General features: G+C 37.2%; 1 protein-coding gene across 2 annotated transcripts; it reads left to right on the top strand.

Moving 5' to 3' along the window:
* Positions 1-10172: 10172 nt before the first annotated feature.
* Positions 10173-59433, top strand: NRIP1 (nuclear receptor interacting protein 1). Of its 2 annotated transcripts, none has more exons than XM_006935964.5 (2): positions 10173-10297; positions 52137-59433. In XM_006935964.5, exon 2 carries the CDS (start codon positions 52481-52483, stop codon positions 55946-55948), a length of 3468 nt encoding a protein of 1155 aa, XP_006936026.1. In that variant the 5' UTR covers positions 10173-10297; positions 52137-52480; the 3' UTR covers positions 55949-59433. The 2 variants fall into 2 exon arrangements, with proteins under 2 accessions (XP_006936026.1, XP_019695060.1); XM_019839501.3 differs by lacking the exon at positions 10173-10297 and adding an exon at positions 17566-22260.
* Positions 59434-144179: the final 84746 nt, after the last annotated feature.

The raw sequence follows: 144179 nt of genomic DNA on the forward strand, positions 1-144179 counted from the left end.
CGTCTGGAACATCTTTTCATGCGACTACTCACCATTGGTATTTTTCTTTCATGAATTGCTTGTGTATGTCTTCTATGCATTATATACTTAAAACTATGCATTAAATATATTTATTTTTATATTTAAAAAATTTTAAGTAACAGCACATGGAAAAGTTTTAAGTACAATAAAGGAGAAAATTTTTCCCCTGAAGATTTGATTTGATGCCTCATCACCCCTGAATAAATGAGTGTATATTTCCTACAAACAAGGACATTGTCCTATAAGACACAATAAAGCCATCAAAATCAGGAAATTAACATTGATGCATTACTACCATCTAATCCTCAGATCTCATTCAATTTTCACAAGTAGTCCCAATAATGTCCTTTATAGCAAAAGGATCTAGTTTAGAAGCACGCCTTGCATTTTACTTGTCACATCTTTTCAGTCTCCTTCAATCTGGAACAGTTCTTCAGTGTTTGTTTGACTTTCAAGACCTTGGCACTTTTCAAGACTATACAGTATTGGCCACTTATTTTGTAGAATGTCTCTTCTTTATGTTTGTCTGCTGTTTCCTAATGACTAGATGCAAGTTATGAACACTTGGCAGGGATATCACAAACGTTATGGTCTGTCTTCTCTTTGTATCTTATCAAGTGGCACGTGATTTTCATTTTGACCCTTTACTATTTATATTAACTTGATTAAGATGGTGTCTGCCATGTTTCTTTCTGTGAAATTACTCATTTTCCCTTTGTGTTTAATAATTGTTTTGTGTGGAGATACTGTGAAACTGTGTGACTCTCTCCTTCCTGATCAAACTTTAATTAATTTCTCTGTATCAGTATGAGTTAATGATTCTGTATATTATTTCAATGAGCTATAATCAGTTACTGTTGTTATTTTGATGCTCATCTTGCCCTGATTTAGCCAGTGGGATCCTTTTAAGTTGGCTTCTGTGTCCTTTTGACATGCCACTCATCAATCATGCTGCTGCTACTTCCAATTCCATTTCTTTCTATAACAGTGAGATTAATCTAAATTTATTTACTTATTAACCTAAATTTATTTACTTATTTGATCAGTCCCACTGTATGTGATGAACCTGCCATATTCCTTGGACCCTCTTCCCCAAATTCAGTTTGAGCTTTGAAGACCCTTCATGTGGAAGCCTTCCTCACCAGGTTTGGATTCCTACAGTATACAGCACAGTGCGTCTTTTAATGGGCACCTTCCTCCCCCTGAGCAGGCATTGACATCTGCTGTTAGATCACTGCTGTACAGGGTCCTGCTCAACCCACACTAGTCTGCCAAAGCTTGAACTCTGACTCTCATGCCACATGGTTGTCTCTACTCTCCACAGGCACTGCCTCATCCTGTTCAGGCCCTCACACCCTTAATTAGGGATACTTTTTTACATTTTGCCTATTTTTAATTAAAATGCTGTGGGATACACACACAGACACACAGGCACACACACACATACATTCTGGGTACCAAAATTTTCTTAGTCCGTGTGCTTCGTGGTATTGTAATCTTACTTTTCCTTATTGTATTTACAGATGAAAGGAGATGTTTAATTATAATATAGTTCAATTTATTAATCACATGCTTTATGGTTAACCCTTTCTGTGTCTTAAGTTTTAAACTTTTTTTCATACTCTGAGTTCATAATGATAGTCTCTTATGTTTTATTTAAAAAAATAGTAAAGACTTGTCTTCTCTACCTAAAATTTTAATCTCTCTGGAATTTATTGTTTCTATATTGTACAAGCGTGGTCTAGTTTCTTTTTCCCCCCAAATGAATAACCAATTCCCTCAGCACTGTTGAATGATTCCTATGATTCCTCCTTTCTTCAATGATTTGCAGTGTGACTTTTGTCAAATACCGTTTTTCTTATATGTGAAGGTCTGGTTCTTTTCCAACAGCTTGTTTCTTTTCCAGAAACACACTAATTTCATTAGGACAGCTTTATGATAGATCTCGGTATAGGCAGGGCCAGTTCCCTACTGGATTCTATTTCTGGTTGGATGGCTTGTCCATTTGGGCTTTGGTGCTCCACTGTGAATTTTAGAATCAACTTATAAAACCTTTTGGATTTCAGTTGGCATTGCATTAAATATATTAGTCCAATTTGGGGAAAATATCGTCATTTTATGATACAGAGTTTTTCTGTCATATCATGAACGTGGTATGTCCTCTTATTTATTTAGCTTGTATTTAATGTCTCCCAATATATTTTCAAGTTACTTTTATTCTTAGATATATTTTGTCGTTGGGTGTTCTTAAAATGTTATTTTCTGTTTGTTACTGGTTTGTAAAAATACGGTTGACTTTTAAAAAATGATTTATAATTAGCCACCATGAACTGAACACTAACATACCTGTTTAAATAAATGTTAGACATGCCCAAAAGCGAATAGCAAGATTAGAAATCTAGATTTTTACTCTGAAATTTCTTTTGATGTTTTAATAAATCCTAGGTTAATAGTCCTCTTTTAAATAGATTTATTGAAATACAGTTCACATACAATAAAATTTACCCATTTCAAGTGTTCTTTATAGTCACGCAGGTATGCGACCAACACCACCATCCATCTGATTTATGAACATTTTCATGACCCTAATAAGAAACTCCATACCCATTAGCAGTCACTCCCCATTCCTGTCCTTCCTCACTCCCAGCCCTAGGCAACTAGTACGAATCCGTTTTCTGTTTCTGAATTTGCCTATTCTGGATATTTCACATGAATGGAATCATAATACATGGGTTTTTTTTGTGACTGGCTTCTTTCACTCAGTATAATAATTTTCAGGGTTCATCTATGTTGTAGCATGTATTGATACTTCATCTTTTTTTTTTGGCTGGATAATATTCTATTGTATTGTATATATCATATTTTGTTCACCCATTCATTAGTTGATAGACACTTAGATTGTTTCCAGTTTTGGGTCATTATGAATCATGCTGTTATGAACATGCAGATACAGATATTTATATGGACATAAGTTTTCATTTCTCTTCTATTTATACCTAGGGGTTAGAATTTCTGGGTCATATGGTAATTCTATGTTTAACTTTTAAGGAACTGCCAAACTGTTCTCCTTAGCAGTTGTACCATTTTACATTTCCACCAGCAGTATGAGAGAGATGAATAGTCCTCTTAAAACTGCTTTTGAATTCTCTAAAAAGTAATTGTTATACATTAGGCTTATCATTAATTATGATTATTATTTTAAATAAATGAGAAAAATGGCAATTTATTTTAATATCAGGTTCACTTTATGCATCTGTATAGAATGTATCCTTTTTACGATTATGGGTAGAATGTATCCTTTTTATTTTTTACAGCCTCATTGAGGTATAGTTTCCATACCATACAGTTCACTCATTCTCATTGTTCAGCTTGGGGATTTTGAGTCGATTTATTTAGATGTGCAACCATCACCACAGTCTAGTTTTAGAACAGTTTCATCGTTCCAAAAGGTTCCTTCATGATTGTTGCAGTTAATTTCTGTTCTCCTGTCCCAGGAGATGATCTGCTTTCTTTCTCCGTAATTTTGGCTTTTCTAGACATTTTACATATAAATGGAACCATCCAAAAAACAGCTATAAGTCCAGCTTCCTTCCCTGAGCATTATGTTTCTTAGGTTTATCCTTGTTGCATGAATTATTAACTTATTTCTTTTTTTGGTTACTACTTTATGCTCATCCCTTCACCAGTTGATGAATATTTGGGTTGTTTACAGTTTGGGGCTATTATGATTGATGCTGCTCTGATCATTTGCATACAAATGCATATGTTTTCATTCCTCTTGGTTAGATATCCAGGAGTGAAATTGCTGGGTCATATGTTTAAGTATATGGGTATGTTTCACTTTTTAAGAAATTGCCAAGCTGTTTTCCAGAGTGGCTATGCCATTTTACATTCTCATCAGCAATGTATGAGGATTTCACTTTCTCCCTATCCTCCCAACCTTTAGATTTTTCAGTTAAAAAAAAAATATATATATATAGCTATTTTAATGAGTTGTCTAGTGGAATTCCATCGTGGTTTTATTTGCATTGCTCTATTAGGTAATGATGATGAACATCTTTTTGTATGTTTACTACACATTTATGTGTCTTTGGTGAGATGTCTTCAGATATTTAGCCCATTTAAAAAAAAATTGTTTTATTCTTCTTCAAGTCTTGAGGGTTTTAATATGTTAGATACCACTTCTTTATCACGTATATCATGTATGATTTGCAAATATTTTATCTTATTATGTGGTTTGTCTTTTATGTAAATTATGTCTTTTGAAAATTTTTTTCAAGTCCCAATTGTCCATTTTTTGTTTGTTTTTTAATGGATTACACCTTTGTTGCCATGTTTAAGAATTTTTTCCCTGACTTAAGGTCACAAGATTTTTTCCTGTGCCTCTTAGAAGTTTTGTAGTTTTCTTACAATTCGAGTTATGATCCATTTCAAGTTATGATTTTTGTATGTTGTGAAAGATTTACACTTATTTGTCTTTTTATTGTTGTGTATGATTTTTCACCTGTTCCAGCATCATATATTAAAAAGACTATTCTTTCCTCATTGAAACACTATGGCACATTTGTTAAATTCAAATGACTATGAATGTGAGAGTTTATTCTGGGCTCTATCCTATTTCATTATCTCTCTGTCTATCTTTATGCCAATATCACACTGTGTTGGTTATTACAGCTTTATAGTAAGTTTTAAAGTTAGGTAGTATAAGTCCTAAAGCTTTAGTCTTCTTTTTCAAAATTGTTTTGGATATTCTCAATCCTTTATACTTTCATATGTATATCAGAATCAATTTCTACAAAAAAGAAAGCATGGTAGAAATTGATAGATTTATTTTTTTTATTTTAATTCCAGTATAGTTAACATACAGTGTTATATTCGTTTTAAGTGTACAATGTAGTGATTCAACAATTCTGTATATAACCCCATGTTTATCACAAGTGTGCTCCTTCATCCCCATCACCTATTTTCACACCCCTCCCCCCCATTGACCTCCGCTCTGGTAACCATCAATTTGTTCTCAATAGTTAAGAGTTTGTTTCTTTGTTTCTTTCTCTCTCTCTCTCTCTCCCTCCCTCCCCCTCTTTCTTTTTATCCCCTTGCTCATTTGTTTTATTTCTTAAATTCCACATGAGTGAAATCATATGGTATTTGTCTTTCTCTGACCAGCTTATCTTAGCATTATACTCTCTGGCTCCATCCATGTCATTGGAAATGGCAAGATTTCACTCTTTTTTTTTTTTTTTTTTTTTTTTTTTACAGCCAAATAATATTCCGTTGTATATAGACAACACATCTTTTTTATCCATTCATCTATTGATGGACATTGGGCTGCTTCCATAATTTGACGATTTTAAATAATGCTGCTGTAAACATAGGGGTGCATGTATCCCTTTAATTAGTACTTTTGTATTTTGGAGGTAAAACCCAGTAGCATGATTATTGGGTTGTAGGATAGTTCTATTTTTAACTTTTTGAGGAACATCCATACTGTATTCCAGCGTGGCTGCACCAGTTTGATTCTCACCAGCAGTGAAAGAGGGTTCCTTTTTCTCCATATCCTCCCCAACACTTGTTGTTTCTTGTTTTTTGGGTTTTTTTTTTTTTTGATGTTTTTTATTTACTTACTGAGAGAAAGAGAGCATGAGGAGAGAGGGGGCAGCGAGAGAGAGGGGGACAGATGATCTAAAGTGGGCTCTGAGCTGATAGCAGCAAGCCCAGTGTGGGGCTTGAACCCACAAACACGAGATCGTGACCTAAGCCAAAGTCGGCCACTTAACCAACTGAATCACACAGGCACCCATCTTGTGTTTTTGATTTTAGCCATTCTTAGAGGTGTGAGGGGATATCTTATTGTGGTTTTGACTTGCATTTCCCTGATGATGAGTGATGTTGAGCATCTTTTCATGTGTCTGTTGACCAGCTGCATGTCTTGTTTGGGAAAATGTCTGTTCATTTCTTCTGCCTATTTTTTAATTGGATTATTCATTTTGCGGGGGGTGTTGATTTGTGGAATTGCTATCTTAACAACATTGTCTTCTAATCCATGAACATAGAATGTATCTTTGTTTATTTAGATCTTTAATTTCTCTTAACGTTTTCTAGTTTTTCAGTGCACAGGTGTTGCACTTCTTTTGTTAAATTTCTCCTAAGTCTCTTTTTGCACTTTTTGCTGCTATTGTGAGTGGAACTTTAAAAATTTAATTTTTGGATTTATTTTTAGTATATAGAAATGCGATTAATTCTTACATTTGGATCTCATACCCTACAACCTTTCTACATATTCTTAGTAGTTTTTTTTTTTTTTTTTGTAGATTTCTTATCTACATACAAGGTAATGTTGCCTGCAAATAGAGAGTTTTAACTTTTTCTTTTCCTGTCTATGTGTCTTTAAATTTCTGGCCTGATTGCAATGAGTAAAGTCTCAGAGTGGTATCTAGAGCAAACGTCTTACCTCTTTACCAGCGTGATAGGGCAAAGCATTCAGTCTTTCACCATTAATTATGGTGTTAGTTGTAGATATTTGTCTCAAAAAGGAAGGGTTGTTTTCACACTGAAACAATCAATTAATTGTTTCACACTGAAACAATCAATTAATATAGCTTAATATAACGTAGTAATCCATTAATGATAGAATAAAGGATAAAAACCCCATTAAGCATCTCAGTAGATGCAGATAAAAGAAAACAAGGAAACAGAAAACAAAATAAAGAGTTTAAACAAAGTAAGAGGTAGAGAGGAAGCTACTTTCCATAAAGTGATAAGGAGAAGCTTCTCTGAGGAAATGACATTTAAACTGATATCTAAACAACCTGAAGGTCCTAATCATGCAAATAACACAGTGAAGAGTAGTTTGGCACTTGGAATCTTGTTCCCTTTGTAATTCCAACACCTAGCACAGTCCCTAGCCCCTAGAATTTGTTCAACTTAACAGATAGTTTAGAACCTTGCTTTCTTAGCATCACATACATTCCTTTTACCATCTTTATCATTAAATATTATTTGAAATAATATATTTTGATGATTGCATAATATTCTACAGAAATACTTCTTTTCTACAATTCTAACAAAGTTATTTAAATGTTTTCTTATTCATAGAAATGCTTCCTATCTTCATAGTTCAAAACACCTGGCACATTCAGTTTCACTGACTTGGACTTAAGACTGAATTACTCATCTATTGATATAAGACAGTTTTAATCTGTGAGAGGTGTTTCTTTTATATTATCTTTTGCTAATTTTTATTTAAATACTTATTAATCTTTCACGTGATCACGTTAGCTCAAAGGGGTTAAAACAATGCTTTAATAGAGACCAGCCATTAAACATCAATACAAACTATTCTAGAATGTGGCACCGTATCAGACACAGATTGTGAGCTCTGTATATTTTTTACTCTTTACATGGAAAATGTAGTCATGAACTTCATATACCATTCTCCAGTGTTTTTGCCCTACTTGAATTGAAACCATTGTAGGTGGGTTATACCAGAGAAGAGTCAGATTTATGTTCCAGAGAACTGCCAAGGCCCCATCTTGGTTCCAAGTAAAATATACCAGAGTTTGAATTCCACTTTAAGCTTTTACTGGTTTTATGATTTGGGGTAACTTAAACTTAGTTTCCTCATCTATAAAGTGGGGTTCATAACAGTTCTCTCATAAGGTTGTTTTAAAGATGGTGTATAGAGAGAGGTTAGTGGAGTCCTGATACACAATAAGTGTCCAGAAAACAAGAGCTTTTTAGTCTCTCGTGGTCATGGGGGTGATGGTTGGAGTAGTAACTACAAGGGTTTCTTATGCTTCAAGACCTCATCAGCAGATGCTGACCAGCTTGTTCATAATGTGCCTCTAAAGATGTTTACTGATACTTTTGTGAGGAGTTGGTCATTTTCTTCACTGAATATAATATACTTGGGGTTGTTCAGAGACTATTTCTTGTCTGAACATGTACCAAAAGAGATTTGGCCCAAAAGGTGGTATTTTAAAGTACCGTTAAGTTAGATCTTTTGACATCAAACTTGTAAGTCACTATTTGCAGCATTCATAAATGTAGTTATGGGTTCTACTTTTTTTTTTTTTTTCCAAGAAGGAAAGAAATGCAACTGAAAACTGAGTAATCAAATTCTTGAATTTCAGTGCTTTAGTAGGTAATGTTGACCAGGGACAAGATGAGGTTGCCTGGGTATAGCTTCTGAGGTTGGGCCTGGGAATTTAGGACGTCCCTAAGGCCCCTAGCATATTCAAATGAGAATACTAATATAGTAGCAAATATGGGTATTTTTAAATTCACGTGTAAATCACTGCCTTCTAGTTATACATAATCAGAAGTGATTGTCCCCTATTCCTCTTAGAATTCGTACCAGAATTGATAGTTAAGACTCCATTTAAATCCAAGATCTGTAATACTGGGACATGACATTTACCTAGTCTTGCTCATTGTCTGTTTCCCCTTCTATAAAATGGGATAATGCCTTCTCTGCTTGTTTCACTGAGTTATGAAGATCAAATGAGGTCATGCCCATAAAAGTGCTTTATAACTGGTAAATCACTTGGCTACTAATTATTACTCCAGTTCATCCTGTCAGACCTGCCCTTTTCTCACTACTGTTGGCTAGGTCACTGGTGGAGGTGACGTGATAGCTCAAAACTCTGTAATGTACACCCCCTCTGAGGAGTATTTTACTTGTACAAGTTTTACTTGTACTAGGGAGTGGACACTTGTAGACTGCTGCTGTTTTCATCCTTGAATTTGTTTTATTGATTACCAAAGTAATACATGTTTATTATAAAGAAACTAGGAAATATAAATCAGCAAAAAAGGAAAAATAAAAATTATCTCTAAATGAAATAATTGCTGCATTTATTTTCATATACTTTTGAAGCACATTCAGTTTACTGAACATAATGCTGTGTTTCCTATTTTTATCACTTACTATGTAATAAGTTATATATGATGATATACTATAATTTTTTATGTAGTATTTTAGTGTATACATAGTATCTCACCATGTAATATACGAAAATTTCCCAGACTTTTTATTTGGAGAGTCAATGGCTGTTTTCAATGGTTTCTACTATTATAAATAATGTATATTATGACATCCTTATGGCTAAATACTTGTATATATCCTCATTAGGATAAATCCTTGACTTGGAATTGCTACATCAAGGAGCATACAACATTTAAAAAATTTAATTTTTATAGCTTTATTGAGTTATAATTGACATCCAATAAACTGCACGTATTTAAGGTTTACAGTTTGATCAATTTTGACATATGTACATACGCATGATACCGTCTCTCCACAATTAAGGTAGTGTTCTTTTGTAATCCCTCCTTCCTGTACCTTCCTACCCCTGTGTCCCCAGGCAACCACTGAAATGTTTTCTCTCCCTCTTGATTACTTTGCATTTTCTACAGTTTTATGCAAATGAAATTATACCCTATGTTTTCCTTTTTGTCTGACTTCTTGCACTCAACATGATTATTTTGAAACTCATCCATGCTGTTGCTTATATCAACAGTGCATCCTTTTTTGTTGCTGAGTAGTAAATGTTTCATTGTATAGGCATACCGTAATTTATTTACCTACTGATAGGCATTTGAGTTGTTTCCAACAACTTTATTTAAAATAAAGTTGCTTTGAAGATTGGGGCACAAGTCTGTCTATGAACATAAGTCATTTGATATCTATTACAAATTTTGTGCTAGGAAGGTTACATAAATAGTATTTTGTAACAGAAAAAGCTTAATATGAGAAAAAACTATATATTTTTTCTTTTTATTTTTCTGTTTTGAAAATACACCTTTGGAAGGATTTCGAATTTTTAGTTGTAAGTTAATTGAATTGATTTGACTGAAATTTAAAATTAACAGAGGTTATAAGTATATCCGAAACAATTATAAACCTTTTCACAGTTTGTTTTCTTGAAGCATCTACTTTTATCAAATGTATTGTCTAGAAAGCAAAGATCTGTTGCTCTCCTTTAATGAATGATTCATATTTCATAAAACCATATTTCTCTCTTAAATGCCTATTTCTACATGGAACTTGAACAAGAAAAGATACTGGGAAAAGTTTATAGAACTTCACACAAGATATTCCAGAATCTGGTTTGGAATAGATGCAAAACTATCTTTTTCCTTTTCCTCAGATGCACATGAGACTGAAGGAGGAACAGGGAATCTGAAGACTCCAGATGACAGGAGAGCTACTTTTCAACAGCCTTCTCGATTTCCTTTCTCAGAAAGTAGATACAAACCTTGTTGGAGACAGATGGTGAGAATATTTTTCCTGCATTCTTAAGGCTTAATCAATGTAATTTTAATATATTTTGGACCATAATTTCTTAGTTATAAATTAGCTCGTAGTCACCAGATTTATATTTTGTGTTATATCTGTGCAAATTATTTCATTAGGCACAGTGTGGTTTAAAACAAAACAGTGAGTAAGATATAGTCTAAGGAGCTTTACAGCGAAAGGAGATAAATAAATTTTATCAAGCAGTAGAAAGAAGTTAAATGCCCTAAGAAAGACACGAGAGATTCTTCAGAATTCAAAGGTATAGATTACTTCTGGAGAGGGACTGAGAAACTTGAAATCAGAAATATTAGTTGTGCTGATGATAATTTGTTTTTACCAAAAACCAGAGAAAATGGACAGTTAATATAAAACCCGAAATAGCAATCTGATTTCAGATAAAAAGTTAATTATTGTTTTGAGGAAAAATAGAAGCATATTTGGTTATTGTGGTTTTATCACAATCTGAGTCAATGATTACTTTTTGATTTATATAAAATGGTTACCTCTTACAAGGCAGATAGTATATTAGCATTTCTGAGATGTGATAAAATAATCTGATTAAGTTACCACAAGTAGGTGGGCAGTACGACAGAAAGAGATGGACAAGTGGTTAATTCTACTTGGATTAGCACTCCTGTTATCTCGTATAGCTACAGCCTAAATGAATTTGTCATGTCTTAAGCTCTAGCACTTTGCGCTGCTTACGCCTGGACAGAAGCACTTCGGGTAAACTGGGAAAGGACATAGTGATGAATTATTGTGCTCATAATTAGTTGTGAACAGTTCACTTTCAATTAGCTAGCTGAAAATTCTTGTTAGAAGAAATCAGATAGGAAATCCTAAAATTCACCCTGATGTTTCTAAAGGGGGATGGCAACTTTGAGCCAGGTTTTTTCCTTATTTTATGTGTGAGATGGTGGGCACAGTGCTAATACAAATTCCTGTTTCCTGACTATTCTGGGTATATTCAGAAAACCCAGGGATTAAGTTATTTAATTATTCTTCTTATTTTTTTGTTTTAATCATTCTCTTTGTTCTTTTTTGTAATTTCAGTAGGAAAATCTTTAAGCCATTGTATTTGTCAAATAAAAGGACTATACAGTTACTAATAATTTTTTGGTTTGCTAGTCATTCCTCACATATTCTTATATCATTTTTTCCTCTAAATTGAGATTTTAAATCGACCAGAGTTTTATTTGTTATATGCTAAGAGTTCTTTCATTCAGGTATAATTATGTGTTCATGACTGATAGTCCAAAATCTGCTTTTATTATTTGATGAGCATAGTTGTTACTGCGCTCTAATCCTCAACTTTTAATTTTGCTAAAATGAAAATTATAATCATGCATATTCTTGTGACCCACAAGATATAATTAGTTTGTTGTTCTTAATTTGTCAACTCCCTTGTTTTACCAAGTAACCAACAACCACTTATGACAGTTGGATAAATAAATCATAGATAGCCAGCTGGCAAATTTACATAGCCAAAACGTTGTCCTTGAAAATGATCAAATTTAGATCTTTTCTCCCAGATAGAAAAGACAGATTATTTTGAGTGTACAATGAATAGTTTGAAAGCATATAAAAATGAGCTATTAGTGATGATCACTTATGTACATTTAAATTTTTTCAAGATTTAAAAATGAATATATGTTCAATATGTGTTTTCTAAAATATGTTTTGTTAAACAATTCTTTGTTTTGAACTAGAGGTCCATGGTCAAATAAATTTGGAGAAGTTGTTATAATATATCTTTTCAGTAGGCATTCTGTTAGTCAGCCGTTGGATTCTTAGTTTCCAAAGGAGGATTTTTATATATCTCAGAAGACTAGTATTCGATAGAATACAGTTGAAGAGTGTGAATTAATATATTCCATGAGGTTTCACTATAATCTGTCCATTATACAGCTACCGTCCAGAAACAGGTATGTCATATTTTTAAGTAGAGTAATGTTCTTGTGAATGAGAGGCCAAAGAGGGTGATAAGGAAAAGGGAAAAGAATTTGATTTGATGAGTATTGCAAATCATATAAAGTATGAAGTGTTTATAAAGCTTCTCCGTGCCTTAGGCCAGATTTCCTTTGCTCACTTGTCAGCTCTGTCTTTTGAAAACAAAAACAAAAACAAAAACAAAAACTTATCCCATATAAATTACAAAATAAAATCACCTTCTTTAATGTTTTATAGGACTCCATATACTTTCTGTGCTCTTTTTATTTCAGAGTGCAACATTTATTAGCTAATTTTGGTAAGTGTTGGTAATACAAAAAAGTGACCATCTCGGGTGGAATTAGATAATTGACCATAAATCAGTTTAGCTTCAAATACTCATTTTCTCACTAAGTGGAGTTTTTATTGTTATATCTTATGATTTCTCCCTGGGAAGAGTTCTTTAATGTATATATTTTTCTTCTAGTTCAATTAAATTGTTGATAACTATTTCAGTAGGTTTTATGTCAGATATAGAAATGTCTGTATGAAGACACAAAAATGGCCAGTGATTCAGCTGGTTCATTGGGTTACCAGGTTGGTAAGTCTAGTTGTCTACGTGGAATGCCTTCCCCAAACTTTATAAAACACGCCTCATAGTAAGGTTTTTAATTTAAGAAATAACACTTTGAAAAAGTGCTTAAACTCCTACACAAGGTTTTCAGTTGATAACATGGTACTGGTGAAACCAAGATCAATCCAGAATCTAGGGGAGTTATTTTAGTTGGAATTAATTCCCATAAATTAACTTGGCTTTCTCAACTGATGTTTCCTTGGTTTTGTGGACAACCTGGGCAAGAAAATGTGGATGCTGGGCTCAAATGAAGCATTAATTACCAACGTTGCTTCCACTCCCTCTTTAATTTCCTTTCCCACAGCCAGCATTTTGTCTCAGAGTGCATTTCTCATCTGGAGTGTTTGTGCTAGAAGCCTCCTTACTTATGCCTTTGCCTCCACAGCCACTACATTTTCCTAAAACTTCCAATTCGCTCCTGTTACTAGTCTGATAAAGTAATTCAGCAATCCCAATAGCATAATGACCATAAGAAAGTAACAGGTCTTCCTTAATCCTAATACACTGTTACAATGGGAAACGTTAGTATAATTAACATTTTGCTGAACTTGGTGTCTTTAAAGAATTGGCTTTTTTTTAAATCTTTTACTTAATACCTTTAGTAAGCTTTACCTAATACCTTTAGTAAGTTAATGATATTAACGAACATCATTTTGAGAGGAAAATTCTCCACTATACCAAGCCACCATGTCAACTCGGGGTTTTTCTGTCCCATGAAAGGTGGCAAATGAAATAATTAAAATAATTTTAAAATGTGTTGATCAGAGTGTCACTTCACTTTCTCTTCTTACACAGACCCTGATCGTCTTCACTTAAAATAACTAGTGAACCTGATATTCTCCTTGATTCTCTGCTATGTTTGCCCATCAATCACATGGCCTGTGGTTTGCGCATCTGAAATTAGTGTGATTCTAACAGTAGGGTTTATGCCCTTCATCTAGATGACTAGAATTTCCCCATTCTGGATTAGAGATATGCCAGTAATTTTCTTTTTTTAAAAAAAAAATTTTTTTAACGTTTTTTTAATTTATTTTTGAGACAGAGAGAGACAGAGCATGAACGGGGAGGGGCAGAGAGAGAGGGAGACACAGAATCGGAAGCAGGCTCCAGGCTCTGAGCCATCAGCCCAGAGCCCGACGCGGGGCTCGAACTCAGGGACCGCGAGATCGTGACCTGAGCTGAAGTCGGACGCTTAACCGACTGAGCCACCCAGGCTCCCCTATGCCAGTAATTTTCAAACTCCATTTATTTTATTTTCTTCATTTACTTGTAGAAAGATTATTGACAGTACTGTCCATGCAAGCTCTAGCATGAAGCTTTTCTCTCTAGTTTACTGCTCCTCTGTCCCACCATCTTGCAGCCTGTTCTCCAAGGTTCTCAAAATATCTGTGGTGATATTTTTGTTTTCACTTCATTTTTTTTTTAAACAAATTACTCTCATTGTATTTTTTAAAAGTTTTTCTCTACAACAGGTTGGATATTAAGAAAAAGACATACAAATTATAAATCCAGATTTTTCATCACTGAATTCAACAGATGACCTCAAATTACTTTATCAAATTCCATAAAACTTCCTAATTACTCAGTTTCTGTTATTTGAGTAGATTACTTAACATTTCTAAAACATACTGTGTGCTGTTGGGCTTCTCTGCTGGGACTGATGCTCCTCCCACTGCTTAAAGAGAGCCTTTTAACTTCTGTTCCATTTGGCAAAGCCTTGATTATTGCCAGTCAATTCACATGCCACCTCGATGGTGTGCCTTCACAACTAGCAAACACGTTCCCTGCCTGTCTTCTTCCCAGTAATTTGCCCTTCCATTTTTTTTTTTTTTTAACTGTGTCCATACCTTTTCTGTTACTAGTATCTCACCATGTTGTGGACTATATTTTTTCTGACAGGATGGTGAGCCTACCAAGGGCTAGTTTGTCACTTAGTTATCCTTCTGTCTTCAGTTCTCAATGCATAGCAGCCTCTTTATAAATATCTGTGGATTTGTTACTTCTTGCATGGTAAATTCAGAAGAGGAGTGACTGCATAAAAATAGTAGATATCTCTTACCCTCTTTAGTCTACTAATTTTCTTTTTTAAAAGATCGTTTTTTTGTTTTTTGTTTTCTTCCCCCACCTGGGTCTTTGAGACATGTCTGCACAGAGAACAGTATTTATCTGGCATTGTTAAAAGTATAAATTGTTGAAAATTAGAAAGTAGAGATATTGTTTGAAGATTGAAACCAAGATTGTGAAGTTCTTGACTCTATGTCAGTAGACTAGCAGCAGTTCTCGAACTTTTCAGTCTCAGGACCCCTTTAGGCTTTTAAATTATTGAAGACCCAAAAGAGCTTTTCTTTATGAGGGCCATATCAACCAATATTTGCCATATTAGAAATTAAAACTGAGAGGGGCACCTGAATAACTCACCAGGTTGAGCATCCAACTCTTGATTTCAGCTCAGGTCGTGATCCCAGGGTCATATAGGCCTCCACGCTAAGCATGGAGCCCGCTTGAGATTCTCTCCCTCTCTAAAGAGAGCTCACATATTCTCTCTCTCAAATTAAAAAAAAAAAAAAAAAATTTTTAAAGACATTAAAACTGACAAAATATTTAAAACTCAAGAATATACAAGGCTATGTTCCTTTAGTCATTAACACATTATCAGTAACACACATCACTTACTTCTGTGTACATTCATGAGAGAAAGAGACAACAAGCTGGTAACAGGTTGTTATTATGAAAGTAGTTTTGACTTCACGCACCTCCTAAGAGGTGCTTTAAGAATTTTTTCTTTACAGGAATTAACTTGTCTAATTGCCAACAGAGTATTCTCTATTATTATTTAAATAATGATGTATCCTACTTTTCGTGTTTGCAGATTAGTAAATTTTTTTTTAATCTGCAAGGCTTATCATATTACCCATCCTCATATTAATGTCTAGACATAAAATGTGCTGCAAAGTATTACAGGTAGGATGGAGATGCTTATTCAAGGAAAAGTCGTTTTATTTGTAGATACTTGGGGAGGTCATCACTAGTTGTGCCCTGTCAGTACCTTGCTTTCAGTTGCTAGACCTTTTTATGACCTGTGGACTTCCAAACACTTCTCCTGTGATGGATTCTTCTTACTTTAGAGGGTTTGGTGATTTGGTCATTTTCTTCATGATTTCACAGAGTAAAGTTTACTTCTTCAGGGAAGTGAGAAATATTCCCTTCAGAATGTTTCTTCTTCTCTCCTTTGTTTGACCTTCCCCTCTACTTGCCTCAACCTGATCCCTGATGCTGGCTTTCCTTTTCTGAGAGTACAGTCTGCTCTCTGGCAGATAGTTTCTTGGCTCTAGTGACTCCTGTTCTTTTTCACTCCCTACCCTCTTACCTTGGCTGATACTCTGTTAAATTCTTTCTGAGGTCTTAGCAGGACAGTCAGTCTCTGGAGTATTTGACGACTCTCTTCAAATTGCACGGGTACTGGGTCTTCCCAGAGAGTTCTGAGATTTCATTGCGTACCTTGTCAGCTGCATGGGGATACCAAGATGGCTGCTGGTTGGGACTTAATTCACTAACAGCTTAATATTCTTTGTACTTGTAGTCTGTTAACTGTGTAATGGTGTCATGGTGTGAACTATAATTTAGGGACTTATCGTTATAAGTGATACACTAGAAGTACAAAGCTGATAGAATGCTGGGGACTTTTTATTTTTTAATTCTGAGTTCTAAACATAGTATACACAGAATAAATGTTTGCTGAGTTAATTTTATTCTCATTAGTGTTGATGGAACTCTTTATAATGTGGGAGCTCCAGCAACCACATTATGGTTTAAGCCAGACATCTGTCTCCTATGGCCAAGGGAAGATACCTTCACACTATTCTGAAAAGTTACATGTTCCTGCCTTAATAGGCAAAAATCCTTACTTGATATTTAATGAAGAGTGTTATTTTAAATGTACAAAATTCAAATCTCCAACAGAATCTGATTCTGACTCTTTGTTAAATACCTCTACAGGAGTTCCTGCTTTTCTTGAAACTTTGTACAAAGCATGTCAGCAAGGTGATTTACAAACCTGAGCTTGAGATATGGTTATTATTTTCATAATTTTTTGATTTAATGTATTTGCTATTAAAAATATCCTATTTTATAGCACTATTTATGTTCTACACATTGCTTTCTAAATATTCAGACCAGCCTTTATCGTTTTTTGGAGTTATCTTTTTGTTCAACATTCTTGCCCCTGTCTCATTTGGACCATGTTTTCTGTGCTAGTTCATCTCAGTTTCTCCCCTCCAAGCCGTCAACAACTCTACAACTTTTGTTTTTGTTTTTGACATGCGTTTAATCAGACTGTTGCCTGTAACCCTTCCACTGCCCACCAGATAAAGGCCAGCTCCTTGTCATGGCCTTGATTCAAAGTCCTTGGTCCCAATTGCGTTTTCATCCTAATCTCTAGTCACATTGGACCACCCCCCCTTCCTGTCTCACACTCAGCTCTTCCCTGCCTTTGAGTGCTATTTCTGTAACCTAGAGTGGTGCCATTCTCTTCTCCCTGGCCAGCCCTTCCTTGTTTTTTAACCATCACTGACCACCACCTAGGGCACATGTACCTGTGAACTGAAAACCTAGTTACTGCTCACTCTGTGTCCCTAGAGTCCTTTTTTTTTTTTTTTTTTTTTTTTTTTTTTTTTTTTTTTTAACAGCCTTCAGTCACAGCATTAAGTACAGTATATGCTCTTGTCTCCTTTTGCACAGGGACTAAAGAAATGCACACGTATGGTTCACTCTCATATATTGTCTGCTTACTAGGTGTTACTTTACCCTTTTCCTGTCCCATTCAGAAAAGTGTGTCTGAATTCAAGTAAGTGAAAGTGTGGTTGTTACTCAGCATAATCTTGGATTTACTTAGCCTATTTTTTTTTAAAGGACCTAATTTGCAACCTACCAAACCTTAATAAACTCTGTACCTTTTACTAAATATTCTCTCCAACTAGTTACGTCATACCTTTTATCTGATGATGACAAATTAACATGTTCTAGATGGAAAGGCACTTAAAATGCAGTATCCTAAAGACAGTGATATGGCTATTTGTTCCTTCGACTACTTCTTGGCAGCATAGCTACTTTTAAACTTTGAAAACATTGCCAGGGAAGACTCGCACCCAGTTCTTGGTTCGTGCATTGGAGATACTACAGCACAGTAACAACGTTTCACACTGATTTTTTTTCCTAACGAGGCTGACATTGCTTTGTTCATTTTATGTTCCTTTTCACTATTCTGATTTTTCTCCCTCTTAGCAGTGTATCCATCATGTTAGATATAAGAACTTTGTAAACCTATGATGTAATTTTGTTGACCTGTTGTCATTTTAGTAAGCTCTTTGTAATATGCATGAAGTTTGTGACTTAACCAGCTACAGCTTAGTCCTTAAAAAAAAAAAAAAAAAAAAAAGAATTCTAGAGATTAATGTGGATGGAAATGTTTCCTTATTCTTAGCCTCTCACTGTGCTACAAATCGAAAAGATAGCAAATAGAGCTTTAAGTTTTACATTCACTACATTAAAATATGGTCAAGAAAAAAAAAAAATTGACCCAAATTCTTTAATCAGTGTCACGGGAGGTTTGATTTTGAGAACTAATAGCTGCCCCATCCTTTGTGATTGCTTGCTTACGTAATTTGTTATGAAAGAATGCTTCTAGGTAAACTGTCTCTCCAGAAAGCCTGTGATTTGTTCTGTTCTGCTTAGGAAGGGTTAAGAGGAGACAACATCCTGTCAAAGACCTTGTTTTTAATTTTGCCTCTCACACTGGCACAGATCCTGCTAAGAGCAGCCCAGATTAGTTCGGAAAACCTTTGAAGAGATTTAAGATGTCCTTCAGCTAGTTTGAAGGTTTTTGTCTTGCAAATCCAGTACAAGGGCGCCTGCAGGCATCTCGACCCTTGCTGTGCTGCTGATGCAGCTCAAGGTCACACTAACCCGCCCTGTGACATTCAACAACAACAAAAAAAATTATGCGGTGAAACTGCTTCAGCGTTTAGCCAACCAACAACTTCCTTTAGTGAGGAACTGAGGAAGAAGTCTTTTTTTTCCCCTCTTTTTCTTTTTTTGGGGGGGACTCTGTGAATTTTTTGCTGTAGGAAATAATCCCGGATTTATGGTGTGTGTGATGACAAGGTCATTTCTTAATTAGAACACATGTAAAGAACAAAGCTAAATGGCTTCAAAACAGCTTTGTAGTTGATGGAGAGGATTTAAATTATTTAAAGAGATAGTCACCCATGTATGATGGAAGCTGAATTCTAAAGGCATTAACTCCTTCTTTCCGGTCTACTTGCCATTTCTTTCTTTGAATTCTTACGTCTGACTTTAGAAGGTTGAATTCTAAACGAAAGAAAATTTATAAATGCCCATTTTTCCACAATGTGAAACATAATTTATGAATCAAATTCTTGGATAAACTTTTAATGGAGAAGTTTTCTTCCCACGACAATTCTCTCCTAGAAACTTCATCAAATGACTTGATTTAGGAGCTAGGAATTATGAACTTTTCCCTCTGGCAACTGTGATTTATTTCTGATGTGTTGGAGGGGGATGAGTGAAGTGCTTTTTATTGCCTCCCCTTGTCTTCCTCACTCTTAGCCATTTGTGATGTAGAATTCTAGTTGAGCAATTTATCCCTGCTTCTTTACAAATTATAGCACCTATCATTCAGGTTTCTCAACTTTCAAAGAATCAGCGTGGGAAGAGACATGCTTTTTTCCAAGGAAAATAAGGAGCATTAGTTTAAAATGGACTTTAAGAAAGTTGTTTCTGAACATACGTAACTTTTTCAGAGCACGAGGAAACCGTGTCCATAAACGTTAAGCCATGTTGGATTCCCTCTCCTTTGTGGGCCATGTTAGCCCATTTTTGTTCCTTTTCTGCTGCCTCCCAGTGCTAACTACCAAAGACATCCGTTGGATACAGTCCAAGTGGATTGGCTTTCTATGCTTGAGACTCCATGCGTATCACCTCTGCAGGAGCAAAATAATCTGAGTAGTTTGATGTAGTTGTTTTTTTAAAAATATATATCATATAGAGAAGCATGCATTGCAGTTATTTCTTTATACACAGAATCACACTGTGCAGAGAAATTTAACATCAACATAATGATACCAGCCTAACAGTTTTCCCAGAATTCGTACCCAGTTGCTTTCGGAGAGGTATTTCCCAGTAAGTGTGATTAAAGTAGCATCGGGGCAAGTATTTTATGAAGATGGATAATATTTGAGGTGTGATTATTTGAACTGGTATTTTCGATTCCGTGGGCCACACTTAAATGTAAGTGTGAGGGGATAGCATGATAGATTGTATAAGAGCAATTTAGAGTTAACTAGACTTACTGTTCTGAAGGATTTTCTTCTGGTCAAGAAATAGTTTATTTGGGTCTTCCCAGAAAAGTAAAAAGGTATGTATACTATTAGGTAATGAGCATTTTAAAGGATTTGAGGCTTATAAAAAAGAAAATGCCAGAGGGAAAATCTACATGCAAGAAAATGCTTAGCGTGACTCTGTACATCCCTGCCCTTGCCTGGGGTCTGGTATGCCCTTATGTCATGTATGACCCAGGCTCACCTGCTAGTAATTTCTAATTCACTGTCCTAATTCATCGATTTGTTATCACTAATTGTTCTTCATTTACTTCTGTGTAGTTTCCAGTACCTAAAGGGTTGAAAGGTTGCTGTAATTGGCACCCGCAGCTGCTCTTTCTTTTGACAGGGGATAATTTTGCAGCCTATGCTTTGTGTGACAGCTGCCTAATTGGGCATTCTCCCCTTGTAGCAAGCCTGCCTCCTCCAGCCTCCCTGCTGACAAATGGTGGTGGATTATAGATGAGGACACGCTGACCCATTCGACCTTGCTGAGACAGCGGGGAGGGGCCTCCTGCTACTTGAGGGAAGCTTTAGGTCATTTAGAGGACAAGGTCATGAGCCAGGTGGGGAAATGACATGATATCACATGACAGTAGCCTGATGACACGGTCAGTGTGTCAAGGACAAATGCATCAGTATCGATTAAACATTATTGCAATACTTCATTGAAGGCCCCGGTATTTCTTAATTGTTCCTGCTGCATTTTTTTTTTCTTTTTTTTGAAGAAAAGGGAAGAGTGCAGAATAAGGGAAGAGTGCATGTTTTTTTTATCAGTGTTAAAGCATTTGCGTACATGAAAATAGAGCTGGTTTAGGAAGCCTCCTTTTAAGTTTCTTTGATTATGTAGAGTGTTTTGTTCTTAATTGTTTCTTAGTTTGCAGACCCTTGACTATCAGTACTTTTTAGAGTTATTTGAAAATTAAGGCAAGCAAATGAAAATGAGGTAATATGTGTTGTTAAAACATATTTAACAACTTCTGTCATCACCCTACTCAATGATTGGCATACCTTTTAACATTTTGGATAAAAGAAGAAGCCAAGTGAAAATCCTTCATAGAGAGGAACCTCAGCATTGTGGATTTATGAGATCAAAATTACCACTATGCTACCATAATTATAAAGTGTTTAAGATGTTTTTTTAAGTAACATTTTAAGACCTGGAAATATTTTTTAAATAGGTTGGGGTTATACCTAGTATAAAAACTTTAAGATAAATGAAAATCTTCCAGATATCTTTTCATTATTGGTAATGTGCATCCTTTTCTTGAAGAAGTGGACTTGAGCTATTTTATTACCTTTTTAAGTTTAAAATTTAAAGAATCTTTGCTGTGTCTGTTAACCCTATGTTAATACCTGAAAGTATAAGTCTATGTACACTGTATTGGATAGTCCAATTAGAAAAATGCCATGTTTAAAAAACTGAATACTGTCATGCAGAGAATACTGATCATGATCCTCATCTCTGGAAAATCATAATTATTATTGGGTACTGTTGGATCTAAGCCCCCAGTCCAACAGGAGGTGATTTTATGCTCTGAAATTTAAAAAAAAAAAAAAAAAAAAAAAAGAAAGAAACTATTAGTGGTAAAGTGTGATGAATTAGTTCACCGAAGTAGACACATCTGTATTTTTGTGGCATGTGCATGGTGTGTGTGTGTGTGTGTGTGTGTGTGTGCGTGTGTGTGTTTAATTTTGACCGTGCTGTGCATGTGTTAGCTGCTCTCAAGCCCTGACTCAAGCTTGGTGGAGGTTTAATCCTGTGCCCTTGTACACGTAGACTTGATTAGTAGTTGTGGTTATCTCAGCAGAAGACATACCGCCCTCCTCCTAGTATTGGTCGGGACCTGGGCATTGGGGAGTCAAGGCAAAGGAGAAAGAAAAGAGATTTTACATTAGTATTCTATGAAAGCCTTACTGTCTGCAGAACAAATTGATTGCTCCGGTGTACCTGTGCTTGGCACCACTGCTGTGAAAGAAAGGTAGGGTTGTAATCTGTTTTATTGTATTACATATTGTGACACTCCAGGAATATTTAACATGCGCTCTTTCTATGGCACGTGCTTGAAGTCTAAGTAAAGAAAAAGGAAATAAATGAATGGAAAGTATGCAAGAGCAGTGGGCTACAGCTTTGTTTACTTCAATCCATGAGAGTTCATTCGAATAAGATAATTTTGCTGAAAGCGTCACCGGGAACATAACCTGATTGATAACGAAACCCTGTAAAGTGTTCTGAGGCACTAATCTGCTTCACTGCTTGAAACGTGTCAGACGGAGATGAAATTCAAGCTAATATTGTGAGGATTTTAAGCACAAAATGAGTGGGAGAAGTCATGGAGGACCTAGTTGGTTTAGGAAATGATTTTTAATTATGTTTCAGGGTATTACATTGTTAAAGGTCCTACCTAATGTGGTACAGAGAATGAGAAAAAGAGATTTTCAATTAAAAAAAAAAAGAAAGAAAAGAAAAAGAGGTAGCCACTATACTACATTAAACTATATTAAGGAAATTAAGAAATGTGTTATTTACTTTATTCTTTTACTAGTTTCATTCATTTGCATAAACACTGTACTGTTTGATTCTGTTTGGGGAAATTGAAACAGTTTTTCTAGTTTTTTTTTTTTTTTTTGGTTTGTTTTTATTTCTGGGAATGTTTTTCAGAGAGAGACTTAACAGTATAAAATTCAGGATTGCTCAGTATGAATTAAATAAATGTTTTAATATTTCACAAAACGGTTGAAATATCTGTGATTGGGATTTGACCCCTTGCCATTTTCAGGCATTCTGGAAATGTTGTAGCTGCACTTTTGAGGTTACATATAAATCTGTACTGTGAAAGGGAGAGGAGATATTCCTCTTGTCCAAGCCCCTTGCCACATTGAACTGCAGGTGCCCTTTGCCTCCTCTGTCCCCATCCTGATCCTTTGATTATAATCGGAACACTTGATTTAGGAAAGAGAGGAAGCAGAATAGCTCACTGATGGAATTAAAGTTGTTTTCCATTGTTTACTTTAACAATGAAATTAGTATATAGCTTTACAGGTTTTACGTTACATTTCGCTTCTGTAAATATGTGAGTAATTGTTGTGTATATACTAACTTTATCTCACAAAAACATCCTGATACAGAAGATCAGTGTAATCAGAGGTCATGGACATTGGTTTAGACTTGCTCCCCGATACTTTTATAGAAAATGAGTGAATGGAGAAACATGTATTTTAAGCATCTGTTAAATAACAAATACAAATGTACCAATTCCTGATATGATTAAAATTTAAGGTTATATTATCTATAAAGGGAAGGGATGTTTTCAGAGAACTTTTAAACTTGATGGCAAAATGAAGACTATTAGGTAGGTTTTCAGTTGAATGTAAGTCATCAAAATGATTAGTACTGTACTCTTATACACTAAGTTTTGTGGGTTTTTTTCTTACTGAAAAAATGTAAATTGAGATAATGTAAAGGAAAAATAAACCATAGAACTAAGAGACAGAATATTTTCATTTCTAGAATAAAACATATTTTGAACTTCTTCTACTTTTAATTTTAGTTTTTAGTTTTGTAATTGCTTTTCAAACTTTGAAAATTTTGGACTCTTTTACCTTTTTAAAAGAAATGAATGATATGCATATATATAATCTTCAGCCAACTCAGAATGGGAACACAGAGGAGAGAATACCAAGTAAAAGAAATTGATATTTATGTTTTCTTGTTGTTGTCTTTTTTTTTTTTTTTTTTTTTTGTGGAGAGGGAGATTGCTTTTTGTTTACCAAAGTACCCACAATTCTTACTGTACCTGGCACATAATAACTGCTCAGTAAATATTTCTTGGTCAAATGAACAAACAGCACTCAACCAACACCCCTTGCCCCCCATACACACACACTTGTTTTTTTCCTCTGGTCTATTTACAGTTTCAGTTTTTGCTGTGCTGATGGTAGTGAGTTTTTAGCGTCAGCTTCTCTTCTGAAAATACTCTGTGTGTTGAAGGAATAGAGATCTATAGCTTTAGAACCAACCTAGGGACCATGTTTATAGAATTGTTTTACAGTTAGAGTAATTCACTGTGCCTCACATCGTTCTTCCTCTGAACATTAGATGAGCACGTACGAGTATATGAGTTCCTGACTTCAGATCGACTCGTCTTTTTTCCTCCTATACTGGTCTATGATAAGACATTTTCTAAAGCTATGAAATCTGTTTCTTATTTAGATTCTTTTTGAGAATCTAGGCACATTATGCTTATCAACCAACACCAACACGTTACATTGAACATCCAAGAAAACTGCATGTTCACTTTAGTGTTCACTTTAGTCAGGGATACCTAAGCACACTAAATATATGACAAAAACAATGTTTAGCATGTTATCATGACTATTAATTTAGGCCATGAAATGAAAGTCATTCATGAGGACAACTTGAAATATGTGGGTGACAATTCTCTAAGCTCAGCTAATGAGCAAAAGTTTTTATTTGGTGTCCAGCATTAGCTAGGCTGGGACCAGAGTTTTTGCATGGTAGCAATCTCAGAAAGCAGTTAATATAGAGTATGTTTAACAAATGAGAAATCTTATAGCCACAGTAAAATTTAATTCATTCCCAAATAGGATGTATATTAAAGCAAACTGATGTTACATCATTTTATATACACACAATTATGGATTGGTCCCCATGAATGTGGACCCAGTATATTTTTATACTGGAAAGAATGACAAAATACTGAGTATCACTAAGAAAGATATTAAAAACTAAAGAAAAATCTTTATATAAAATTGTAGTGTTTGTATTAGTGTAAATATGTGAATGGTGCAATCACAAATAAACGCATTATGGTCTATTGATATTTAATATTTTATGGCAGTGTTTTCTTTAATAATGTAGTAATTGCTGAGCAGAGAAAGAGGACAGCTAGCATAGACTCTTATTGGGAAGTATCCAAGTATCTCCAAGAGGGGATACTAGCCAGGCATGGCCTCTTTGAAGCATAATTAAATGCTGAATTGCCAAATTCGAGAAATATTCTGATTCAGATTGTCTTCAGAAAGATCAGACTCCTGGGGATGGAGTTGGGGTGTGTGGATGGGTCCCAGCATGTCAGATGGGTATCCAAGTTAAAGACGGTCTGTCCAAAAATCAGTGCCTGACAAGAGTAGACTTGCCTTCATATAGCTGGGCTGAGATTCATAACCTAATTTTGTTTCTAGCTGAGAAATGAATAGGGAACTAGAGAACTGACAGAAAACCAAATTGACCACCCATGGAGGCAATGGGGAACCTAGTCAGCATTGGAGGTGTGGTTTGGGGACTTGGCCATCTCAGGCTCAAAATTCAACTCTATATGAAGCTTATAAGTCATAGGAGTTGACTATGGAGCCTTTCCCCCACATTAGTGGGGGAAAGAATTCCATATGTATCTCTTTGATTCAACAGTTGAGCAGAGCTGTTTATAGGCAAACTATTTAACACTATAAGTTTAAACCTAAGTTTACCCATCTTCAAAATGGGATTATTATATATCTGCCTTTTGAGCTTATTATGAAGATTAAATGAAAAGACACATGAATGGTGCTTGGACCTTATACATATTTGATAGTTTTGGTGAGCGGGGGGGGGGGGGGGGGGGGGGGGCTGGTGGTTTGTGTGTCTCAGTGTAAGACAGCCAAGCCCTGTGTAGATGTATTCTTTATGCTACTAATGGTAACAAAGGACTTGACTAGTTAACCATAATATGATGCAGTAGAACTGGGTATTTCAAAATGAATGATATAGTCTTTACATCTTTTATATTCAACATGGTAAAGCTATTTATAAACTCTTATTCCTATTTTTTACCTATCAATTTAGTTTCAGATTTCAACATTTAAAAAAGTCTGTAATTTTAATAATATGATTCCTTGTCAAAGGTACATACTTGATCAGTTATCTGAGTTTTATTTGTATTGACTGTGTTAAAATATGTATAAAAACTGTGCGTGATTTCAGTGACCACCTTTCCATGTAAGAGTGTAAAACGCCTAAGTAGATCATGGCTCTCACTTTAGAATCTAGAAGTTTACCTTTCTTCAAATGCCACTCGTAGTTTCTAGACTCTTCTTTTCTCCCTTAAGTTGTAGAAATTACTTAGCAATTACAGACTTTTGTAGATCTTTAGGAGACTGGGATGATCTAAGTTTAGAAATGTGAATGCCAAATAAATAGCAATTAATACAATACTTTCTCTGGAAGGCACAGAAAAGAGGATATTAAAAATGCTTTATGATTGATCTGAGTTTAAAGGTAAACTTTTTCGTTGGGTAGTACTTGTAATTTTAAATGAAGTGATTATTTCTTTTGATCTTTATAAAAGCTCATTACTTAAAAATCAAAGGATTTCTTAAAGCATCTTTAGTTGGCTTACATGATAAATTTAAATGATTATATATATATTTCTTATACTGTAAGTTGCTTTTCAGTATAAAAATTATGTGGTCAGAGAGAAATATGTATAGATACCCACTTACTCAGCAAAAATTTAGCGTCTCAGACGTACCTGTGGCAAACAGAGTAAAAGTAATCCTGGTCCTTGTGGAGCAATAATTACAGCATAGTACTAGAAGACAGGCATTAAGTGCTTTAAAAGCAAGGAAAAGCAAGTAAGCAAAAGTATAAAACTACAGAATGAGAGAACTCCTAAGACAACTGTGTTTTCCTGGGTGCTTTGCTAGGGAATAAAGCCATTGGGAAAGGCTTGTGGGAAAGGAGGTGGACATACAGGCTAAGCTGGGGAAGGAGGCAAAGAAGCAAAGGAAGAGCCTTTCAGGAAGAGGGAACCACACATGCAGAGGCTAGAAGGCCAGTAAGAATTGTCTGTTCTGGCACCGAAGGACGTTTGCATAGCTTGAGTGATGCTGTCCAGTATAGCAGCCATGAGCCATACGTGGTTTGTCTGAATTGAGATGTCCTCTCAGTGTAAAATACACTCTACAGAAGGCCTGACCTGATGAAAAGAATGTAAAATATCTTAAGAATTTTATATATCACAATGTTTTGGATATATCGGGTTAAATAAAACCTGTTCAAATTAGTTTTACCTTTTTTAGCTTTTAAAAAATATGGCTACTAGAAAATTTTAAATTACATTTCTGATGCTCATTGTATTTCTGCTGGACAGCACCTTAGTAGGATGTGATGAGCAAGGGACTCAATGACTGGAGATGAGATTGGGTAGATTCACTGGAGCCAGTTTACAAGGCCTTGCGGACCCCTAGAGGGGAATTCAGACTTTATTCAAAGTGAAATAGGAAACCATTATGGGTTTTTAGCCAAAGGGATTTACCTTTTACAAAGAGCATTGACTACAATGTGGAGAATGTATTGGAGGGGGGCCAATTAGGAAGCTAGTACAGTAGTCCACACATAACACACAGCTAAACTGGTTATCCCAACAGCTGTCAGATAATGTTATATAAAAACTAATCTCTGTAATCATCAATGAGTTTCTCAGTGTTATTTGATAGAATTTCTTAAGCTGTGGATGCAGACATTGGTTTAGGTTTACATGTATAAGAATTTTCTTTCCTCCGTGTTCATGGAATATTAAAATTCTCACAAATTTAAATATCAACCAGCCTTGGAGAACACTGTTCATGGAAATAGCAATACCTGAAAAGCCTGTAAAAGGTTTTTAAGAGTTTTGACAAGCCTGAAATATCTCTTAATACTTTGGGGTTCAAGTACTTATTTGATGATTTGATGGAGGCTGTTGATGTCATGGGTCTCTCAGGCCAGCACAGCCACCTGTCCGGGAGCCTTGGATCTCAAATTTAAGAAATGTCACCATACCCAACTATTTTCTTGGTAATCTCCCATCTCTTGTCCCAACTATTTCATCCTCCCAACTATTCTCTTGGTAGAGTTTATTCTCCCTCTTTTGTACGTGAAGAAACTTGAGACTTAAAGTAATTAAGCAAGCTGCCAAGGTTATAGGGTAGTAAGTGACAAACCTTAAGCTGAAACTCAGATCTTTCAGATATGTGTTGTGATTTCCTCTTATCTAAATTGTTCCTTTTATGTAATGTGTGTGTGTATTTGTGCACATGAATGTGAATTAGATTTGTCATTAGTTTTATTTGGCTCAGAAGCTATATTTGTAGTACCACTGTTTAATTATATAAAATTGGAATGATTCATAACTTTGGCTTTTCACTATTGCTTGTACTATTCTGTGGTGGTACACGTTTTGGGTTATTTTTCATAGTACTGGAAAAATGAAGAACATGTAGTCTAATTTTGGTTTTTTTAAATTGTTTTTGGTTTTTTGCTTTAGAGGGAAAGATAGAGTTTATTTACTATAGAATCTGCTTCCACTTATGAGTACTTAGAGGATACCAGCCACAATTCTATGTACTTTGCATGTTTTATTTCATTAAATCCTTTTTACAGCCTTATTAGATAGTAACATCATTTCTAGAATCACAGAAAAGTTAATATCTGACTTAAGATTTAAAGCCCAAATCCTCAGCTTCAGTATGTTATCTACTTTTTAGGTATATTTGAAACAATTATCTTCTCAGTATCCATTATAGAGCACTTACACTGTTGATAGTATTTTTCACTGCAAAAAGCAAAGGTTGTTTAAACATTAAGTTTTTAAAAATCACATTTCCTTAGCAAAATTAAAATTGGTCCAAGTTTTATCACTGACAAGGCTGATACTTTTCAGTAAACTAATAGTTTTATTTCCTTTTGTTAAATGAAAACAAGAGACGAAAAATCAGGTAGCACTTAAGTTCCCACTGTAACAGCATAAAAATCTAGCATTTTGCTTGTAATGGATGATCTTATAAATAATTGGATAGTGGAATCAATAGGCCCAATACTGTGGCTAAGCAATGTCCTATAACTTAACGTACCAAGTCCTAGTAGAATACATCTTATATGGTTTTACTTTAGATTTCAGATTCTATTTGTTAGATATTCTGTTAATTAGGTATGTGGTATTATATAAAAGGTTGTTTAAAATATTTGAGTATCTGGGGCGCCTGGGTGGCTCAGTTGATTAAGTGCCTGACTTTGGCTCAGGTCATGATCTCACGGTTCATGGTTCGAGCCCCACTGTAGGGCTCTGTGCTGACAGCTGAGAGCCTGGACCCTGCTTTTGCTTCTGTGTCTACCTCTCTCCCTGCCCCTCCCTACTCGCTCATGTGCGTGCGCATGCTCGCTCGCTCTCTCAAAAATAAACATTAAAAAAACTTAATAAAATACTTTACTATCCAAAACATTTGCAATATAGTACTACCTACTGTAGTTTCCATTATACTATTTGATTTTGGAAAGCATAGGTTTTGCCTGATTAACATAAAATTATATTAAAACAATTATGTAAATTATCATCAATATCTATTAGAGATGTAAGCAGCGCAGAGAAGGGGAGAGTACATTACCATTTCTTAAGGACTTGCTGTGTTGGGTGTTTTATATCTGTTATTTAAGTCTTCACAACTGTCTCTGTAGATAAGTTGATATCGTACGTATTAAACTGAGGCTCAGACAGATTTACCCAGAGTTGCAGAGCTAGTGGATGAGCCCCAGTGCTACTGCGTTTGAAGTTCACAGTATGTTTTATAAATGAAAACTGGAAGGAGTTTTTGATTCTACAAATTGTTTGAAGGTGTAAAAGAAGCTCTTTCCAAAGGGAGCTGTGGAAAATCTGACTTTTAGATTTTCTTCATTTTAAATTATTGACATGGAAAGCTGGTGAGATTAGAGTGATATCTAGTCCTGCGACTAGCCAGTGCAGTAAAACAGTTTATGGAGTCTAGTTTCTTAGTCACTGATGGTTTGCTGTTACTGGTCTCGAGTTTTTTTGGTTACTTCCAATCCTCTCTTGTCCCCAGGCCCATCCCTTGATAAAACAAAAGTAGAAATACTTAACATTGCAAAATGCAAAGATTATCTTCTGCAACTGTAGAAGTATTTTTCTTGTTGGCTTTTTTTTTTTTTTGTAGTAACTAAAAACTGGATATTGAACAGATTTTAAGGAGGTTGAATCATTTTTATTCCTTCTCAGTCATAAATAATTGTATTAAGAGCATTTGGCTAGTATCAACTACCTGCTGACCACTTTTCTTGATTATGTAGTTATAAGTAGAAACTCAGGGCACATTCTTATTTAGTTTTGTTCCAGTGTGCAGATTTTAATGTATAATTTTATTCTTTCATTTTGTGGGTACCTAGCCCTTTTAATTCTGAACATGTGTTCCGACCTGTTTTACTTCACAGTATTTATGCTATTAAATAATATATTTAGAACAAAAATATTGTTAAATCTGGGGACTGTCTTTAGTACACTGTAGATGTTTTTAGATATGGAAGGAGTTTTTCCCCCTCTTTGTGCCACTTTTCTTGAGAGTACTCCAATAGCATACATATCTTTTGAAAGGGTGAGGGGATACCGTAATCGGTAAGTCAATTTTGGTAACTATAGCAAACCCATGTTTGCGGTTAGACTTTTTTAGGGGTGGGGTGGATTCTAAGTTTTTTATTTGAAAAGTTTGAATGGTATTCTCTTGTGTAAATCGATACAGAAACTTATCAACCATTTCTATGAGTGTATCATAAACCACAAAACTCACTGAGGCTGAATTTGTAAGTTAAATTGTTTAAGTGTTTTCCTTGCCTCTGGGACTTATTTCAAACATAGACTGAGTTTCTTTAGGTACTATAGGGTATTCAGAATAGAGGAGAAAACATTGGTCAGAGAAACAGAGAGAGTATGGGAGAGGAGAAACATTTCTTAAAGGAAAAGCCACCTTTTAATCCTGGATGAGGTTTCTTACCATCTCAAAGGTAAATGGACAATATTTATGTAAAGTTTCTCCCACTTTAATGCTGGGAATATTTTTTTTAATTTATTTATTTATTTTGAGAGTGAGAGAGAGAGAGAATGGAAGAGATGTGGAGAAAGAGGGAGAGAGAGAATCCCAAGCAGGCTCCACACTTGGCTTGGAACCCTAGATGAGGCTCAATCTCAGGACCTTGAGATCAACCTGAGCCAGTATCAAGAGTCGGATTTTTTTTTTAATGTTTATTTATTATTGAGAGACAGAGCATGAACAGGGGAGGGGCAGAGAGAGAGGGAGACACAGAATCGGAAGCAGGCTCCAGGCTCTGAGCTGTCAGCATAGAGCCCCACGTGGGGCTTGAACTCACAAACCACAAGATCATGACCTGAGCTGAAGTCGGACGCTTAACCGACTGAGCCACCCAGGTGCCCCAAGAGTCGGATGCTTAACCAACTGAGCCATCTAGGTGCCCCAGTACTGGGAATGTTTTGGCAAATCTTTGTCACATGCCTGGGCTCTAGAGTATGTTGTGGGGAAAGTAAATGGAGCAGTGGATACCACATTTTCTCTGATTTTTTCCTTCTCCAAGAGGAGTGTATTAATTTTTCATTCTAGTCACTTTTTGAACATTCATTATCATTTATGCAAGTATTTTTATTTCCTTTCGCTGTCCATGATACTTACCTCTAAAGCTCAACTGCAAAAAAATTGGAGTGGCACTTATACAAGTCCCCCTTGTGTGAGTAAGAAGGAAGACGAAGAAGGCATTTTATTCCATCTGGAGTGGGAATACACACTTAACCCCTGAAAGGAGCTTCAGTTCTAAAAGATGGAGAAGAGAAAGAAAGGCAGAGTGATTAGGCTTAGCTGTACTAAGAACATTCTCAAGAAGGTCTTTAAAATAACTAGAGCCTGGGGAGACGTGATAGAATCTTAAAGAGGATCTTGTTGAGCCTTCTACTTTTAAATGAGTAAAGTGAGGCACAAAGAGATAATATAATAACACAAGGTCACTTTTTCTTTTTTTTTTTTTTTCTTCAGTATCTGTTGTAGCCACAGAGTTCCAGGAGTTCGTCCAGATGGCCAAATTCTGTAGCTTCCCTCTGTTGATTCTGCCCAGGTCCTATTAGTAGGAAAAGGCATTATATATGATATGCAGGAAGGAATTGAGCAAGAACTAGTTGGAGAACTATTGCGGTGGAGCCTTCTGATTCTTTCCTTGTTTATCCCACCATGGAAGAATCATTATTTCTGACCAAATCATTATTCCTTTGGTCAATTATTGTCAAAACATTTTGGGCCAAGGCTGATCTAGGATCAGGAGCCACCAAAGTTTACTTAAGAATTGGAGACAGGTGGAAATCCAATAGTTGACAGCAGCAAATGAAACAAGAGAAGCATTTAGAGCCCTTAGGTACAACCTGACCTTGCATGAGACAGGGTAACCCTGTTTCCCACTCAACTTCACTAATGAAGTTTCGCTGCAGGCACTGTAACAGTGTGATGCTGCTCACTGTTCAATGTCATGCCTATTTTCTATTAGAAATAGGGTCCAGGCGCCTGGGTGACTCAGTCGGTTGAGCGTCCGACTTCAGCCCGGGTCATGGTCTTGCAGTTCGTGAGTTTGAGCCCCATGTTGGGCTCTGTGCTAACAAACAGCCCAGAGCCTGGAGCCTGCTTCAGAGTCTGTATCTCTCTCCCGCTCCCCTGCTCATGCTTTGACTCTCTCTGTCTCTCAAAAATAAATAAATGTTAAAAAAAAAAAAATTAAAGAAATAGGGGCATGTTTTTCTAGAGATGGTAGAGGTTAGCTGAATCAAGATCTCTCAAGAGCCCTCTGAGCAAGAACCATCTGGTCTTTATTTGCTTGCAAACTTCAGCATAACCCATCTACCTATCCTTATTGCTTGGTTCTACTTTAAGAATTCACTTTCCACATGCTCTCACACATATAGCTTGAATACAAGTGTCTCCCTTAAGATTTTATCACCTCTTATCTGATTCCTAATGTAGCTCCATGGCGTGGATGCGTACCTTTCAAATTAAGAGAAAGTAACTGGGTTGTATATTGGACAGACTTTCCCTCTAAGCTTGCCTTTCTTTCTGACATTGACTCTCAAGGCGTTAAACCCTGCTCAAGGCTCATGATGTAGGGGTTGGGCAACACTGGTCTGAACCACAGTTAGACATTAATACCTGCATTATTAAGTATTAATAACCCGCCCTCTCCCACTCTTAGAGACAATTCCCAGCATAGAGAATGTGGCTTTCCCATCAATACCAGGACCCTTTCTAGTTCTGAATACCAGCAGTATTCATGAGTAAAACAGGCAGGATTAATTTAAGACTGGAGAATTAAAAAAGAAGAGTAAACACCTTGAGAGCGGAGGAAGGGTGGAAGGATTCAGGAAGAAAGAAGGAATGTGAGGGGAAAAATACATGCTTAAGAGCTGGAGCAACTCTTGACTGTTGCCTTAGGCTTGTGGTGCTAGAGTCATGATCTGAACCCACTTGATGGATATGAGTCTGACTCTAAGATCTTAGGGACTGCTCTTGAATTCAGAAGTCCAGATTTGTGGACTTTGTGCAAAATTACAAAGTAGAAGAACTCAGGAGCATGGGCAAGGAAATAGGCCACCTGTACTCTTTCATGGTTCCTTCTTTTCTTGATTGAGAGCAAGACCAATATTCTGTTTTACTTTTCATGTGAAAAGAACAATGAGTCTTTATTTCTTTTCTAGTGCCAATGGTTTAAACGAATTGCTCTCATTTTGAGTATGAGAAATCATTTTTAACATCAGAAAATTTCAATCCCCTTCACCCCCCCCCCCCCCCACACACACATAATATATATGTTCATGTAAATTCAGTAACTTCAAATTCAGTTAAGTTGCTTGGCTAATAGGAAAATAAAGATTTATCTACTTTTAGATTTAATAGAGTAGAGGGAAAATGATAAAGCAAATTAAACTGTAAAGTTCTTCAACATCAGTAAGTTTCACACAGCTGCAGGGATAACTTGACGAAAGGACATGTTCAGCCAGATGGCCTGTGCTGGCCTCCTTCCCATTCCTGCAAAAGATACGTTATTCACTCCCAGGGTAGCTCAGGGAAAGAGCTGATTATGGAATTAAAACAACCAATGTCCAATTAACCCCTGTTTTGGTCAATGTTTCCTACACAGTTTGGATAATTGGCATACTTTAGTTCCGTCAAGGGAGGCAGCTGGTTTATTGGTTAGTTCAAGCTCATGGGAATAAGAAATTTGAAATTCTCTTATCAGCTCTGCCCCTACAAACTTTAAGTATGACCTTGGACAACTTATTTACCTCTTTGTGTCATTAAATCTCCCCATTTGAAAATTGGGGTCCATGTTTCTCCAAGACCATACACGAAGCAGAGGCACGGTAGGAAAAGTAAGGGCGAGTATTAATATTTGCAGAGGTCTTTAAGACTGTAGATACAAAGGTGAAGTTTGTGTCCTATAATATTACTATAATATCTTAAGGATGCTGCGATTGCACAGAACAGAAGGCCACTGAACAGCGCTCAAGCACGGGGCATTCATTCATTATAGAGACATGCCAGAGGCTCCACAGGAACCTAGTGACGAGTGCATTGCCCCTTGTTGAAACTGGAAAACCATTCAGCAGCTTGTGTCTCTTCTCTCTTCCTTTTGCTTTCCTCGTCTTTGCTTCTCTGAATGTGCCTACTTCATTCTTTCCTTTCAACATACTAAGTCCTTGGTATTCTAATCTCTGCATTGTGGCCTCATTAAAGCAACCCAAAGTGAAGGTTTTCCATCTCCTTGAATTTTAGATCCCAGAAGAAGAAAGGAATTGATGCCGTGTAGTTGGGTTCCTGACGTTCCCACACTTCCCTGTGGCTAGTGGACTGGGAACAGATTCTTTAAGAAAAAAGGTCTCGGAAAGAAAGAAATGATAGGCATCTTTTGTACCTAAAATTACTCTTTGGTTTATGGGAACATGTCTTATAAAATTATAAAAGTAAAGAATTAATTAGCTAGGTATTTAAAATATTTTATGGATACAAAGTTGCGGTGTTTTTTTTTTTTTGTTTGTTTTGTTTTGGTTTGGTTTTTTTTCTGGGATATTTGGAGTATATGTTAAAGCATTCAACAGATAATTTTGAGTGCCTCTAATCTATCAGGTCTGGGATTATAAACGCAAAAGACAGCCCCAGTTCTCAAGAAGCTTTGTGTGTAGTGACCGGCAAATGAAGATTTTTTTTTTTCTTTTTACAAAAGTCTGTTGCTATGGCCATGGCTAGTAGAATAGTTAACATTAATCGAGTGCTTAGAAAATGCCAGATGTTCTACTAAATGTTTTACATACATATTTCATTTAAGGCAATAACTTTATGAGGTAGACACTATGATTTCTATTTTACAGCTAAAGGTACTGAGCCCCAGGATGGATAGGTAACTGACCAAAGTCACTTACTGATGAATTACAGAGTCAGGAATCCACAGACTGTTCTCTGAACCACTGTGCTTGGTGGTCTTTCAAATAAAAACAAAGAGACCTAGGACAACTGAGATAAGATTTTGAAGTGGAAAAAAAAAAAAAACCACAAAGTTCTAAGAGTGCTATAAGAGCATTTGTCTTACCAGATGTTTCCAAATTCACTTTTGTTCTATACTCTGTGGCAGCTTAACATACTACTAGGCAAGGCTAGAACTGAGAAGACCCTGCTTGGGTTTGGATAAGCTACTTAATTTGCAGTTTAAACAATCATTCAATTACTCTTAGCTTGAGTACCTTTTTTGTTAAAATGTGAATGAGGATAATATAATATTAACCAACCAACCCCATGAGGAAAAACAAAGAAAATACATCTTGGTATTTCATTTAAGGAGGAGGTATGGTTTAGAGCACTGGGGGAAAGCAGGGCCTTTGTAGTTACAGTAAACTCTGTAGGAGTCAATAGTTTGTGGCAATACACTGCTTTGGCCAGTCAGGAATTTGTGAAGAATTGCATCTTTGCAGCACCCACCACAGACTGGAGCCCTGGAACATTCATCTTCTCTTGTTTGCCCTTTGCTAGCCCCCTGTCAACAATGGAATTTAACTATCTTATCTAGACCTTAACAAGGTGATAGACTTAGTCAGTGGAATATGGCAGCTATCTTCTAGTGTTTGAAGGATAATTGAAGGATTAGCCTGGTTTTCTGAGGCCTCTAAAAGACCAGCCATCAGACTAAAAGGAGATAGATTATAGCCCAGTGCAAGGAAGAATTTTATGGTAGTGCAGTTGTGCAAATGTGGAAGGAGTTCTCTAAATAATGGATAACCTTTACTGAGTGCCTGCTTTGTACCCAGGCACTGTGCTAAGCACTATATGAACATTGTCACATTTATCTCTCACAGAGGCTCTGTGACAAAGGTACTGGTTTTTATACATTTGTATATAAAACTTTCAAGAGTAGTTAACTTACTTGCTCAAGGTCAAACAGTTTACCAACTATTTGGTAAGAACAGTTGGAAGAGTTAGAAATTGAACCCAGAGCTCTCTGATTCCAAAAGATACTGTGTTGGATGACAATCCATGGTCACTAGAGGTCTTCAGGAAAAAAACAAAAACAAAAGAACAAAAAAAAACTAGACAATCAGAGTTAGCAAAAAGGTTATAAAGGGGTTTAAGCATTCTGTGGGAACGATTGGTTAGGCAGATGACCTTTCGCCTCTCTTTTAAACTTTAAATTCTATGATCCAGTTGTGTTTATAGAAACAATTTGCAAGACATACTGTTAGGAAAATGATGGCCGATGGTAGAATCATCGTAAGAAAATAGCTTTCTCTTTCTAACCATTTGCTCCTCTGCCAATTTTATACAAGCTCTATAAATTTGTTTTCCTATGATGTTTGTCACTTTAGCTTTAAAAGGAAGTGATTGGTCTAGGTGAATAAAGTCAGGAAAAAAAAATCATAATAAATGTCAAGGAAATTTGATGAGAAAGTTCAGTATCTTTAAAAGAAATGACTAAATAGTTTTTGATTTGTTTTGTTTTTAATTAAAGAGTACTTACTTGTACATTTTAGAAAACTCAGATTTTCAAAGTCTTACCCACCTACATCAAAGTTAGATATTTTTTTAGACCTACATGACTTCTTCACTTCCTCAGACCCGGGAAACATTATTTCGGTTTGATACCATGCCACGTGGCAAGAAGAGCCCTAAAGCTTACCCCTTCAGCATGGCTCAGAGGAGCGACTGTCATAATTTTATATTGCCACTAACAGAAACATTGCAGGTAGGGTGAAGGGTAGAAAAGGCAGAGCAGGGACACCTGAGTGCCTCAGTTGGTTAAGCATCCGACTCTTGGTTTTGGCTCAGCTCACGATCTCATCATGGTTTGTGAATTCAAGCCTCGCATGGGACTCTGTGCTGACATTGCAGAACCTGCTTGGGATTCTCTCCCCCCTCCCCCCTTTTCTCTGCCCCCCTTCTCCTCACTCTCTATCCCTTTCTCTCTCAAGATAAATAAATAAACATTTTAAAAAAGAAAGAAAAGGCATAGCAATGACACACTGACTCTTCTTGCATCAGTGTTCAAGACCTGCTTGGATAATATTTGTTTTTATTGACTTGGTTTTTAGTTTTTCATGTTCAAGTCCTTAAACAACTATTTGATTATGTTTACATGCTGTCATTGAGTCACTTCATGGTAGGATATTGTTTTTATTTAGCCAGACACAGTGAAAACTCACACTTAAAGCATTTTAAGTTCACATGAAAAAGATTATCCTGAGAATAGTTTTCACCAATTTGATTTAATCTTTATCACATAATTTAAAGGGTTCAAGTTCTTTACTATATGGTGATATATGCTGCAGTGATTGGTTTTTAAAATGGGTATAGGGAAACAGTTTCTCAATTGTGGTCGATACAGTACAAAGTTATCTCACAAAGCTTTTCTTTCCCCATTTTACCATAACTATTTTTTAGGATGAATTTGATTAGTTTGGGGGAATAAATCTTTCAATGTATTAACTTCATTGCTTAACACATGCCCATCATATGAAAATTTAACAAAGTAATGTTTTAATGTTAAATAGATTTGATTCAGTTTTCTATAGGATGAGTAGTTTGAGAAAGAAAAATGATAAAAAGTTGTATGATACCAGTATTCTGAAACATTTATCCATTCTAGATATAGTCTGTGGGCATATTAGTTCTTATAAACCTTGACTGGGAAGACACTAATTAAAGGAAATTCAGTGACTATGATCATTTTTTTTTATGTCAACAGATGTTGAAAATGATCTTATGAAAACTAAAATCTTCTAGATATATATATATCTCTAAAATGTTTAAATGTTGTGTTTTTCTTTAAAAAAAATTTTTTTTAACGTTTATTATTGAGAGACAGAGATAGAGCATGAGCAGGGGAGGGGCAGAGAGAGAGAGGGAGACCCAGAATCTGAAGCAGGCTCCAGGCTCCAGGCTCCAAGCTGTCAGCACAGAGCCTGACGCGGGGCTCGAACTCACAAACCGCAAGATCATGACCTGAGCCGAAGTCGGACATTTAACCAACTGAGCCACCCAGGCGCCCCTAAGTGTTGTGTTTTTCTAACGGAATGCTAGTCACACTGTCTTCCAAACAGAGAAAAATATTTTATTGCTCTTTAATTTTATGATTTTTTTGTTAGTTTATATTCAGGGTGGGGGGCACAAAAAAGAGATAAATTGAATTTGAAACTAAACATTATAAATAGCTTTATCATATCATGTTAAATCTTAAGATACCTTAGAATTTATGGTAGCTTACCCCTCATTTTACAGACTCAGTCTCTAAGAGGTTGACTTTTTTGCATGTTCCATTGGGAATGCTACCTCTGCCAGGTACTGAGATGTAAGGATGACGAAGACATAGTCCTTGCCTATCAGGAACTTACCCTCTCTTTGAGGGCCAGGCATAAACAAACCAAAATACAACATTATGATGAGATGATTGGAAGATCTACTGAGTACTGTGGAGCTCCAGAGATGAAAACTATCGTCAGCCTGTGGAGGTGAGGGAAGGTGTCCAAGGAAGGGGTGAGTCCTCAGCTGAGGCTTACAGGATAAAAGACATGCCTTAATCCTTTAGCTTGGTGGTAGGCAGTTGGGGCTTATTTTATGATGGAGAAATGCATTATATGATGATGCGTTTTTCAGTCTAATATATTTCACCAAATAATGATTATAGGGACTGTGTTGGGGAAAGGGCACTGAGCAGAATGTTCTTTACTTTTTGTACATTAGTGTTCCCACTCTTATGTCTTTTTCAAGTGTAATGACAAGAATTTAAATGTAAAACAAATTATTCATTTTATAGAAATGCTATCATCCAAAGCACAATAAGGACCAAAACAACAAAGCAAAATAGAAACAGTAGGAAATATTTATATGAGGATTTCAGTAATTGATGTTAGAATTGAACAAACTACTAAGCATAGAAGTGATGGGTATAGTATATATGTGCCATTCCACATAAATGCTATTCTATCAAAAAAAAAAAAAAAAAGATGTATATGATAGATTGAGGGTCTCATAAAGCCAGAGTGTGTAGTTATTTTTTATTAAGTAATGCTAATGGAAGGCAGTAGTGGTTACTTTTAATGATCTTAATTGCTCAAGTGAAAGTTGTTCTGAAATGTTTCTGTCCAGTGAGTGAGGTCAGAAAAGCCCTGACTTCTGTTACTGCTGCTCTTCTTGTTTCTTTGCCAGCTCATAGGAGCCTCTGCTAAAGCATCCTTACTACCCCCACCCCCACCTCGGTCTGTGTCTGTGTCTGACTGTCAGGTGCCCTGGCAAGGGCCACATGCAGGCTGTCCCTGCTGCATGGACTGAACACACCAGAGACTTGGACAGCAGCAATGCTGGGGCTCAAATTGGCAGCTACTGCCTATAGTTACTGAGAGTATTCCTACAAACATTTGCTTACGTGTATGGATGAGCAAAAGAGAGGTCAGAGGAAAGTATGGGTGGCAATTTCTTCAATAAAAATGAAACCACTTAAAATGAATAGCCTGTTGATGGATGGTATGCCAGTAGCTTTATCTTCCTAGTTGAAGAACATATTTTAATGTTACCCTTTAATATTTAAAGACATAGAAATTCTCTAGGTACATTGTACATGTTCTTGTTTTTGTTTATTAATCCCCTGGGGTGGGACCCTGTCAGGTTTATTGACTTCTTCTCTTTACAGATATCGTCATTATGTCTGTCTTCCCAGGGATTGTGTCTGTAGTGATGTTTCTCTGCCTCAAGCTGACTAAAACCTTCAATCTGGAAAGCTTTGTATTCTGGGCCAATACAAGCAAGAATGATGTCATGATGTTTTCCATTTCTGGAAAATCAAGTCAGAGTTCATGGACCATTCAAAGCAAAGTAACACTTTACCAGGCAGCACACAAAGGAGAATGTTAATTGATTAACTGATTAATTGATTAAAAAGCGATTCCTGCAAATAGACTTTAATAGTGTATTTTATAAGGAATTCTGTTAGTTTTAAAATAAAATAAATTGTCAGTAGATTTTCTGATCAACTTTGGTATACAAATTAGTGTCCACTACTAGTAATTTTTCTATACCCACAGTTTTTTTCTCCTGGTAAAGGATGGTCCACTTTTTGTGGCATTTAATTTGATACATATTTCTTTCTTTTTACTTTGTTACCTAGAAACCCCAGTCTTCCTAATATAGTACAATTCTCGTGCTTTCATTTAAACCTATTTAATTCTCAAAATAATTTGCAAAATGAAAATCTGGTCATTGAGAACATTTGCATGTACATATATCTTGATTCGCAAATTACATAAAGCCGTAGCAGGTGATATTTGATTTAACAAGGAAGGCTTTTCTATTATAAATTTACCCCAACAGCATGAGTATCCTTAAAAATGATGATTTCTTCACCAGAACACTTTCAGTAAGAACATTTATCACAGAATTTTTGGTTCATAAATATAACTTAAAATCAATTCAATATCTTATTTGAACAGCTAAAACAAAAGCATGGTTTTGTTAGATAATTGCCCTGTTCAATAATATAATTTCATTAAGAATCACTTTTGTTGCTGTTGTTGATGACAAAACTTTCTTCATGTATAATTTAGAAACTGTCATGGAAAGCTATGGTTATATTATAAAATTTTCCTGGTTGAACCAATTTTTAGCCATTAAATCTGTGTATTTGGGAAGAAGTGGCCCAAGATATTCAGGAATATGCAATTAATTTCCATTTCAGCTGGTACAAAGACATGGAGGTTTGGGGGAACATGGGATGATTCAGGAACCTGCAAGTGAAATTAATTTCAAATTGTCACATTGCAAAGATCAGTAATAGCAAATTAATATGAAAGCATACATATACATACACACACATAAAAACTTATGATTCTGAATTACACATACACAAGTTTCTTCTCTTGTTCTGTGATCAATGCAACATTTTAGCAGAATATGCTTTATAACAAAAGGTACATGAAGATCTTGTCTTCAAAGATGGGAAACATTTTTAAAACAGAGTGTACCCTATGAGTAAATGCAGACTATCTGGTAAGTGTACTAAAAACTCCAGGAGCTTTGATCAATTGCCAGCTGTTATATCCGTTCTGTTGGTAATCTTTCTTACTGATCTGTGACCTTGACCTTGTGCTTGTATCTGTGTGTCAGATCTATTTTAGGGATGGGGAGACCATAGTTGAATTTAATAGAATTTATACTCCAATCTCAAAGAATGTCCCAGTATGTATGTATGGTATGTATGTATGTATGTATGTATGTATGTATGTATGTTTATAAACTATACTATAAACACTCAATTCCAGAAGAAAGCACCATTTTCCATTATATTTTATATTTTGATAGAGTTTGGAAAATATGCTTTTGAAAACTGATAGAAAGAACCAGTTATTTTGAACAGCTATTGAAAAAGGTTAGGAGAACCTATACTCTCTGTTTTATACTTAAACCCCCCTTTTTTTTTCACTTTTACGTGCTACCAAAATAATTTGTTAGTGATTATTTTGTGTTTCTTCAAAGAAGCTGTTTGTTATTCAAGAATAGTAGGAGGCAGTGAGAGACATTAATATTAATGCTAAATAAATAATTATGTATTTATCATATAATGTTTATCTTCTGGGTTTTTAACAGTTGTAGTTAGAATTAATTTTCGTTAATGATATTCTAGTTTTCCATGTTTTCAAGAAAATGCAACACAGTATCCAGGAAAATATTACATTTTTGGAATAGAAATTGTTTGGCAGTTAAGCTCTTTCTCTAGCTCCTGTGATTCATGGGCCTTTTTTTTTTTTTTTTGCTTCAAATCTTAATTTTGATTTAAGATTAATTTTTTTAATGAATTGTAAAGGCAGAGTGAAAATAGTGGCTTTTATTGAATTTGCTTCATAAACATAAGCCTTCTCATAATTCAGAACAATGAAGCTCTTTCTTTTGCTATATCAGTTACAGGAGATATTTGTTTCTGTCACCAGGACAATAATTGTCCTCTCTCTCATATGCTTTTATCTGCCACCAAGGATCCTGAATCTTTATTATTGCATTTTATTCAGTATGTAGTCATTGTGAGATCAGCAAAAGCTCCAGTTTGGACATAAGCTCATTTTTAGCTTTGAAGTAAACATCTGTTTGAAATTCTGTGACCCCCTTAAAGAAAGTAATGAAGATAAATAATTTGGGGCGATTGGATGGGGAGGTTGTATAGCTATTACAAAATCATTTCCTTCCCCCAGAATTCACTGAAAAGACTATGACACATATTGGTCAGGACTGTTTCCACAACTTTATGATAGCATTATCAACTTTCTGGTTAACATGCTTGTCCTTTTTATCAGCTACAATTTGATAAATTACTTGGAGTCATAGAAATAAAATTTTAGGGTTGAAGAGGTCCTCACATACACATGTCTTTATATTGAACACTTGAGTCAGGCAAGCATTGGCGTGTCCTAGTGAGTCTCATTTAATAGAGAATGTGAATGACACAATTTTACTCCTGTGGAAGCAGCTGACAGCAAGTTAAAGCTGATGGACCTCGAAGTCAGGAGCAAATTTGGCCTTGGGCAAAAATATGTAAGTCCCTCAGGTTGCAATGGAGAGCAATCTGGGCCGCTGTTTTACTCACACAGTGTCACTGGCTTCTGTTACCAACCTTTGAAGACTATTTACTATTTAAATTGAGAACCCCTGGGAGAGGGCAAGAAGCTCTTCTGTTCTATAATGTTGAGGCCCTCAGTTGAGCAAAATGTTTTCAGATAAGTTTATTTTCTTGGCTCCCATCAAATTGTACAACCACACGTCCATCTTTGCACAAAGATACTACTACAAAGAAAGTTACTGTCTCAGAATTCAAATTATATCAAAGGACATTAATATCTATTCCTTTTTTCTCAATAGGTTAGAAGTGTATTCTAATAAATTTCAGTCGTCCTTTCTTATCATGTCCTTATTATTCCCTGCTTGAAATGACAACAATTGAATGTGGTTTTTTTTTTCCTTAAATTTTTTTCAAAAACCAACTTTTCTTTTTTCCCTTTTCTGTCATTTATTCTGCTTCTGTTGTAGTGGTGATCAGTCTTTTAGACTGAGTTACTGAAACTAAATCTAAATTTAATAACTAGTTTCCATTTATATATAAGACAGTTTTATTTATTTATTTTTTAATTTTTTTTAGTGTTTATTTTAGAGAGAGAGACAGAGTGTGATCAAGGGAGGGGCAGAGAGAGAGGGAGACATAGAACTCAAAGCAGGCTCCAGGCTCCGAGCGGTCAGTACAGAGCCCAACGCAGTGCTCAGATTCACCAACGCGAGTGAGATAATGACCTGAGCCGAAGTTGGGAGCTTTAACCGACTGAGACACCCAGATGCCCCTATATGTAAGACAATTGTAAAGTGGAATAAAATAATAGTTATGATAATTAAAAGAATAGCAAATGATATTTATATTTTTTTTAGACACAATAACTCCATTTTTCAAATGTTTACAAATACTTAGAATTCTTTTGTTTTTCCAGCTTGAGAAGTAGTTGACATATGTCACTGTAATTTTACAGCACAGTGACTTGATTTTCACATATTGTGAAATGAATACTACCATACATTTAGCTGACTTCCATCTTCTCATATAAATACAATTTTTTTAAAAAAGGAAAAAAAACCTCATTATGAGAACTCTTAGGATTTACTCTCTTAACAACTTTCCTATATATCATACAGCAGTGCTAGCTCTAGTCATCATGCTGTGTGTTACATCCCAAGGACTTATTTATCTTCTAACAGGAAGTCTGTATCTTTTGACCACCTTCCTCCCATCTCCCCTCCCCCCAACTCTCTGCCTCTGGTAATGGTAAGCGATAAGTGTGATCTCTTTGAGTTAGCTATTTTGTTTTGTTTTTGTTTTGGATTTTCCATATAAGTGATACCATATATGGTATCTGCCTTTCTCTGTCTGACTTATTATTTCACTTAGGATAATGCCTCAAAGGCCATCTATGTTGTCACAAATGGTAAGATTTCCTTGTTTTTTAATGACTGATGTTTTTTAATGGTTTTGATATGCCATCATGTCTATTTGTGTGTGTGTGTATGTGTGTGTGTGTGTGTGTGTGTATTTCACAGCTACTTTGTTCATTCATCCATCCATGGACACTTAGCTTATTTCCATGTCTTGGCTTTTGTTAATAATACTGCTAGGAATAAGGGGATGCAGATATATTTTCAAATTAGTATTTTCATTGGCTTTGGATATATTCTCAGTAGTACAATTGCCAAATCGTATGATTGGACTATTTTTAATTTTTGAGGATCCTCCATACTGTTTTCCATAGTGGCTGTACCAGTTTAAATCCCACCAAAAGTGCACAAGGACTTTTTTTCTCTGCATCCACATTAGCATTTGCTGTGTCTTGTGCTTTGATGGTGGTCGTTCTAACAGGCATGAGGTGATAGCCCATTGTAATTTTAATTTGCATTTCCCTAATGACTACTGATACTGAGCATATTTTCACATACCTGTTGGCTCTCTGTATATCTTCTTTGGAGAAATGTCACTTCAGGTCCTTTGCCCTTTTTAAAAACGATTTATTTGCCGTTTTTGCTATTAAGTTGTATGAGTTCTTTATATTTTTTGGTTATTAACCCTTATCAGATATATGGCTTGTAAATATCTTTTCCCATTCCATCAGTTGTCTTTTCACTCTGTCGATGATTTATTTTGCTGTGCAGAAGCTTTTTAGTTTGATGTAGTATACTTATTTTTTATTTTATTGTTTGTGCTTTATTTTATTGCTAGGTGTTGTATCCTAAAACTCATTACCAAGACCCACATCAAGGAGCTTTATCCCTGTTTTCTTCTAGGAATTTCATGATTTCAGATCATATATTTAAGTCTTTAATACATTTTGAGTTAATTTTGGGGAGTGGTAAAATATATGAGTCCAGGTTTATTCTTTTACATGTTATCCAATTATCCCCATACCATTAATTGAAAAGGCTTTCTTTTCTCCATTCAGTATTTTTGGCTCCATTGTCAAAATATTAGTTGATCGTATATGCTTGAGTTTATTTTTGGGTTCTTTTGTCCCATTGGCCTGTTTGTTTTTATGCTAATACAAGCTATTTTGATGAGTGTAGCTTTATAGTATAGGTTGAAATCAAAAAGTGTGATGCCTCCTGCTTTGTTCTACTTTCCTAGGAGATATATATATAGATGTAGATATAGATATAGATATAGATATAGATATAGATATAGATATAGATTTTACTATTTGGTATCTTTTGTGGTTTCATAGAAATTTTAAGAGTGTTTTTTATTCTTCTATGAAAAAATTCCATTGGAATCTTGATAGGAATGGCATTAAGTTGATGGCTTTTGGTAGCGTTGACATTTTAGCAGTATTAATTGTTCCAGTCCGTGAACACAGGATACCTTTCCATTTATTTGTGTCTTCTTCCTTTTCTTTCATGAGTGTCTTGTAGTTTTCAGAGGAGAGATCGTTCACTTCCTTAGTTAAATTTATTTTTATTTCTAACTATTTTGTTTGTGACATTATAAATAGGATCGATTTCTTTTTCAGAAAATTCATTGCTAGTGTATAGAAATGCTGCTGATTTTTGTCGGTTAATTTTGTATCTTGCAATTTTTACTGAACTTATTGATTACATCTAACAGTTTTTTGCTTGGTTGAATCTTTAGGATTTTCTATGTATAAAATCATTATAAATAGAGAAAGTTTTTACTTCTTCCTTTCTAATTCTGACACCTTTTATTTCTTTTTCTTGCCTAATTGCTCTACCTAGGACTAATACCATTTTAATAGGAGTGGTGAGATTGGACATCCTTGCCTTGCTCCTGATCTCAAAGCAAAAACTTTTAACTTTTCACCATTGAGTGTGCTGTTAGCTGTGGGTTTGTCATATAATGGCCTTTACTATGTTGAGATGTTTCTTCTATGCCTATTTTTAATGAGTAGATGTTGAATTTTGTCAAATGCTTTTTCTGCATCCAGTGAGATGGTCATGATAATTTCATTCCATTAATGTGATGTATCACATTGATTGATTTTCTGGTGTTGAACCACCCATGCATCTCTGGGATTAGTCCCATTTGATCATGGTGAATGATTCTTTTAATATGCTGCTGAATTTGGTTTACTAGTATCTTACTGAAAATTTTTGTATCTATACTCATCATATATAATTCATCATTGTAGTTTTTTGTTTGTTTGTTTGTCTGGTAGTGACCTTTTTCTGGTTTTGGTATCAGGGTAATGCTGACCTCATAAAATGAGTTTGGCAGTGTTCCCTCATCTTTGACTTTTTGGAAGGGTTTGATAAGGATTGGTGTTAATTTTTCAAATGTTCCGTGAAATTCTGGTCCTGGGCTTTTCTTCATTGGGAGATATTTTAGCACTAATTTGATCATCGTACTAGTAATTGGTCTCTTCAGATTTTCTATTTTTTTCCTGATTCAGTCTTTGGAAGTTGTATGTTTCTAGGAATATTTACATTTCGTATAGGTTGTCAAGTTTGTTGGGAGTATAGTTGTTCATAGTAACTTCTTATGATCGTTTTCATTTCTGTGGTGTCGGTATTGGTACTATTTCCTTTTTCAGTTACAGTTTTGTTGACTTGGTTAAAAAATAACTTTCAATTTATAATAGGGGATTCACTGTAATACTGACTTTTTAAAGAAGCCCCAGAACCCTTATCTGAAATGTTACTTTTTCTTTCTTGTTCTGTGAAACTAAGTGTTGAGTGCTATGTATTACAACTTTTCATAGGCCACTGGTTTGGAAAGCCTAATCTTACACATTTGGATAAAATGTTTGGTGTTACATCCTCCTGATAAATTTTTCTTGGATTTTGTTTCCTTTCAACTTTTAAAACTTTTTTTCAAGGCCTCACTTTAGAGAACACCAAGAATTTTTCTGAATTATTTACCTCAGTTTGTATTGTTTTAATAAAAGGTTCAATAATTAGGACTTTGGAATCTTCTTAAAACTTCGATATTTTTCTTCTAATCCTTAGTGAAACATCTTAATATTTTTCTTAGCCTTTTGTATAAAAAGCATCCCTAAAATAATCTACAGTGGAATTTAGGTAATGTTATCCAATAGGAGTTATTCTTGAATGTCACAAATAAGTAGACTTTCAGTTAATTTTACATTTTGAGGAACCAGAGCCAAAAATTGAAATGCTTATTAAAGTGGCATTGGAGAAATACGTTTAAATTCAGCAAACTGGTATTACTTGCTAATGCAAAATAAATTAGAAGAGATTTCACAGAAACAATTGGAAGTCATGAAGTGTTCACTAGACATAATTTAACCACCATACAAAGTAACTTCATGGATGTTTAGTCATTGAAATGTGTTTTTAATGGAGAGTTTAATGACAAGTAAGATACTGTATCCTTTCCTTAAAAACAGCTGGAGGAAGACCTTTCTCATTATTTATGTGTTGTCAACCAAAAGTAGTCCCACATATAAGAATTCTATTAGATTCATCCTTCATTTATCCAAATAAAATTTTATTTTGCCATTTCAAAAGTGGTTAAAAATTCAGAGTTTCCCTTTGCTTAATAAGCCATTTCCAAATAGAAAGTACAAAACACATTTCAATGAAATTAGTTTAACTTCCTCAAAGATCAATATAATACCCATTTGGGAATGGTTAATGTGCAGATTATTTACAACTATCTTATTGATTAAAACTCTAAATAAAAAAAGTTAGACTTCAACATAATTTCATATTTTTCAGGTACTTAAAAATGTAGCTTTTAAAAAATACTCTCTGAATTCAAGCATTTTACTAGATATTTAAATAAACTAGTCTGTGTGTTGAAGCTTGGATCTTTCTCCAAATCTGTGCATATGGTCAAGATTCCATGGAATTCTTTCACAGTTTAGTTTGATTTTATTGTTTTTTTTAAATCTAGCAATTGTTTTTTAACTGTAGGCTAGTTAGAGCAGTGAAAAGTCAATTTTATGAAATTTAAAAGGTTTTTATTCTTATAAACAATTTTAAATTAATAAAAGGAAGATTCAGTTTATAATTTTAACATTGTGAAGTAGTTGTACATGAATTTTATTAAATTGCCATGAAATACATTAATCCTTGATATACTCTCAGGCAGCATTCTTTGAAACATGTAATGTTAGTTTTTTAGTTGTTTTTTTTTAATGTTTTATTTATTTTTTTGAGAGAAAGAAATAGCAAGCAGGGAGGGGCAGAGAGAGAGAGGGAGATAGAATCAGCAGGCTCCACGGTGTCAGCGCAGAGCCTATCATGGGACTCGAACCCACAAACCATGAGATTATTACCTGAGCTGAAATCAAGAGTCAGATGCTTAACCCACTGAGCCACCCAGGCACCACAAATCTGGTTTTAGGTTTTGAAGCTTTTTTTTTTAATATTTCTAAGTAGTAGCAAGGATTATATGACTTTTATTCGTTCTTAAAGTTTTAATGAATGTATTTTTAATAGGAAAGAACAGTGTTGTATTGCTATTACTATATATGTCTAATAGAACCTTTTATAAATCAAAGATACATTATTGGAACTTTAGTGATCTTAATTTTCCTATATCTATGTATATTTTTCCATTTTCTGATCTTGAGAATTGATTCATTATTTCCAGTTGTGCCAAATAAAGACTAAATAATAAGCCAAGGGAAAATCATAGAAGTGCCTAGAAGGATGATGCAATAATGAAATAAGTCATCACTGTATCATCTTCAGTTTCCTTATTGCATAGCCCATTAATTCTGTATCATTTCTCATGAATGTTTAAAAAGAAAAGTCTGGAGACACTGTCTTTGTAGTCTTCTTCTTCTGTTTTAAGTTTTTAGGAAACACAATAGAGAATTCAGTATTTTTCCTTCCCATCTATAATGTGAAAGAGAAGAAAGTTGGCATAGGAAGATGCTTCAATTAGATGAATCAGAGGATGGCTGCAAAGAGAATGATAGTTGTACTCTAGACATGAATGATGATGGTGACGTTGAGTGCACAGACAACATCACTGACTGTTGTCTTCAGAGGACAACATCCTAAATGAATTTTCTCAGACTCAAGAATCGATGAGTGAACAATATATATAGTTCAACAGTATGGTTCTCATTTTCCCAGGTTTATTGAGATATAATTGACATATAACATTGTGAAGGTTTAAGGTGTACAACATGATGATTTGATATGCACATATATTGCAAAATGATTATCATAGTCAAGTTAGTTAATGCATCTGTCACCTCACATTGTTCCCATAGCAGTGTATTTCTAAAGACAAATAGGAAATAGGGTACTTCCGTCTAGTCAGCTATTCAATAAGAAGGACTTCGTCACTCACTATTTCGTGACAAGAACCTCAACTGCCCTGTTTTGCTCAAAGGATGCATGGCAGTACTCTTTCTTCTCTTATCATGTTGGCACACCAAAATTTATTTGAAATGGTTCATAAGTGGACAATTATTGAAGGCTGGTATGTAAGAAAGGAGATTAGAAGAAAATAGATGACGTGGAAATGAGATAATCCATTGATTAATCGTTGTAATTGGCGTTAGAAGATCTAAAAATAAAATACATATTTTGCAGTTTATGGAACAAGGAAGATGTCTGTCCTCTCTTCAGCATAATTATGAGCTACCGAAGTTTTCCAAAGTAACACATTTTGATTTATGCAGGTACAGAGAGCAGACCCAGAAGTGATAACGCCCGCCTCTTAGACATGTATTTGAAATCTGGAATTGATGTTTACAAGATATTTCCAAGTTCATGCATGACAGTTAACAAGCTGTCAGTTGCCCATATGGATATGTTGTCTTTCAAAACCAGGAAGATACGGAATTAAGAATGGGTTGGCTATGTGTAAATTCTTATTTAAAATTATAATGGATTTGTTTTTTTATTATTTCTTCGTTCTTACTTTATTTATAAATTGACTTAAATATTAATAAAATGTAACGATTTCTCCTGCTTCAGTTATTGAAAAGAAAGAAAAGGAAGTTTTCTGAAGAGATTTGGCTCACTGGATTCCTTGAAGAGTTTTTAATAGCAGAGTCTGAGTGAATTCAGGCTTTAAGTAGTCTCAGAGTTCCTAATTTCTTCAGCATTTCATTTTTTGCTAGAATGATGGTAGGTGTTGTGGCTGAGTGCCGCCTGAACCAGTGTCATAGGAAATACAATCTTTCATTTACAGAGTCATCTTATTAAAAAGCAGGTTTCTCTAAGAAGTTCTTTCCTCACCGTTTCATGTAATGGTGCTATTTGTAGAATTTCTTTCCAAAGAAATTAATGAAAAACAACCACATTGACTTAGAATTTTCTGGAAGAAGTCAATTATCTTCCCTTCAAATCTATTCCAAATTCATTTCCTGCCCATTTTTCAACAGGATGCTGTGATAGCCTATTGTATACACATAGTTATACTTATACATCTTAGAGTAACCACATTTTCTAAACTAAAAGTAGGTACAAATACCTTAACACATTTTTCTAAATTAATGATTTTTATTTTAAAATCTTACAAAATTGTTTCAAATCACATACGATATTTTATTTATACTCAGTAATAGCAAAGCCACACAAAAAGAGATAGCATGCGTGGGGAGAAAAGTACTTTATATTAGGGACATCCTAGGAACTTGGGAGTTACAGGTTCACCCACAACCTATGTTCTGCATGTGCTCAGAATGGACCTCACATTAAAATTTCTACATAAAGCAAACGAGTAAAGATTTCAAAACAAACATTAAACCTCGGATACACTTGATGAGCATCTAGAGAATCCATCTCTTCTGTTTTTAATAAGTCATGGTAAAATTATGGGTGAATAAGTTTGTGATTACACTTAAATATTTATGAATATGACTAAGACTGTCATAGTTTACATAGGCCCACAAAATACTTGTATTTGTTAGTGCTTCCATTTCTTTGAAAACAGAAATTCTACAGATCACTTGTAGAATGTGTGATGTTTCAAGGATGATGTCAGAAGTGCATCTCTCTTCAGTCCTCACCTCCACATCCAGCTCATCAGAGGGGTTCATGTCATGTTTGTCTCTTTTCTTGTTTTCTCCTGGACTGCTGCTTTTGTTCCTTCATAAGCTCCCAGGCACGTCAGAGAGCAAATTCTGGCTCCCTTACTATAAAAGAGACTTAGCATTCATATTACTTTGCAGAAAGTGCTCATGAAAATTCAGAAACTTTGTGCTCTTCGGAAGACAGTCCTATAACACCCAAGTGCTTTCTCTAAATGATTTGATCATTTTAACAATATGGATTAATTTATAGGCTTTCCAGTGGAGATTTCCGATCTAATAGGAACGGCAAAATATATTACTAAAGAAGTGACTGTAATGCATACATATGTATGTGTATTATGTTTATGCACACACACACATATATACAGAAACTTACACGTATTTGATTCTTTTGCTTATAGGTATCATAGCATAATTCTAGCTCTGTCCCTAACTTTTTTATGTATTTATTTATTTTTTAGAGCACTGATATTTGCATTTAATTGGAAGCAAGATGAAGAAGGAGCAGTGCATTCACTAAGGAGTCTGTCTGCTTGCTTCTGTAGACCTACGTATTAAGGAATTCTTCTGCTTCTTCTTGCTTAGGAGTTGATCTGCTCTGTGGTCCTACTGCTTTGGAGTTTGCCTGCTTTTTTTGTCATTGCCAGAAGAAATCCTGGTTGGAGTGAAACAGTGCATCTCTGTCTAATTACCATGGAAGGTGATAAACTGACGCCCGCTTATTAAAGTTACATCTCACTCCCCCACAGAAAACCATTCTTCAGCGTGACTAGAAACCAAGCCCTTGTGAACACTTCTATTGAACATGACTCATGGAGAAGAGCTTGGCTCTGATGTGCACCAGGATTCTATTGTTTTAACTTACCTAGAAGGATTACTAATGCATCAGGCAGCAGAGGGATCAGGGACTGCCGTTGACAAAAAGTCTGCTGGGCATAATGAAGACGATCAGAACTTTAACATTTCTGGCAGTGCATTTCCCACCTGTCAAAGTAATGGGCCCGTTCTCAATACACATTCACATCAGGGATCTGGCATGTTGCATCTCAAAAAAGCCAGGCTCTTGCAGTCTTCTGAGGACTGGAACGCAGCGAAGCGGAAGAGGCTGTCTGATTCCATCGTAAATTTAAACGTAAAGAAGGAAGCTTTGCTAGCTGGCATGGTTGACAATGTGCCTAAAGGCAAACAAGATAGCACATTACTGGCCTCTTTGCTTCAGTCATTCAGCTCTAGGCTGCAGACTGTTGCTCTGTCGCAACAAATTAGGCAGAGCCTCAAGGAGCAAGGATATGCCCTCAGTCATGACTCCTTAAAAGTGGAAAAAGATTTAAGGTGCTACGGTGTTGCGTCAAGTCACTTAAAAACTTTGTTGAAGAAAAGTAAAGCTAAAGATCAAAAGCCCGATACCAGTCTTCCTGACGTAACTAAGAACCTCATCAGAGATCGGTTCCCAGAGTCACCGCATCGTGTTGGACAAAGTGGGACAAAGGTCATGAGCGAACCCTTGTCGTGTGCTGCAAGATTGCAGGCGGTTGCAAGCATGGTGGAAAAAAGGGCTAGTCCTGCCACTTCCCCCAAACCTAGTGTTGCTTGCAGCCAGTTAGCATTACTCCTTTCGAGTGAAGCCCATTTGCAGCAGTATTCTCGAGAACATGCTTTAAAAACACAAAACGCCAGTCAGGCGGCCAGTGAGAGACTTGCTGCGATGGCCAGATTGCAGGAAAACGGCCAGAAGGATGTTGGCAGTTTCCAGCTCTCAAAAGGAATGTCAAGCCATCTCAATGGTCAGGCAAGAACATCATCAAGCAAACTAATGGCTAGCAAGAATACCACGTTTCAGAATCCGGTGGGTGTTCCCTCTTCCCCCAAAAATGCAGGCTATAAGAACTCACTGGAAAGAAACAGTATAAAACAAGCTGCTAGTAATAGTTTGCTTTTACATCTTCTTAAAAGCCAGACCATACCAAAGCCAATGAACGGACATAATCATAGTGAGAGAGGAAGCATTTTTGAGGATAGCAGTACACCTACAACCATTGATGAGTACTCAGATAACAATCCTAGTTTTACAGATGATAGCAGTGGCGATGAAAGTTCTTATTCCAACTGTGTTCCCATAGACTTGTCCTGCAAACATCGAATTGAGAAACCAGAACCCGACCAGCCTGTTTCTCTAGATAATTTAACTCAGTCCTTGCTAAACACTTGGGATCCCAAAGTCCCCAGTGTCGATCTCAAAGAAGATCAAGATACCTCAAAGAATTCCAAGCTAAATTCGCACCAGAAAGTAACACTTCTTCAATTGCTCCTCGGCCACAAGAATGAAGAAAGCGTCGAAAGAAACAGCAGTCCTCAGGAAGTACACAGTGACGTGACAAAGTTCGGTTCACAGAATTACACGAGGACTTCTGTAATAGAAAGCCCCAGTACAAACAGGACTACCCCAGTGAGCACTCCGCCATTACTGGGATCCTCAAAAGCAGAGTCTCCCATCAACCTTTCCCAACACTCTCTGGTCATCAAATGGAACTCCCCACCATATGCCTGCAGCTCTCAACCTGAAAAGCCAGCAAATACTGCATCTAACCACTTGATGGACCTTACGAAAAGCAAAGAATCGCAAGGAGAGAAACCAGTCCAAAATGAAGGTGCACAAAACTCTGCAACTTTCAGTGCCAGTAAACTGTTACAAAATTTAGCTCAGTGTGGAATGCAGTCTTCCGCAGCAGGAGAAGAGCAGAGACCTAGTAAGCAGCTGCTAAGTGTAAACACAGATAAACCTGTAGGCATGGTTGACAGATTAAATAGTCCTCTGCTCTCAAATAAAACAAATGCGGTTGAAGAAAATAAGGCATTTAGCAGTCCAGCAACAGGTCCCGAATCAGGACTTTCTGGTTCTGAAATAGAAAATCTGCTTGAAAGGCGCACTGTCCTCCAGTTGCTCCTGGGAAACCCCAACAAAGGGAAGAGTGAAAAGAAAGAGAAAATTCCTTTAAGAGATGAAAGCACTCAGGAACACACAGATAGAGCTTTAAATGAACAAATACTGATGGTAAAAATAAAATCTGAGCCTTGCGATGACTTACATATTCATAATACAAATGTGCACTTGAGCCACGACGCCAAGGGTGCCCCGTTCTTAGGTATGGCTCCTCCCGTGCAGAGAAGCACAGCTGCCTTACCAGTGCCCGAGGACTTTAAATCGGAGCCCGTTTCACCTCAGGATTTTTCTTTCTCAAAGAATGGTCTGTTAAGTCGATTGCTCAGACAGAATCAAGAGAGTTACCTGGCAGATGATCTGGACAATAGTCACAGAAATAGTGAACTGACACTTCTAGAATCAAAGAATCTTTGCATGGTTCCTAAGAAAAGGAAGCTTTACACGGAGCCTTTAGAAAATCCGTTTAAAAAGATGAAAAATAACATAGTCGATGCTGCAAACAGTCACAGTGCTTCAGAAGTGTTGTATGGGTCCTTGCTTAACCAGCAAGAGCTGAAATTTAACAAAAGTGATCTTGAATTTAAATATCCTGCCAGCCATGGTTCAGCCAGCGATGGTGAACATAGGAGTTGGGCCAGAGAGAGCAAAAGCTTCAATGTTCTGAAACAGCTGCTTCTCTCAGAAAACTGTGTAAGAGATTTGTCCCAGCACAGGAGTAACTCTGTTGTCGAGAGTAAAAAGAAAGGACACAAAAATCCTGTGACCAACAGCAAGCCTGAATTCAGCATTTCTTCTTTAAATGGACTGATGTACAGCTCCCCTCAGCCGAGCAGTTGCATGGATAGCAGGACATTTCCATACCCAGGGGGAGTAAAAGCTCCCATGAGCCCTTCTTTTCCCGAGCACATGGGCTGTGCAGGGTCTAGACCAGAATCTGGGCTTTCGAATGGGTGTTCCATGACCAGTGAGAAGGGACCCATTAAGTGGGTAATCACAGATGCAGATAAGAATGAGTATGAAAAAGACTGTCCCAGACTGACCAAAACTAACCCAATACTGTATTACATGCTTCAGAAGGGAGGCGGTTCTGTTACCAGTCGAGAAACACAGGACAAGGACATTTGGAGGGAGCCCTCATCTGCTGAAAGCGTCTCACAGGTTACAATCAAAGAAGAGTTGCTTCCTGCTGCAGAAACTAAAGCTTCTTTCTTTAATCTCAGAAGCCCTTACAATAGCCATATGGGAAGTAATGCCTCTCGCCCACACAGCGCAAATGGAGAAGTTTATGGACTTCTGGGAAACGTGCTAACAATAAAAAAAGAATCAGAATAAAATGTACCTGCCATCCAGCTTTGGATCTTTTTAAAACTAATTAGTATGAACTTGAGATCTGTATAAATAAGAGCATGATTTGAGAAAAGCATGGTATAATTGAAACTTTTTTCATTTTGAAAAGTATTGGTTACTGGTGATGTTTAAATATGCATACTACTTTTTGCTTTACGTTAGATGTCATGAGGAAACTACTGAACTAGCAATTGGTTGTTTAACACTCTGTATGCATCAGACAACAACTGTGAGTAGCCTATGAATGAAATTCTTTTATAATCACAAATAATAGGCATAAATGAAAATGTAAATCTCCATCCATAGTGGATTAATGCATTTTACTGCCTTTATTAGGGTACTTTATTTTGCTTTGCAGAAGTCAGTCTACATAACACATGTGTTTTTAAGTCCAAATTGTTGAATAACTCTTTAAATGTTAATTATTGAATAAAAAAACCTAATTCACTTCTCATTATCCGATTCAAAAATAAAATAGAAAAAATATGCTTACATTTTTCACTTTTGCTAAAAAAAAATTATTTTTAACTCTTGGAAGGGGTTTTGTGGTTCCCAATGTGTCTACCCCACCCCAGTCCTTTTCAATACCTAATTCTTTAAACCTTGTACTACTTAGTAAAAATTGATTACAACTGATGGAAGTTTGATAGATCCTTAAAAACAAAAAAAAAGGCAGATTTCCATTTTTGTATTTTAACTACTTTACTAAATTAATATTCCTCCTTTTACAGAATTAGGAAGTTAACATTTATCTTCAGGTGGTTTCCTGAATAGTTGAATATTTAAGAAGTTGTTTTTAACAGAAGCAAAATGGCTTTTCTTTGGACAATTTTCACCATCTCTTGTAAAACTTACTTCTCACCATTTCTGTGGTACCTGTGAGTCTTATGACCAGGGTTTCTTAAAAGCTGGACTCAGACCACCTGCATTCGAATCATCTGGAGCACTTGTTTTAAAATGCAGATTCCTAGACGGCATCTCAGATCTACAGAACAGCAATCTGTGCTAAGTGGACCTGGGAATCTCCCATCTGCATCTTAACACACTCCCCAGATGTTTCTTCTGCATGTTGAAGTTTGAGAACCATTGCTTATGACTTTTCTCAGAACACAGGATTGTAAAAAAAAAACAAAAAACCAAAAAAAAAAAAAAACAAACCCTATTTGATGCCTATATTTTCCCCAGTACAGTTATACATCAACCCAAAATTTGCAATATTGTAGTTCATATATAACCGCTATGTCTTTGGAAATCGGGTTCAGAATACTTTTTATGACAAAAAAAAAATTGGGTGGAGGGGACAACTTTCATATCTGGCTCAACATCTCAGGAAAATCTGTGATTATTTATTGTGTTCTAATGAGTAACATCTACTTAATTAGCCTTAGGGATGGAATAACAGGGCCACTTACCAAACTCAGGTGATTCCAGGATGGTTTGGACACTTCTCCTGAATACATCCTTAATTTCTATTAAAATCATTGTCCTAAGAACATTGCTGACAAAGGTGAAAATACTTACTTCAAACCCACGAATGGCACTAAACTCAGATTGACTAACAGTAGAAAAGACATGGCGTGACAGGAGTTGTACACAACCACTCCATTGGATCTATTATTTTAAAATAGTAATTAAAAGTAAACACGGGTGTTCTCTTGGAAGAACTTACTATTGAGCCACATGGGGTTTTGATCTTGAAACGAATCCATATGTTTAAGTGCAGTTTTTACAGTCCACCATTCATTCACCAGATACTTTTGTTTTTAAAAGTGAACCAGGTTTGCAACTGACCTATCAAAAAATCGTTACATAATCAACTATTAATTAGAAGGATATCTATTTGAAGTTGTTCTACTTGAAGTTGTTTCTAAGATTTTTATATTAAAAATGGGCGTTATTTCCTAATATGATCCAAAACCCTAAGTGATTATTTTTTCTCAAAATGATTTGTAAATAGTTACTGGATATATTATAAAACAGTAGTCAAGAGTGAATATTATGCTACATCATGGAGAGATGAAGGCATATGCTTATTCTGAAGTGGAAATTCCACTGGCCAGTGAATATATTCTACTCCATCCCATATTTACTCTGTGACAATCTTGTGACAATATAAATGAGCTTTTAAGCAAGTCATTTTTTTCCTGCCATTATGAAAAGTCTGGAGCCTTAGAGGTAGGTTAGAAAAATTGTTGGTATTCCCTTTTGATTAGGGGAAAAGAGGCTTTTACAAAGGAGTGAAATTTAGGTCAAGGAAAAGGACATCAAGGGCCAGCATTGCCACATTTTTGTTTGTTTCTTTGGTTGGTTGGTTTTGTTATCATTATTAACAGTTAAAGGGATGAGGGTATATAATACGTAGATAAACATGACCACAAGAATGATGTTCTGATGTACTGGAGAATGTCCCCAATTTGAGTTTAGGGTGATTTTAAAGTAGAGTGGTGAGAAAGGGCATACATCCATATCCACTTTGTTTATGCATATGTAGATACAAGGATGCACATACACACGTTTTCAAGGACTATTTTAGATATCTAGACAATTTCTTCTTAATGAAGTCATTTGTGAAAGGGTACTACAGCTCTCATTGGCATCAGTAAGGTAGCATTACCTGTTTATTCTCTGGTACATCTTACAGAAGAGTAAACTGGTGAGAATATATATTTTATATATATATATATATATATAATATGTATATATATATATATTGACTTGTTACATGAAGATGTTAAAATCAGTTTTTAAAGGTGATGTAAATAGTGATTTCCTTAATGAAAAATACATATTTTGTATTGTTCTAATGCAACAGAAAAGCCTTTTAATCTCTTTGGTTTCTGTATATTCCATGTATAAGTGTAAATATAATCAGACAGGCTTAAAAATTGTGCATGTGTGTATACAGTTGCAAGTCTGGACAAATGTATAGAATAAACCCTTTATTTAAGTTGTGATTACCTGCTGCATGAAAAGTGCATGGGGGACCCTGTGCGTCTGTGCATTTGGCAAAATGTCTTAACAAGTCAGATCAGATGTCCATCCCAACAGGACAGTATTCCATTTCCGGACATGACTTCTGTGGTTTAAGCTTTGTGAAAGAATGTGCTTTGAATCCAAGGGTCTTAAAACTTTTTAAAATCAAGTCAACCACTTTTCAACATAAAGAGTTCAGACAACTACTTTCATGAATTTTTTAATCCCATTGGAAATGTAACATTATACCAAGAGTGTTCCAGTATGCTGGAATACAGGCACATTACCATTCATGATATGAATTCTGGGGTTTACACAACCAATTTTGATGCAATCTGCTTAGTAATATAATTTGTCATTTTTATTAGAAATTTAATTTCTTCATGTGATGTCATGAAACTGTACATACTGCAGTGTGAATTTTTTGTTTTGTTTTTTAATCTTTTAGTGTTTACTTCCTGCAGTGAATTTGAATAAATGAGAAAAAATGCATTGTCTTTGGTTTGAAATGACTGTTATTTTGTGGGCTTTCTCTGGTTTTGTAGGTTTTCCATAAATATAAAAGTCTCTGGTTATGAAAATAGCAGTCTTCAAGGATGCTTTGCCCTTCTTAGAAAAATTAAGGCGGTGGGGGGGAGGGGTGCGGCGAAGAAGAAGGTGGCCAGCAACTTAGTGTATCTAGAAGCAGAACAATTAAAGCATCTCTCAAAAAGATAGTCAGCCTACCTGTCCTCAGTTCTGTTATTTGGTGTATAACTGAATGATCACTGTAGATTTTAAAAGGGAGAACGAATTTGTACAATGTTAAAAAATAAAGACTTGATGAATATTTGTTTTAAATTAAGGTTTTATTAGAAGGTTTTTATCCAGTGTTCAATGAGTGTTATGTTTATTTTAAAATTAAAATGGTCTTCCATCACATTCCAAAAATGAATGTATATGTGTGTACACATGCATCCATATATATATATATATGTGTGTATATATATATATATATATATAATATAGGTATAGGTAATGAGCAATTGACAATGATAAGTGAAATACATATGTAATAAATAATAGAGACCAATTTTTTTTACGGAAAAAAAAAAACAATTTTTGTGAACTGAGAGCCTGGGAAGTTTTATTTTACAAATATGTTATTAATGATAATTTAGGAAGAAGGCATTTTCCCAAAATGAGTTTATATTTTCTGTCAGTAAAATAAGTCTATTACAATAGTGAAAATTTTGCAGGTACTCTCCTAACAGGTTTATAAACCTTGTCTAAAACATAACCGAGTAGCAGAAATACATTCAACTCTTCTACATTATTAAAATACTGAAAAAGTTAACACTTTGCTATAACATACAGACACCATCTTTAGAGTCAGAGATGTGCAACCATGTTTTGTTTGATCTATTGATTTATATTGTGAAAATACATAACAGGTGCACAGAGTAATTGCCTAGTAAGGGATTTTTTTTAAGTTTACCTATTTATTTATGTACGTAGTCTCTAAGCCCAATGTGAGGCTTGAACCCATGACCCCGAGATCAAGAGTTGCATATTCTTCTGACTGAGCCAGCCAGGCACCCCAAGGGATTTTTAAGAAGAGAACCAGTTAGGTCTTGACTACAAGATAGTGCCAGTGATTTAAATGTGGAGAGTCTTTAGTAAACAAAGTTTTTTCTACTACTGGTATCACTAAACTGTGACCTATTTGGTTATTAAAAATGGGTTTTAAATATTTGTTATTAAGCATGTCACTTTTTGTTTATTCCATGAAACTTAGAGGAGTATCTGACACCAGCACCTTGTAGGGTTGGTGGAGGAATCTATTGGTATTATTTAGCATTATCTTCTTTCTACATTTCTCTAAATGGTCCAGGACTATTTACAACATTTTAAAGATGCCATGTTATGGGTAAGTTTTGAAAAACCAGAATTAATGTACTCTTTTGAGTTGTAGCGGAATAATTGGAAATAAAATTCAAATCTTATAAATGTCAGCCCTGGGGAAATGCTGCTGCACATAAGATGTCGTCTTTGAGTAGCTAACAGGAAATATAAAAAACCCGAATTTTAAAATAGTGTACTTCTGCAGTCAGTCAGAGGAAGAGGATTTTTGAGCCATTCCAAGCAGTCTTTTTATAGCATTTTGTTGACACAAATACTTAGACAAATTCTGTCCTCCAATCTTTGCTTTTACCAAGCTTCATTGGTAGGTGCTCTAAACTTTGAGAAAAATTCATGTGGACTGTGTTTCACTCATTTTTGCTGATAGAGCATTCACCTGTGGAATCACTTCTGGAAAGGAAGTGGCCTAACACGTGTGGATGTCATAGCCTATAGTTTTGAAAACCACCAACAGGATCACAAAGGAGAGCCGAAGTGCCAGTCCACCGTATGAGATTGAATTTTCCCTTAGCTAATTAATATGAAATGGTAATATAAAGAAAAAATAGTAAGATGACTTTCTTATAATTAGAAAACCACCCCTTTCTCCTGCGACTGAAGGGGTTGCCTGTGGCAGCCATTATAGCTCATCTTTTCATAAGCAAGCTGCAAATCCTTGTAAGACTGCACCCCATTGGATGTGCCAGCTAGCCTTGCTACATCTAGTAGTGTGCTCTCTGACTTCTGGCTCTGCCTGCATTTTCACACTTTTAGCTCATTGTCCGAACACCTAACACCTTCCTGCCCACCATCACCAAACATTCCAATGTCCATACCTTCCCAAGAATAATTCACTATTTCCTGAGCACATCCGCCTTCTTGGCATCAATGCCTTCAATCATATAACATTGTCTGCCTAAAATACTTCCTTCCTTTCCCTCTCGTTCCCAATCCCAGCCTTGTAAACTTATATCTGTCTTTAAAACATAATAAATAATTACCTGCTGAAGGAAGCTCTTCTTCTGTGATTCCTTTAGGGCAGAGTGTTCAGCCCTCCATAATCCCATAATGCTTTGTGTAGACCTCTCTTTTATTGCACTCATTAGGGTAGTTAACCACTTACCTTGTATTCCTTCTAAAGTCAAGAAGTGTGTCTTCTAAATTTTACATTCAGTGGCAAGTCCAAATCCTAATAGATGGCAGTTACTCAATAAATTCTGCCCAGTCGGAAAATGAACAGAAGGTGATCTCTTCATACACAAAAAACAAAAGGCTTCCTCCCCTCACTGGTCTGGGACATGAACAAAGTCATTTATGTGGTAGGAACGCGTCCGTTTCCCTGAAGAACTGGCCAGCCTCCTCTAGCCCTAGAGCTAGTGATCTCTGTGGTCCAACCCAGGCATCCTCCCTTCTCCCTTCTCTAATCTACAGAAATTTGTTCTGCTATGAAATTCCTGATAAGAGGACCTGGTCCTTGAAAGGAGAATGGAAACTTTGGGGGTTTTGCTAGTAAAAGTCTAATTACCTGTTGTACCATATTTTCCTACAAATAGCCGTGAGCATCTTAGAAGTCTTGCCTTTTAGCAAAGAAACTATCAACTCTTCAAACACCATGGTGCTGAGATAGGCCTTGGGCAAGAATTCATGGCCTCTCCTGAGAATCATGAACATGTTTATGTTCCAGAGGGCTACCTTTGTCTGAACTATCCAAAACCAAACTCAGGCAGAACATGCTGTCTTGATAAGTGTGGCACAAGTAACTCCTTGATGATAAGACCTTCAACCAGGGTAGGAGCTGGACTTAACATTAAGCTTTTTTAGATTCTAAAGGAAATCTGGGTCCATGTGGTGTAGAAATGCAAAAAAACCAGTGCCACATACGAACTAGTGCACTAGAATGAATATTCATTCATCAGAGGACTTTGATGGCGCTTAGCTATAAGACCAAATGGCCAGGTTCTAAGAGTTATTAGAAAAGTAAAACATTCAGTAATTAGGTGCTGAATAAAGATGTGTTAAATTGATGTAAAATCATTTCATATGTGTGGAATTGGGCAGAAAGATGTAATTTCCTTACTGTCTTACGTAAAATTAATGTAATAAACATTTTAATTTTTAATTATCGCATTTTATTCAGAAAAACTACACTTCCTGTCCCCGGCCCCAAGAGAAGAAATAAGGTCTTAGTTGAAATCGTGCTTCGTTACATGTCCAAATGGCCTTAAGGAAAAGCAAACTAGTATTAAAGATGAAGTGAGCACACTAAAGTTATAGTCCAGGACTCTCTTTTGCTCCAAGTTGTAAATGATAGTAGTCTGAGGAAGGTTCTGAGAAGCCATGGGTCTTGGAATAGTGAAAGTGCAACTTTCTAAAATAATGACCTTGATGCCAGTAGGTGAGTGGGATCCTAAGGTACTTAGAAGCTGCTTCTGATCATCACCAAGCAAACTCACTCAAGCAGGATTACAGGCCAGAGCGTCCTATGTATCAGATTGCTTTCTCAATCTCTCTCTCGTCGCCCTCTGTTTAAAATATAATAGATTTATGGAGATATAATTCCCCCCATGTAAAGTATATAATTCAATGATTTCAATGATTTTTAGTATATTCATAGAGTCACTATAATCTCGAGGAACATTTTCCTCACTCCCAAAAGAAATTGCACTTTTTCCTATTGTCTTTGATAACCACTAATCTAGTTTCTGTCTGTAGATTCATATAGTCTGGACATTTCATATAAATGGAATCATATATGATCTTTCGTGAATGGCTTCTTTCACTTAGCATTTCCAAGGTTTATCCATGTTGTAGCATGTATTAGCACTTAGATATTTTTTTTATTGCTGAATAATTTCCCATGGTATGCATGCCACAATTTACTTAGCAAGTTACCAGTTAATGGATATTTAATTTCATTTTTAGCTGTTATGAATAACTGTGCTATGCTCTTTGTTGTTTTAGTCACTCTTCAGAAAGAAAACGCAAAACTAACAAAAATTTGGTTTCGATATTGCCACACATGCACTCGGACAGTATAAAGTTTATTGACTGTAAATGTTTGGGTTGATTTCTGGACTCTCAATTCTATTCCATTGATTTATATGATTATTCTCTGCCAGTACCGCACCATCTTGATTACTGTAGCTTTGTAGTCATTTTTGAAACCAGAAAGTGTGAGTTCTCCAAATTTGTTCTTCTTTTTTCAAGATTGTTTTGGCTATTGTTGGTTTCATAAATTTATATATTCAAATTTTACAATAAGACTATCAATTTCTACAAAAATGACGTGGGATTTTGATGGGGATTGTACTGAATGTATAGATCAGTTTTGGGAGTATTGTTATTTTAACAAGATCAATCCATCCAATCCATGAACATGGAATGTTTTCATATATTGCTCGGCTTTAATTTCTTTCAACACAGGCACCCTAGGATGATGGCTGTAGCAGGCTCTCTCTTTGACTGTCTTTTTCCCTGATCTGTTAAACTGTCTATTTCTTTTGGTGTCACACCCAGCTGTTAGGCTCCACTAATTGCCTGATCCTTGCTCTATTGTTTTTGACAATGCCCTGAGGCATAAATAGCTCCATTGTCTGATCTAATTAAATTTGGGTCCTTTTGCAAGAGTAGTTTTTGAGGCCAGTCTTTGAGATTTGTTCTGTTCCCAGGAGGGCTCTTCTACAGTGTCTTTCCCTGATTCTCTCTGGTTAATAGCTGGCCTATGGTTTAGCTTCCTGTTCTCATGGAGCTACTAGCCACCCATCAATTGCTTACCACCAAAATCCTCATTATTTTCAAGAGCACATTAGGCTTGAACTTCCTCAACTCTATTCTAAATGGAGACTTTCAGAACTCTCTGTCCTTATGACTTGCCTCCTCCCCTAGGCAAAATTTCTGAGCCATTGTTCCATTGCTAGAGCAGAGGTAGTGGCTTGCTTCTCTCAGTTAACACTCCAGATTTATAAGCAGGGTGCTGGGTGGAGATGATAGCTTCTAGTCTTCTCAGTTCGCCATTTCTGGTGAGAAACCTCTAACCCTATGATCAAGCCAGGATTGGGGCAACCAAAGCCAACCATTCCTGGCCTGCCACACTGAGGGCAGACTGTCTGCCCTTAGAGTGGAATCTGGGTAGAGGAAGACAGCCCTTGACTTTTGGTATTCACCTGAAATTTAGCTGTTGAAACACAGAGCTTTGCAGAAGACGAGAAATGCTGGTGGCCCGGCCCTTCCAAGGAAGTAAACCTTTAACTAGGAGCTGGGGAGAGGGATCCTCATCTTCTCAGCCACACCCACCTTGAGTGGAGTTTCCATTAAACTGTGGCAGAGGAAAAGGAGCAAGCAGGCCATAGCTCAAATGTCATAGACTCTCACTGTTCTTACCAAGATTTAACAGAGATTTTCCTGCATAAATGTCTTCTTCATTTGCTCTATGCCCTTAGGAAAATTTTCAGAGTAATTAAAAAAAATGTCTTTGGTGATGTTGTTTTGCTGGGGAGTGGGTTTGTAGAGCTCCTTATGCTTCCATTTTCAAAGTGGATCCTTCCTACGTACCTTACATCTAATGACTAAATTCTAATGACTAAATAAATGCATTCAAAGCCATGGTCACCTGCTTGAGCAACATTGTGCTGCAGCATTATTTCTATCCATAAGATGGCACATTTCTGGCACATACTGTTTTGAAAGACTCTTTTTTCCTCATTCCCATTAACCATAGTTTGGCTAAATCTATTAATATTTCATTAAGAATCACTTTTTTTTTTTCATATCCCACCAGGATAACTTATAGTTTCATCACTTCTTGCCCATCAAGTGTTCCACAGTTGAACCCACCAGACCAACCTCAATGCAACAACAACCTGCCATCACTTACATATTCAATTTGTAATAGTTCAAATGGCTCTTTGGAATTTAAATCAGTAAAATTATTCTTAACTTTTCTTTTTTTTCTTTTTTTACTTAGTTTTTTTGAGCAGCTTCAGGTTTACAGAATTGAGCAGAAAGTACAGACATTTCCCCATACCACCATACCACCACTCCCTCACTCAGTTTCCCTTATTATTAACACCTTGCGTTAGTGTGGCACACTTTTACAACTGATGAGATAATATTGATACATTATTAACTAAAGTTCATAGTTTGCATTGGGGTTCACTCTTTGTATTATACCTTCTGTGTGTTTACCAAACGTATCATGACATGTAGCCACTGTAATATACAGAATAGTTTCACTGCCTTAAAATTTCCCTATACTGTTCACCCCTCTCATCCACCTTTGCTTCCATCCCGACTTCTTCCCAGCCCCTGACAACCAATGAACAATTTATCATCTCCATAATTTTGTCTTCTCCAGAATGTCATAAAATTGGAACCATATAGTATATAGCCTTCTTGGATTGGCTTCTCTCACTTAGCAATATGCATTTAAGTTTCCTTTGTGTCTTTTTGCAGCTTGATAGCTCATTTCTTTTTATTGCTGAATAATATTGCATTGTATGTATGTATCTCCATTTGTTTATCCATTCACTTATTGAAGGGCATCTTGGTTGCTTCCAAAGTTTTAACAATTGTGAATAAAGCTGCTATAAACACCAATGCGCAGGTTTTTGTGTGCACAGAAGTTTTCTTTCTTTTGTTTTCAGTATGTGCTTTCAGAGGCAGAGCTTACCATCTGGTAATTCAAATTTCCTACCATTCTTGTGCTCCCAAAGTGCTTAACCATCAGTTCCAAGTCCACCAATTTCATTGGATGCATCCGTTGGGTAGGCTGAGTTATGTTGCAGTATCACACAACCTAAACTCTGAGTGACTGAAAAACACAAAGGTTTATTTCATATGCTTGCTGTATGTCTGACTTGAGTTGGCACAAGCCTCTTTCTGTGGGACCCACGCTGGCGGAGGCTTCACTATCTGAAAAGGTCACTAGTTGCCATGCTAAAGAACAAGGTGAACTGAGTACCGACTTCTAAAAGATCTAACACCTCCCATTACATGAAACAGAAGTTTGGTCAGTTTAACTTCATGGATGTAGGAAATGCATTACATCATGTGCCTAGAAGAAAATGAATATTGATGAGCGTTCAGCAATACCAACTTTTATTTTTCAATTTGTGTGAGCATAGAACAATCATCTTTTGATCACTAAACTTAAAGTCACTATATTTTAATGTTTACCTTCCCTCTCCAGACTATAGACAATAGACAAGAAGCTACCACTAACTAGACTTAAGGGATCACACAATATTTACTAACCCAAAAGAAAGGGTTCAGGTGGTATCTGAAGCTTCTATAGGCTGACTGTAAGGAAGACAGCAAGAGCCTGAGCATGACTGGTAGAGTTGGAACTACCAACATCATAAGACTCAAAATGATCGAGGATGAGTTCTTTTCACCAGGGCTCAGCGTAACAACGGAGAAACGATCGCGTGTGGTGTCACATAACTGTATATTCATACACACTTATTGATCTTACTATTTCAGTTTGTTTATATGATTAAAGCTTTTCTTCTCTTTCCAAAATGGGATATTCCATTTGACTCTAAACACATCTTGAAGCAAATATTAATTCAAAAGACAGTTTGGGTTTAGGCCATCACAAATTCCTTTAATTGTTCTTGAATCCTTAAGTTAAATACATGACTTGTTTGTTTGTTTGTTTGTTTACAAGATTTGCCGACAATTTCCTACTTACCAGCACCCACCTCATGGAAATCCTTTATTTATGAAAAGCTCCTAGAACTGGATACTCCTTTACCAGTCCATCCCCAGAAACTTCTCTTCCTTACAGAAGCTCCTTGTGATTAAATTTAGGATTTGGAGATGAAAAGATTATCACAAATTATCCAGATGCATATTAAATATAATCACAAGAGTTCCTTTTTTTTAAAAAGTATTTATTTATTTATTTATTTAGAGCAAACTTGAATGGGGGAGGGGGGAAAGAGGGGGAGAGAAAGAATCCCAAGCAGGCTCCATCGGGCACAGAGCCCGATGTGGGGCTCAAAACCACAAACCGTGAGTTCGTGACCTGAGCTGAAGTGGACGCTTAACCAACTGAGCCACCCAAGAGTTCTTATAGGTGAGAAGCAGAGGGGACATTTGACACAGCCAGAAGAAGAGAAGGCAATGTGACTGTGGAGGCAGAGACCGGCATGTTGCAGCCACAGACCAACGTCTGCCAGCAGCTACCAGGAGCTGGAAGAAACAAGGAATAGATTCTTCCCTAGAACCTCTGAAGGGATGGTGGCCCTGCTAACACCTTAATTTTGGCCCAGGAAAACTGATTTTGAACTTCTGATCTCCAGAACAGTACGAGAATAAGCTACTGTTGTTTGAAGTCACCAAGTTTGTGGTGATTGGTAACAACAGCCCTAGAAGATTTATATATCGCCTGCTGCTGCAGAGGAAATAAATGACATTACAAAGAAATCCATTTTAATGTTCCCCAAATATCTTCCCAGGGTAGGTGCAGGCTCCAGTAAACATGCAGAAAATACATTAGAGATCTTTGTCTTTTTTTATGTGTTAAGTATCAAGTATTTATTGTCCTGTGGAGGGTAATAAAGCAAAGATAAGATTCTCGTGTTTGAGGTATATATATTCTAAGTTGGACACACACACACACACTCACCTGGAGCAGAGTACAGAGCCCTGTGTTTTCTCAAAGTCCACCTTGAGGGACACACTTTGAAATATATCAGAATTCAGAGCACATAAACATGAAAGTGTAGTTTGAATCCTTCCCCTTTGGAGATATAATTGCAGTTGTGGAAAGGAAAACAACAAGGAGTCACAGATAATAGGGCCCCAAAGATCTCAAAGAAATAGGTTAATCTCACTGTGGATCCTAACATGTCATAAAACATCAGTGTGCACTAGCTTCTCTTTCCCTTCCTTGGTTAAAAATGTCCCTTTATTGTCAAGGTCTAAAAAAAGGCAAGACATAACAAATGAATCCGCAGTGATGTTTGAAAAATATGCCCTGACACATTTGGAACATACCCACTGCTCAAAATCTGCCGGCTAAGAGAAGCTGATTAGAACCCCTGATGGCCCGTGGGGAGCCCCGTCCAGGTGCCTGCTACCTGCTGCTGTCCACCCTGCCTTGGGCCAGCATGGAGCCAGAGTAGCCAGTTGCCTCTCATCTTTATGTAAACACCAGACCAGGAGGCAGCCACTGCTTTTGATATAAACATGAAGGGAAGGTTGTGCTAGCTGGGGAATCGATGAGGCCCCTCTCTTCCCCTTCCTTGGCATTAGACTTCAGTTGGGCTCTCCAGTGACGAAAACATCATCTTTTTCCTTACGAAGGGCCTTGACTTCAGTTTTTGTGTATCTCTTCATTTGAAATCAGAAAAGATTCTTTCTACACATTCTCCCTGACAGCTCAGAACCAAGAGAGACTTAAAATGATCATCTCTGTTGGTACGTGGATTTGAAACTGAAAGGACAATTCTAAAATTGGCCAGAAGCCTCGTAGGCCATCCCCACGTGGTGGATTTTAAACGTATTTACCATCCACATTTCCTTCCTGAGGGTGGGAAAAAACCTGCCAGATTTCATTCAGCATGTATCATTTTTTATACTACAATATATTCTGAAATAAATCATTAATGTGATTATGAATAATAAAAGTTTTCTAGGAATGAAATAAGTCAAAATGGAACATTTGATGCTGTAAGCCATAGACAAAGCAGCCATGATCCACGGCGTAGAGAAATTCTTACTAGGGGAAAAATGGTTCATATGTATATTTATTCACTTAACAAAACATTTATTAGTGCCCACTCTCTAACATCACTGTGTAAGCTGCTAGAAAAGCAATGAGGAATGAGAGATCTTGTGTCTGCTCTTAAGGAATTTAAAGTCTAATTATTTTAAACACTAACAGGAGAGAGACACTGCAGTTACCACTTGGATAGAAAAACATCTAACTCAAACTTGACTGGTCATCAGGATTTGCAGAGGAAATAATATTTCCCTTGGAGCTTAGACGATGGAAACATCATGAGCAGTGGCTTGGAGGTAGGAGATAACTTGAAATATATTAAAATACTAAAATAGGATCACAGTAGCTGAGAGATGAAACTCTAAAGGGACAATGGGACCCCTTCATATGGATCTTGTAAATAAAGACACTGGAGGTTATTAAATGATCTTAAGCAGGTTAATGACGTGATCCAATTTGCCCTTAAGAGCTCTGTGTCTACAAGGTACAAGATGGCTGTCAGAGCTATTTCAGGGAGAGGTGATAGAGACCTAGATAATGGTGGGGATAGTGAGGAAGCAGCTAAGTGGCTGCTCCAACAGATTCTTAGGAGAGGTATTTGTCAGCCTTGGTGATTGAGTAGGCGTGGTGTGAGAGGGGAGAAGGCTAAACCGAGGACGACTCCTAGATTTCCAGACTTCAAGCAGCAGGTGAAGTTCATGGGCTCAGTTTTGGACAAATACATCAGATATCTAAGCTATGTTTGAGGAAAGATGTTCAGCGGAGAGTCAGACGAACGAATTACTTCAGGAGCGAGATTCAGGCTGTAGGTATAGATTTCAGAGTTGTCAGCATGCAGTTGATAACTGAAGCTACTGGAGCCGAAGAGGGTGCTCAGGGAAACTTGTACATTAAGACAAGACGAACACCTGGGACAGAACCTGAGAAATATGATGTTTTCACCAACGAGAAGAACAGAATCCTGCAAAAGAAACACTAGGTAGGAGAAAAACTGGGAGAAGCCGAAAGAGAAGAGCATTTGAAGAAAGATGTCACGGTCACAAATGCTGAATGTCGCCTTGATCGGTACCCAGTGTATTTAATACCGGGGCAGAGTCCCTGTTTCATATGGTGAAATAAGTTTTAGTCATCATCGTGTAAGATCATAATCATCTGTATTTTATTGATTTGCTCTTTAAAATGAGCACAGTTTTAAAAGAATAAATTGTAATTTATAGGTACTATTCAAACTCAGTAAACTATTTCATAAAATTTGTACGTACCAAGCAAATAGCACCTCAAAGTTCACACTCTGTGCTGCTGTTTTCAATTTTATTTTATTTTAAAGATTTCCTTTTTTTTAAAGTTACCTCTACACCCCTACTGCACCCCCCTACCCCCAACGTGGGGCTTGAATTCACAATACCAAGATCCAGAGTGCATGTTCTACCGACTTAGCCAGCCAGGTACATCCCTATTTTAAATACAAATAAAAACTCCTAAGATGTGTTGACCTTAAATGCTAGAATTAAAATAACTCAATTTCTGTGTCTTTGTTTTTACAATCTCTGTGTTGTGACGGCTTATTTTGAAGCTACTGATTAAACATGGGAATATGTATACCGTATGGTTGGAGACACAAACCATGCCCAAAGCAAGCCTGAATGGTTTGGAATCATTATGGATTTACTCTTGAAATAAATATATGTAGCTGAGTCCCTATGTGTCTGAGCTGAACTGGATAACTGCAGACTCGTGAAATTAACTTTCACGTAGAATATGATATTTGTTAAAAGATAATTAATAAAAGGGTGCTTATTTTAATTTTGCATAATATGCATTTGTACAGACAATATGCCCATCATAATATACATGTATAGTGGCTCAGTAGGTTAAGCTTCTGACTCTTGATTTCTGTTCAGGTCTTGATTTCACAGTTCGTGGAATGGAGCCCTACACTGGGCTCCACGCTGACAACGCAGAACCTGCTTGGGATTCATGCTCTCCCACTCTTCTGCCCCTGCCCTTCTCACATGTGTTGAGCACTCTCTCTCAAAATAAAAAACAAATTTTAAAAATATAATATGTATGTATAGTAATAACGTATATCTTATTAAAATAAAGTAGCAACCATAGCAATTACATAGATCTTGGATCAACAAAAGAATTTTGGGAAAGAGCATTTTATACTTACATTGTTTGAATTGCTTGTGCATTGTGATAATAAAAAATGACAAACTTTTAAGTTTTTACTCTTTCTAAATTCCTTATAGAAAATGTACCCCTTTATCGCCTATACCCAAGATGGTCTCTATTCTCACTGCCCAGCCTTTGGTACATCACTGGCCTAGATGATAAGAAAAATGAGACCAGAAAATTATGCATGTATTCAGTCGTAAGAAGGTCATCAGTGACCTTGGCAAACAGTGTCAGAGGAGCAGTGGGAGGGAAGCCATTTTACACTGGGCTGAGAAAACACTAGGTGGAGAAGCAGTTTGGACAGTGATTTACCTTACTGGTCTATTTCCTTCAACTTCCTGGTCACTTTTTATCTTTTCCCTTTCATCCCTGCCTGTGTGTCCTACTAACCTGGCAGATAGAAATTTACCAGCCTTCCCTGAGCATAGCAAGACCTGTGCTGACTTGCCCTTACATTTACCATTCCTCCTGCTTGGAATGCCTTTTCCTCCTGGTGAATTCCTTCCTTTCTCAACGTCAGTGATCCAGTGGAGCCTTCTCAAGTCACCTAGGCAAAATTTCAGTCTGCACCACCATCTCTGTTCCCACGTACGCACTACCTAGTGTGTAAAATGTTTTGTCTTTCACATCTCTAACAGTTAACGTCATGCCTGCCTGTTTCACCCATAAGGTTTGTTGGGTGGATAAGTGAGGAAAGGAAGAGTAAGAAATTAAATGAGTGAACAAGTGAGTGTGGAAATACAATTGAAGAAGACCCGAACCCTTTAGCTGTCCGCGTGTAGACCATGTGCAGGCTAAATGGACAGGGGGCGAGGTGATGATGAGCCACCATTACAGGTGAAGTTGGTCATTGGCAGATGATTAGCTCAGTCTGACAACTGTCGTCATAGTTAGTCATACTTACGTACGTACATACACATACTTAGTCAACATGTGGTCCTCACTCAGACCCTGCAGCCCTTCCCTCTACTGGCGTTTCTCTGGCCCTTCTACTGCTGTGATTCTCTGGCACCGTAACCCAGAGAAACTTTTTAATTCTCCAGGGGAAAGGAAGTAAGCGGGACTTCTGCAAGAGCAGTTTTGTCAGAAGATCAGTTGAGCAAAGCAGGAGTCATTGTTGCCTTAATGTGTCTGACTTGCGCAGGAAAGGCTCTGCCGGGTTTTCAAAATGAATGATTCAGGTGCATCTAAGTATTTACATTTGTTTGGGAAAGACTGAGATTTCAGAAAGTAATCTGATATGTACCTTTCCCCCAATGCGTTAGCCTCTCTTTTCCTGTGCTTTGTTAAGTGTTCAGTGACATGAAACCAGGTGGCACTTGACACTCGAAATAACTATAAGCGGGCCATTGTTGGCTCCAAAGTCGACCGTGTTTGCCTGATGTCAGGAAGGAAAACTGGGTTGTGACTTCATTTCCTAATGCTTCAGACTTAGGGTTTCCCCCTGCCTTCCTCTTACCCCTTTCTTAGTGCTTTTTCTCATTGTTGTTAAGCTTAAAATGGGGTTTTTCGACGTCTTGAGTTCACAATGCGAACTGAGAGAGACTTGATCAGGGAACTGCTTGAGGCTGGTGTCCTGGATGTAAAATTGGGCTCTTTATTCTGAATATTTGTTTTCAGAGTGTTCCCATGGGGCTCGCCAGCCTATTTGGGCTGAAACACTCTGTCTCTCACAAAAGCCATTTAAATATTTGCAGTACGTTCTCCTCAGTGAGTTCAATTGAATGAATAGTTGAATAAATAGTAAAAGGATCAATTTCTGTGAAGGAACAGTAACATTCAATAATATCTTTTTAAGTATGGTAACCTTTATGACTTTTAAATATTAGAAAATCTTAACAACGTGTAGCTGGTGAGTGAATGCCCTTTTGATAATTGAACATTTTTCTGGGATATAAGCTCTAGATTTAACACGTGTCCAGTCAACAGTGAAAGCTATACTCAGTTGTGTAAACACTGACCTTTTCTTACCCAATTTTCCCCCTGAGTTTGTTGATACACATCTAAGCACTCTTTACAATGGCCTCTCCAAATCTTGCACAAATTTTTGTTATTTACTAGCAACTCAGCTAGAGTCGGACACAGTAAGACCAGGATGAGAATAATAAGATCTTGTTATTTGTTGATAACAAATGGCTATTTGGTGATGTTTTTCAAGGGAGGATATTCATGCTAAAATTAAATTCAGGAAATGTAATGATGTAATAGAAAGATCTTGTTGCAGTCCTGTCTTGGCCACGAAAGCTACCATGTGACCTTAGAGAAAATCCATGAACATCTCTGGGCCTCAGTTCCTTCATGATTATAATAAAATCACTGGGTTAGATCACCAGTGTTCAACTATGTTTCTAAAAGCCCCAAAGCCTTTCAGACAATGTTAAGTGAGTACCATATGGTTTGTTTTCTCTGAGATGTGTTTTTTGTTTTGTTTTGTTTTGTTTTTTGCAGCATGTTTCTATAAAAACTGGCATAAAACTTTGCCATAATTTTATCTATTTATTTATTTATAAATATTTATATATTTTTGTTTATAGATTTATATTTTTATATATTATTTATATATGTGTTATCTATATTGTTTATTTTAAATATTTAATTTACTTTTTATTGATTTTTAAATTTTTAATTAGTTCAGTATTTCATACTCGTACAGTAAAACCTTGGTTTGGGAGTATAATTCATTCTGGAAACATGCTTATCATCCAAAGCACTTGTATATCAAAGCGAATTTCCCCATAAGAAAGAATGGAATCTGAGATGATTCATTCCACAACCCAAAGATATTCATATAAAAATGATGGCAATACTGTAAAATGATACAAAATAATGAAAGAAAATACAAAATATAAATAAGCAAATTGACCTGAAATTACCTTTGAAAACCTTGATGGCTGTTGTAAGGAAGACCAGGGAGAGGAAGGTTATTGTGAATGATGACTTTCAGTATCACTGACAGAACCACTGCTATCTACTGGCTCAATGGAATCTTTTTCTGCATGGGAGCCATTGTATACACTTGCACAGATATGGACTATAATACAGGATTGAGAAACCCTTGTCATATACTACATTTAATGTAAGTGGCAAGAAGGTGGCAGAGGAAAGGGTCTCTATCTCCAGGCAGCCTGACCAGAATGAAGCAAAGCATCCCTAAGCTTACTCTTGGAGGGAAAAGCAAAGGACTGTCCATAGGTGCTTGGAAGTGACAAAAAATACACAAGTGTCAGTTATGGGCACCTTGCAATGTTCTAAAAAAATCACTGATTTCTGCCAAACACTGCAGCCTGAGGCGGAGCATCTGAATCTGAGCATGGGAGATGATCACCCACAATCCCGAGAGAGCGAGAGAGAGAGAGAGAGAGAGAGAGAGAGAGAACCACCTTTGGCTCAGTTGTGATCATGTGACAATTTGGCATCAGGTACTACTTGTATTGCAAGACATCACTCGTATATCGAGTTAAAATTTATTAGAAACGTTTGCTTATCTCGCAAAACACTCGCAGAACAATTTACTCACAATCCAAGGTTTTACTACATTTTATTTATTTAACATGTACATATATATATATATATATATATATATATATAATTATATATTTATTGTCACTGTTTATGATGGAGTTGATGTTCTGACTTTTATGTCCCAACTCCATTCCCACTGTCAACCTCATGTCTTTCTGATGTGGCTTCTCCAATCCAAGGACAAACCCCAAGAACTCCCTCTTATGATACCATTATTAATTTTCAACTCATGTAAATTGTTTTATGTCTCTGAACTTCAATGAAATAAACACTTTGTGTCTTCTTTTATATAGTGTTATTCTCTGTTGTAACTTCAGACTCAGCAAGTAGATTAAAGATTTCATGTGGCAACCTCTTAGTGACCTCCCCAGTATCCCTTCCCCTTAGGCACAACTTAATGGATCCTCTGGCTATGTTCTTATCTAAAGCCAGAGATTCATGATTGGTCTAAATCAATTATAGAAATCCTGTTTCCTTTTCTCAACTTCTCTACCACTGAGCTTCAGCCTGTGACCTAGTGAGATTAAAGCTAGTAGAAGACTACAGGAGAGATTAAGGGAAAGAAAGCGTTTGTTCTCTTGGGGAGAACTGTTCAATTTGCTTTCTCATTCTTCCTGCCTGGACCACAGATAAGAAGCCTGGAATAGCAACAGCCATATTGCAACTATGAAGCAGCCGTGAAGGAAAGACCAAGGAAATCTCAGAGACATGACCCTGACCTTGTTAAACGACAAAACAAATGACATCAATGTACCTCTGGAGTTTTGTTTTTTTTTTTTTTTTCAGGAAATTTTATTTAATTAATAGTTAGAATTTCAAATTCATTCATTCATTCAACAAATATTTATGATGTACCTATAATTTCCCAAACATAGGCATGAAACACATTAATAAACAAAGTATAAAAAGTTCCCACCCTCATGGGGCACCTGGGTGGCTCAGTCTGTTAAGCGTCCGACTTTGGCTCAGGTCATGATCTTGCGGTTTGTGAGTTCAAGCCCCATGTCGGGCTCTGTGCTGACAGCTCCGAGCCTGGAGCCTGCTTTGGATTCTGTGTCTCCTTTCTCTGCTGCTCCTCCACTTGTACTCTGTCTCTCAAAAATAAATAAACGTATGGGGCGCCTGGGTGGCTCCGTCGGTTGAGCGTCCGACTTCGGCTCAGGTCACGATCTCACGGTCCGTGAGTTCGAGCCCCGCATCGGGCTCTGGGCTGATGGCTCAGAGCCTGGAGCCTGCTTCCCATTCTGTGTCTCCCTCTCTCTCTGACCCTCCCCGTTCATGCTCTGTCTCTCTCTGTCTCAAAAATAAATAAACGTTAAAAAAAAAATTAAAAAAAAATTTAAAAAAATTTAAAAAAAATAAAAAAAAATAAATAAACGTAAAAAAAAAAGTTTTAAAAAGTTCCCACCCTCACAGTTTACATTCTAGTAGGGGAGAAGAGACAAGAAATTAGCAATAGCCATAATAAATACCCTCACGCCTTTCCATATATACAATTTGGAAAATGCTACCTGTTATAGAGAAAAGAAAGAGCAGGATGTGTGGAGTAAGAAGTCCACGCTCGGGGGTCAGATGTGGTTGCACATAGGATAGAAAGAACTTAAGAAAGTGACATTTGAGCACAAACTTGAAGGAGGTGAGACATTGAATCATATGGTCTGGGGGAAAAGCAATTCAGACATTGGGTGTGATCAGCACAAAGATTGGAAGGCAGGAGCAAGCCCAATCTGACCAAAGAACTGCAAGGAAACCAACGTGGCTAGAATGAAGTGAGCATGGTGGACAAGTGCATGTGTGTGTGTGTGTGTGTGTGTGTGTGTGTGTGTGTGTGTGTGTGCGTGTGGTTGATCATGCAGAATCATGCAGTGATTGTAAAGACTGTCTTTTTTTCTGCGTGAAATGAGTAGCGATTTGAAGGGTTTGAGCAGAATTATAATATGGCCTGGCTTACATTGAACAAGATTACCTGATTTGCTCTGGTGAAAGTAAATATAGGAGAAATCAGGGGTAGAAGCAGGGAGCAGGGCTAGAAGATTAATACAGTAATCCAGAAGAGAAATGGTTCTCACTCGGATTAAGATAGTTGGAACAGAAGTGCAAATGGAAGAAGCTTTTCTCTTCTAGATATATTTTAAAAAAATTTTAAATGTTTATTTATTTCTGAGACAGAGAGACAGAGCATGAGTGGGGAAGGGGCAGAGAGAGAGGGAGACAGAATCTGAAGCAGGCTCCAGGCTCCGAGCTGTCAGCACAGAGCCTGACGCGGGGCCCGAACTCGCAAACCATGAGATCATGACCTGAGCCAAAGTCGGTCGCTCAACGGACTGAGCCACCCAGGCGCCCCTCTTCTAAATATATCTTAAAGGCAGAAACAAGATTTCCTAATGGATTTGAGGAAAAATTATCAAGCTTTGTTATTATCAAGCTTTGTTATCAAGCAAAATAAACATCACAAAATAGAAAATTCTAGTTTTTATCTTTTTAATGTCATTTATTTTTGAGAGAGAGAGAAAGAGCATGAGTGCGGTGAGGGGGGAGCAGAGACAGAGGGAGAATCCGAAGCAGGCTCCAGGCTCTGCGCTGTTAGCACAGAGCCCAGGGCGGGGCTTGAAGTTGTGAACTGCAAGATCATGACCTGAGCCGAAGTCAGATGCTCAACTGACTGAACCACCCAGGCACCCCCAAAATTCTGGGTTTTAGTCCAGGTCAACTGAACAGAACTTTAACAATCATTTAATGAAAAAGTTTTCATCTAACATGGAAATGTAACATAGCAGGCAATACCTTATAGCCAAAAAACGTTCATTGATTTTTAAGAAGTTATCTCATTATTCACTCAATCCTAGCAAAATTACCTCATGAGTAGATAGAACTTCACATACATAAGTCTTCATTTGTTAAGGAGCAATTCCTAAATACAACGTATAAAATTAACATACAGTCCTCTTTTGCTATTCTCCTAAAACTAATTTGACTGAACCTGAATGAACTTTTAGTGGCAATAACAATTTTTTTAGACAAAATGTGGAGAAAAGTGAAAGCACTCGATTTCATAATTTCAGATGCAGAATACCTGCCACAAAATAGGTGGCAGTTGTTCAGATTTGACCTAGAAACTTTGCAGAACACCTTTGAGGATTTCTTAGCAGCCAGTTATTGGTCATCTTGGATCTTCAAGATAATGTTAAGTGTGTGTGTGTGTATGTATGTCCAAATTTAATGTTGACAAATCAAATTGGGTGACCTGTCTACAAAGTATAGGTACTGGTGAGACTTGGGAGCTTGTTGAAAAGACAATGCCTATGTCTAGATAGCATTCTAGTTTTCCATTGTATTGTGTGAACTTTGGTTGTCAGAGGAAGGATGGTGATGTAACAGCAATTTTCTTATGTGTATCAGATACATTTATTGGCAGCTCTCAGGCTATAGTGAATTAAATAAAAACCACAGGAGAAGCAAAGGTATTTGCGAGCTTTTTAAAGTTAAATCTCTTGGAAAAAAGACTCATTCTTAGATCTGTTGGGGAGAAAAAGTTTTTCTCGACCATCTCAGTGTCCCTGACTGTCTGAAAATTAAATGTACAGAGACAGCAGAACAAGAAAAGCATACACATCTTATTGAATTTTTGCATGTACATGGGAGTCTTCACAAAATAATGAAAATCTAAGGAAGTGACTGGAGCAGAAAACTTTTACACCTTTTAGACAAAGAAACACTAAATTTGTGAACAACTGGTAAGACAGAGGGGGTTTGTGCTTGATGGTGAAGAAGTAACTAAGACGTTAAGGGTGAGTTTAACAAGTTTGTTTGTACAGATGCCTTGGTGTCTCTGGTGAGACACCTGTCTCTGGTGATAAGAATGTCTTCCTTCCTCCTGGTACAGGAAGGGTACCTTTCACATGATAGTTTTATGACCTGTTTTAGGGAAGAAGGGGCAGGGGCAGGGGGCAGGTCAGAGTGAACTTCCTCCTTCTGCCATTTTCTGAGACTCCTTCACTTAAGATACCTAATATATCAAGGTGCCAAATTTTGAGATAGCAGGCCCTGAACCCTATCAGATATTTTTCAGAAAATGCATAAATTGTAAATTAAATACTTCTGACTATTCCCCATTTAGTATTCTAAACACAAAGCTTCTTTTGAAATGCTTGGTTTTTATTTTTGTTTTTGTTTCGAATATACGCCAAATATTTTTACATTTCCAAATACTCAACACATATTTAAAGACCATCTACTGGGTGCTAAGTTCTGCATCATGCAATGGCGACTGAGATGGGCATGATCCCTATTCTCAAGAAATTTTTCTTATTCTATTCAAATGCCAGTGAAATTTATGGAAATGTCCACACAGCATGCGGTGAGCTGGAATATCAGGGTTTTAGATCTGGAAGAAATCCTTACAACTTACAGATGATAAAGCCGAGGCAGAAAATGGTTAAATGACTTGGCCTACATTAGGAAGTAGCAGACCAACGAAAGGATCCAGGTTTGTCAAACTTCCATGTTCCACACTCCATCACAGGGGTACAGTTGGTTGGGAAGAGAAGATGATGGGGGGAGATAGGAGAAATCTTTTAAATTAATCAGCTAATTTTCCAGCAGGAAAAATACAATTTTAAAGATTAAATCAAATGAATATATAGAAATTTAAATGGATCTTGGAACTGACCCACTTATTCTGAGGACTTGTTTTAATGGTGCAACCTACCAAAAATAATGTGAATCCTGTCCAGACACGTTTCAATACTGTGGAGCTCATACCCTGCCCTTACTCTGTCCAGACACAAGGTAAAAAATTCACATTTTGGCTGCTTTTGTGGCACTGGACTGGTTCCCCTAATGGAGGTCTTAATTCTTGTCTAGTACTTAGGGACTAGACTATGGAATATGTCCTTCTGTCTTTTCACACTCTTGCTGAGAAGCAGCTTAGCTCAGTGAGAGATAGCAGAGTGGCAAGACTGTAGACCTGTCCTTGGGGTGTAAGGTTTGGCTTTCCACTTACTAGTTACATGAACTTGAATAAGTGACTTAACCTCTCTGAGCCTTAGTTTTGTGGCATAAAAAAATAGGGATCATAATGCAGATGTTCTGAAGATTGAGTTACTATGCGGAAATCCCTTAGAAGAGTACCTGGCACATAGGAAGATCCAAATAATCGCTATTTTTAGAGTAACCACCACCATTTGTGTGATATGGATTGGGGCTACAATTAGATGTCAGTGAAGCAATATTGTGTGTGTGTGTGTGTGTGAGTGTGTGTGTGTGTGTGTGTGTGTGTGTGTGTATACATGGCAGATCCAGTGCTTAAGACAAAGCAAAACTGTCCAATGTAAAGACTCCCAAAACTAGTCATTTTTTCCCCTCAATTTAAACTGATCACTTCTCCATCAGAGAACTGTTAAAAAACAAATGCTTACTGTGTATTATTGGTCTGCTTTCACAAGTTTGTGGGCCTTACATAATTCTTCTGCTTTGTTAAAAAAAATCAAAACCAAAACCAAACCAATGAACCCCCAAAAAACCAAAGTAGCAAGGTGTTTCAAGCATTTTATGCAGTGCTATTAAATCCAGAGTTTCTGTTTTACTTCCTCACACAGCAAGAGGTCTTCAAGTTTGGTACCGTGAAAGGTATGCTGTATCCCCCAACCCCTGTGGTTCCAAGATGGGAAGTGCCCATGCCAGTCCCCACATTCAGTTAGTCATCGCCCCCTACCTGTATGCTCTTACTCTCTGAAGAAATTGTTTGCTATTATTGCAGAGGAGTGTTTGGGCATATGAGTGGGGCTCTGCTGAAGGGTCAATAACGGCATTTCGAATCTTCCCTCTTCTTTTCAAGAACTGGATTCAGTATCTGAACAATCTTCTGTGAGAGAGGGTTTCTGTGTGCTGTTTGACTAAGCTGAGCATCTGCTCATTCTTGCAAAGTCTGTATTGTCTGTTTTATTTAAGTAATTTCAGGCCGTTGTAGGAGAATATCTAGAACAAAATAGGAGGTGGATTTCATCAACCTATATGTCTAGCAGGCCACTACTGATTCCTGAGATTTATGAGATTAAAACGGCTTAGGAGCTTTTGTGTTTTACCCCACACAGATTCGAAAAAATTATAGAGAAATTGGAATATTTTAATTTTGCCATTCACACCGTATGTATGAATGATATCTGTGAACATCCAGCTAATTAAGTTAAATTTACTAAAATATCAAATAACGGTCTAATGATAACTTCAAAATACACATCTGTGAAGAAGCAACCATCTCTCAAAACTTTAAAAACATTACCTTGAAGTGTGTGACTGCATCAGAAAGAGACCGCGGGTATGATGTCCTTAAGTGAAAAATATCTCCGGGTGCCCCAGGGATTTGGTTTTTCTATCAAATATACCTTTGCCCCATCTTTCTCATGACCCTTCATGGGACCAAGTAAGGACAGACAAGCGAGTTTTTTTTTTGTTTGTTTGTTTGTTTGTTTTTAAATTTTTTTTTTTCAACGTTTATTTACTTTTGGGACAGAGAGAGACAGAGCATGAACGGGGGAGGGGCAGAGAGAGGGAGACACAGAATCGGAAGCAGGCTCCAGGCTCTGAGCCGTCAGCCCAGAGCCTGACGCGGGGCTCGAACTCACGGACCGCAAGATCGTGACCTGGCTGAAGTCGGACGCTTAACCGACTACGCCACCCAGGCGCCCCGAGACAAGCGAGTTTTGAAAGGAGCTGCATTTTATGATGTGATGCTAATGAAACTATCTGTGATACTCCATTTCCGAATTTCTTTTTCTTGTATCTACATGGACTTAAGGGAAGGCTAATTTCTACATATCAGGATACATGCTTCATCTATGAAAAGCCTGGAAAGTTTTTCAGATTGGAGTTTATACCAGAACACATGTATCGGACCTTTGCAAAATCAAGATGATGTGTTGGAGGCCAATACTCCAGTAATGACTGGAATAGGAGGTTTTTAAAAGATACTTGTCAAGTGGATGGCAGTGAAGCCACCGATTAAACTTAGTTTGAAGAAAGTTGAAGATGCATGGCAGTCTGTCCTGGGTAGACTTCATAGTCCCCTTTAGTTTCAGAGAATCGTTAGTTGTCAGGGAATTCTTGGCATTGTGACACGACGTAGCATTCATTGTAAAATAATGTACTAATAGACAAAAAACTAGAAAACATTTCAGCAAAGGTAGTGCATTCTTGGCAGAAATGACTACATTTGGCATTAACCTCAAGGGTACAAGAGGAAGATTGAAAGCATATTTACAAATTAGTATTTTTTCCAAGATCCATTTATTTTTACACTATGATTTAGAAGCTTTAACTCCTATTCTTCTAATACTCTCTTGCAATTTTCACATACTTCTTAAAGGTTATTTTTTTTTCTATTTGATATTTAGGATTAAAACTACTCCCCCAGAAGAGTGAGAAACTTCATTTCCATTTTCTTCCTCACTAACTCCAGCACCTTTAATATTCAATTTAACTGAAATGTTTGCTCCAAGTGTTTATTATGCTTTGAATTTTGCACTGCATATCAACAATTATTTAGGTATTACTAGGAATGTGCCATTACTCTTATATATTTGGGGCTACCTCATGCCCCTTTTTTGGATTCATTCCTTATTTGTTGGCATGTATCCTCAACTAATTTTTTCAGAGATTGCTTACCTTGGTAAACACTCTGAGGCTTTGATTTTCTGAATATTTGTTTATATTATCTTTCACTTTATGCCAGTTTGGCTGAGTATAGGATTCTAGGTTTGAAACCCTTCTTCCCTTTAATTTGGAAGATAGTAATAATCCCTATCTTCCAGTATTTCTTAAAAATGTTTATTTATTTTTGAGAGAGACAGTGGAGGAGGGGCAGAGAAACAGGGGGCAGTTTCTGAGGCGGGCTCTGCACTGACAGCAGAAAGCGCAATGAGGGGCTCAAACTCATAAACTGTGACACCATGACCTGAGCTGAAGTCAGACGCTTAACCAACTGAGGCACCCAGGTGCCCCCGCTGTCTTCCAGTATTGAATGATGCTCATGAGAAGTTATGCTGATGGCAGGCTGACTTTTCAGGGTTTGTTTGTTTGTTTTTTAAGTTTCCTGTTTTGCTCTCTTTTTCTTTAAGAAGATTTTGTTAATCCTTGAAATTCTGAAATGTCACAATGAGGCATGTGGCTTTGGCTCTTTTAAAGTCTAGCCTAGCACTTTTAATTTGAAGATTCATCCTTTATTCAGACTTGAGAATTTTTTGCTTTGTATTTATTTGATCATATTCTTCTGCATTTTTTCTTTTCTATTATTCTGTAATTCCTATAATCTAGATTTGGGGATTTTTGGATGTACTCTTCACATTAGTTAACTCTACACTTATTTTTTCCCTCCTTTTATCCATATGTTCTGCTCTGTGTGAGAATGTCTCAGCTCAGTTTTTCAACCCAGTATAGTATTTTACGATATAGTATGTATTACTGCTACTGTTGTATACCTATTTAGATTTTCATTTCTGTCTTGTTTTATTCTAAGAGCTTCAGGGAATATATTTCATAGATGCACTGTTCTTTCAAATCTTTCTAAGTATGTTTATACTTATTCTGAGTCTTTCTGTTAACTCTTTACTGGGTGGGGGGGGGAGAGTTATGGCTTAGTTCCTGTATTATTGTATTGTATAGTTCTGTATTATTGACTTCCTTTTTGTTATGGCTTAGTTTTTGTATTATTGACTTAAGATGTTTAGTGTTTCTTGGCTGCCTGTAGCTTTGATTTTGAGAATCACCGCTCATGTGCCCTTTGTATTTCTATAACTTGCCTCCAGTGTATGGGGAGGAAATATTTGGAATGGAAGCTTGTCTTCCAAATGTGAGTTTCCATCATTCTCGGAAGTGAGTTACTACTATTTGACCATTGCAAGACTTCTCCAACCCCAATACGCCTTTTTAGCCAGTTGTTAAGGCCAATACAGCACAAAAGAAGGAGAAAGGAAGAAATTGACGAGTCTGATGCTCCAAATGCAGCTCTCCAATTAAATCCCCCCCTTTTTTTTTTTAATTTTTTTTAACGTTTTATTTTTTTTGAAACACAGAGAGACAGAGCATGAACGGGGGTGGGTCAGAGAGAGGGAGACACAGAATCTGAAACAGGCTCCAGGCTCTGAGCTGTCAGCACAGAGCCCGACGCGGGGCTCGAACTCACGGACCGCGAGATCATGACCTGAGCCGAGGTCGGCCGCTTAACCGACTAAGCCACCCAGGCGCCCCTTAAATCCCCTTTTAAATGCCCAGGGTTTTCCCTTAATTCTTGGAATGTTGACACTGGGCTTAGAGACTTTCAAACTTCCACAGCAGGCTTCTTCTACATGTGTTACAGCCCATCATTTTCTTGACTTCTGTTTTGTTTAAGATCTGATTGTATATGCTGTGTCTCAGAAATTCCAAAACTTTGTGGTTCATTGATTCTATTTTTAATACTTTAAAAGATATTTTCTATACTTTGACTTTTTTGTTATTTTGTGTGTTTTTGGGTAAAGGAGTGATAATAATGGTATACTACGTCTCTCCTAAATAACAAATCATTCTTACAAGAAGAGCTTATCAAAGTAAAATTATTTTCCTCAAGTTCAGAGGAAGGCTTCTTACTCAAGAGTTTATTTGCTCTTCAGGGCTTTACAAATATGGGCATGGTAAATTATATGCCACAAGTCTCCTTAGATCAAAAATATTTTCTTAGGTCTTCTTATGAGACAATAAGGTGAAGAGAAGGTTCTTTCAATTATTTTTTTGACCTCATACCCTGCTATTTGGGGATATTTTTTCCTAGCAATGTTCTCATTACAATAAAGTTTCACCACAATAAATGTGAAATCTCTTTACAGTTTATTATAATTGGTTGAGATATTAATTTTTAATGGAGTTCTCATGAGGACAAGGAGACATCCTTTGGGATCATGTGGTGGTTTTATCCTTAGAGAAGATGAAGTCATTTTGAATATAGAGCATCCTTTAACTTGCTTAATGGGATCATTGACCAATAACTTTCTATCAGTGACCTGACTTGACTTCCGTGCTGAGTTGTCTAAAATATATGCAAGACTGTGACATTTAATTACAACACAGTTTTCAGAAATAGTATCATTACATGTTAGCCACTAGATCATGTACTTTTGGCAGTGGATATGGGCTAATTTCAACAATGCAAACTTCTTATTTTAAACTGCAGTTACAGATAGAGAACGCAGAAACCCTCTGTGCTGCTCTATATGGCTATAATCCTAGAGTAATGAATGAGAAGGCATTGCAGACAGTTGAAAAATAATGCTGAATATTAACTGTATAGTAATCTCCCTTTCTTCTCTTTTTATTTATGTCTTTCTTGTAGGCTTGTGAATATCCATGTTGTGTTGTGTGTCTTTCAGCATGTTTCTGCATTAAAATATCACATTTTCTGAATTCTTGAGATAACTAGAAAATTACAAATAATAAAAAAAATTTCAGGAATCCATATAGTCTTTAGTTGGATTACATGCTCCCACCATCTCTTCTAGTAACTCAGACTGACTTAATACTTTCTTATTTGCAGGAGATGGGCCCATAGTAGAAAAATGAACATACTCGCCGATTTAGCAATTGATTCAACACTATTGGATTCACAATATTAATGTTACAGATCAATTTAAAAAGAATATCTATTTGTTTTTCTATAGCAAATCTGATTTTGACTTTCACATTCAGTTCAACCAGAACCCATTGGGCTTCTTTTATATGCATGTTAGCTCTTTAATGTTAAGGCACCCTTAATATACATGGGAATAGTGATTCTTATTCTATTTTAGCAGTGAGATGGAAAAGTTCAGTAAGTTCACCCAAGTCATCCAATCAGTCATTGGTAGGTCCAAGGTTAAAATTCAGGAATTCTGGCAGAAATGCAAAGAGAATTTTCCAATGACTCAAAAATCTAGTAACAGGGCTATAAATCAAAAAAGAGATGGCCCATGGTTCAGAAAGCTGGAAGCTGGATGAAAATTACAAAGAAATCTCCAGAGTATCTCTGGTGCTGAGATTCCCAAGTGCAACTGAAGGGAAATTTCTGATCCCATTCTCAAATAATTTGAAGCCAGTCTAACCAAACCTATGAAAATGTGCAAGCATAGCTTGATTATAGATTAGATTGACCCAGCACACCAAATTTATGCTCTGAAAGAAGAAAGGGTATGATTTTTCTGTGAGACAATAATGTTATACTTTAATATTTACTGTTCTTTTACACACTGTGTCCAGAATACAATAAATACATTATGAAGCAAGTAGTAAAAGAAGATATAATACATGTTAAAGAGAGGACACAGTCAATAGAAGCAAATACCGAGATGTTTCAGGTGTTGGAATTACCAGACAGGGACTTTAAGGAAACTATGATCGATAGGCGGAAAAGGTGAATGTGTGAACAGATGGGAATTTTTATCAGAGATATGAACATTTTTAAAAAGTCAAATGGAAATGTTAGAAATGAAACATATAGGAAGTAGAGAATTCATTCAATGGGTTTACTGACAACTGGAGTGGGCACAGAAAAGAACTGCTGAACTCAAAAATGGTTCAGTAGAAATTATCCAAAATGAAACACAGAGAAAAGAAACCCAACTATGAAAATAACGAAGAAGAGTACCTGAGATCAGTAATTCGATGATTTAACACCTGGGTTATTGCTGTCCTAGGTGAGAAGAGAAAGAATGAGGTGGAAGCAATATTTGAGGATATAATGAGAATTTTCCAAAGTTAGCGAAAGACATCAAAGAAGTACAAAAAACGCTAAGTGGACTATATACAAAGACATATCCACCTAAGTCATATGTTTACGTGTTTTTAAAATAGAAAAATAAAAGAGACAAGAGAAAACAGTGATAAGAGCAATGAAAAGCACATGGCTGCCTTCTCATCACAATGATGGCTAGAAGAGAAAAGAACAACGTTTAATGCTAAAATAAAAAGCTATTTACCTGTAACTCATATCCTTCAAAAATGAAGATGAAATAAAGGCAGCTTTAGAGAGAAAAATGGTTGAATTTGTCTACAGCAGATCTGGACCACAAAAAATATTTAAAGAAGGTTTTTGAAATGAAAAGAAATTATGCAGTGTGAAAACTAGGATATGCAGCAAAGAAGAACAAACACCAGAAAGGGAAATACATGGATGAATATTTGAATGGCTGTCACTACCTCTATTCCACATTGTACTAGAAGTCCTACTTACTGCAACAAAGCCAGAAAGGAGAGAGAGAGAGAGACATAAAGATTAAAAAGGAACAAGTGAAACTGTCATATTTCACAGATGACATAACTGTGTGTGTACAAAACTCCATGGAATCCACGCAAATGTAATAATAATTACTAAAACTAATAAGTGGGTTTAGCAAAGTCTCAGACACAGGTTCAATATTCAAAAATCAATTGTATTGTATTATTATCACATGTATTATTAAAAGCTATAAAATGAAATTTTAAAGTACCATTTAAATACTGTCAAAAACCTTAAATACCTAGAAATAAATCTAACAAAAGATGAGCAAATTACAAAAGATTACTGAAAGAAATTTCAGGGAGCCTGGGTGGCTCAGTCAGTCAGTTGAGCAACTGACTTTTTTTTTTAAGATTTTTTTTTAAGTTTGTTCATTTTTGAGAGAGACAGAGACAGCATGAGCAGGGCAGGGGCAGAGAGAGAGGGAGAGAGAGAATCCCAAGCAGGCTCTGCACTGTCAGCATAGAACCTGATGCTGGACTCGAACTCATGAAACCTTGAGATCATGACCTAGGGCAAAACCAAGAGTCAGACACTTAATCGACTGAGCCACCCAGGCACCCCAAGCAACTAACTCTTGATTTTTGCTCAGATCGTGATCTCCTAGTTCGTGAGATAGAGCTCTGCGTCTGGGCTCTGCACTGACAGCGTGAGGCCCACTTGGGATTCTCTTTGCTCCTCCCTTGTGCACGCAGGACCTCTCTCTCTCTCATAAAATAAATAAATAAACTTAAAAAAACATTACTGAATGAAATTTTAATGAACCTAAATAAATACCATATTCATGAATTAGAAAATTCAGTATTGCTAAGATGTCCATCATCCCCCAAATTATTTATAGATGTGACACAACGTCAATAAAAATATCAGCAGGCTGTTTTGAAGAAATTTCAAGTTAGTCTAAAAGTGCAAAGGACTTGGAGTAGCCAAAACAATGTTGATAAAGAAGAACAAAGTTGGTGAGTTTACACTACTTGATTTCAGGACTTAATACAATGTCACAGTAATCAAGTCAGTGTGGTGTTGGCATAATAGTAGACAAATGGATTGATGCAACAGAATTTAAAAATCCAGAAATGGGATCACACACAAATATGTGATGTATATACACATTATATTATATATGTGTGATATATATACAAATATGTGATATATATACATACACATATGTATACAAATATATGATACACACATTCACACACACACATATGATATATACATGCACAAATATTTGTTACCTGACAGAAGTGGTAAATCAGGTCCCTGATGAGGGAGAGAAAATTCTTGCAAACGTGATGTAGAAACAGTGGATATCTATTTTAAACAATGTTTGTTGATCCAACCTCACTCAATACACAAAAATGTTATTTGAAGACGGATCACGAATGACGGATGGCAGAATGCGCCACCTCAAAATATGCCCTGTTGGCATAAGGATTATTTTGAGCTAAAGTCACCGGAAGGACAGCAGGTGCAAGAAGAGCCACTCTAACCTTCCCTTTTCTTTCTAAAAGTTAAGAGGTGAAATTCCCATGTGAAAGGTGTCCTTCTATACCAGGAGGAAAGAAATATTCTCATAAGCAGAGACAAGGGCTTGAGGCCAGGAGAAATCTCTAGAAACGCCTTGTTAAAATCATTCTTATCTTCCTTTCTCCGCCTTGTAATTTTACTTTTCATTACATACATTGTCTCTCTTTGTCCAACCTTGTGTAGAAACACTTAGGCCTGACCACTTCTCTGGGTCTTCATTTTCCTATGGGGCTCCCACATATATGTAAAAAAATCTGGATGCTGCTTTTGTCCTACTAATCTGTCGCATGTCAATGTAACTCTCAGAACTAGCCAGAGGCCCTAAGAGGGTAGAGGTAAAGTTTTGCCTTCCCTACATGAACTTAAATATAAAAACTATAATAAAAAAATGTTCTAGAAGAAAACAAGTAAGAGTATCTTTGCCATCCTGGGGCATGCCAACATTTATTAGAATTTAAAAGACACCACTTATAAAAGAATATTTGGATTTCATCAAACTTAAAAATTTCTGCTCATGAACACGAAAGGAGTCGGCAAGCAACCAACTGGGAAAGATAGTCTTAGCATTTCTATTTCATGAATAAATAGTATCAAGAATATATAAAGAACTTTTGCAAGTCAACAGTGAAACGTTAAACAGCCTAATAAACTGTGGGAAGAGACTTGAACACACACTTGGCAAAAGAAATTGTAACTATGAGCCATCCTACATAGGGGTGAGGACAAGAAGCACACAAAAAGATACTCAACATCATAAGTCATGGGGAAGGTGCAATTTAAATATAATGAGACAGCATTTCATACCTATGGGAATGACTAAAAGACTGACGGCACCAAGTATTAACAAGAATGTGGGGCAACTTGGATACCCACACATTCTTGTCAGTAGGGCAAAACATTACAGCCATTTTGGAGTATGGCTTGCCAATTTGTTACAATTTAAACCTTTATATACTAGGAGCTCCATTCCTAGGTATTTATCCAAGTGATATAAAAATATGTGTCTATAAAAAATGTATGTCTATAAAAATATATGTTGCATTCTTACGTAAGAATGATCAGAGAAAACCTGGAAGTTGAGCATCTATATTCAGGGACATCGATGAACAAATTGTAGTACATGCAGACAATGAAATATTGCTCAGCAATGAAAAAGAATGGCCTGGAAATAACTGCAACAGCATGAATGAATGTCAGAAACAACATGGAGCAAAAGAAGCCAGATACAAAAGAATGCATATGGCGTAATTACTTCAAGGACAGGCAAAAATGACCTATGGTGATAGAAAACAGTCCAGTGGCGTTTGCCTGGAAGACGATTTCTGGAGTAACCGGAATGTTTTATATCTTGTTTTGGTGGTATTATGTTGGTGTATACATCGATTATCAAAACTCACACAAATGAACATTTAAAATACGTGCATTTAAAAAATTTTAAAATTACATAATTTGTAAGAGTTTTGTAAAAAGAAAGCAGGGAAAAAAACAACAGCAGTTTCAGGCCTCATGACTCCCTATGAACTGCCATTTTCAAAACACTTGTTTTTCACCTAGTAAATGTTTTAAAGCAATGCTATGGTGACCAGTGCAGGGTTTGCTAAGAGTATTTGCTAAGGTGGAAGGAAAAGGTTAGGTCGGCACCACCTGTTTCTGGCACCCTTCTGACGAGACAGCAGATTGCCTGCTGGCTTCTTCCAGCTTTTCTGAACACAGAGAGAGTCACAATAATACCAGGGAGCCTTATGCTTGCAAGATGGACACCGTATGTTTTCAGTATCTGGTTCTTCTCCTTTCTTTCCTCTGCCCTTTTAGCATCGAGATCTGATGACCCCAAGAAATTTGATATAAGAGGACACCATGAATGAAATGTTAATATTTTTTAATCAAACACAAAGGGAAGACTTACATGTGTTTATTCTCCTCAGTTATCCAATAGCTGTTAGTCATCAAATTATCACCCCAACTTTCAAACTGTGTCTTAAAATGAACATCCGTACAAATAGTTGTGAAAACTTATTAAGAAATCCTGCACATATTACTTAAAGGTACCTGGGGCTCCTGGGTGGCTCAGTCGGTTGATCGTCCGACTTCGGCTCAGGTCATGATCTCACAGTTCGTGGGTTCGAGCCCCATGTCGGGCTCTGGGCTGACAGCTCAGAGCCTGGAGCCTGCTTCAGATCTGTGTCTCTCCATCTCTCAGCCCCTCCCCTGCTCATGCTCTGTGTCTCCCTGTCTCTCAATAATAAATAAGTGTTAAAAAAACAAAATTTAAAGATACCATTTACCCACGATAGGAATTCTAACTATAACACAGTAGATGTCAGAGGAATAGCAACATGAGGCAGAATTTTCAGAAAAAGAAACAAATCAGTACTTGAAGACCTTCAGGCAGAGATATTACATTTTTAAGGGAGAATGTGATGGCGTATTGAGCTGGGTCTCTGGTTTTTTAAACGACCAGATTAGGATTTGATCACAAAATAATTTATGTGTAATCTGAGATTTCAAAGACTGTAGCTGTTAAATATATAGTGTACATTCCTGCCTCCCTTTGGTTGCATTTGTGTGAGTGCAGAAAAGTTTACGTGGAAAACTTTGTGCTTTTGGCCACAGACAGGCATCTGTTTACAGTTTTTTATCCTGGAGATATTTGAAGTGCCCGGAGGAGGAGAGGGAAAAAGTTGTGTGTGAAGGGTGATTTTAGTAAGAATGGACAGAAGGAGTGCAAAACTTGCAGACTGGTTCTGCGGGCTTAGGCAAGTTTTAGAATTTAATTCCATGTGGGAGCCCAGAGAAACATAATCCCGTTGTCTGTATTATGATTCTTATTTTTTCAAACTGCTCCTCATTTGTGGAGCTAATTTCTTCCCAGCCACTAAAAATAATTACTTGCCTCTAGAGCCACATATTGTAGTAATAAAACAATGTAATTTACTTCTAAGGAAAAAAACCTGTATGTAGTTTTAACGCTACATTTAATGCCCATACTTTCAGAAGCTCTGTTAAGGAGTGAGGAGTGAGGAGTAAGGAGTGACGATCTGTAGAGGTTTCTCTTTAGTGTGGGAACTCCCCCTCCCCCGCTCCCAGAGCCTTAGGAAGTAGCTTTTCTCTCCCATCTGATACACAGAAATTACTCCCTTTCCTCATTATTTTATGGCTTTACCTGATTTCTTCTCTCTCTCTCTCTCTCTCTCTCTCTCTCTCTCTCTCTCTTCCTCTCTCTCTCTAGCTCCTGTATGTTTTTCAGCTCATTCTTCCAACCTTTTGATGTGTGTGATTATAACTATTTGTCATGTTTGGCTTTGGATCAAATGGTTACGGTATGCCGTGCCCAAAAATAATTCGTGAAAAAGAGTGATGCCACATGAAAATAAATATTATTTAGAGAAGAAGCGTTAGGCCACTTGAGAACGATTTCCAGGCCTCCGTCGCGAATAAGATGTGCCGGCGATCCAGGCGGAACAGAGCAGACACCGTAAGGATGTGGTGATCCAAACAGCTCAGGTCTTCCAGCGCTTTCCAGCTCATTGTGTGACCTGCGTCTCCCAGCCAGCTTTGGAGGCGGCTGGAGGGTAAGAGCAACACGTGTGTCACATAGCTTGCATTCACACGTGCCGCGTTCCCATATTTCTGATCTTTGGTAAAGTAGCCCTCCCCTTTGCCGTCTTCTCAGGAATTTGACAGGGGTCACAAATTTAGATGACTCTGGGATTAGGCCACTTTTCCCCTCTCCAGGCGCTGCAAACTTTCACACAATGCACTGGGGCCTTTACTACACGTGGGAAGCTCTTCTTATTAAAGCGTCAAGGGTCGAATAACCGGTTTTGTACTTGCCAAACCGGAGTGAGTTGTCTGTACTTTATCACTCAGGAGGATTATTATCACTATTATTCAGGTATTAGTGAGCCTGGAGTGTGCGTGTATGTGCATTTGATTTATCTATTTATTTGTCTACTTTTATTATCCCATTTTATTTATAAGATGGCACCATACATATTCATAGCTCAACGCGTACTTTGATCTCCAAAATTTTGATTCATGAAAACACTCTCTGAGTCATCTTCGATTTCTGTCGTTAGTGTTTTACAAGTTTCAGAGTACAGGTCTTTCGTTTTCTTGGTTAGCTTTATTCCTCGGTATTTTACTCTTTCTGGTGCAATTATAAATGTGATTGTTTTCTTAATTTCTCTTTCTGCTACTTCGTGGTTGAGGATTTTTATCATGAATGGATGTTGTACTTTGCCAAATGCTTTTGCTGCATCTATTGACACGGTCGTATGGTTTTTACCCTTTCTCTTGTTTTCGTTTTGTTTTGTCTTTAGTTTTTGTTTAAATTCCAGTTAGTTAACATACAGTGTAATATTAGTTTCAGGTGGAGTGTGCGTGTGTTTTAAAACTCATTGATGCTTTCTCCTGGATTTATCTGGTTGCCAAGGTAACCGGAAGGCTACTGTGGGCTCCTTAATTCACTTGCTATCAGTCTGTACATTATTCAAGGCTTATGTTCCCCTGAGTTAGTTTTATGTTCCATAAAGCCACATACTTCTTGGACTGAGATTTGAAGTTTGTCTTTTTTTTTTTTTTTTTTTTCTGTCACTTGCCCACTAAACTCGTGGGGCTGGGCAAGAATAGACCTGAAGCTTCTGCTAGCATCACATACAAAATCAGGCTTGTTCTCAGAGTATTTGAAGTCTTACCAGGTGCCCACTTGGTTACCTCAGACCTATGTTGGTTGCAAATACTATCTGACTGGGGATATTTTAACTGCCTCCAAGGGCTGCCTTTCAAATCTAATGAGCTTTCGCTTGCTTTGGCCTGGCCTATAATAATCCAAAGGTATTTTGGGTATTACCTCACCGATGGTAATTCTGACCCACTTACTCTACAGGAGCTTTTGTTGCCGTGAAATGCTGCAAATATCTGAGATACGCTTTATAATGCTAACGTATGCTATATTTGGCCATATTACATTTTTTATTGTCTATAAGCAGTACACTTTTCTTCGTATGTGTGAACTGCAGAAACATAGATTTAAACGCAGGTTCACAATTTCAAAACAACTTAAGAGCACAGGAACATAGTTGATGAGAATTTACATTATACGGGATAGGATGCATTTTCTTGACCCCAGTCTACTTATAGTAAAACACTAAACTAACATGAATAATAAATGACATGACATAAACTTTCTGTAACATAGTGTCAGAAACATATTCTAAATGTCAAAATGGCTGATCTGAAGAAATGGTTATCGAGTTAGGAGCACAGTGGTAAGTAGGGAAAGAGGATTTTGTCCCCCGGGGCGGGGGGGGGGGAGGGTGCAATTAGCCACATCTGGAATCATTTTTGGCTGTCAGTTTTGAGAATAGGGATGTTAATGGCATGTAGTGGGCCAAGGCCAGGGATATTGCTAAACATCTCACAATGCCCAGTACGTAATCCACTCTACTGTCACTGAAGAATTATCCGGCCCCAAATGTTGATGGTGCTAGCATAAAGCAACCGTGAACTAGAGACTACATCTCACAGAAGTGATATCCTTTTATGTCTTTTGGCAAAATAACTACATTAAATTTCATTCAATTGTGAAACAGAGAGAATGTAGGCTGTAAGTCCACCACCTGACGATACCCATGTCTATTTGGGGGCTAGCCTTTGAACCCTGATTCCACTGCCTATTTTCATTGTATTGGAGCTCACATATTCCTCCTACTTTTCACTTTGCTATGGTTTGACTTTTGAAACAAATATACAGTATTTTAGAAAAAAGTTAAATGGGTAGGAGAGACATAAGTTTCAAGCATGAACATTGTAAAGCTGAAAGACAGTGGACTGTACCTCCTAAAGCCTCTCTAGGCTTCAGGGATTTGTGACCCACATCCTATAACCTGATATCATATTGAATATTTTAGGAGCTACAGAACACCTAACTCAGCAGTCTTTGCCAATGAGCACAGTGGTAGGGAGAAATGTTTGCATAAATAAGTTTGGTTGACTTGGTATCATTTAAAGCATAGTAGAATGGTTTTATATCAAATTGAAGTTCTAGAATTTATAGCAAAACATTCTTTTACTTCATTTGGTATCAAAAATTCCCCTGTCAATCATAGGGAAATATGTAAAAATATTAATAGCGATAACTGATGAGCCTAAGAGAAGTTATAAAAAAGATTTTCAAAAGGAGAAAAATCTTTAATAAAATACGACACTATAAGCGGTATTAAAATTCCTGTCAAAGCATCTTGCAGAGTAGACCTTTACACAGAAGATGGAAAGAATTAGCTAAAAGTAATCGCACATTTTGGTGTATGTTTTTAGAAATGAATCTGTTGCAAGGACTTAGCTTAAGTTATCAATGGTGGATTTAAACTAAATCTGGAGCAGTAATATTTTCCTGCTAAATATAAATGAATTCTGTGGATTCTTTGCTTTCACTATGTAATGAAACAAACATACACGCGGGTTACCTATTTTCTTTGTGAAGAACAGAATTTAGGATGTTACTAATTTTGAAAACAAAGGCAACAAAATTAACTCAAAAAAGACTGGAGAGTGTGAGGTATAACAATATTAATAGCTCACCAATGGGAAATACATGTACAAGCATACAGCCAAAGCTTTTCCAAGCTTTTTATTTATTTTTTAATGTTTATTCATATTTGAGAGACAGAGCGTGAGTAGAGGAGAAGCAGAGAGAGAGAGAGAGAGAGAGAGAGAGAGAGAGAGAGACAGAATCTGAAGCAGGCTCCAGGCTTTGAGCTGTCGGCACAGAGCCTGATGTGGAGCTCAAACTCATAGACCGTGAGATCATGACCTGAGCTGAGGTCGGAGGCTTAACCAACAAAGCCACCCAGGCTCCCCGCCTTAGTTTTTTAAGATATTGCCCAACTTAATTATCTTTCTTGTTCTTAAGATTTACTTCTGACTAACTTTTCGTTATTTATAAGTCAAATTTACACTCAAAGGATGAAGATACGTTACCGTAAAGGCATTAAAAAAAAATTTGGCACAGAAAATGAAGACCGTCTTCAACAAGGAACTCTTAAAATGTTTAGAGTAATAACAGCTTTATTAGAATAAGTATGCAGCCTCCCAAATGGATACTTTAAAGGCAACAACCACACCCTTGGATGTGTGAAGACTGATTTTTTTTTTTTTTTAAGTCATGGTAGTTTATGCCTTACAGTTTTGCTAGCAATACATTTCTTTCTTGGGAATGTTTCTAGACCGAAGGCTGCCTGTTACCCCAGCAGCAGGCGTGCTTGCACGAACATACACGCATGGAATTTAGAAAGGACGCTTTCTCTTTTGTAACTAGGCCAACATAATATTGTGATGCCTTGGAAACATCCTTAGGTATGGACTCCGAAAAGGGGATAGCACTGATTCAGGCTCATGAAAGCAGTGGGACCTGATGATCCAGTTTGTTTAAGATGTCAATCATGTCTTTATTCAATTGAACAGAACTTTGCATCTGAAAATAATATGTAAGTCTCACAATTCCTGAATGATGGAAAACAGAATAGACTCAGAAGATTTTGTATTTAGAGTACAGATTTGTCTCTGTTTGGGAAGTAATAATGTAAGCATTTTCTAACTACCTAGTTTAAAAAACTACTTTCCTCTTTGCTGTGATAACTGAAAATTTATAGAGCTTACATACTATGTCCCAAGTTAAGTTTTTCTTCCTGGCAAGGGAGTCATTGTTTTTCCACACAATTCTTCCGTTTCGGGCCTTGAGATCCTTTTTCATTGAAATATCTCTGCCCCCTTCTTCTCGGTTTTAGCTCCTGTTTTTCAAGTCCTCTGTGGGGTCACTCCTCCTGAATTGCTCCTGGGTCATCTCACTATTCAGTAGCACACCTGAATCAGCGTGCCAACTCAACCCTTCTGTTGAAAATGAATTTTTTCCACTTCCAAACTCCTTGTACTGTGTATACCATGCATAATACCAGACGACATAAAATTATACCGGCAAAATAGATGATGTCTTGTTGTAGTTATGAACCACTTCAGGCCATCTCTTTCATGTATAACACCTATTAATTTTCTCAGTGGTGTTCCCAACTTGTGTTTATTCTACCGTTGTACTCTCTTCTTTCTATCCATGCCTATTCCATCTGTTTGACACGATGGGATGGAAAATCTTTCTGTTTGCCATTATTCCCCGTGAACAATATCACATGTCATTTTACCTTGCCAGCACTAAGTTTTACTCCTACTTCAGCACATTTCCATTCAAATTTTTTGGCAAGCTGGGAAGAACCATGGTGTTCATCCTACTGAAAATACAAAGGACTCAGGTATAAAGGTGACTCTGCGTCTCCTCTTTATTAACTATTGTCATCTGCTGGTTTGAAAGGAGCAAATGTAGATGTAGATTGAGGTCTTTTCTTAGCTTAAGCGGAGAACAGCTTTTTGGATTCAGCAATACTCCCAGGCATATATTTGTGTCTAATTTGCATTTGGAGAAGGAAGGAGAGAGGAGAGAGGAGGAAGTTTTGTATCTGAAGCCCTGAGAAGGCTTTGGAAGATGAGAAGGAAGGAAATATAGAGGATAATGTGGCATTTCATTCCTGGATGGGGAGGCAATGAAGCGTCTGAGCCCCCAGAATTCAGGAATTAGAAATATTTTCCCAGGGCACCTTGATGACTCAGCTGGTTAAACATCTGACTCTTGATTTCAGCTCAGGTCAATATCTCATAGTTTGTGGGTTCCAGCCCCACGTCGGATTCTGCCCTGACAGTGTGCAGCTTGCTTGGGATTCTCTCTCTCCCTCTCTCTTTCAAAATAAATAAATAAACTTAAAGAAAAAAAAAACATACTTCAAAAAAAAAAAAAAAAGAAATATTTCCCGCATTTCTGCTGAACAGGGTAGACTGAAGGAAAGACAGTGCCCTGAAGGCATGGCTGTGCTGTACAACATTGGGACCCCAGAAGCTGTGTCCTCCTTAAGGATCCTAAGATTGGAAAACACTCTGATGCCCCATGGACCATGGTAAAAAGCTGGGAGAGTCTGAACCAGCACAACTAGCTGTTTTTCAACACTCAAAACACGAAACTGCCAGAATTTCTTGGGTGCTAAGAAAAACTCTTCGGAGCCTAAGATTCTTTAGAAGGAGGTAGTAGAGGGGCACCTGGGTGGCTCTGTTAGTTAAGCTTCCGACTTCATCTCAGGTCATGATCTCACAGTTTGTGAGTTTGAGCCCCCCATCAAGCTCTGTGCTGACAGCTCCGAGTCTGGAGCCTGCTTGGGATTCTGTGCCTCCCTCTCTCTTTTCCCCTCCCCCACTCATGCTGTCTTTCTCTGTCTCTCAAAAATAAACATTAAAAAAAAAAAAAAAAGAAGTAGTCAGCAGAAAGAAGCCTGTAACTTAGTGCTCAGATATGTGTCTTTATTCTACTTGCAGACTGAGGCCTGAGGATGTAAGGTTTCATAAATAAAGAAAGAGGAAGAGAATGTCCCGTACCATTATGGAGGCTGGGAAGAACAAACCACAAATCTGACAATAAACAAGTATTTAAGATAAAAGAACATATTAAAATCTCCTTTCTTTGTTTCTTGTGACATGTGACTTGAAGCCAGAAACATGAGTTACAACCATTAGTCTCAGTTTGGAATTAGATTTGAATTTCCAGATCCAATACTTTTTAATAGTTCCAAAATTTTTCAATTTTTCCTCTGTAGCTCTTACAAATGTGCTTTGTTTTTCTGGGCCAAACCTAATGTGCTGAGTGGAAAATTATAGATGTGATTTGGGCTCTTTCTATGCATATAATTATCAACCAAGGCATAGATACCCATTTTGATTCTAACATGGACACCCAATCTGCCTTACCTTTGGAAACTTTGCAGTCTTTCGGCTTGAGTTTCAGCAGGAAACCTGATGTTACAAGTTGTCTTTCTAAACCTTAATAGAGAAAGTATTCCAAGAACAAGACTACCAAACTTTTGTCTTCTATACGTGATGAAGTCACCAAAAGATCACTTACAATCTTACTTCCTTTTAGCATGTGCCTCTTTTTTTTTTTTTTTTTTTAGCACTTATTTATTTTTGAGAGACAGAGAGAGACAGGGCATAAGCAGGGGAGGGGCAGAGAGAAAGGGAGACACAGAATCCCAAGCAGGTTCCAGGCTCTGATCTGAGCCAGACGCAAGGCTTGAACTCACAAACTGTGAGATCATGACGTGAGCCAAATTCAGACGCTTAATGTACTGAGCCACCCAGAGGCCCCTAGCATGTGTCTCTCAAGTATAATTGGTCATAGGTCATACTCTCAGAGGTGTAAGGACTCTAGGATCTATCTCCTTGAGCATGTGTTCTGGAATCTTTTATTTTACAGTACAGTAAGCCTCTGGCAGCAAGGTAGGGTAGTTTCTGATACAACTACCTCCTTCTGAGAGGTCTAGTTCCAAGGACCTTTGGGATGAAGGTTTGGGTGTCCCACAGCCAATAGTTTCAGATCACTGAGATCATTCAGATGACTGAGATGTACAAATTAAACACTGTACCCAGGGGCAAAGAAACTACTCAACAGCCAAACACATACCAGGAGTTAACTTTTAAACAGTGAACCCCCAAGCTGTTTTAACAAAGCACTTCAAAAAGATCACAGGGAATTTGGTCAACTACGTGGGGAAAAAATTCTGTTTCATCTTTTTCTTGTATTGTGGGCGTGGACAACTAAATAATTTGTTTTAGAAATTTTCCAATGGCTCTTGGACCTTGTATAAGTGCTAAATTTTCTGAATTCATACAAAAGCCCCATAAAACTGATGAAATATTTTTCATAAATATTTCTGATACTAGCCTGAAATGTTCTCTTCAAAGTTATAGATGGCATTCTCAAATGCTTAATTTACTTTACGACAATTTAAAATATTTGATTTTTAAAATTTAAGTGGAATAGAAACTCACCGGAACAATAAATTAATCTTTTCTCTCAGAATTGCTGTAAAGTAAAATCCTATGGAAATCTATGAACTCTCTTAGCATAAACATATAATCAAAATGGCTTTAAAACCGGACTTCTAAGCCAATGTTTATATTATCTAAAGCTGGCTAAAGGCAACTTTAACAAATTACAGTGGGAAAAAGAATAAAACTATTGAAAGGTAAGTGTTTGAATGGGCTTTTTCAGTCATGAGATGTACAAACTAGCCCAAAGTAGTTTAATTTAAGTGAGACAAAGAGGTATCTTTGGAATCCAAAAAAATGAATGTTGAAACGACAGGACTGATTAGCCCTTCTCTCAGAACATTCTTCCTCTCTCGAGTTGTCTTTCTTTCAAGGACCATGTTTTTCTGGATGTTCCTCCTTAATTTGCTTTTATTCAAGTTCTCTCTGTATCCCAACTGGTTTTTTCCGCTTATTTTTCACAGGGCTTCAGATGGTTACCCTCCCTGGCTTTGATCTTGCATGAGCCCCAGGCTCAGAAGCAAATAGTTAAATTGGCCACAATCCTATGAGTCTTGTAGAATTAATTCCTAAGAAGGAGAATCTGATGGGTCAGGCCAACTGAACTATGGTAATTTGAGCCTCTAAGACCACCAATATTATTAAGAAGACAGTTGTGGTATCTACCTTTCCCCCTTTTCTACATAAGGCTGACACAATTTCTCTCATGTATGTGAAGATGGAAAGGTAGGGAAAATTGAAATGTCATTTGTGGAAGATACTAAGCAAATGGGGGACATCATCCTCCAGGATCCTAAACAGGATTAACTTCTTTTTTTTTTTTTCAATATATGAAATTTATTGTCAAATTGGTTAAACAGGATTAACTTCTAAAAACATTCATTCATTCATTCATTCTTTCATTCATTCATCAATTCATTCAAGCTTTCGGTTACCTATCAAATATTTATTGCATGTCTAATATGTGCTGAGACATTGTGTGAGGTCCTGGAATTGCCTCTCATCTCTAGGCCATTCAGAATAGGCTCTACACGGGGGAGCCTGGGTGTCTCAGTCGGTTACGCATCTGACTTCGGCTCAGGTCATGATCTCACAGTTTGTGACTTCCAGCCCCACATCAGGCTCTGTGCTGACAGCTTGGAGCCTGGAGCCTGCTTCGGATTCTGTCTCTCTCTCTCTCTCTCTGTCCCTCTCCCACTCACACTCTGTTTCTCTTTCTGTCAAAAGTAAACAAACATTTAAGAATAGGCTCTACACAATTTAGTACTTAAGAGAATATAAGGCAGGATATAATTGTTTCCTGATTGCTAGGCTTGTACCCCCAACTGGATTGTTTATTTCTCATGGGCACAGACTACCATAATTTGTTTTCTAGCACCAGCTGAGGGTATATCTAATAAATAAGAAACACTTTTACTGGCTGGTTATCCATCTTCTTCTTTGCCGTCTTGCTTTTGAGATTAAAGTCTTGGGGAAAATAGGGTTTAAATATTGCTGAAAATAAAGTCTGATTACAGCCTAGAGTAGTAAGTCTCTACCGTCTGTTTTTTTCTCTTCATTTTCTAGAAAAGTTTTCTAGAAAGATTTCATTTTTCCCTTGTTTTGAAGTCTGAAATAAAGTATACTATTTTAGAAAATATAATATAGGATTCTGTCTTGAATTTGACTCTAAAAATGATGTCAAATTTTGTTTGACTTTGGAAGAATTATCCTGGTCTTGGAAAAATTATTGTAGTTTTTTTTGTACCATTCCATAGACAATGGCACTTGGGAAGCTTTTTGCATATAATATTTATCTAAAACCACTACATACCTTCATCAGTATTTTCTTTCTCTTCATCATGAGGAGACATCTGTCTTGAAGTTATGCTGGGTATAAACGAGGTGTGGAAGGGAATGGATATGGGGCCAACTAAAGAGTGTAAGGTCCTAAGGCCGATCGTTAAATTTATAAATCACAACATATATATCCAAGTTATGGTTTCAACCGTGGCTGAAGTTATTTATTCATCAAATACATATTGAGCATCCAACTCTGAAACTTTTCAGAAGAACATATGATGTATCCTAGTGGCTAGCCCAAAATAAGATTTAGTTTTTTTAAAAACTGCATAGTTGTCTTCACATGGATGTTTAACATCTGATGTTTTTAAAAATTATGTCCGAGATTTTTTATGCACATTTCACATTGATGGACATCTATTGTTTTATTTACCAAGTACTATGTGCTCCTTTAAGAAATTCAGCTTTAGTATGGTCCAAAGAAAAATCTGCCTACAATTACATTGTTAGAATTTTGTCCAAAGCTATTTGTGTTGGTGTTTAATATCTATTCACATATTTAACTAAAACTTGGGAGATGGGGATGGGGGTTGGGAGGAAAGGATACCAAGTTTCTTTGAAAGTAGATACCTTATTTCCTTTATGTATGTATTCATTTTTATTTTGTGCATCTGGGTTTTAGGCCTGTTTTCATTCTGAGAGAAATGGAATGTACTCACAATCTATAGAAGGAAAAAAGTTTTGGGGCTGCTGGTACACGATGTTCTCTGTTATCTAGATTTTTAAAAAAATAACCTTAGCATCACCGGGTGACGTGAGATTTTCTGTTCAATTCACTGCATCTAGTGACCTTTTGTGGAGTCTGTTCTTGCAGAGCATTTGAGATGGGAACACACAGCATCTCGTGTTCCATGTCATGTCAGTCATTGCTCTCTTTGACTTTACTTGTGTTCTCAAGTCAATATGTTCCAGATTAATGAGGCATTTGTTCTTAATCAAGAAACGATTTAAGAATACACTTTTAATTTTAATGACTTGTTTATGATTAATTGTTTCTACATGCCCTTCTCATACTTGAGGATACTTCAAAGCTGCTGCATTTTTTTGGACAGTTCCCAAATGTCTGAACACTGGTAGTTGCTATGACCCAGTGATCTCAAGGGACTGAACAAACAGAGTTATTGATTTCCTTCAGAAAATCATTCAGAAAGTTCCCTTAAACTAAAAATTACTTCAAATAACAATAATTTTAAAAAGCAGTTGTTAAACAAACTGTGTGGTAATACATTATACACTTTTAATGTTCCCTCTAAACATCTATATCTAATGAGGTCCTACTGTTTTATGAGGAAACATGTTAGAAATAATTTGTGAAGTAAACTCATTTTCCCAACTGATCTATACTATGCCATTAGCTGATTTAATTAAAATGTACTCTGTTGATTTAGGTTTTCTTTTTTATTTAAATAACTAACAGGTGTGTGTGTGCGTGTGTGTGTGTGTGTGTGCACAAGCACTTTATTTGAAGCTATAAAACTAAGTGATTCATGACCTCTTAATCATAACGGCTAACATCTATTGAGTGCTTATTATCTGCCAGGTTTTGTTCCAAGTGTGTTAAATATATTAACTCATTTACTATTCTCAACTGCCAATTTGTGAACCCTGTTTTGTTGTTGTTTTTTTTTTCTGTGTTACGGATCAAGAAACTGAGGCATCAAGATGATAGTGATTTGCCCAAGGTCACATGGAAGTTAAATGGCAGATTGGAGATTGGAAAACTCATAGTGTAGCTCCAAAACTCAAGTTCCTAAACACAAGGCTATATCACTCTATACATGAAGAGTCTCCCAGTATTGTCAGTTCCTTCTTAGGAACCTTAGTTATTGCACTTTGTTTTGCATTACTTGAAATGTGTTTGTAAACCTTACTTATCTGTGGTCACTGTGCTAGTTATTTTGTCCTTTGGTCCTTCTCCTATAGGTGATAAAAATGGAACAATGAGTTAGACCCTTTTAAAATTTATATTTTTGTTTATTTACCAGATTTATGTTTCCTTTAAACAGAGTGTGTATTGACATTTTTAGAGATTGTGGAAAATTTGGATGAGAAATGAAAACTTGGACTGGCAGAAATCCTCTGTGTCCCTATGATGGCTATGAGCATATGAAAGAATCACGTTAGCTATTTTGTGATAATACAAATCATGTGCTTGCTTAAGTACTTGACTTTCTTTTGGACTTCACAATGAGTTCCTTCCATTTCAAAGAGTTGTAGGAGAAAAATGGTCCACTTAGCTTTTAAAATGAGGATTCAATATAATTATGTTCCACCCAGGAGTCCATGTTTTAGAATTATTTAAGATTCATTGTTTTTCTCAGATAAAGCCTAATGATAATGATGGATTTTTAACTTTCCTGCCACTGAAGACAATATCACAGCAATAGAAAATTGGTCAGATTCAAAAAAAAAAAAAAAAAAAAAGAAAGAAAGAAAAGAAAATTAGATTCCTTGATAAGAAATGAATAAGCATGGTTTGAATTTTTCTTTCATAAGTTACTTTCTACATGTTCCTGACAAGTCCATTGATCTCTCTGAGGCTCAGCTTCCCATTTGGTAAATTCAGATGGTGGGAACTTCATTCATCAGGACTCTCCGTCTTACTTGTAACAGAATCAAATAAAACTAATTGGAGGAATGTGAAGAATTGAGAAGGCCCAAGCGTAGAAATCCAGCTGGATTTTAGGCAGAACTGGAAATAGAGACCTGAGCACCATCAGGATTCTGTGTAGCTCTTGCTTCTTTGACCTTCTGGCATATGAGCTTTATTTTTCTCTTTCTTTCTTATTTCCTCTCCTCTTTTGTTCCACATGACTGGAAAGATGGTTACTGATAGTTGGCCTCCTGGTTTTATACATCATACTTCAGGCACCCAAAGAATGATTGTCTGTTCTAGATAAAATACTCTCAAGGGTGGATTCCAGTTGTTCCCATTTGTGTCACGTGCCTGACTGAAACTTACAAGCTTTGCCTAGGGATATGAGTTCTGTGGTAGGGATTATGATAAAGTCATTTTGAGTTTACTCTTCACACCCGGGCCAAAAAAACTGTTGCTCTAGAACAGCATCTATGATAACCTCATGAATGAGGTGACGAAAACAGACATTTCCCAATGAAGAGGCTGGACAGATAACTCCACGTGTGTCTGCTATAGTTAACACCTGCTTACCCAGAATAATAGGCCCTTTTCCCTTTTAGATTATAAAAAATGAGACATAAGAAGTCTACTTCCTGATGGGTATAAAATATTTAGCCCCAAGCCTACTGAACACTTACAGATTTTGTTATAAAACACCTTTGTCTATGTTTTCCCTATAAGTGGATATGTGTATATTCATTAATTGATTAAAATTGAACTTTTGGATTTATGGACAGTAACTGATTAATTTTTTAAAACTGAGTTCGTGGGTTCAGGGAGAGCTTGGAATAAGAAATAGAGATTGTAGGGAGAACATTACATTCTGGGTTATCACAAATATAACTAGATAATAAATAAGGAAGATTTGGGACCAGGAAAAAATAATAGTGTTGATTGGAGGACTAATTGAATATGGAAGATTAGCAGTTAAGATGTGAAATTAAAGAGAGTCTTTTATGAAAGCTAGAAACCAGTATGAATTTGTAGTTTGAGTCTTAGAAGAACTAGGCTATGATGGATATTTTCTGTTTGACAGACTTGAGAAGGAACCAGACTTGGGTAAGGAAGAGGACACCTTGTATAAAATAATTATACATAAGATGCAAAATGCAGAGAGCCTCTTTTTCAAATAACTGTCCGGTTGTGATGTGAATATGGCGAAGTTTCATGCTTTCCCCAGTGTGGCTTTGTAGTACTCAAGGCTACTGTCAGTGTTTGGCCAAGGAGGAAGGCTAACACGAAAGTTCAATTCCTGCAAGTCCTGGTGGCAAGAGGAGTGATGGGGAAGGTAGGCACCTTGCACTTGACACTTCATTGTACCCTGTTCTCAGTAGGCTTATAATTTTGTGAAGAAGAGCAATCGTAGTCCACAAAGGATCAGAAAGCAAGGTTGTGGTGTGTGCACTACTATTTCAGTCCAGTGCATTTTTCTCTCATGGGTCCAGTGTCACCTGGCATCTTTCCAAGGTTGTTTTATTTTTTTACTCTTTCTTGCCATAGAGGTCATGTGTTGTAATTTGGACTTTGGTCTGCGGTTCATGTTACTGCATGCGCTGTAAATTCAGTCAGCATCCTTATTGAACAGAAAGTACTTTAAGCACTGTGTGAACCCTGAACCTAGTATTTTAATTGGGAAGGGTCACTGACGAATAGAATAGTTCTAATCTGTATGGGCTCCAGATCCTTCTGCCTGTTAGCACTGGGCTAGGTGGCAGGAGGTTCTGAATCAAGGCCTGGGAGGATTTCATACAAAGCTTGAGAGAAGGCTTTAGACCCATGTGGGTCTAAAATCCCAGGCAGACCACACAGATGAAAGCCATGGGAAAAGAGACTGAGCCAGAGGAATCAGGAAATAAACACAAAACAGTTATAAATAGCAAGGGACAGAAGTTAGGTAAGGAAATGGGTTTGAGGACCAGGAAATTAAAAAAACAGAAAGAACGCTCTAGTCTCAGGGCTGGCGATTTAGGTGGAATCTGGAACCAATGTCAGCCTGACTATCTGGAGGTTTAGAAGATAAGAGCTACCGACCCATTGACTGAGGGGCAGAGAACAGATTCCATCCTTGACTTCCTTTACAACCATCTTGACCTCATTCCGTTTTACATGGAGATTACGTTTTATTTAGAATATTTTAGATGAGCTTTGTTTGGAACTCATCTGAGCTCTGGGAGGGGCTGATACCATCCTACCCACCCCCCCCCCCCCGGACATTTTTCTTTCTGAAACAACAGATATTTCTGAAATAGGTTATACCATCACTCACAGCCTAAGTGTAATTGACATAATGGATGTCAGACACAAAACCGTGTGCTTGCCGTGTAATAAACACCCAGTACATGTTAGTGATGATGAGCATATGATCATGTGATTGCCATTTCTTCCTTTCCTTTCCTTTCCTTTCCTTTCCTTTCCTTTCCTTTCTTTTCCTTTCTTTCTTTCTTTCTTTCTTTCTTTCTTTCTTTCTTTCTTTCTTTCTTTCTTTCTTTCGCTTGTCCTGGTAGGTGCTGCCACATACAGTGTCAATCATGTGGGGAGTCAGTTACCTCTGGCTCACACAGACCTCATAATTATTTTAGAAACCCGTCTGAAATTTCATTTTATCCCAACCCCAGATCCCAGACACATTGTAGCTAATCTCTTTTCTTTGACCTAAGTGTACACTATAAATGATTCGAGTTTCTTTAGCTAGTTTAAAACAATTTTTTAAATGTTTATTTATTTTTGAGAGAGAGAGAGAGAGAGAGAGAGAGAGACAGAGCATGAGCGGGAGAGGGGCAGAGAGAGAGAGAGGGAGACACAGAATCCAAAGCAGGCTCCAGGCTCTGAGCTGTCAGCACAGGGCCCGTCGCGGGCTCGAACTCATGAACCATGAGATGGTGATCTGAGCCACCCTGGTGCCCAGTCTTCAGCTAGTTTTAGATACAAGAAGACATCTGATTCTTCATCTCAAGCCTTTTGAAAAGCCAAGTGCATGATGTTCCTCTGCAGTAATTAATCATTTCAATTTTAAGGCTGGAAAGTGAAAATTCCCGTTACTGCAGAGATAATGGGAGGTTTCGATCCCCAGATTTATTTGGTACTGTCCTCAGATTTACCCTAGCACAAGACAAAGTTCACTTGTCTGAATTTCTGGTATTTCTTTTGGTTTCCCTTTCTCTCTCTCTCTCTCTCTCTCTCTCTCTCTCTCTTTAAAGGACACTGTTAGAAACTGGACAATCTTCAACAACAGTTGCTATTTTTAGGAATGTAGTATCTGTCCTCATCAATCTCTGCTGTTTCACACCTTATTTGTTTCAGAACACTCAGATAAATGCCATCTGGCCTGAGTGCTTTATTGAACTTTACTTTCTTCGATTGCGGCATCTCTCCTTCATTGGAAACTCTAATCTCTGTCTTTCTTGTGAAAAGTGTTCTCAGAAATTAGAATTTCCCCATCATTTCCTAGAGTCAAGTGCTGCCAAAGAACCAAACAAAAACCCTCTCTGGGCTCATGTCCCTCTAACCTTATACTCCCTTTTGACCACCTACAACATTATCCGGTGGTTTATAGACTGGTGACTCTATTACCTGGCCAAGCTGGATTTCTACTTCAGAAGACTGCCTTTTATTCACAAATGCTTTCACTTTCTTCTTTCAGGAGTGGTTCTGTTCAGTCATCTGCTTGTCCTTTTTGACTGTTTTCTTTGATATAGTCAGGTCTCTGCTCCTGGTTGTCTGCCTTTGATGGACAACCAGTTAATTTCTTGGACTGATATTTTGGGCAAGAAGAACTGGAGGAAATTTAAGCTCCCACTGGCCCTGCATTCTATAGTTCTGTAACTTTTCAGTTCACATACTTTTATTACTTCTTTCCCAATAGTCTTTGTTAAATGAGAACAACACCACTGGTAGATTTTGTATCACAATGCTAGATCATCTGGTTTGGGATTTTGTCCCTGATGCTTCTTAGTGGTATGAATTGGCTGAATTGTTTAACTTAAGCTTTCTTATTTATAAAATGGGAATAATAAAACTATCCATTCTTCAAGGTTGTTATGATAATTAATGATCATGTACATTGGGAGTTAATAAACACAATATGCCTAGAAGGTGCCTGACATATTATAAATGTGTAACAACTGTTAGTACTGTGCTGTTACCCTTGATTCAGTGGATGTTAGATTAGCCACGATATCAAATACCACCTGTCACAAAGCTGACATCTTCAATGGGGGATAGACCAAAGTCATGGTGAGAAAGGAAAGTCATTTTATACAAATATGAAAAGGAAATCAGATATACCTCACAATATTATCAAACATAGGCCATGACCAAGAAAATTTGGGAGACGTTTTTAAATTTTGAAGACATGGAAATAAAAGTAATGCATGGGAAAAGCATTATTTACAGGATTGGTAGGTAATAAGTTTTTCTAAGACAGCTTATCTCATATGACAGTTTGATTTCATCACTAAAATCATGGGTGAGAAGATGCAGGCTTGAATAATTATTTGGGTGATATGAGGACAGGGCTTCCTCTGCTCCATGCGGACCATGTACTCCTGGGAAAGTCATCTGACTTACTAGCTCTTTCTGATAAGGTGAATACCAAACTTTGACATCAAATCAAATCAGAACTTTTGCCACTTTGAGGCCTAGAAACTCCTAGAAAGAGGAGTCTTACCTGTGTCTTATTTTTTTTATTTATTTATTTTTTTTTTTTTGAGAGAGAGAGAGAGAGAGAGCATGAGTGGGGTAGAGAAAGGGGGAGAAAGAGAATCCCGAGCAGGCTGTATGCTGTCAGTGCAGAGACCAAAGTGGGGTTTGACACCACAAACCGTGAGATCATGACCTGGCTGAAATCAAGAGTTGGATACTTAACCAACTGAGACTACCCAGAGGCCCACCTGTGTCTGTTTTTAACCTGTTGTCTTTTGGCATGGGATCGTCGGTTACATGGAATCTGGTGTCCTCAGTCTTGAGGGTTAATCTTGTTCTAGCATGGTTAGCATGAAAGAAAAGGGTTTTGAGAGTCTGTAGCCATATGGATGTACTTGGATGTATGTATTGGATGTATAGGAGTCCTAAAACTCAGATGAGTGTATTCCATGGCCTCTGACTTATAAATTATATATAATCAGTCAAATATATACAATTAAATATATATAATATGAAAATACATAATACGAAAGTATTAAAAATCAAGACTGTCAGTCTGGACTAAGTCTAGGCTAATCCCACAACTGGTTTAGATATTGGACTTTAGCTGGGCTGCCCAGTCTTGCCCCAAAGCTGATCTAGTAAACTCTCTTCCCTGTGGTTGGGACTATGAGACCAATATTCTTGGGGCAATCTTCCTAATGTTTTCTGTATAGAGCTTCCTTATTGATAAAAGGACCCTGAATTTGCTTGAAGGGTGAATTAAACTGTATCTACTTGCAATTAAAAAGTAACTTGAGTGATTGTTCATGAAAGCTGTCTATATAAAAAACAGAACTTCCCTGCCTTGACTTCGTTTTTTTTCTTCTTAAGTTAATAATAAGTGACCACACATGTTTAATGCTTGGCTGGGTAGGAGATCTTGAAATCTCTGGCAACACCAACTTTGAAGCTCCTGTATTGGGAATGGGAAGATGTTTGCTCCCCCAACCCCTTTGTGGGCATATAACCAATATTAATATTTTAATGAAACATTGTATTTGGGGCTTGCATTAATGCCTGAACCGCATGGCAGTAGACTTTCTCTTTGTTTAGTTTCTGCTTAGAAACTATACCACCTCAGGCTATGAGGAGAGCAGAAATGTCTCAATACAGTGGCTCAAAAGTCCAGACCTCTCAGGATTATTGGGTGGATAAGCGCAGAGTTCCTGGAGGCCTCAGGTTCTTTCCGTCTTCTTTCTCTGCTCACTTCCGGGATGTTGTTCTCATCTACATGGCTGAATGTGTGAAATACTATCTCCAGGCAACGGTGTGTCTAGCTAGAGCTTCGTTACTGTAAAGGAAAACACTTCTTTGGGGAAAGCCTGGCACCAAAACATGTACTTTTTTGTTCCCCTCTAGTGAAAACTGGCAATTGCAACTTCTGTTATTTCGTAAGTACAGATTGATATTGCTAGTAAGACAACTGAGACATCCTAGCTGATGCTCTAACAGGATTAAAATTTGGTTATGTGCGCAACTCTTGTACCGATTGGTAACCAAACTGTCTGGGGTAGGGAAAATGAGAAAAACGGAGTTTTATGTACTTGTGCCAGGAAAGAGGGTAAAGAAGGAATGAAGAGGCTGGGGAGACATTTCTTTCACCCCCACCCCCAGCTGGCCTGAGTGACTGCCATTAAGGTCCAATGGGAAGTGGGGGCAGAGTTGTGCCTGGCTGGCTTAGTGGGTGGAGCATGTGACTCAGATCTCAGGGTTGTGAGTTCAAGCCCATGTTGGATGTGGAGCCTACTTAAAAAAAAAAAAAAAATTAGAAGGAGGGGTGAAGAGCATAAGCAGAAGAAGCTATTTCAATGAATGAAGTGGCAGTGATAAGAATGATGAAGGTAAAAATAATAATATTAATATCTATATCCTTTGTTCAGTGCTTACCAACTCTGGCACTATGCTAAGCACCTGCTATGCTAAGGTATATTAAGTATTCTATTTAATACTCAAATAATCTTATGAAGAAGGAATGGTTATTTCCACCATATTAAAGAAGGAAAAAATGGAGATTCAGGTTCAGAAAGTTTTCATATCTTGCTGAAGGACAAAGAGATAGTAAGCACCAGGGGCAGGTTTGGAATCCAGATGTGATTTTAGAGCCCAACTCTAGAGCACCAGGTTAGTGTTTCAGCCCACTTCTAATGAAGTGTGGCTCAGAAGCTGAGGGAGAGTTTATTCTTATGCTTTTCAACACCTTTCCTCCCCCAACTCCCATCACTTCCTCTCATACCCTCAATCCTTTATCCCCCCCCCCCCCCCCCCAAATACTCTTGAGCAGCAGCCATGGAGCTCTTCCACAAAAGATAGAAGTACATAGGGAAGACTCTTCTTAGAGACGGGCCCAGAACAGGGAACTTGAAGACAGGTCCAAGGACAAAGAACATCAACTGGCTTGTTTCTTAGTGTATGTGAGTCCCCCTGCTCCAAGATTTCTTGGAAATTGAGAAAAACTTACAAGGGAACCTGAGTTCCTAGATGATTTGAGTGTTAAGATTGCTGTTTCCTCATTGGTCCTCCTGTCCTGATGAGGCTTAGAACCATCCAGGTACACAGGTAACTTCAAAGACTGTATTCCCCAAACTTTTCTAAGTGCTTCTAGGTCTGCAAAATGGAGGAGTTGGGTGAGATGATCCCTAAAATTCTTTTTGGCTCTAACAAACTATGAGCTCACAATTAACTTCCAGCTGGAAATTAATTTGAGAGAAGAGGAGTAAATGCTTTTATGCTTTTATACTGATTATGATTCTATGAAGAAAAACCCAAGGCCAGTGGGAAGAACCAGTGGAAAGTGACGTGGCTCAGGGATAAATAAGCAATCATCTAGAAAATTAGCATGTTTTAAACACAAAATGACTAGAATGTTTTGTTTCTGTTTCCTTATCTAGAAAATTCTAACAAAACCAAGGAAATCATGATTGTAACCCTTCTGCCTGGGGCCACCTGCCCTAACATGGAGTCTTTAATGCCTGCCATTGGTTCAGGCTACTGGCTCTCCAACTTCTGGCGAAGAATAGGAAAGAAATATTACAGGAAGTTATTATTCCCTTTCCTCAGTGATGAGTGCCATGAAAGTCCCTCTAGATGTTAAACAGATGAAGGAGTTCATTTATATAATCATCTCTTTATTTGTCCATCCCTCTACGTATCCTTCTGTCCATTTATTCAGTAGCTATTCACTTCGCACTTTCTGTATGTCGAAGACTGGATATTGAGGAAAGTGGGTCCAGAAAAAAAGGAATCTAAAACAATGCAATGTAAGTCATAGACAGAAAGCTAGTTTTAGCCAGTGTGTTAACCATTACAACCGAATGGCAAACCAAGTTGTGTGCATTACAGAATAGGAGCACTTTATGAAAGCAGTGGGACTAAGAAAGGCGTTCAGAGGAGGATCAGCCTGAGCTGGGTCTTGAAGTATGAGTATGAATTACATGCAGGAATAAGAGGAAAGGCATTCCTGGAAGCAGACACACAGGAAGATACGGGAAGGGTTTTATATGGCATACTCAGGCAATAGCAAACAGTTTTGCATGACTTAAGCACACATGATATTAATAAGAAAGAAGAAGAAAATGGGACCACTTAATGGAAAGCTGGAGTAACATGCTGGCTGGCCAAGGTGTTCGATTTTATCATGAGGTTAATAGGGAGTTGCTTAAACAATTCAGATGGGAGAATAACTTATTCCTCAAAAGAATTATGAAAAATAAAGTGTCCTTAAACTGATAGTCCATTTGTGACTCCCAATGCCAAAGGTGACTTGTAGAAGTGATTCCCACTTCATAGCATCTTATGGTACGGTGGTCCTCATCCTTAAGTTCTCATCACCACAGTTATCACCTGAGAGCATTTAAAAACCCTAGTGGCGCTGCCCTACCCCAGTCCAATTAATTCAAAATTTCTAGAGCTTCTAGCCAGACATCAAGAATATTTTAAAGTTCCCAGTTGATATCAAAGCACAGCCAAAGTTGAGAACTGCTGTACTAGCAGTATTCCGGAGTTCACACCGTTATATACCCTGTTGACTTCAGCTCACCTTTGCCATCCACGAAGGATTTATTGAATCCTGTGCCTGTCAAGTTTCATTCTGTGTTTCTGAAGAAGGGCCTTCCAGGGAATTTCATAGGAGTTTTCTCCATCAATTCGATCATAATCTATTGTTGGAGGCAGAAAAATTAGCCAAACATTACAACGTGGTAAGACAGTTAGTCTGACGTTACTCTTTGCACAGATTGCTGTGGAAGGGACACTTACATCCAGAAAGGGAAAGGGAGGTGATGTGTGAAGGAAGAGCAGTATTGAGGTGAAGTATAGGGTTCCAGGGATCAAGGACAAGAGGGTTCTTCCAGGAAGAGAGATCAGAATGTGTAAGGCAAGGAGGCATGCAAAAACATGGTGAAGACCCAGGGTTCTCGTGGTACTTTGTTCGTACCACTGGCAGTACGCTCCTAACCTTGTTGTGTATGGTTGATTTTATATGGATCCGGTCTTATTTCTATCCTATGAGAACATTCAGTGTAGGTAGGCCCAGCACACAGTCTTACTACATAATAGCCTCTTACCAGCTTGAAGAGGTTTTCAGAAAAAGAAAAAAAAAAGCTAATAAAGAATTTAGGCAGAAGGCTGAAAACAGCTAACAAAAATACAATGAGGTGACTTAATAAAACAGAAGAAACATAAATATACATGGGAATATAGTCACAAGATGAACTGAAACCAGAAGTTATCGTCATGAAAGTAACACCAGTCTACATGTCTCAGCAGTGTCCCAATCCTCTTCACCTCCTGATCTGACTTAATCCCCGATTTTCCCCAAACGTTCTCCTAAATGCAGTGACTTCCTTTGGTCAACATCCTAATCGATATGATCATGTCTCTCAAATTTTATCCCTCACTTTGAAGTCACACTTTGACTCATGAGGAATTTCCACCCTTCCTTACAGCTGTTGAGTGGGGAGTCCTAACAAGAGGAAGTAGCCTTGTGGGCTGTCCCCACTTCCTTCCTGTGGCTGTCATTCCTGAGCCTGGGTCATCCAGCTGCATCCAGGAGTCTCAAAGTATGCCGTGAAAACTACGTACGTGTAAATGAGTCTAGGTCACCACCTCTTCAAAGCCGTATCTTCTAGCTTTAACTTATATTAAAATTAGTCAGAAAGTCCAAGAACTGACATTGTCAAAACTGACAGCAGTAGAAAGTATTTATTATGAATGTGTTTATTGTATATCTTTATTTCCGGGTTCTCACCATTTTCTGTAGTTTCCGCACTAATCTTTACAAAAATTATTAAGGTAGAGAAACGGTGGTATTACCCTCATTTGGATAGAAAAATTGTGACAAAGGTGCTTAAAAATTTTTTGCAAAAATTGTTGGTAGGACTCTTTTTAAAATTTTTAATGTTTATTTGTTTTTGAGAAAGAGAGAGAAAGAGAGAGAATGAGCAGGGGAGGAGCAGAGAGAGAGGGAGACACAGAATCTGAAGCAGGCTCCAGGCTCTGAGCTGTCAGCACGGAGCCAGACGCGGGGCTCGAACCCATGAACCATGAGATCACGACCTGAGCCAAAGCCTGACGCCCAGCCAACTGAGCCACCCCGACACCCCCTCCCTTTTTTTTTAGGCAAGTAAAAGCATTCCCAAGAGGTACACGTTGAAAAAAATGGACACATATATCATTTACTTTATTAGAAAAGGACACTTAGGGGTTGCATGCAATAACAGCTTCATTTGATGGTGGTTCAGGGAGTTTTTCTAAGTGAGATTATCGGATTGGGTTAATATTCAGTTGGTGGCTCTTCCATACTTCTTAAATTTGCCACTGTCACTAGTTGTTCAAGAAAACTAGTTTTGTTTTTATTAAATACATATACAGAGCTCGATAGCTGTCCTCTTGGCTTCATGTTTGAGCTTTATCATTTTGAATATCTCAGATATATTCCATTCCTTATTTCCACGAGGTTTATTGGGTTCATTCACCCATTTCTTCATTCTCTCCACATTCCCCACTGTGTTTAGCAAATATTTCTTAATTTTACAGTCCTTTAAATTGCTCTGATTTAAGCCACATTTTGTGGTTCTTGAACTCCTGTTTGAATAAAATAAATAAATAAACATAAATGGTGTAGAATTAGTTGCAGAAAATGCCTTAAGATAAGATTGTAAACACAACTATTTAAAAATGTCTTAGGTTTATCTTTTGCAGATATGCTAATCTCAGGGCAGAGGTAGGTGAGGAAAGAGCTTTTGTGACTCCTCTTTCTCTGAGATTCAAAAAATAAGAAAATATATTCTGATGTTCATTCCCAAGGCAAGTGATAAAGATCAAACACTCATTTTATTACAATATTTTCATTTTTATTGAACAGATTCACTTTGGATCTTGCTTGCATTTGGAATGTTTACTTTTTAATAAGTGATCTGTTTAAATGTGGATCAGAGAACAAGGGTTTCTGTTTTACAGTTCAACTTTTGACCTTGGGGGATGAATGGGTGGAGGCTAAGAGGAAAAGTCCACTGTGTTTTTACTGAACTTTTTACCCTAAAAAAAAAAAAAAAAAAAAAAAAAAAAAAAAAAAAAAAGAGCAAGTTTAAAGTTCACACAGTGCACAAGAGGTCTCCACTGGGGATTTCTGGTATTATTAACTTCCTGACCTCAGATAATTAAAAAGAAAGAGCAGAGCCACCTCAGACTATGACTCAACTTTGAACTTTTAACCTTCCAAGTAAAGTATTTAAATTGTAAATGGTAGACCCTGGAAGCTTTCTTATTGCTATTAACTTCCTTCATCTCTGGGCACAAAGTTATAATTTAGGCCAAAAGCACAGCCCGGACTTTCCTTTTGATTTACTTAACCTCTTTTAGCAGAAAGAATTGAGAACTCTATTTACCTAGAAATGACAGGTATTCAGGAGGAAGAAGTGAAGCCTCCAGGGTCATTGAATTTTGGAGGGAGAGGCAACCCTAGCTGATCTTTCTAGCCTGCTCATTTGTGAAGGAGAATGTTGAGAACCAGGGAGGTGAGGGATTTCCTTAAGGTCAGATAATTAATAGGACAACAAAAGGGCATCCCTGATTCATTAGCTGTGCTTGCTTCAGTAGTGGGGGGATTCAAACATGACTGGGGGTAAGAAATAGTCCCCTATGTAACAAAGGGGTCCAGATTTTTACATTAAAATTCATAAAATGGAAAACACTCACTGGATAGGGAGTCGAGAGGCCTGGGTCCTAAGTGACCCCTTCGCCCTATTGATTGTATAACCTTAGGAACTCATTTAACTTTTCCAAGTCATAATTTGCCTGTTTGTAAAATGGAATGTAGCTGGGAAGAGGTGATAAGCATCTAAGAGAATCCTTTGACGCTTAGATTTTGGTTCAAGAATCCTTGCTCTGATGCATGTTTAAACACTGTATAGATACACAATTCTCGTCAACAGCTGGGTTTTCTTTTTTTTTTTTTAATTTTTTTTTTTCAACGTTTATTTATTTTTGGGACAGAGAGAGACAGAGCATGAACGGAGGAGGGGCAGAGAGAGAGGGAGACACAGAATCGGAAACAGGCTCCATGCTCTGAGCCATCAGCCCAGAGCCCGACGCGGGGCTCGAACTCACGGACCGCGAGATCGTGACCTGGCTGAAGTCGGACGCTTAACCGACTGCGCCACCCAGGCGCCCCAACAGCTGGGTTTTCTTAACATGAAGGATAGGGCTAGGTGGCTGTGATCTTTAGGGTAATTGGCTATATCACATGGGGCTTGATGCTGAGTCTGAGGCTCTCCTTACCGTAAGAAAAGGCAAAAATCCCAAAAGAGAAGGGAAATACCATGTAAAGAGGCATAAGGGATAGAGAAGAGAAGAACAAAAGAACCAGGACAAAGAAAGGAGGGATGACCAGGAAAAAGGCATTAGAAAGGAGAATGACAAAGAGACAGGTAGCCCCCTCAGTTGGATGGGACCCCAGTCAATGCCTGTGACACTGAGAAAGCCAATGAGTACATTGTGAATCTGCTGGAGCCACATGCTGCTAATACCCGAGCTTAGAGCTCTTATTGGCACTTGCACAACACTCAGCATGAGGAGAGCCAGTCATCGGCGGGCCCGCTCTTCCCTCCTGCTATTTGCTAACACCTTTATTGCCTCCAGTGAGTTACTCACACCACTCTCATTCCCATCTGTCAAGAAGAGTTCCCTTCCAACACTCTGTCCTCCTTTTCTTATACAAAAGAGACCCTCCCAGTGTGGCTGCTCAGAACAGGAGCTGGTACTCAGCTGAGATGTGGCAAGTTTGGAGTGGGGTGAACCATGAGTTTCTAGTTTCCTGGTCCTGAGATGCAAGGGAGATGTGACTCTGTGATCCTGCCTAAGACCCTCTTGGAGAGACAGCTGGAGAGGAGGGAGAGCATGATGGCTGTCTGGCTGGAGGCGGTCTGCTTGGCCTGGAAGCAGAGGGTCCAGGGTCACTGCCTGGTCAAAGTGCTAACAGCTGTATGTGACTCTTATCTCATCACAGATGTTTGCCCCCCCCCCCCCCCCCCCAGTCTCTTCAACCACTCTCAGCTGCTTTAAACTAATTTACTTCTCCTTTACAACCTCCTCCATTCCTTCTACCAGTCCCCTACTCCCTGGGCCGGCCAAGGCAGGTGATTAAGATTTGAGCAAGGGATTGCACTGTTGAGAGTATGTCTGATTAGGTGATTAAAGTTGCTGTGGGCTGCAAATAAGTGTTAATCCTGGTTTTTGGTGGGCAAAATTACCCAGTGTTTGCTCTGTAAGCCCCACTCATTCACTAAGTTTCTTCCACATTTTCTAGTCCTGAATATACTCTTTCCTATGTAGATATCCAGAGTACAGTCATGTTAACCTCAAGATCCCCTGAGGAAAGAGGTCACAGTCATCAAGCAAAGCATGACTGTCATCATGAAATAAGTAATATTGCCTATTGACCCTTACCTTCATCAACATCTAGAAAGGAAATAAATAGAGGACTGGGTCTTGTCTGCCAGCTACCCCTGCAGTGGACAACATCACAATGTAAATAAGATCTATTGTGCTTGTGAAACTTAAAAAAAAAAAAAAAAAACAACTCAGTTATGGGCTAATGCGAATTCTAAGTAGCTCAATTCAGGGCAGTGATGACAATTCTATTTTTAAAAATTAATTTTTCTTTCTTTCTTCCTTCCTTCCTTTCTCTCTCTTCTTTCTTTCTTTCTTTCTTTCTTTCTTTCTTTCTTTCTCTTTTCTTTTTATCAACTGTATCATAAGACAATGGGAGAAGAGCGAAGAGGCAAGCACAACCCAGAGAGTCAGTGATAAATAATTCAGTATGTGAATTATCTGCAGTGAGAACTCTCCTAAAGCCAGGCCCAATAATCCTCCCTGCAAGTGGGAGAGTCTAAGGGTAGCCTTCCAAGGGTAGCCAAGCCTCTCATCCCATTTCTCAGCTGCCCTGGCCCAACCCAGGTGAGTGGAAGAGGAGTGTGCGATAAGTAGTCTCTGCTGATTCTAACTACACCCCCGCAATCCCCACTCCACTGAGAAGCTAAGACCTTGTCTCCAGAAGCAGCCAAAGGCTGATGGATTCTCTGTAGTTGTCTATTGTCCCTGGCAATATTGCCTCTTTTGGCATGAGTACTTCAACTGGCGACAAAACTGAAAAAAAAAAAAGATTAGAAAAATCACACCAGCAAAAAGGCTTCATTTTCCTCTTCCATACATTTAGATAAAATAGATCCCCATGTATCTGTCTGATATTGTTTCTTTGGTCTGATGTACCCAGCTGGCAAGAGTAAGTCATCTTTTGGTTATTAAATTTAGCAGAGTATCCACACAAGCGCCAGGAGCTCCAGAGCCCTTAATGGAACTTTGGCAGGCAGGACAGCAATAATTGTACAGCAGGGACAACGGAAGTGGGAGGCTGGGGTACAAGGAGCTGCAGTCTTCTCCCTTCTTTCCACCAACAGCTCTAAAAGTGAACTAGTATCTAAATTAGGTGTTATTTTAGATTACAGTTTGTCACACCTCATGGAAGTGATACCATCAGGCAGACAGATGCCAGTTGGAAATTGGTTGGTATCTAGGGATGGCAATTGTTGGCTCCTTTATTTATTCAATCGATCCGTCAAATAACATGTATCATGGCCATCAGAAAGATATGTCAGTCTCTGGACACAGGAACCTTTTGGTGATCCCTGAGATATAAAAGAGCAAGTTAGGAATGATCACTGCTAAATGCCTGCTTATCCAGGACTTATCCAGGAGGAAAAGTAAGAGGTCCCCTATAAATTTATGGTAGCCATATGGAGGGGCCTCCCTTTTACCTCCCACCACCTTGAATTAATGGAGATACAGTTGGGCCAAAATTTTACTAGTTTATGTATTGAATGTCTACCAAGTGCAAAGCATTATATGGGATAAAGGATAAATTAAACACGAGTCACACTTAATCTAAAAGGAGAAAAACCTCATACATAATTGTAATGTAAGAATCATTCTGGTAAAGTCTATATATATTTTAGAAAATGGTCAGTATATGGCAAGTTGTTTATAGAATCCCAGAGAGAAAAGTTATTCCTCAAACATAAAAAAAATAAATATACATGAAATAATAATATAGTTTTTTTTTTTAAATCAGAGGCACTCATTTATAAATACTGGAAAACAAGACAAGAATTTTAAAAATTGAGCAAGCAAGATGGATCAGGTAGTAAATAATAATTCCTTAGACTCTTGAAAATGGTAGTGTTTGAATTTTTTTTTTTTTTTTTAATGAAAGATTCCAGGAAGCTAGAGACTTCTGGGTAATGTTTAAATCATTGGGAATTGATCTGACATTTAATGGCAAAATGTTGACTCTCTAATGCCGTAACAAGGTCAATAGGTCAAGGGACCTCCATTTCCTAACCTTAGCTGTTCTCTTTACATGACATATCAGAGTATTGATCAAGGCTGTTATGCGGGATTGGGCATAGAGTTCTATATCCTTATTACAGTGTTCTTAAAAAACTAGGTCTAGCCAATATATTGTATTCTGCTATGATCTGCATTTTTTTGTGTGATCCCAGCAAAGGGGTCTTGCTCTGTTTCTTGTTTATCCTCCTACTTTGATTTGTCCGCATTCCCTGGGCAAAACTTAGGTCTTCTTCTGAATGTTCTGTATCCAGGGTTCATTCACTGATGGTCTTAAGATTCTGTAGGCTTCCACGCTATATTTTGTCTTCAAACTTCATTGATCTTCCAAACTCAGTGATGCTACCAAAATGGTAGTCAGTTTTGACGTCCCTAGAGCTATGACATTGAATGATTGAATTCACATTCATATTTGCTAGTCATTATATTTTATGTGATTATGGAAATATTGGGCACTGGTTTCATAGGCTCAAACTAACTGCTTCTTAGATTTAAACAATGAAAGAATAATTCATTTTAATTTCTAACACTGTAGAAGTATACTACTTTAGCTTTTCCAAACAGCTTTTATACATTTTCTCATTTTATCCTCATAACACATCTGTGTATAATAATTCATAAAAGGACCCTAACATTTCATCAAACACATTTCCATTGCAGATGACTAATGTGAGCCATAGGAATAGGACAATTGATTCTTGAACCTTTAATGTATCCTCATGTTCTTAAATTAAAGCCATAAAAAGGTTGAGAGGGTATGGTGGAGACTGTGAATTGTCCACCAAATCTGTGTTCCACTGTTTCCATAGCAAAACAGAGTCATGACTGGGATGAAGCTGCCCAGGCATGGACCATATTTTCCCCTTTCCCTTGGCAGCTAGTTGTGGCCATAAGACTAAGCTCTCTCCAGTGAAGTATGAGCAAAAGTGATGGATTCCATTCAAGCCTTGCCTTGAAAATTTGTGTGCTCACTCCTACAGCTCATTCTTCTTTGTCACAGCTGAAATAGCCATGACAAGACAAACCTTAGAAGCCACGTGTTGACAGTGCAAGGACCGCTTTCATTCTGGGTTGGTTCCTAAATGACTGAGTGGAGCAGAACCCCTCCGTTGCCTTCCCTCCCCTGCATAGATTAGCATATTATTACTTGAGAGAGAAATTATTAGCATATTATTACTTGAGAGATAAATCCACTTCTATATTATTTCAGCCATTACACATTTTCAGGACATTTACTTCAGTAAATATTGCTGTAGATGGCTACTTGATTTTACTAGGAAAAACTTCAGAAGCATTCAAGCTGAGGTTGGTGATGAGACTGAAAATTATCGAGTCCTGACTTTATTCCCTCTCCCCATCAGATATTTGATGGTGGGGTGGGGTGGGGTGGGGGGAGGTTAGGAGAACAGGAATAAAAGAGAGGTAGGTCAAGGTTGGAAGAAGCAGTTATGGAGGCAAGAGTTGTACTACAGAGATGTTTACACCTACTCAGAAATGAGAGTGAATAAAAACATTAAAAAAAAATAGAACCAGAAAAGTACTCCCTCCCATTTTTTTTTTTACTACATAAAGTCTTTATTGAGTATTCAAAATTCATTGGATATCACCAGCTAATGGATTCTTAACTCTTTGTGTTTGATTTGCTAATTATTACAGTGAATTAAGCACAAAGAATTCAGCAAGGGTTCTAAAGTAAGCCCTGCAGAATAGTCACCCTGGACACATTGCAGAATGTAACCCCGAGTTTTCTTCTTAAGTCTTTTCCAATCAAATTGTGTCTTTTCTCTTTAACACTTGTCACTTAGATCTTTATCTTAGTAGGTCATCTCAGAAGTCTTGCATGCTAGAATCCAGAGAAATAGAGAGATAAGCATCACCAACATTTATTGATGAGACAACGACTTAATACCCTCCAGAGGTGCTCCAACATACATTCACATGAAAACGGGACCAGAGAGAAACTTTAAAGGGACCTCAAAGGAGAAACCATGGGGATAACGTGTGCAATAGCTCACAGTCACCCCTACCCTAATAGTATCTGATCTGAACCTGGCATAGCTTCAGAAAAAGCCATGTGTTCAGGCTAAAACAAGAATGAGAAAAAAGGAGAACGGTTGCTTTCTTCTAATGTGGTAAATAGGGCATGAAGTTTTTATGGTTAGCTAGTAGAACCAGTTTTACAAGTTTTCTACTTACCCAGAGGGCTCAGCCTGAAGGGAGAAAAAATATTTTTATTCAGGAAATATCTTAAGACTTTTGGTAGGGCGTTTAAATTCGGTATACCGAGTAAAGACCTATATTCATGTTGTGTCTCCATTTATTGGGAAGAAGTTTGAAACTGAAACTGTCACATTTTAAAAGTTTTTCATGAGTGCCATACCTTCCCCTTCTGGTTTTGGCATGAGGAAGCGATAAAAGAAAGCTTCCTTCTTTTGTATCCTCCTTATGTGTCCTCTTATTACTAAGTTTTGGTAGATTCCTCATATTCATTTAGGTTTCTCTCCCAGATCGTTTATTTTAAATGTCAGGAACTGATCCATCAGTTAATGGATCCAGGTTTTGATTCTTCTCAGTTTGGAGAAGAAATAGCTTTAAGTAAGAAATTCCCACAAGGTGCCCATATGTGTGTCCCTCTGGGTGAGACTGAGTGAGAGAAAGCCAGGTCCACAGCTAGTGGCAGAGAATGTGACACAAGGAAAGGAGACAAAGAAACCTCAAGGCAATACAGCGAACTCTTAAGGCAATAAAATGTTGAACATATATATTTGCACATTTCAAATTTCCTTTCAAGTGTCAGCATCTCTCAACAGAGTTGAGGTGCCTTCTACATATGGCTGCTTCTGCGGATGGTACTGGTGGGGGAAACAGAACAAGGGGTAGTTGAAGAGACAAGAAATACATGTGTGTTTGTATGTAAAGTTCATATCACTCTTTCCTCTCTCCTAGTTCCGTTGGTGGGAAGTATTCTTATACTGATTCTTTCATTTAACAACTTGTCTGCTTTGACAAAGACAAATCAACTTCAGCTTTTGGTGACCCCTAGGGAAATATTCTATATCTAGTGGTGAAACGGATTGATTTTATTAAAGCCACTGTGAAATCTCTGCTTCCTCAGGAAGAAAATTATATTTTTCTTCACTGAAGATTGAATAAGAGAAAATAATCTGAATAAATATTATATGTCGTATTCAATTTATAAATATATGACTAGAGAGGGTACAAAGATTGCCTTTAAACTTCAAGTTTGGAACTAAATATATATATACATATGCATAGGTTTTACATATTCTTAGTGGAGAATACTAATAAAATTGTAAAGTCTTAATAACTGAGTGTTTCACCCACTCACAAATTAGAATTTTAATAACATTTAAACAACTTTTTCAGAATCAAGAGCAAAGTACTTTTCTTCCATTTTTCATTTGAGGAGCTGAAATTTTATCTTCAAAGTTTGGTTATGCAGCTGATAGCTGGCTTAACAAAATATCCCTGATTCCTCTTCCACAAGGTCCTCTCTTATACTTAAATTCAACCCTGTGCAGCAGTTTTGAAGCTCTAAAACAATTACAAAATTTTCTGGTCTTTAATGATTCTCAAAGACTGTGAGAACTCAGGTATGCCAGAAAGGCATTTGAAAAGAACAAGAGGGACAAGTATTGGCTTCGTTCCATTCAAATTAGGGTAGCTGCATTACTGCTAATTTTTTTTTTCCAGTAAAAGCTGTTTCTCTACGTTTTCCCTATCCTCTAAACTTTAGCATCCTGGATCACAAAAACATGTGACAATCCTATCAACAAACAGCCCATATTTTTATTAAGTAGATGGAGGAAGGTAGAACTGATTTCTTTTTAAAATTTTATTAATTTTTTTAAATCTTTACTTATTTTTGAGAGAGAGAGAGAGAGAGAGAGAGCAAGTAGGGGAGGAACAGAGAGAGAGTCACAGAATCTGAAGGAGGCTCCAGGCTCCGAGATGTCAGCACAACTCCGGACGCAGAGGTTGAACTCACCAACTGTGAGATGGTGACCTGAGCCGAAGTCAGAAGCCTAACCAACCGAGCCACCCAGGCGCCCCGGAACTGATTTCTTATTACTGAAAAGTGATGTGAGCAAGAAGGGAAAATCCAGCCTGTCACCATCACTCAAGGCAAGGTTGTACTCAGCATCAAAATTAAAGGGAGACCAGTTGAAAATGAAAACCCTTTACATACTTCATTTTACTCAACTCTTCTTTCACCCTCTCCTTGGAAAAAGAATGTTTTGTTTTGTTTTCTTTTCTTTGTTTTACATTTTTAAAAAATGTTCATTTATTTTTGAGAGAGACAGAGACAGAGTGAGTGGAGGGGAAGGGCAGAGAAAGAGGGAGACACAGAATCCAAAGCAGGCTCCAGGCTCCCATCTGTCAGCACAGAGCCTGTTGGGGGGCTCGAACCCACGAACTGTGAGATCATGACCTGAGCCAAAGACGGACACTCAACCCACTGAGCCACTCAGGTGCCCCTTGCCTTGTTTTTTCTAAGCAAGGAGCAGTGGAGATGATCTTTTCTTGGACAAGCCAAAGTCTGTCTCCTTGTCAGGTTGAAGAAGACTCTGCCTCCCAGAACCAGAGTGCAGAGCTGTGATTCTGGTTCATGACAAGAACAAAGGGTGCTTGTTGGGGGAGCAGTCAAGCACGATGGCATCTCCCTTGCTGAACCAGAAATTAAAGCACTGCTTTAAAAATTATACATATGACACTTTGAGCCGTGACAAGGACCCTTTTCTCATTTTAGTGTCACTAGTGGTTAGTTTGCTTGTTATGTGACATCATTTTTTTTTTTAACGTTCATTTAGTTTTGAGACAGAGAGAGACAGAGCATGAACGGGGGAGGGTCAGAAAGAGAGAGGGAGGCACAGAATCTGAAACAGGCTCCAGGCTCTGAGCTGTCAGCACAGAGCCCAACGTGGGGCTCGAACTCACGAACCACGAGATCATGACCTGAGCCGAAGTCGGACGCTTAACCGACTGAGCCACCCAGGAGCCTCTGTGACATCATTTTTTAGGAGCCATGAAACTGAGAAGAATGGAAAGACCATAATATGGTCCTGTGGGATACTACTGCTTGAAAAGCAAAATGCGTATTAAACATGTGCGAGCAGGGATTAGAAGGAGTCAACTGTCTGAAGTAGAACACATGTGATTTCTACATGTCTCTTCCCTCCAACTTCTTATTTTGAAAAATTAAAAAACCTGAAGAAAATTGCAAGTATAGTACGCTAAACATACACATGTCCCTTATGTAGATAGGGGTCGTCACTTTCTATATGTGGCCATTGGCTACTTCAAAAGTGGTTAATCCATATTGAGGTGTGCTAGTCTACATGCCTTTCTAAAAATAAATATTTCCATAAGTTTTCTGAAAAGTGAACAGACATGCACACACACAGATAATTTATATATATATGTATATATATATACAATTATGACTTGTATACACACACACACACACACACACATATATATATACATACATATGAGTTCATACTAACAAATAGAACACATATATGTGTATATCTATGTGCATATGTTTAGCTATGGATCTAGTTTTCATTTTCAATAAATCACTGAGGAAAAAAAAAGAGATACTTTGGAGAGGTGAGATGAGGGTTTAGGCATCTTTCTTTTATTTTTATTTTAGAGAGAGAGGGAGACAGCGTGGGCAAGGAGGGGCAGAGGGAGAGACAGAAAATCTCAAGCAGGCTCCGTGCTCAGCACAAAGACCAGTGTAGGGAAGCCGCATGTAAGCACAGTCCCACCACTGGGAGATCATGACCTGAGCTGAAATCAAGAGTCAGACACTCAACTGACTGAGCACCCGGGTGCCCCAAAGCATCCAGCTGTTAAAAAGTACTTCACATTTCTCCACGGAGTGGACCTACGCCTAATTAGAAGTTTATTAATTCTCACATGGAATATATTAGAAATAACAGAATCTCTCTTTTATTTTGCAAAATAAAAAATAAAAATATGAGTTAGAAACAGAAAGTTTAAACATTAAGATGTTTCATTTTGGTGATTATGATTTTATAAGACAGCTTAAATCCCAACCTTGCCTGTTTGAAATCTTCCTTGTTTCACTACCTACTCCAATGCAAGCTAAAATATAGGCTGGTCAACATCTATCTGAGATCAATTCTAAATATAATAATCAATATCCAAAGATTCGCCATTGGTAAATCAGTGAAGCCATTAAAAGAAGGTTTAAAAACCAGCAGTCCGTGACTTTGAACCTCTTTTAATCTGCTCCCATATAAAATGGAGCCAGACTGTTTAAGAAATAAATAGAATATAGTCAAATGGATGGTGTTGCCTTCTGAGTTGTGCCTTCCTTTGTAAGATGATTCTCTCATGAAAGTGTGTTTTTTAAGCATATTTCTATTACTACCCATAAAAGTACTATATCGTGCTTCTTGGTAAGTGGATTTGAATCTTGCAAACTGACTTGTCTAAAAACCGAGTAGGATGATAAGATTGATAAAGCTTCCTGTGTTAGTCAACTCAGGTTGCCACAATAAAATAGCAGAGCCTGGGTGGCTTAAATAACAGACGTTTATTTCTCACAGATCTGGAAGCTGAGAAGTTCAAGATCAAGGTGTCGGCAGGAAAGATTTCACTTGGAGGTCTCTTCTTTTGGCTTGCAGGAGGCCACCAGGTCACTGTGTGCTCGCATGGCCCTCTCCTGGTGTGTGAGCAGAGAGAGAGGGCTCTGTCTCCCTCTTCTTATAAAGCCAGCAGTCCTGCTGAATCAGGACCCCACCCTTGTGATTCCATTTAACCTTAATTTCCTCCTAAAGGACCTATCTTCAAATACACTTCTAGTAGGGGTTAGGATGTCAACATATGAATCTTTGAAAGGACACACCATCTGAATTTTTGACCGCCCCAAAGGCACTAATTATAAAGAACAAGGCTATTTTTTAATTTTTTTTTTATTTTTAATGTTTATTTATTTTTCAGAGAGAGAGAGCATGAGTAGGGGAGGGGCAGAGAGAGAGACACACACACAGAATCCAAAGCAAGCCCCAAGCTCTGAGCTGTCAGCACAGAGCCCGACGTGGGACTCGAACTCCCGGACCATGAGATCATGACCTGAGATGAAGTCGGACACTTAACCGACTGAACCACCCAGGCGTCCCGAGAACAAGGCTATTTTTAAATTTTTTTTTTTTCAACGTTTATTTATTTTTGGGACAGAGAGAGACAGAGCATGAACGGGGGAGGGGCAGAGACAGAGGGAGACACAGAACCGGAAACAGGCTCCAGGCTCTGAGCCATCATCCCAGAGCCTGACGCGGGGCTCGAACTCACAGACCGTGAGATCGTGACCTGGCTGAAGTCGGAGGCTTAACCGACTGCGCCACCCAGGCGCCCCCAAACAAGGCTATTTTTATGCACATGTGTGGTTACAGTTTAAACAGTCCAGAATATACTTCCAAATGAAAGCTTTAAAAAAAATTTCATGGCATGCCAGCAATGTTTGAAAACATAGGTAAAGCACTTCTTTCTTGTTTTTTTTTTTTTTTAAGTCAACAAAATAACATATTTCCTTTTCAGAAAACTTGGGAAATGAAGAAAAAAATTGAAGAAAATTGAAACAATTTTATGTTCTTAAAATTCTCTCAGAATCACATTTTCCCCGTACCTTTCCTAAAAAAAATATACAGACTTGGAATTGTATTGCTGAGAAATGTTGTGTCCTGTTCTTTTCCACTTAAAATTATTCCATGAACACTTTCCAAATTAAATAATTTATGAAAACTTCTCTTTGAGTGATTTTTGTTGTTTTCATTTCTCCCTGTTGTAGTAAGAGTTTATTAATCCTTGCTTTTATTTATTGATTCTTGTATATAAACATTTGTTGCAGGCCTGTTTATTTCCTTGGGATAATTCTCAAAGAGAGAAATTACTAGGTCAGAAGATATTAATAATTGTTAGGTACTTGATTCATATTGCTGAATAGCGCTCCAGCTAAACTGCATCACATGAAACTCTCACATGATATTTGAGAGGGGCAAGTTCATTTGCCAACACTGGTCATTACACTTAAAAACATCTTTCTCAATTTGTAAAGGAATCTGCATCTGGTTTTATTTTGCAAGTGAGAATTGACTTTGTTTTTTTTTTTTTGTATCTGCTTATTCATCCTTTTCTTCCATTTCTGAATTGCCTATTTGCATCCTTTGTCCACTTTTCCCTTTTCCTTTGAGAAAGTCAAGGTTTTTGTGTTTTTTTTTTAATTAATTTGTTTTTCTGCTGATTTATGATATTTCAAACCTTTGTTATGTAACATTATAATTTGGCTTTTTACCAGGTTTTTTTTAACTCTTGATTTTGTATGTTTCTTAGAAATATCCATATCTATGTAGCAAAACACTCAATCTTATTCTGCCTGGCAGTGGTTCTCCAATTTCATGTGCTCCAGAACCTCCTAGGGTGTTCACTAAAACACAGATTCCTGGGCCCTGTCGATCAGGGTGTATCATTCATTAATTCTCTGGTGGGGTCCTGGCAACTGTTTTTCACAAGAAATGCAGCTGATTCCAAATGAAGTAGTTTATAAACTACACTGTGAAACACTGCCTTGCAGGTTCTTGCTTTGGATTGATACTTAGTTTCTCTCAGTCATGTCACACGAACAGCGAGGTAAGTTTTCTTCCATTTTCTCATGCTTTCATTTCTCTACATCTAACTATTTGTGATTCAGCTCGAATGTATCTTACTGTCTGCTTTACCTCAAAATATTGAACCATTTTTCCTAGCACAATTTATTTAAGAACAATCCAACATTTCCCCAGTAATTTACGATTCCAACTTCACCACTTACTACGATTTTATAAACATTTGAGCTTATCGCTGAGCTTTTTTTCCCCTGTCCTGTTGATTTATCTATTTCAGCCTACTGCTTTAATTACTCTAGCCTTTGAGTATTTCTGTTACTATGAACAACGTCCTCTCCCCATTACTCTCCTTATTCAAAAATATTTTTGGTAATTCTCACCTGTCAAATTAAAATAATAACAATAATATATTTTTTTTTTTTTTACTGGAGTTGTATTTAATCTATAAAATAATTTGAGGAAAATCACATCAGTGCAACACTGAGCCTTCACTAAAACATATATTTCTATTTATTTATACATTCCTTTATGGCTGCTATAGTCTGAATGTATGTATCCCTCCCTCAAAAGTCATATGTTGAAACCCTAACCCCCAAAGCTGATAGTATTAGGAAGTGAGATTTTGTGAGGCGCTTAGGTCATGAGTGAGATTAGTGCCTTATTAAGACGCTCTAGAGAGATCCTTAGCCCTTCCCATCACAGAAGGACCCAGCAAGCTGGCTCTGAATCAGGAAGGGGCCCACACCAGAAGGCAGGTATACATATGTGATACTCAGATACTTATCAAATGGATAGAGATGGGTCTCCTTACTTGAATTCAGTACCATTTTGGTATCCTAGCCATGATGAGAAATATCAGTAACCAAAAAAGTTTTGGTAGTAGTTTAACGATCTGCTCTTTTCACTTGTAAAATTCATATTTAGTCTTTGTTTAGACCCTGAGTTTACCAATTCTCCTGATGTTCGTGACTCGAAAACGTGTCTGTTTTTAGATAAAATGCCATTTTCTGGATACAAAAGTATAGAAAAAAATATTAAAAAAAGATTTTAGCTGGTTTGGGAAGTCCTCATGATAGACAGTTAGATTATATCCCAATGTTCTGGTTTTTAAAAATCGTCATGGTTGACCCTGCCCAAATTGAAAATTGGTCATTGATCTCCCTCCATCCATGTATGGAAAAAAGGGTTCATTTGAAAAACTATAACTAAATAAACACAAAAAGATTTTTTTTTCTCGACAGTTCAGAACTTTATTATGCTGTTAAAGTTGTTCCAAAGCAGGATAGAATTTAGTTTAAAGCTACGAAAGAAAGGAATTCTGGATGCAGAACAGAAGTGGATCCCTTCCTGGTGGCCTCTAGGGCAGACACTCCCTGCTTTGTTCTTGTTTCCTCGTCTCAGTCAGATCTGTAGCCTTCCCTTGGGCATCTTTGTCTGACTGGTTTCCTGCCCTCCACCTGGGGCCAGAGAGAGAGGAAGAAAGGCTTGTTCTCATATCAGGCCCCTTTGGAAGCAATCCTGGAGTGGAGGAGATGACAACAAAGGAAGAAGGGAAGGGAAAACATACCAAAATGGACTTCCAAGACTTTTCTAACTCACCTTTAGGACAGGGATTTACAAAGATGTGTTTCTTATTCTTAAGGATAATATAAAAGTGAGAGGAGGTGACAAGCCCTATTGCAGAACTCCCAGGGAACATTATCCTTGGTAACATGGATGAAAGAATGGTTAACTCTGAAAGGGTAGATGAGGCTTCTGAATATTATTGAGTTTGGTGTGCTTCAGGGAAAGATGGCCAGTTCGTTGGCCCATGGAGCCTTAGGTTCAAATTTAGATATGAACTAGACAGGCTCGAACAAGGAACATGAAAATGGAGAAACAGTGAGGAGTCCTGTAAAGGGTGTAGCAGGTCTCCTGGAATAATACGGTGTGGTGAAAACCTATGAACAAGAATATTTTAAGAAAATACGTTAGTGGCACCTGGGTGGCTCAGTGGGTTAAGCATCTGACTCTTGATTTTGGTTCAAGTCATGATCTCACGGTTTGTGGGTTCCAGTCCCGCGTTGTGCTCTGCGCTGACAACAAGGAGCCTGCTTGGGATTCTCTCTTTCTCTCTCTCTGCCCCTCACCTGCTTGTGCTCTCTAAATAAATAAATAAATACTTAAAAAATGTTAGTGAAGACCAAAGGTCTTCTCAATAGCATCTATATTAGTTTCCCATGGTTGGCAAAGCAAAGTACCATAAAATGTGTGGATTCAAACAACAAAAATATATTCTCTCAGGGGTCTGAAGGCTACAAATGGTAAAACGAGGTGTTGCCAGGGCCATCCTCCCTCTGCAACCCACAGAGTCATCCTTCTTTGCGTCTTTCTGTCTTCTGGTGGTTTGCTGACAATTTTTGGTGTCCCTTGGCTTACAGCTGTATGATTGTAATCTCTGTTTTCATAGTCACAGGCATTCTCCTTATTTATGTGTATGTGAATATGATATTTATATATATGTATATTAGTGCTTATATCTATACATAGGTATATATAGTTAGAAATACTAACATTGTAGTAAATTGGTTATTTTCTATTAATGTAAACTCCTCAGCTATTCCAAATATATATATATATATATATATATATATACATATATATATATATATATATATGTAAACACTTTCCCATACTTTGTACTATTTGCCAAGATTCTTAATATTACATAGTCACGAAGGCAGGCAATATTGTCATAAGATGAAGGTCTGACATGAGGAAGGCATTTGCAGTTTATAGTCTAGTGTACCTATTTTTCCTTCAGAGTTCAGAAAATCAGCTTATTTGCTTGTTCTATGTTTAGTAAAAAGTTGTTTTGTTAGAATCCTATTTCTGCCCCCAGATTTTCCAGCATAATAAATACCTCTGAGAATTTTAAGATTTTCTCTGCCAAACATGCTGCCTATCTTTAAGTATTTGTGAGTATATACTTCCTATGTACCCTCTAAAACATACATAGAATGTGTTTTATTATTCATTAATAAATATTTTGGTTAATTAAACATATATTCGAATTGTGCATCACTATAAGGTTGTTTGATTTAGAATAGTATTTGATTTCAGGGATAACTTGCATCATGAAAACACTTAAAAATGTGAGCTTATTTCCTTGTAATCTCTCCTCAGGAAAGTAAACAGGAACTGTTAAAGACATACCCAGCGTGGCTCAGGGACTACTTTATTGGCTCAGTCCAACTCTCAAGTGTGCTGGCATTTTTCCTTTTAAGGACAGTGAAGTCCTGTCTCTGAAGGCCACGGTGTCATGCACAGGGAAGCCGCCGCCATTCCCTGACCAGGTTCAATATTGCCCCCATCAGGAGCATTTCTGCAATGGAAGGTTTCACTTACCTTCCAGCAGTTTAAAGAGCAGGGAGAGAGAGAGAACTTCTGTTTTCACAAACAAATGAACAAAACAACAGAAATGATAGAAAAACCATTATTCTCCATCTAAATTGGAGGCCCAAACAAATCCTGTCTGATCTGACTTACAGATTCTAGTCTGACTTTCACATTCTTCCTTAATGTCCGTCCTTCTCACAGGGCCACGAGGCACACTTTCTGTTATGATGTGAGTCAGCTGCAAGGATTCGTCTACTTGTCTCTTGACTGTTAGACAACCTTGCCTTTTCATTTGGCTTTTAACTGGGCAGGCTGTGGTCTCTTAGGTTTAGCTTTGGGAAGCTGCCCCCTACTGGGCCTTAGTTGGTGGGAGAACTTCAGGACCTAGGAAGGAGAGCTAGTGTAGTTGTCTGTGAGTGGACCCTGGACTTTGGAATCTCTGGATGACACAGTTGCTTACCATCTTGTTATCAATCTGGAAACCTAGTCAAGCGATACATTTCCAATCCCCTGACTGTCTCATGACCAACTTGTAGGTACTAGGCAAAGTTTAGTCCAGAAGGACTGCCATAAAGTTGTTGACTGGACCCTGTCTCAGGAAAAGTTTAGCGTGTCCTGGAAAACTTTAGCACACACCACCAACTCTGAGAGGTCAAGGGTATTATGTAGAATAGTAACGTTCTTAAAATTGACTCATGAACTGGGCCGTGAGTAACCGATTCATCCCTAGTCTGACAGAGAGGATATCAGGTGGCCCAACATGCACTTCCTGAGGATCAGTGACAACAGGGATGAGGAAGGGGTCAGTCATGTAAGGGAAAGTCTGGACAAAGGCTAAGTCAATACCAAAGAAGCTGTCGGTCTGTCTGCATTTTTCACACTGCCCAAATGTTCCACTCAGCAGATTCTGGCGCAAAATGTAGATAATGTTATAAGTAGTTGGTTCTGAAATCACGGTCACTGTTACAGGGCACAAGCTTTCTATGAGAATACTTCTGTTCCATTAATTATGCTTTCTTTTGAAAATGTAACTAAATGTAAGTGATGTCGCTTCTGCTGCTTCTACAAATAGGTTTTGAGTACTTAATTGTATATGATAGATGTTAATATTTCTGTGTTGGATGTAAAAGAGGTCATTATAGGAAGCAATGCCGTAAAATATTTGTTTTATGTTAAGAGAGAAATACTCAATCATTTTTATTTACATTCTTGTGCAGCTTGGGTCAGGTTGCCCTAAGGAGTTCTATTTTCTAAAGAATAAATCTATGGAATGACTACATCATAGATTCAAGGTACAGTGTGAAACAAATACAGCCTCAGGACTTTCGCTATCCTAAAGAGAAGAAACAGTTGTTTTGTTTAAACTTTATTCTTTATATGTGAAACTAAAGAGTTTTATATATACTATCCTTAATTTTCTAAACCAATACAAAAAAAGTTATTACAAATCATTTTGAATAAAACTTTGATTTATTATTTTATTTTTAAAGACCTTCATGAGTTCAAAGTAATCAACAAAAACCTTTCTGCCCTGATAAAATATAAATAACAAAAATAAATCTACTAGTGATATAATTTTACATGCAACTTTAAAATAAAATATATATATTTTTAAAAGACTATTTTTTTCCTTATGATCAAAGAAAGACAAGTTACCGGATTACCTTTAGGCATTTATGTTGATATGTTTGCATTTATTCCAATTGAAGAAAGATATAGTACATTGAAAATAATGACAGAAGGTTAAATTGTGTCTTAAATATAGGTAAGGAAAGAGATTTTTATTTCTTATTCTTTTTTTAAAGAAGCAAATAAAGGGGCGCCTGGGAGGCGCAGTCGGTTAAGCGCCCGACGTCAGCCAGGTCACGATCTCGCGGTCCATGAGTTCGAGCCCCGCATCAGGCTCTGGGCTGATGGCTCAGAGCCTGGAGCCTGTTTCCGATTCTGTGTCTCCCTCTCTCTCTGCCCCTCCCCCGTTCATGCTCTGTCTCTCTCTGTCCCAAAAGTAAATAAACGTTAAAAAAAAATTAAAAAAAAAATAAAGAAGCAAATAGGGTAGAGAGCAAACAGGCTGTTATGAAATGACTGAGCCACAGAAATGAAACGTACAGCAAAGGGAATATAGTCAATGGTATTGCAATAGTGTTGTATGGTGACAGATGGTAACTACACTTGTGGAGAGCATAGCATAATGTATACAGTTGTTGAATCACTATGTTGTACACTAGAAAGTAATGTAACATTATGTGTCAACTGTACTTCGATAAATTAAAACAAAAACAAAAACCAAAAAGCCCAAATAGGGTAGAAATTGCAGTGGCCAGCAGGGGGCTTCTTTTAGGTTCCTTTTTTCCTTTAAATTAAGGGCTACACTGAGAATGCATTTTACTCTTTAGTTTTGCATATAGGGAGTAAAATCTAAATAAAACAACTTTTTCCTCCCTTTAGTTTACTTTTCTACTTCCTTTCCCACCACCAGTCTTTCTCGAGACCTATAACATGTGATCCCTGCTGCCTGACCACTGCTGCCTTGGACCCCACCAATTAAAATTCTGTCTTTGAAAACTGCTCAGGGGAGGATTTGGATGATGGGCTTCCCACCAGACATAAATTAAAATTAAATTAAGAGCAAGGAAGCATATTCTTGTTTGATGATTTAAATGGTAGTTACAGAGACCTGGTTTCACCCTGAACCATTTGGGAAGGACTTTCTGAAATGACTGGCTTGAATAGTAGTATAAAAGGTAATGAATGGTCATGTAATATGACATTTTAATAGTGTTGTGTTTTCCCCGGAATTTGAGAGTGGATGAAAGGCCTCCAGAACTAATAGGCAGATTCTGACCCACTTTGGAACATAGCTTCAAATCGTCTTCTCATTTTTTGATTTGCATAAAATTACCTCCTATTCACCTCCTTTTTGGGGGCTCATTTCATAAATGTAGGCTCAATTAGTTTAACGGCAGTGCAGAGCAATTCAAGAGATGGTGAATGGGAAGGTAAAACTGTGTCATTTGTTACCCAGGTGAAATCTCAAGATAAATTGAAACTGACTTCATGTAACTTTTCAAATAAGAATGGGGCTCCATCCAACAGGGGAGATAAGCAAGATAGTAATAGTAACTTTGAAATCAGTAATTCCAGATTCAAACACCCAATGCACGAAATTGTTAGGATTTTGTTTTAACTCAAAGAAAATGAAACTTTGACTGTAAGGATAATACAGAACAGAATGAGTTAGGGTCATGTTCCCCAAACTGGGATACATAGCAGGGTGACATGGGTTACCCAATTTACATGAGGATTTGGAATAAAAGAAGATAAGTGATATAGCTGGCAAAAAAATTTTCAAATACTTTTTTGCTACTTTGATAGGGCTATGTTATGAAAGAGAGTATAGAATTCAAGTGATTCACCTAAGATAAAATATGAAACTTCAAGAAATTTTGAACAAAGGGCTCCTGTAGAGTGAACCCCTTCTTCTCAACCCCTACCTTAGATATATTAATTAGATAAATGCTTTGGAAGCCAAACTATCAGATTTTTCATCTTGGCATAGTTAACTTGTTACACATCAGTATGATTGGTCATGACTTCTAGCACACTTGAAGAATTCTTAGAAAATTAGGATTATAGAGTTGAATATTGCCTTAAACCATTTGTGTGGGTAAAGGTATAAACACCACTGTAAGTGTGTTTGTTCGAAGTCTTAGGATCTACCTGACAGGATAAGAGGGAGAAGTTGGAAGCAAAGATATCACAACTATTATGAAAACATAACTCTGATTTATATGTGCTTGAATAGCTTTGTCTTCCACTATACCTTCATTCTCAGGGTTATCCTTCAAAATAGGGAAGAAATGTATTTTTACTACTGAATGATTTAACCAGTGTCCAAGATTATGAATTACAATGTTGAATTTTAAGACTGTTGTTTATGGACCTAATTTGAGCCTAAAATTTAATAGGTTCCTTCTCTGGTCCTAAAATAAGAAGTCAACAAGAAAAGAATTCATAATTTTATCTAGTTGTGGTTTACAAGAAAATTCCTGGGAATGATATTGGAATATAATTTACTTGGTCCAAATTACTCCTTAATATCAATCAGTATAACTATCCTAAGGAAAAGATGCCCTTTGATACCATAAGGAGCCTCTGATGAGCATTGAAGGAAATGTGCAAAAATAAAGCCCCTGTATTCTTTCTTTTAAACAATACTATATCATTCTCCCCTTTAAAAATTTTTTTTCTTTGCTCTTTTTATTTCTTTTTCTTCTATGAAAGTTAGCGTATGTAATCATGCATTCATTGAACATGGTTACCTCTCAAATTTTTCTTCCCTTGTTATTATATTACTTTGGAAAACTTTGATAGAAATATCTTAGGAGGAAAATGAACCAAAGATCACTTAGTTGCATGGCACTAACATTTAATTAGAATATAGTTTATCTTGGGGCACCTGGGTTGCTCAATTGGTTGAGTGTCCAACTTTTGCTCAGGTCATGATATCATGGTTTATAAGTTCGAGCCCCACATCGGGCTCTCTGCTGTCAGTGCAGAGCCCGCTTCAGATCCCCTGTTCCCCTTTCTCTCTGCCTATCCCCCTCTCATGCTTGCTTCCTCAAAAAAATAAATAAACATTAAAAAAAAGAAATACTGATATTCTAAAAAAAATAAAATATAGCTAATCTTTTGTTCAGGTGTAAGCCATTCATATCAAATTACCCAGAGCCTTATTGCCAATGAAGAGGCAGTTGGATTTCTTTCTGCCATATTCCTTCTTCACCCTCGGTCTATTTCTCAGTAGTTTGTCCTGAAGGCCTCTTAAAAAACAAACAACCCTACACTCAATTAATTACATGCTGAAAAAGAGCCTTAGAGATTACAGTAAACTTACTGTATTAGTGACTTCAAATTTCTATGCAAAATTATTCCATGCCCATGGTAGCAACCTCCCACCCTGGCCCTAACTTGGCTGTGTGACTTATTTTGGCCAATGGACTTACAGCTGACTTGATGCAAACAGAGACTTGAAGCACACTTCCTTCCGCATTTCTGCTTCCTTTTGTGGACCCCTGGAACTGCCATGGGAATATGCCCTGGCTATCCTGCAGGAAAGATAGAAGAGGAGTCCAATGAAGGAGAGCTGAGTTTTCCCAGTGATGCCACCAAGATCAGCTAACTACCTGGACCAGTCAGCTGATAGCGGATGCCTGCGCAGGCCTAGCTGAGATCAGCGAACACCACTGGTTGAAAGAAAGGAGTAAGTGGCTTTTGTCTTCAGCCACTAAATTTGGAGTGGTTTGTATGCAGCATTAGCAGATAAATGCAGGTTTATTTGTTCCAGACTTTCATTTTAGAGTGAGAAAACGGATGCTGGGGATTTACATTTCCCCTTTTTAGAGCTGCTAAACCTTCCCAATATTTTAGAATTGAGAACTCTAGTCCTGTATTATGTAAGAGCCCAAATAACTAGTTATGGATAAACTACTCAGTCCTTAGCAGATAATTCCAGACAATAACATAATAAATAATGTTGCCTAGAGTTGTTTTGGTTAGTATTATGGTTAAGGTAAAAGATTTTGTCAAGACGAAGCTGTGCATTACATTGCAGAAATTGTGATTTATGTGAAATTACCCTCTTGTGCAACGCAAAGTCTTGTTAGTTTGCTGAGTTTGTAGTTGTGTTTGATGTTTAAGAGGTTAACCCTGTGAAGTAGGTTACTACTGTCCTCTAGAGCCTGGGCTGGTTTCCAATTGCTTTCAAGTTGCAATTCAAATTGTTGTCTTTCGTATTTAACAACTACAGTAAAACCTTAGATTGTGGGTGGCTTGTTCTGTGAGTGCTCCACAAGATGAGCAAATACCTGTAATAAATTTTAACTTGATAAACAAGCGATGTCTTGCAATACTTGTAGTCCGTGACACCAAACATCACATGGTTACAACTGAGCCAATGGTTCTCTCTCTTTCTCTCTCTCTCTCTCTGTCCCACTGCAGGATTGTGGGTGATCATCTCCCTTGCTGGGATGCCTGGTCTCAGGCCAAAGCGTTTAGCAGAAATTAGTGATTTTTCAGAATGGTGGAAGGTGCCCACAACTGACACTAGTGTATTTTTTGTCACTTCCAAGCACCTTTGGACAGTCCTTTGCTTTTCCATATAAGAGTGAGCTTAGGAAGGCTTTGCTTCATTCTAGGTCAGGCTGCCTGCAGATATAGACACTTTCCTCTGCTGCCTTATTGCCAGTAACATTAAATACAGCAGTTGACACAAGTTTATTAATACTGTACTGTAGTCAATACCCATGCAAGTGTATACAATGGCCCCCATGCAGAAAAAGGTTGAAAAGAAAGGCGGTGAGAAGGAGATGATTACTGTGTAAGTTAAGAAGGAAATCATTGAAAAGTGGGAACAAAGTAGGTGAGTTACCAAAATTGCAAGATTTTATAAGAAGTCTACATTTATATCTTGTCAGCAGAGGAAGAGGGGGAAAAGTGGAGGAATCCCTCACTTCAAATGAGATTAGGGAGATGTGTAAAATGTGGGAAACGGTGCAAAATTTCGTAGAAAAGAACCACCTGAATAAGGCTGTTGCAGTGCTAGTGATAAATCTGTTTAACGGCAATGCCATGCTACATTTCTGCGAAATCCTCGAAAGAACACAAAAGCAAGTGTTATTGGATAGGTTCCTTGTTAAAGTTGCGTGAAAAGAAAAAGATTTTCATTGAGCCAATAGATAGCCGTGATTCTGTTAGCGATAGTGAAAGTCGTCCTACTCAATAAGCTGCCTCTCTCTTGTGTCCCTCACACCAGCCACAAAGATTTGCAAAGGTAAGGGCAGGTTAATTTGTTTCTTTTTCTTTATGGTTTGTACTTTATTATTTTGTATTATATTACAGTATTGTAATCATTTTTATACGAATATTTTTGGGTTGTGGAATGAATCATCTGAATTTCCATTATTTCTTAGGGGGAAATTTGCTTTTATATACAAGTAATTTGGATTCCAGACATGTTTCCAGAATGAATGATGTTCACAAACCAAGGTTTTACTGTACACTGTTTTAATTCTTGACTCGCAAACATGACTGACAATAAAATCCTAGTCGTTGGAACTGGAAGACATGTTACCCTGGAATATATGTAAAAGTAACAACATATGAGTTAGGGTGGTTCTTGTCTAACTGAAGCTTTCAGGTCTAAAATATGAGGCATTCTGCCAAAATGTCTTTTCTTATGGCATACGTTTCTTATGACCATATTTTTGGATTGAGAAGTGTACATTCAGATATTTTTCTCTTCTAATATTTTGCTATTTAGTATGATTTCCATTTACTAAATGTATTCCTTATTTTCTTCAAAATTCTTACTATTTTGATCCGGTATATTATTAATTACATATCATTAGTTAATTACATATAATATCTGGTATATTATTAACTCCAGGACAGCACTGCAATTGATTCACTCTGATTTTCGTTTATTTAATGACACGGCCAATACTGCAACGTCATTAGTGCACCACAGGAAATCTATATTTATGCTTTATATTAAATCTATAAATTAAGTTGGTTTCTCTAGTCTTTCTACTCAGGTTAATTTTTTATGTGCGTGACAAGATATAAGGAATTTAAAAGGAAGATCTTTAAAAAAAATAGTTTAGTGACGAAGAGAGAGTTCAGTGAAGAAGAAGACCAATGCTTCTCTCACTAAAATTCGTAAGAGACCATATTAATATCATTGTAATTGTTACATTGTTCCTAGTAAGTTATTGAGTGCTTCCAACACAAAAGATGAAAAAAACCCAAACAAAACCCTAGAATATTAGTTATCTAATAAATACAAGAAATTACAATGTGTACAAAATGTACAAAAAATTACCCAAAATTTAATGGCTTAAAACACTTAGTATCTCATGGTTTCTGTGGGTCAGGAATCAGGAGCAACTTAACTGGGTCCTCTGCTCAGCATATCCTACAAGCTACTATTATGGTATCATCTGGGGCTGTGACCTAATCTTGAGGCTCAACTGAGGAAGGATCAACTTCCAAGCTCATTCATATGGTTGCTAGCAGAATTTAATTGCAAGTTTTTGGACAAAGGGTTTCATTTTCTCATTGACTGTTGGCCAGAGGTCAGCCTCAGTTCCTTAATACATGGCCCTCCTCAACATGGGAGCTTGTTTTATCAAAGCCAGCAAGAGAGATAATCTGCAACCTAATAACTTAAATGACATGACATCACTTTTGCTATATTCTATGCATGAGAAGCAGGTCACTAGGTCTAGTGCACGATCAAGGAAGTCAAACAAGAACATGAGATTATTCAGAATGTAGGGATAATCAGGGAGCTTCTTAGAAGTCTACCAAGCATAGTTAAAGTGGTCCAATTGTCTTAATGTTGTCCCCTTTCATATATACATCTTTAAACTTAATTTTTCTTACTAATAACATTTAATTACATTTACTGTAACATCACAGGCAAATGAGATCAGTGTAATATACACCAAAAAATTACATAAAGTTTGCATGAAGTGGTTAAGCATTTAGTTCTAGAGTACTCTCACAACATTAGTGAAAACGTGGGGGGTTCAACAGTGTGTTGGGGTGCTGTTTTCAGGTTTCATTTTACCGGTGAGTTGTTCTCGTCTATAAAAAGAAAAAGTTTGTTATATCTTTTTGCTCTGCTCCAATGTAGGTCAAATAAAATACAGAAAACAATACTGAGAAATAGAGAATGCAATGACCAGAACGATTTGTACTCGCAGCTGCTATTTCACATAATATTGGAGAAGTAAATTTCTTAAATTCTTAACTGTGCCAAGCTTTGCAATCGCTAGAGCTATAGAAAGAGTGAACAAAGCCTTTTTTACATGACATTTAGATGTGAATAATTTCTGATATTGAGAATTCTCTGTAATTAACCATATAGATTCTGATAATATAAGGAGCTGGTCATCCCAACACAAACTGGCACAAAAGATCAGAGCACTCTCTATGTTATGAAAGGATAGAATCTAAGCGACACCAGGTAGGAAATATTTCTCTTCACTTTACTTAATCAAGGTTTTCATCAACTCCTTCATATAAGGTTGAGGCAGACATTACAAATCCTCACCAATATCAAGCTCACAAAAGTTACGATTTATAGCAGCTTTTCAGCTATGTGGGATCATGTGACTTTCTGGCCAAAACATCAAAATCCAAAGTGATTATCTGTCACTTTCTAGACTAAAGTTAGAATAGAGGGTCTGAAATCTTCATGTACTCTCTTCCTCCTGCCATGGCAACCCGTGATTTTCAAATGATGGAGTCTCTGTCAACCTGAGTCCTTGATTATGTAGAGGAAAGCTTCTGCACAGTCCAGTGATGGACATGTATTATATCTAAAGTGATAAGTGTTTTTTTAATGTTAAGACCCTTTGTCTTCGTTTTCTATTGCTGCTGTAACAGAGTACTCAAACTAAGTAGCTTATAAGCAATGCAATGTATTATCTTACACTTCTAGAGGTTAGAAGTTCTAAAATCAATGTTTTGTCAAGGTGGCACTCTTACTAGCTGATTTAAGGGAGAATCTGTATTCTTGCCTTTTCCAGAATCTAGAGGGCACTTACACTCCTAACCTTGTAGTCTTTTCCTTCATCTTCAAATCTATCAGCATAGCATCTTTAAATCTCTTGTATCTGTCTCCTTTTTTCCTCTTTTTCTCTCCCTTCATTCTCTGCTTCCACCGTCACATTTCTTTCTTTGACTCTGACCCTCCTGCCTTCGTATTATAAGAACTCTTGTGAATACATTGGCCCATCCAGATATCCTGTGTAATTTTACCATCTCAAAATCCTTAACTTAATCTGCAAAGCCCTTTTTGTATGTAAGGTAACATATGCATGGGTTCTGGAAATTTAGATATGGACATCATTGGAGATATTTAGCCTACCGTATCTTTGAATTTAGGGGTTTATGTTACAGCTTACTGTATGATGAGTAATACATAAGTCACTGGAAGTTAATAGCAGAACTTTATTGTGCATTAACAATAGTATGAATATGCTTAAATTAGCTATTTAGTGGATTCAACTAGTCTCAACTTTCTCTTTATGGGATTGCAAATTACAGAACTTGCTTATGAAAGATATGTACAAAATGCACAACACTGATAGTTATGTACCACTCTCAGGTTTCCATCTGTGCACGTGATGTGGTACTGGTGGAGGACTGTGTGGAACACTCCTGTTGTATGGTCTTCAGGTCACAATAACTGCCTTTGCTTTAGGGATTTAGACTTATCAACTTTGGAAGCCCAATGTGTCAACCTCTTTAGGCTGGTTCTAGAAAGCAATTCATACTGGCAAGATATATTAGAAAACAGACATCTACAATGAATGATGCTTATACTGTAAAGATAAGGACAAAGGTTTCTTATTCCAGGTTGATAGTTCTTACCAAGAAGTCATAGTCATTCATCTTTGTATGAGATTTAGTTTGAACATGAAATCAGAAAGTTTTAATTTGTATGAGGAATTTTATGCTGATGGTGTATGAACAATAAGGAATGCTTATGAATTTTCTCATTCCACCCTTTTGAAAGGAATTAAATACAAATTAATTAAATGATGTATTTAATAGATGAGAACTGTATTTCCTAAATAGCGTTGGGCTCACATAAATTCTTCTCATTCCAATGGTCTGTGTAAGATAAACAATTTACTTGTTTACTGAGCCTTATCCTGAAATATTTATTTATATAATGGTCAGTCTATATTATGGCTTTAATATCAACCAGAGGGCTCTGTTTCTATTGGCCTTTTTACTTTTGTACATTTCTCCTCTGTTCCTTTTTCCCTCTGTCCCCTGTCAGCAGCATCCTCATTTATTTGCTACCTTTGAATCTGCTGGCCTGGAACTAAAGGCTTAGCTACTGTGGTGGTAGTGGTTGGGGAGCAGTGAAGCTCTTGCTGTCTTCACTTAGGTAATGACTGAAGTTAGGGCCGCATATACCTAACCTAAAGGGGGGAGGGGAGGAGGAGAAAATACTTCCATGGGAGGAACACATGAGTTTCTTTAGGAAACATAAATGGATGCTTACAGAAATGAATGAGGGAGATAAATTTGTGTGACAATGTTTGTTTATGTAGGTGTGGGTGGTCTTTCTCTATCTTCTTCGTGGCCATAAAACTCCCCTAGAGAAGGGATTTATGATAGTTTAATTCTTTTGGGAGGCTCTGCCTGTAGGCAGATAAGGGGAATTCAGAAAAAGTTTCTTCATGTGGCTATATTCTGGATTCCTTAATTTCCACTGTCTGAAACTTTCCTGTAAGTTTCAAAAATAAGACGCTGTGTTGTTGGATGGCCCCATATCCCACTGAACTTGTCTCCTAGTCCTGGGGCTAGCCCAGTCTAGTTAAACAGTTGTGTCTCATTTCTGGAGGTAGTGGTGCAGATGGTGATGGGGCACCCATCAAAGTGAGGCCTTTGTAAGGGGCAAAAGGGCATTTAATGACTGATCTTTCCAGGGAAACAAAAGAAAAATAAAGATTAAAGTTTAGAATAGACTCTAAATCCAGGTTGTTGGTTTTTCGTTTTCGTTTTTGTTTTTTCAGTCCATTTAAAGCGCCTTTAGATGGTGGAATGAGGATGGTCATGGCAGTGTCACCGTCACAGCTATTTCCTAGAGCAAAGTACAGAAGATGCAGGTGTTCCAGTGAAGTTTCTGAGTGGCCCACTCTGTTACAGTGATCAATCTTTTGTATTAATTAAGTCATCCAGCTGATTGGGCTTATGCAAATAACTATATTGCCAGAGTTTCCTGAATTCCGGAGTGATCAAGTAATCAGAAAAAGATAAATGCTTCATTTTTATTTACAAAGGTGTGATCTATTAAATTGTTGTATATAGGTGGCTCAAGAGAGAAAAAAAAAAAAGAAAGGGTTCTTTATATCAAGCAGACAGAACATTAATGGATCATCAATATTCCAAGAAAAAGTCATGCAAAATTGTAATAAGTCTTCATTAGCTATTCAGTCCCACATAATTAATTCTTGTCCTGCTTGATCTTAAGTGGTTAGTGGTTTTACAAACTCATCACCTTCTCCGTTAGTTGTGGAAAACCT

Source organism: Felis catus, chromosome C2, assembly GCF_018350175.1.
Source record: "Felis catus isolate Fca126 chromosome C2, F.catus_Fca126_mat1.0, whole genome shotgun sequence".
In the NCBI taxonomy this organism is placed as follows: Eukaryota; Metazoa; Chordata; class Mammalia; order Carnivora; family Felidae; genus Felis; species Felis catus.

Bases quoted from the DNA above. Each gene is read 5' to 3' on its own strand.
- NRIP1 (XM_006935964.5), top strand. From the start codon at position 52,481: ATGACTCATGGAGAAGAGCTTGGCTCTGATGTGCACCAGGATTCTATT.